A 142,140-nucleotide genomic window follows, 5' to 3' on the forward strand; every position below is an offset into this window, starting at 1 on the left:
TTAGTTGATTTTAGAGCCCTGGTTATCATGGCTTGTGAAATGCAGCGCATGCCAGTTTAATATTGTGAATGTTATTATTGTTGATTTTTGCTAAAAAAACTTCTGTTAAGCATCATTTCAGTTTCCCCTTACCCGCAAATGCTCATCAATCACTTTGGGTCCCATAACTAAAGAAAGAGCGCCCCCGAAATACAGCTTGTGGCCAGAAATATATTACATCCGTAGTGATAAGAACTACCATAGAGAATGAATGGTAACATGTAAGGGACTTAAGTCTTACTGTTGCCTTGCAAGATCCTTAGGTCTCAGTTTGACTCCGGCTCAGGACGTTCTTTGCCAATCTGCTTTCGTTAGAATAAAAATATTTGGATGGAGTGGACTTTCGAGCCCAAGATATCATGGTTTGTGAAATGCACAGTATGTAAGTTTAATATCCGTCAAACACGAAGGAGCTGGCTGAATGCTATAGGACTTTGTAAAGAGTGAAGAAGCGTATAGACACATTGATTTTTGCTAAATACACTTTTTTTAAGCATCAGTTTCATCCTCAATGCAGGGCCTGAAACGTTTGAAGAGTCTTTAAAAGTCAGTTTTATGGCTCAAAGGGTGTGCCTTTTTTTGAAGGTGGGCCTTTTGAGTGTCATTAGGCGCTTTCAAACCTGAGTACTTTTCCCCCCGAACTAGGTCGATAGGGTGGGGAGATTTGGTTTCACACCAAAAAGGATCTGGAACTTGTCCCTAGTTCGAGTGAACCTTTTCACCTCCAGATAGTCCCTGCTAGCGAGGTAGTACTTTCCTGAGGAGGAAATGGTTCGTGGCTGTGTCGGCCACACTAACAATTTCTGATTGGCTGGGCGAATTGCAAACCACGCCCCTTAAAACTCTGAAAAGTTTTGTGAACCCAAAGCAGAAGAAGAAGAAGTGACGTCAGCGGCTTCATTTGCCTAATCCTCCCTCAGGGACTTATTCCGGTGAGAACGCAATCTACTAGGACAGTTCGAGGGGCTAAAGAGTTCGGGGGGAACAAGTACCGGGGACCGGCTAAGTACTTGGTGTGAAAGCGGCTATAGTATCTTTCGAAGAACTGGTGAAAAACTCGCTCCGACGGGGAATCGAACGTTGGCCTCCAGTTTGACGGGCGGCAAAAGCCCTTTCATCAGTTTCCGTAGTGTAGTCGTTATCACGTTCGCCTCACACGCGAAAGGTCCCCGGTTCGAGACCGGGCGGAAACACATTATGTCTTGATTGACTCCATATATCCAAAAGATATCTATCCGCAAAATAGATGAGCGAGGGAGGACTCTTTGAACAATGCCAATATGCCGAGAAAAATGAAATGATTCCTAATTGTCTTCTCCTTTCAGACTACGAAGGTGCTGGCCGAACGCTTTGGACTTTGGAGAAAGCAGAAACATTTAAAAAAAAACATCTAAATTCAAAACATCTGGAGAGGCATGGTCCTGTAACTTGTATTTCTGATGACATTAATTCCACAATGGTGAGTATTTGTAGTGTTTTTCTTCTATGATTCTAGAGTAAAAGTAAGAAATAGACTATACGTGCCTCCCTCTGAACTTCAACTGTAAAGATTTGTATACAGTCCACTGCTACACTTTCTAACTTGTCTAATTAGAGCCTAGGTGTTAATTTTCACATGAAAAGCATGTTGAGTAAAAATGGTTTAGTTGATTTCAGAGCCCTGGTTATCATGGCTTGTGAAATGCAGCGCATGCCAGTTTAATATTGTGAATGTTATTATTGTTGATTTTTGCTAAAAAAACTTCTGTTAAGCATCATTTCAGTTTCCCCTTACCCGCAAATGCTCATCAATCACTTTGGGTCCCATAACTAAAGAAAGAGCGCCCCCGAAATACAGCTTGTGGCCAGAAATATATTACATCCGTAGTGATAAGAACTACCATAGAGAATGAATGGTAACATGTAAGGGACTTAAGTCTTACTGTTGCCTTACAAGATCCTTAGGTCTCAGTTTGACTCCGGCTCGGGACGTTCTTTGCCAATCTGCTTTCATTAGAATAAAAATATTTGGATGGAGTGGACTTTCGAGCCCAAGATATCATGGTTTGTGAAATGCACAGTATGTAAGTTTAATATCCGTCAAACACGAAGGAGCTGGCTGAATGCTATAGGACTTTGTAAAGAGTGAAGAAGCGTATAGACACATTGATTTTTTCTAAATACACTTTTTTTAAGCATCAGTTTCATCCTCAATGCAGGGCCTGAAACGTTTGAAGAGTCTTTAAAAGTCAGTTTTATGGCTCAAAGGGTGTGCCTTTTTTTGAAGGTGGGCCTTTTGAGTGTCATTAGGCGCTTTCAAACCTGAGTACTTTTCCCCCCAAACTAGGTCGATAGGGTGGGGAGATTTGGTTTCACACCAAAAAGGATCTGGAACTTGTCCCTAGTTCGAGTGAACCTTTTCACCTCCAGATAGTCCCTGCTAGCGAGGTAGTACTTTCCTGAGGAGGAAATGGTTCGTGGCTGTGTCGGCCACACTAACAATTTCTGATTGGCTGGGCGAATTGCAAACCACGCCCTGTAAAACTCTGAAAAGTTTTGTGAACCCAAAGCAGAAGAAGAAGAAGTGACGTCAGCCGCTTCATTTGCCTAATCCTCACTCAGGGACTTATTCCGGTGAGAATGCAATCTACGAGGGCAGTTCGAGGGACTAAAGAGTTCAGGGGGAACAAGTACCGGGGACCGGCTAAGTACTTGGTGTGAAAGCGGCTATAGTATCTTTCGAAGAACTGGTGAAAAACTCGCTCCGACGGGGAATCGAACGTTGGCGTCCAGTTTGACTGGCGGCAATAGCCCTTTCATCAGTTTCCGTAGTGTAGTGGTTATCACGTTCGCCTAACACGCGAAAGATCCCCGGTTCGAGACCGGGCGGAAACACATTATGTCTTGATTGACTCCACATATCCAAAAGATAGCTATCAGCAAAATAGATGAGCGAGGGAGGAGTCTTTGAACAATGCCAATATGCCGAGAAAAATGAAATTATTCCTAATTGTCTGCTCCTTTCAGACTACGAAGGTGCTGGCCGAACGCTATGGACTTTGGAGAAAGCAGAAACATAAAAAAAAACATCTAAATTCAACACATCTGGAGAGGCATGGTCCTGTAACTTGTATTTCTGATGACATTAATTCCACAATGGTGAGTATTTGTAGTGTTTTTCTTGTATGATTCTAGAGTAAAAGTAAGAAATAGACTATACATGCCTCCCTCTGAACTTCAACTGTAAAGATTTGTATACAGTCCACTGCTACACTTTCTAACTTGTCTAATTAGAGCCTAGGTGTTAATTTTCACATGAAAAGCATGTTGAGTAAAAATGGTTTAGTTGATTTTAGAGCCCTGGTTATCATGGCTTGTGAAATGCAGCGCATGCCAGTTTAATATTGTGAATGTTATTATTGTTGATTTTTGCTAAAAAAACTTCTGTTAAGCATCATTTCAGTTTCCCCTTACCCGCAAATGCTCATCAATCACTTTGGGTCCCATAACTAAAGAAAGAGCGCCCCCGAAATACAGCTTGTGGCCAGAAATATATTACATCCGTAGTGATAAGAACTACCATAGAGAATGAATGGTAACATGTAAGGGACTTAAGTCTTACTGTTGCCTTGCAAGATCCTTAGGTCTCAGTTTGACTCCGGCTCAGGACGTTCTTTGCCAATCTGCTTTCGTTAGAATAAAAATATTTGGATGGAGTGGACTTTCGAGCCCAAGATATCATGGTTTGTGAAATGCACAGTATGTAAGTTTAATATCCGTCAAACACGAAGGAGCTGGCTGAATGCTATAGGACTTTGTAAAGAGTGAAGAAGCGTATAGACACATTGATTTTTGCTAAATACACTTTTTTTAAGCATCAGTTTCATCCTCAATGCAGGGCCTGAAACGTTTGAAGAGTCTTTAAAAGTCAGTTTTATGGCTCAAAGGGTGTGCCTTTTTTTGAAGGTGGGCCTTTTGAGTGTCATTAGGCGCTTTCAAACCTGAGTACTTTTCCCCCCGAACTAGGTCGATAGGGTGGGGAGATTTGGTTTCACACCAAAAAGGATCTGGAACTTGTCCCTAGTTCGAGTGAACCTTTTCACCTCCAGATAGTCCCTGCTAGCGAGGTAGTACTTTCCTGAGGAGGAAATGGTTCGTGGCTGTGTCGGCCACACTAACAATTTCTGATTGGCTGGGCGAATTGCAAACCACGCCCTGTAAAACTCTGAAAAGTTTTGTGAACCCAAAGCAGAAGAAGAAGAAGTGACGTCAGCGGCTTCATTTGCCTAATCCTCACTCAGGGACTTATTCCGGTGAGAATGCAATCTACTAGAGCAGTTCGAGGGACTAAAGAGTTCAGGGGGAACAAGTACCGGGGACCGGCTAAGTACTTGGTGTGAAAGCGGCTATAGTATCTTTCGAAGAACTGGTGAAAAACTCGCTCCGACGGGGAATCGAACGTTGGCCTCCAGTTTGACGGGCGGCAATAGACCTTTCATCAGTTTCCGTAGTGTAGTGGTTATCACGTTCGCCTAACACGCGAAAGGTCCCCGGTTCGAGACCGGGCGGAAACACATTATGTCTTGATTGACTCCACATATCCAAAAGATAGCTATCAGCAAAATAGATGAGCGAGGGAGGAGTCTTTGAACAATGCCAATATGCCGAGAAAAATGAAATTATTCCTAATTGTCTGCTCCTTTCAGACTACGAAGGTGCTGGCCGAACGCTATGGACTTTGGAGAAAGCAGAAACATAAAAAAAAACATCTAAATTCAACACATCTGGAGAGGCATGGTCCTGTAACTTGTATTTCTGATGACATTAATTCCACAATGGTGAGTATTTGTAGTGTTTTTCTTGTATGATTCTAGAGTAAAAGTAAGAAATAGACTATACATGCCTCCCTCTGAACTTCAACTGTAAAGATTTGTATACAGTCCACTGCTACACTTTCTAACTTGTCTAATTAGAGCCTAGGTGTTAATTTTCACATGAAAAGCATGTTGAGTAAAAATGGTTTAGTTGATTTTAGAGCCCTGGTTATCATGGCTTGTGAAATGCAGCGCATGCCAGTTTAATATTGTGAATGTTATTATTGTTGATTTTTGCTAAAAAAACTTCTGTTAAGCATCATTTCAGTTTCCCCTTACCCGCAAATGCTCATCAATCACTTTGGGTCCCATAACTAAAGAAAGAGCGCCCCCGAAATACAGCTTGTGGCCAGAAATATATTACATCCGTAGTGATAAGAACTACCATAGAGAATGAATGGTAACATGTAAGGGACTTAAGTCTTACTGTTGCCTTGCAAGATCCTTAGGTCTCAGTTTGACTCCGGCTCAGGACGTTCTTTGCCAATCTGCTTTCGTTAGAATAAAAATATTTGGATGGAGTGGACTTTCGAGCCCAAGATATCATGGTTTGTGAAATGCACAGTATGTAAGTTTAATATCCGTCAAACACGAAGGAGCTGGCTGAATGCTATAGGACTTTGTAAAGAGTGAAGAAGCGTATAGACACATTGATTTTTGCTAAATACACTTTTTTAAAGCATCAGTTTCATCCTCAATGCAGGGCCTGAAACGTTTGAAGAGTCTTTAAAAGTCAGTTTTATGGCTCAAAGGGTGTGCCTTTTTTTGAAGGTGGGCCTTTTGAGTGTCATTAGGCGCTTTCAAACCTGAGTACTTTTCCCCCCAAACTAGGTCGATAGGGTGGGGAGATTTGGTTTCACACCAAAAAGGATCTGGAACTTGTCCCTAGTTCGAGTGAACCTTTTCACCTCCAGATAGTCCCTGCTAGCGAGGTAGTACTTTCCTGAGGAGGAAATGGTTCGTGGCTGTGTCGGCCACACTAACAATTTCTGATTGGCTGGGCGAATTGCAAACCACGCCCTGTAAAACTCTGAAAAGTTTTGTGAACCCAAAGCAGAAGAAGAAGAAGTGACGTCAGCGGCTTCATTTGCCTAATCCTCACTCAGGGACTTATTCCGGTGAGAATGCAATCTACTAGGGCAGTTCGAGGGACTAAAGAGTTCAGGGGGAACAAGTACCGGGGACCGGCTAAGTACTTGGTGTGAAAGCGGCTATAGTATCTTTCGAAGAACTGGTGAAAAACTCGCTCCGACGGGGAATCGAACGTTGGCCTCCAGTTTGACGGGCGGCAATAGCCCTTTCATCAGTTTCCGTAGTGTAGTGGTTATCACGTTCGCCTAACACGCGAAAGGTCCCCGGTTCGAGACCGGGCGGAAACACATTATGTCTTGATTGACTCCACATATCCAAAAGATAGCTATCAGCAAAATAGATGAGCGAGGGAGGAGTCTTTGAACAATGCCAATATGCCGAGAAAAATGAAATTATTCCTAATTGTCTGCTCCTTTCAGACTACGAAGGTGCTGGCCGAACGCTATGGACTTTGGAGAAAGCAGAAACATAAAAAAAAACATCTGGAGAGGCATGGTCCTGTAACTTGTATTTCTGATGACATTAATTCCACAATGGTGAGTATTTGTAGTGTTTTTCTTGTATGATTCTAGAGTAAAAGTAAGAAATAGACTATACATGCCTCCCTCTGAACTTCAACTGTAAAGATTTGTATACAGTCCACTGCTACACTTTCTAACTTGTCTAATTAGAGCCTAGGTGTTCATTTTCACATGAAAAGCATGTTGAGTAAAAATGGTTTAGTTGATTTCAGAGCCCTGGTTATCATGGCTTGTGAAATGCAGCGCATGCCAGTTTAATATTGTGAATGTTATTATTGTTGATTTTTGCTAAAAAAACTTCTGTTAAGCATCATTTCAGTTTCACCTTACCCGCAAATGCTCATCAATCACTTTGGGTCCCATAACTAAAGAAAGAGCGCCCCCGAAATACAGCTTGTGGCCAGAAATATATTACATCCGTAGTGATAAGAACTACCATAGAGAATGAATGGTAACATGTAAGGGACTTAAGTCTTACTGTTGCCTTGCAAGATCCTTAGGTCTCAGTTTGACTCCGGCTCAGGACGTTCTTTGCCAATCTGCTTTCGTTAGAATAAAAATATTTGGATGGAGTGGACTTTCGAGCCCAAGATATCATGGTTTGTGAAATGCACAGTATGTAAGTTTAATGTCCGTCAAACACGAAGGAGCTGGCTGAATGCTATAGGACTTTGGAAAGAGTGAAGAAGCGTATAGACACATTGATTTTTGCTAAATACACTTTTTTTAAGCATCAGTTTCATCCTCAATGCAGGGCCTGAAACGTTTGAAGAGTCTTTAAAAGTCAGTTTTATGGCTCAAAGGGTGTGCCTTTTTTTGAAGGTGGGCCTTTTGAGTGTCATTAGGCGCTTTCAAACCTGAGTACTTTTCCCTCCGAACTAGGTCGATAGGGTGGGGAGATTTGGTTTCACACCAAAAAGGATCTGGAACTTGTCCCTAGTTCGCGTGAACCTTTTCACCTCCAGATAGTCTCTGCTAGCGAGGTAGTACTTTCCTGAGGAGGAAATGGTTCGTGGGTGTGTCGGCCACACTAAAAATTTCTGATTGGCTGGGCGAATTGCAAACCACGCCCCTTAAAACTCTGAAAAGTTTTGTGAACCCAAAGCAGAAGAAGAAGAAGTGACGTCAGCGGCTTCATTTGCCTAATCCTCCCTCAGGGACTTATTCCGGTGAGAACGCAATCTACTAGGACAGTTCGAGGGGCTAAAGAGTTCGGGGGAACAAGTACCGGGGACCGGCTAAGTACTTGGTGTGAAAGCGGCTATAGTATGTTTCGAAGAACTGGTGAAAAACTCGCTCCGACGTGGAATCGAACGTTGGCCTCCAGTTTGACGGGCGGCGATAGCCCTTTCATCAGTTTCCGTAGTGTAGTGGTTATCACGTTCGCCTAACACGCGAAAGGTCCCCGGTTCGAGACCGGGCGGAAACACGTTATGTCTTGATTGACTCCACATATCCAAAAGATATCTATCAGCAAAATAGATCAACGAGGGAGGACTGTTTGAACAATGCAAATATGCCGAGAAAAATGAAATTATTCCTAATTGTCTGCTCCTTTCAGACTACGAAGGTGCTGGTCGAACGCTATGGACTTTGGAGAAAGCGGAAACATTTAAAAAAAAATCTAAATTCAACACATCTGGAGAGGCATGGTCCTGTAACTTGTATTTCTGATGACATTAATTCCACAATGGTGAGTATTTGTAGTGTTTTTCTTGTATGATTCTAGAGTAAAAGTAAGAAATAGACTATACATGCCTCCCTCTGAACTTCAACTGTAAAGATTTGTATACAGTCCACTGCTACACTTTCTAACTTGTCTAATTAGAGCCTAGGTGTTAATTTTCACATGAAAAGCATGTTGAGTAAAAATGGTTTAGTTGATTTTAGAGCCCTGGTTATCATGGCTTGTGAAATGCAGCGCATGCCAGTTTAATATTGTGAATGTTATTATTGTTGATTTTTGCTAAAAAGACTTCTGTTAAGCATCATTTCAGTTTCCCCTTACCCACAAATGCTCATAAATCACTTTGGGTCACATAACTAAAGAAAGAGCGCCCCCGAAATACAGCTTGTGGCCAGAAATATATTACATCCGTAGTGATAAGAACTACCATAGAGAATGAATGGTAACATGTAAGGGACTTAAGTCTTACTGTTGCCTTGCAAGATCCTTAGGTCTCAGTTTGACTCCGGCTCGGGACGTTCTTTGCCAACCTGCTTTCGTTTGAATAAAAATATTTGGACGGGACTGGACTTTCGAGCCCAAGATATCATGGTTTGTGAAATGCACAGCATGTAAGTTTAATATCCGTCAAACACGAAGGAGCTGGCTGAATGCTATAGGACTTTGGAAAGAGTGAAGAAGCGTATAGACACATTGATTTTTGCTAAATACACTTTTTTAAAGCATCAGTTTCATCCTCAATGCAGGGCCTGAAAAGTTTGAAGAGTCTTTAAAAGTCAGTTTTATGGCTCAAAGGGTGTGCCTTTTTTTGAAGGTGGGCCTTTTGAGTGTCATTAGGCGCTTTCAAACCTGAGTACTTTTCCCCCCGAACTAGGTCGATAGGGTGGGGAGATTTGGTTTCACACCAAAAAGGATCTGGAACTTGTCCCTAGTTCGCGTGAACCTTTTTACCTCCAGATAGTCCCTGCTAGCGACGTAGTACTTTCCTGAGGAGGAAATGGTTCGTGGGTGTGTCGGCCACACTAACAATTTTTGATTGGCTGGGCGAATTGCAAACCACACCCCGTAAAACTCTGAAAAGTTTTGTGAACCCAAAGCAGAAGAAGAAGACGTGACGTCAGCGGCTTCATTTGCCTAATCCTCCCTCAGGGACTTATTCCGGTGAGAACGCAATCTACTAGGACAGTTCGAGGGGCTAAAGAGTTCGGGGGGAACAAGTACCGGGGACAGGCTAAGTACTTGGTGTGAAAGCGGCTATAGTATGTTTCGAAGAACTGGTGAAAAACTCGCTCCGACGTGGAATCGAACGTTGGCCTCCAGTTTGACGGGCGGCAATAGCCCTTTGATCAGTTTCCGTAGTGTAGTGGTTATCACGTTCGCCTAACACGCGAAAGGTCCCCGGTTCGAGACCGGGCGGAAACTCATTATGTCTTGATTGACTCCACATATCCAAAAGATATCTATCAGCAAAATAGATGAGTGAGGGACGACTCTTTGAACAATGCAAATATGCCGAGAAAAATGAAATTATTCCTAATTGTCTGTTCCTTTCAGACTACGAAGGTGCTGGCCGAACGCTATGGACTTTGGAGAAAGCGGAAACATTTTAAAAAAAAACTTAATTCAACACATCTGGAGAGGCATGGTCCTGTAACTTGTATTTCTGATGACATTAATTCCACAATGGTGAGTATTTGTAGTGTTTTTCTTGTATGATTCTAGAGTAAAAGTAAGAAATAGACTATACATGCCTCCCTCTGAACTTCAACTGTAAAGATTTGTATACAGTCCACTGCTACACTTTCTAACTTGTCTAATTAGAGCCTAGGTGTTAATTTTCACATGAAAAGCATGTTGAGTAAAAATGGTTTAGTTGATTTTAGAGCCCTGGTTATCATGGCTTGTGAAATGCAGCGCATGCCAGTTTAATATTGTGAATGTTATTATTGTTGATTTTTGCTAAAAAAACTTCTGTTAAGCATCATTTCAGTTTCCCCTTACCCACAAATGCTCATCAATCACTTTAGGTCACATAACTAAAGAAAGAGCGCCCCCGAAATACAGCTTGTGGCCAGAAATATATTACATCCGTAGTGATAAGAACTACCATAGAGAATGAATGGTAACATGTAACGGACTCCAGATAGTCCCTGCTAGCGAGGTAGTACTTTCCTGAGGAGGAAATGGTTCGTGGGTGTGTCGGCCACACTAACAATTTCTGATTGGCTGGGCGAATTGCAAACCACGCCCCGTAAAACTCTGAAAAGTTTTGTGAACCCAAAGCAGTAGAAGAAGACGTGACGTCAGCGGCTTCATTTGCCTAATCCTCCCTCAGGGACTTGTTCCGGTGAGAACGCAATCTACTAGGGCAGTTCGAGGGGCTAAAGAGTTCGGGGGGAACAAGTACCGGGGACCGGCTAAGTACTTGGTGTGAAAGCGGCTATAGTATCTTTCGAAGAACTGGTGAAAAACTTGCTCCGACGGGGAATCGAACGTTGGCCTCCAGTTTGACGGGCGGCAATAGCCCTTTCATCAGTTTCCGTAGTGTAGTGGTTATCACGTTCGCCTAACACGCGAAAGGTCCCCGGTTCGAGACCGGGCGGAAACACGTTATGTCTTGATTGCAGCATCACCCAGCTCAGGATCATCCAGTTCTCATTCATGATGGCATAGGAAGACATGGTGCCGGACGACAGCACAACCTTCCTAGCCACTCTGCGAGTGTGATCTGACCTCAGGGCCTGTCCATAGGTCCCCTGAAGCAGCAGAGTAAGGAGCTCCTCCTGCCGCTGATACTCACGGACCAGGCACTCCACCAGTTAAAGAAGAGACAGAAACTCCACACCAGCCATCAGCATCTGAGTATCCACCAAATGGAGCCGGAGTGTCTTCCTGTCTGAGGAACCCAGTGATGGTCCTTTGGCCGTAGACTCCTGCCTCAAAATCCCTGACATTCTGCACACACAGCAGGTATTTCAGGTGAGCTCTCTCATATTTCAGATTGAGCGCCTCCGTCAGCTACTTGGACATGTCCTCTGGTGATCTGCCGCTGCGCCTCATCTCATCCAGGACAGATTTGCAGACAGCCTTTTTGTGCATTTTGAGCATTTGTCCTCACATGCTCATGTTTTTGAGCGGCAGACTTGTCCTGAAGGGAAGGATTTTTTTTTTATTCTCATACCCTCCTGTGAAGGGTCCTGTCTCAGGTGGCCAGATGGACCCTTCCTGAAAGACACTCTCATCTTTCCTGGGAAGAATATGATTTTCTTCATTATCTCCTCCACACAGCAAAACACAATGCAACATATATATTAAGACGTGCAAAACTCATCATACTGTTATATTAGCAGAATTATTCATTTCATTCATTCACGTTAACCAGGATTTGTATAGGTAACACATGTTATATTACATGATCAGACAGGCAGACAAACAAACAAACAGAGGGGCAGGTGAGCAGGAAGATGTATTATGTATTGCCCTGTCAATGTGAGTGACTCACTTTATTTCATGTTTACATTCATTGGGATTTGAAATAGGTAATAACTTTTCTATTAGATGAACTCAACAGACAGACAGAAAAGCAGATGGGTAACATCTTTAGCCATAAAATAATAACAAAAGTATAATAGAAGATAGCAAAAAAAAAGTTTTAAGACTGAATACTGTAGTATTTACCCAATTAAAATGTACTGTAGTAAGTAGAACTGCAGCAATGAAAAGAGTCAAATAATGCAGTATTTTGGATCAGTGTTAACAAGATAAACCTGTAAAACACATTTGACAGCTCTTTTGCCATGTGCCATGAGTAATAAATCAGCTGCTGTGAACGCTGACATTTACTGTAAATACATGACGTTAGTGTAACGTTAGCTAACACAAGTTACAGCACATTAGCGCTAACAACAGACAGAGTTAAAGACAAACTAACAACTATTGCAAAAACAGTGTAACAATATGATAAGTGATAATTCAGTCATAGAAAAATAAGCCCGATGTTTGATAAGTTTGACGTGATGTTAGAAGTCGAATTGTGTCGCTAATGTCGTCTCTCTATCTGTAAGATGCTGCTGCTGTTGCTCCGCCTGTCAATCTCTGTCACTGGAAACTGGGGTTGCGTTGGGATAGTTTAAAAATCAGCTCCTAAATTCTAACCCTATTTCCTATTCCTTGACCTCTGAGTGAAACGTTACGGGGTTAAGGGATAGTGGATAGGAGAATTCAAAAGGACTTACTAGAAGAGACTGCGGTACTTAGAGAATCCGAATGCACTTTCACTATCCGACGTGTTTATGATGCGCCAGCGGACGTCATTGTGTGCGTCTGCTCCTGTGGGAAACTATGGAAACTACAGTTTTCTTAGCGGACAACATGGATGTATAATAAGAACGAGGGACTCATCTAGAGACTGCATCGTGCTCTGATGCTGTTGCTTTATGCTTTATGAACAACAGATAAACATCTTCTTCATGACCAAAGTTGGCATTGAAATAAAAAAGTGAAATTGGTGCTCATCACCCTCTCCCTCCGGTCCACATTAATACAAATGATCCCAATACGTATGATTGTATGAACTATGAAAATATCTTAAAATCAATACAAATGTATTTATTATAAACGTTAGTCTTTAAAACCTATCACTGTGTATATCACTATTCAAACATCTTTTAAAAGTTGACAAACCCCACACAGCTCAGTGAAATGTTGACTTTATTTGATCATTTCAGTAAAAACTAACGTTCATATTTCTCTTTTTGATTATAATACTGATGAACGTTCAAAACAAAGCACTTTGGCAACTTACCACATACGTTTTAAAATGCTTAATAAGCACCGTAACTTTCATGATATAATTTCTCCGTCATAATCGTTGTGTCCGTGAACGGCCGACTGTTGTGTGGGGTCAAATGCTGCGGCTGCAAGGCATTGTGGGGCAGCATTTTCTCCTCTCCTTTCGGTTAGGGAGGTCCAGTGGTTCCTAAGCTAAAGGAGGTTATAAAGGAAGTTTGAAACCTCCTTTCCTATCATTCTAGAGAATTCGTACGGCACTTATCATGGCTGCCACTGAGGGACTTCCGGGTCATTTCACTCCGTTAGGAAGGTTCCTAAGCTAAATGGACTATTCGACTGCAGCCGGGGTCTCCTTACTTCTACCAAAAGGGTGCAACAGCGCACCCAATTTCTCGCTTGTGGCCAGAAATATATTGCAGCTACAGTGTAAGAACTACCATAGAGAATGAATGGTAAAAGTTAAGAGAGATAGTCCCCGGTTCGAGACGGGCGGAAACACATTATGTCTTGTTTGCTTCAACATATATATAAAATAAATTAAATAGATAGAAATGGCGTCATTGATTGAAATGCCAAAATGTCGAGTAAAGTGAAATTATGTTATAATAATTTACAAGAATATAATTTGGTGTTCATGTCAATTATGAGACAGATCGTTATCTGTCCCTTGATTGTCTGTTTAACGGAAATTACTGATGCGTCCTCCTCGAACTCAGCATTAAGGGGGCGTCAACATGTACGTGAGTTGGCGGCGTGTTACTTATGAAGCACCTCGTGGGGAGTTTTTATCAGAGACACTTCATGACCGCATCACTTCTCCATCTTTGAAACCACCGGGTTGACCGGTTTTTGCTTCGGTCCTCGGTATGTATTGTGTAACAGATGTAAATATGCAGTGGGGTTTATTTAATTTAATTTTGTATAATCACACAAATTCTGTGTTTTATATTATTTTATTTTGTGTTCTTCATTCTATTGAATGTTAAATACCTGGCAAGGTCGGAGATCAGTGGGCGAACCTCCTCTGAAGTGTGGTCGCTGTGCTCAGGAGTTTTTTGTTGTGAGGACTTTTCCCCCCTATATATTGTGTCCCTCACGTTTCCTCTTCCCTTTTCGTAAAATGTTCCACGTGTGAGGAGTCACTGTGAGGGAAATTGATGTAAAACTGATCGTTTTATCTGTTCTCAGGTACGTTGCTTTTTCGTAACATGTTCCACGTGAGAGGAGTCACTGTGAGGGAAATTGATGTAAAACTGATCATTTTACCTGTTGTCAGTCATTAAACAGAGATTGTCTCAACTTTACGCTTGCTCGGGTCTCGTCCATTATCAACACAAAGCAGAGACCGCTTAACCACACCGGTTACATATGCTCCTGTCCGCCTGTTGTCCTAACCTAGCCTTAGCTTTGCTTTGAGGGGGAGGCTAACATTAGCATTGTGCCGCCTCGTTTTCTCTATATAAACTAAGCACAAAAAGTAAGGAAATGTGTGTTTGTTAGATTATGTCTTTGTTGAAACAATACTTTTTGGCAATACATCTTATACCGTAGGAAAGCCTGTATGTATATATACCTTTTTTTAAATGGTGCCACTTTTGTGAGGAACATACATTTGTGGGATCGGCCAAACCTTTTTTTTTTTGGCTGTTGACCGCTGTTAATGATTCAAAGTTACTCACTGATGTATTAATAAATAACATAGTTGTTCAGAGTACAAAGTGACCAAAATGTATTAATTGATATTACATATAATTGATTTGGTCGAGGTAAAACATGTGATGTCATTTAACCATATTGCAGTGAAGATCAGAATCATTATCAGGTTTAATGCAGTTTTTTTTCATAAACAAAGATTTTGCAATTCACATTTTATATAGATTACTAAATGTACAATCAGGTTTATTTAGAATTATGCACAATATGGACCAAATTGCAATGTGTTTCTAGTGATTGTAAAACACTAGAATGAATTTTCAGAAATTAGCCCGTGGATCCCACAGCTCCAGTATTGAAAAGTTTGAGGATGTTAAACTTTACTAACTCAAACATGTTCTGTGTTTGCCCACAGGCGGAGAAAAGGTCACAGTGATGCAGTACAGCAGGCAATGTCTACACTCAGCATCTCTGAAGAGCAAAAGAAGTATCTGGATTTTAACTTCAAAGGCTGGGAGTTGAATCCACCTCTAGGTTTTTGGTAACAAAAGAGCACGTCACCCAACTCAGGATCCTCCAGTTCTCGTTCATGATGGCATAGGAAGACATGGTGCCGGACGACAGCACAACCTTCCTAGCCCCTCTGCGAGTGTGATCTGACCTCAGGGCCTGTCCAAAGGTCCCCGGAAGCAGCAGAGTAAGGAGCTCCTCCACCTGGACCAGGTAGTGGAAAGAATTAGATACTCCACACCAGCCATGAGCCTCTGCGTTTCCACCAAATGGAGCCGGAGTATCTGCCTTTCTGAGGTACCCAGTGATGGTTTCCTGGCAGCCGACTCCTGCCTTAACATCCCTGACGTTCTGTACACACAGCAGGAAGAGCTCTCTCATATTTAAGATGGAGCACCTTGGAGATGTCCTATGGTGATGTGCCGCTGCGCCTCATCTCATCCAGGACAGATTTACAGACCACGTTTTTGAGTGTCAGGAAGGCCTGCAGTCTTGCTGAAGCGCTTTGGTAGCTTCTCCAGCCGCTGGGGCTTGATGTCTTGCCAGTACTTCTTACAAGCCTTGCAGGGGAGTTGCGAGGCTAGAATATATTACTGGCTGCTGGTCCCAATGATTACTCTTGGCCTTCCAGCGCTGTTGAGCCGTGTATACCCATAGAAGACTTTCTATTGGCCAGAAGCCTCTGCATACACTTGCTTAATGATAGTTAATAAACAATATTTCAACATGATGATATTACATATATTATGTGCACGCCTGTTTTTTAACAGTGAGGTAGTGTAGGTAGGTAATTTGAATGACCTGTATCTATCAAAGACTCTGGTTTTTGTGTGTCAGAGGCTTGTGTCAAAGGCGGCAGGGACTTGGTCACAACATCAGAGGACTGCCGGGAACTGGAAGACAGAATTGGCACTGCCCCAAATGGATCAGCACAGGATTCCTGAAATAGCACAAATATAGTGAATTAGTTAGTCAGCCAGTCTGTCAGTACTTGACAGTAAGTAGATATAAATATGAACTGGATTACCTGAGAGTCTGTGCCCACTACAACAGTAGGGGCAGGACAATGATGCTCCGTCTCCATGGCTACTGCCGCTGGGTTGTTTGGCTGTGCCCTGTTCTTGTCCCAGTTCAAAACAACAGGACGACAGCCTGGCTCCACGTACTGCAGTCCAAATCTCTCCCCCGTGTCCCTCTTGGAGAGCTGCAGTGCTGGGTATTTGGACCTTCCTGTGACTTTTACAGAGTTGGTGTTAAGCTCTGAAATCAACCGGGGGTCAAACACGGCTGGCAGGTCCACATCTGGCTGTTTCAGATCCACCAGCCTCTGGTAGTTCCAGCGCACAACTCCAGTCATAGCCTGGAATAGCTGGAATAGTTCACAGGACACCCGGTTGCCTGTCACCCATTGGGCTTGGTGTCCGTGGAAACCCTCCTGCTGAGAGGTGCCTCTCACAGGGATCCACACAGGCACGGCAGCTCCCTCACCCTTATTGTAATTCAGCTGCAGGGTGCCACCATACCTGTAGAGGATTCCCTCTCCCACTTCAGTGTCGCTCAGGCAGCCAACTTGACAATAATGTCTTTGTTAAACTTGTTCCTTGATGCGCAAATGTTCTTGAGATTTCCAGAGGTGGCCTTTTCCAGGATAGCATCTGTGGTCCTCCAGCTGTCCCACAAGTGCTCCTGAGCCCCAGGTTGAAGGACCTTAAAGGCAGCGCAGCAGTCCCTAAAGCATTAAAAAGAAATTTAATTAAAGCTGAAAACCTTGTACAATAAATTTGTGCAAAATTAGTGTAATCATATTTACAGTATATAATATTTAACTGTAACTATTCATGTGTATTATATTTATGAAGAGTCAGATTACAGAATAAAATGCACAATTAAAAAACAACAACTCAAAAAAAAGAATCAACTGTTTTCAATTGAAACTTGTTGTTTATACCTGTCCACCCACTGGTAGCGTGCCTTCTCCACTCCAGCCACAGTGTAGCGTTAATACAGACCCTCATACAACGGGTTAAGGGACCTATCACACTCTGACTGCAGCATCACCCAGCTCAGGGTCATCCAGTTCTCATTCATGATGGCATAGGAAGACATGGTGCCGGACGACAGCACAACCTTCCTAGCCACTCTGCGAGTGTGATCTGACCTCAGGGCCTGACCAAAGGTCCCCGGAAGCCACAGAGTAAGGAGCTCCTCCTGCCGCTGATACTCACGGACCAGGCACTCCACCAGTTAGAGAAGAGACAGAAACTCCACACCAGCCATCACCATCCGAGTATCCACCAAATGGAGCCGGAGTGTCTTCCTGTCTGAGGAACCCAGTGATGGTCCTTTGGCCGTAGACTCCTGCCTCAGCATCCCTGACATTCTGCACACACAGCAGGTAGGCCAGGTGAGCTCTCTCATATTTCAGATTGAGCGCCTCCGTCAGCTACTTGGACATGTCCTCTGGTGATCTGCCGCTGCGCCTCATCTCATCCAGATCTCATCCAGGACAGATTTGCAGACAGCCTTTTTGTGCATTTTGAGCATTTGTCCTCACATGCTCATGTTTTTGAGCGGCAGACTTGTCCTGAAGGGAAGGATTTTTTTTAATTCTCATACCCTCCTGTGAAGGGTCCTGTCTCAGGTGGCCAGATGGACCCTTCCTGAAAGACACTCTCATCCTTCCTGGGAAGAATATGGTTTTCTTCATTATCTTCTCCACACAGCAAAACACAATGCAAAATATATATTAAGACGTGCAAAACTCATCATACTGTTATATTAGCAGAATTATTCATTTAATTCATTCACGTTAACCAGGATTTGTATAGGTAACACATGTTATATTACATGATCAGACAGCCAGACAAACAAACAAACAAACAGAGGGGCAGGTGAGCAGGAAGATGTATTATGTATTGCCCTGTCAATGTGAGTGACTCACTTTATTTCATGTTTACATTCATTGGGATTTGAAATGACTAGGTAAAACCTTTTCTATTAGATGAACTCAACAGACAGACAGAAAAGCAGATGGGTAACATCTTTAGCCATAAAATAATAACAAAAGTATAATAGAAGATAGCAAAAAAAAAAGTTTGAAGACTGAATACTGTAGTATTAACCCAATTAAAATGTACTGTAGTAAGTAGAACTGCAGCAATGAAAAGAGTAAAATAATGCAGTATTTTGGATCAGTGTTAACAAGATACACCTGTAAAACACATTTGACAGCTCTTTTGCCATGTGCCATGAGTAATAAATCAGCTGCTGTGAACGCTGACATTTACTGTAAATACATGACGTTAGTGTAAAGTTAGCTAACACAAGTTACAGTACCTTAGAGCTAACAACACACAGAGTTAAAGACAAACTAACAACTAACAACTATTGCAAAAACAGTGTAACAATATGATAAGTGATAATTCAGTCATAGAAAAATAAGCCCCACTTTTGATAAGTTTGACGTGATGTTAGAAGTCGAATTGTGTCGCTAATGTCGTCTCTCTAAGATGCTGCTGCTCTTGCTCCGCCTCTCAATCTTTGTCACTGGAAACGGGGGTTGCGTTGGGATAGTTTAAAAATCAGCCCCTAAATTCGAACCCTATCTCCTATTCCTTGACCTCTGAGTGAAACGTCACGGGGTTAAGGGATAGTGGATAGGAGAATTCAAAAGGACTTAGGAGAAGAGACTGCGGTACTTAGAATCCGAATGCACTTTCACTATCCGACGTGTTTATGATGAGCCAGCGGACGTCATTGTGTGCGTCTGCTGCTGTGGGAAACTATGGAAACTACAGTTTTCTTAGCGGACAACATGGATGTATAATAAGAACGAGGGACTCATCTAGAGACTGCATCGTGCTCTGATGCTGTTGCTTTATGCTTTATGAACAACAGATAAACATCTTCTTCATGACCAAAGTTGGCATTGAAATAAAAAAAAAGTGAAACTTATGCTCATCACCCTCTCCCTCCGGTCCACATTAATACAAATGATCCCAATACGTATGATTGTATGAACTATGAAAATATCTTAAAATCAATACAAATGTATTTATTATAAACGTTAGTCTTTAACACCTATCACTGTGTATATCACCATTCAAACATCTTTTAAAAGTTGACAAACCCCACACAGCTCAGTGAAATGTTGACTTTATTTGATCATTTCAGTAAAAACTAACGTTCATATTTCTCTTTTTGATTATAATACTGATGAACGTTCAAAACAAAGCACTTTGGCAACTTACCACATACGTTTTAAAATGCTTAATAAGCACCGTAACTTTCATGATATAATTTCTCCGTCATGATCGTTTGTGTCCGTGAACGGCCGCCTGTTGTGTGGGGTCAAATGCTGCGGCTGCAAGGCATTGTGGGGCAGCATTTTCTCCTCTCCTTTCGGTTAGGGAGGTCCAGTGGTTCCTAAGCTAAAGGAGGTTATAAAGGAAGTTTGAAACCTCCTTTCCTATCATTCTAGAGAATTCGAACGCCACTTATCATGGCTGCCACTGAGGGACTTCCGGGTCATTTCACTCCGTTAGGAAGGTTCCTAAGCTAAATGGACTATTCGACTGCAGCCGGGGTCTCCTTACTTCTACCAAAAGGGTGCAACAGCGCCCCCAATTTCTCGCTTGTGGCCAGAAATATATTGCAGCCACAGTGTAAGAACTACCATAGAGAATGAATGGTAAAAGTTAAAAGATCTAGTCACCGGTTCGAGACCGGGCGGAAACACATTATGTTTCAACATATATATAAAATAAATTAAATAGATAGAAATGGCGTCATTGATTGAAATGCCAAAATGTCGAGAAAAATGAAATTATGTTATAATAATTGACAAGAATATAATTTGGTGTTCATGTCAATTATGAGACAGATCCAGGGAGATCGTCTGTTTAACGGAAATTACTGATGCGTCCTCGAACTCAGCATTAAGGGGGCGTCAACATGCACGTGAGTTGGCGGCGTGTTGCTTATGAAGCACCTCGTGGGGAGTTTTGATCAGAGACACTTCATGACCGCATCACTTCTCCATCTTTGAAACCACCGGGTTGACCGGTTTGTGCTTCGGTCCTCGGTATGTATTGTGTAAAAGATGTAAATATGCAGTGGGGTTTATTTAATTTAATTTTGTATAATCACACAAATTCTGTGTTTTATATTATTTTATGTTGTGTTCTTCATTCTATTGAATGTTAAATACCTGGCAAGGTCGGAGATCAGTGGGCGGAACCTCCTCTGAAGTGTGGTCGCTGTGCTCAGGAGTTTTTCGTTGTGAGGACTTTTCCCCCCTATATATTGTGTCCCTCATGACACGTTTCCTTTTCCCTTTTCGTAAAATGTTCCACGTGTGAGGAGTCACTGTGAGGGAAATTGATGTAAAACTGATCGTTTTATCTGTTGTCAGGTACGTTGCTTTTTCGTAACATGTTCCACGTGAGAGGAGTCACTGTGAGGGAAATTGATGTAAAACTGATCATTTTACCTGTTGTCAGTCATTAAACAGAGATCGTCTCAACTTTACGCTTGCTCGGGTCTCGTCCATTATCAACACAACGCAGAGACCGCTTAACCACACCGGTTACATATGCTCCTGTCCGCCTGTTGTCCTAACCTAGCCTTAGCTTTGCTTTGAGGGGGAGGCTAACATTAGCATTGTGCCGCCTCGTTTTCTCTATATAAACTAAGCACAAAAAGTAAGGAAATGTGTGTTTGTTAGATTATGTCTTTGTTGAAACAATACTTTTTGGCAATACATCTTATACCGTAGGAAAGCCTGTATGTATATATACCTTTTTTTTAAATGGTGCCACATTTGTGAGGAACATACATTTGTGGGATCGGCCAAACCTTTTTTTTTGTGGCTGTTGACCGCTGTTAATGATTTAAAGTTACTCACTGATGTATTAATAAATAACATAGTTGTTCAGAGTACAAAGTGACCAAAATGTATTAATTGATATTACATATAATTGGTTTGGTCGAGGTAAAACATGTGATGTCATTTAACCATATTGCAGTGAAGATCAGAATCATTATCAGGTTTAATGCAGTTTTTTTTCATCAACAAAGATTTTGCAATTCACATTTTATATAGATTACTAAATGTACAATCAGGTTTATTTAGAATTATGCACAATATGGACCAAATTGCAATGTGTTTCTAGTGATTGTAAAACACTAGAATGAATCTTCAGAAATTAGCCCGTGGATCCCACAGCTCCAGTATTGAAAAGTTTGAGGATGTTAAACTTTACTAACTCAAACATGTTCTGTGTTTGCCCACAGGCGGAGAAAAGGTCACAGTGATGCAGTACAGCAGGCAATGTCTACACTCAGCATCTCTGAAGAGCAAAAGAAGTATCTGGATTTTAACTTCAAAGGCTGGGAGTTGAATCCACCTCTAGGTTTTTGGTAACAAGAGCACGTCACCCAGCTCAGGATCCTCCAGTTCTCGTTCATGATGGCATAGGAAGACATGGTGCCGGACGACAGCACAACCTTCCTAGCCCCTCTGCGAGTGTGATCTGACCTCAGGGCCTGTCCAAAGGTCCCCGGAAGCAGCAGAGTAAGGAGCTCCTCCACCTGGACCAGGTAGTGGAAATAATTAGATACTCCACACCAGCCATGAGCCTCTGCGTTTCCACCAAATGGAGCCGGAGTATCTGCCTTTCTGAGGTACCCAGTGATGGTTTCCTGGCAGCCGACTCCTGCCTTAACATCCCTGACGTTCTGTACACACAGCAGGAAGAGCTCTCTCATATTTAAGATGGAGCACCTTGGAGATGTCCTATGGTGATGTGCCGCTGCGCCTCATCTCATCCAGGACAGATTTACAGACCACGTTTTTGAGTGTCAGGAAGGCCTGCAGTCTTGCTGAAGCGCTTTGGTAGCTTCTCCAGCCACTGGGGCTTGATGTCTTGCCAGTACTTCTTACAAGCCTTGCAGGGGAGTTGCAAGGCTAGAATATATTACTGGCTGCTGGTCCCAATGATTACTCTTGGCCTTCCAGCGCTGGTGAGCCGTGTATACCCATAGAAGACTTTCTATTGGCCAGAAGCCTCTGCATACACTTGCTTAATGATTGTTGTTCATAAACAATATTTCAACATGATGATATTACATATATTATGTGCACGCTTGTTTTTTAACAGTGAGGTAGTGTAGGTAGGTAATTTGAATGACCTGTATCTATCAAAGGCTCTGGTTTTTGTGTGTCAGAGGCTTGTGTCAAAGACGGCAGGGACTTGGTCACAACATCAGAGGACTGCCGGGAACTGGAAGACAGTATTGGCACTGCCCCAACTGGATCAGCACAGGATTCCTGAAATAGCACAAATATAGTGAATTAGTTAGTCAGCCAGTCTGTCAGTACTTGACAGTAAGTAGATCAAATATGAACTGGATTACCTGAGAGTCTGTGCCCACTACAACAGTAGGGGCAGGACAATGATGCTCCGTCTCCATGGCTACTGCCGCTGGGTTGTTTGGCTGTGCCCTGTTCTTGTCCCAGTTCAAAACAACAGGACGACAGCCTGGCTCCACGTACTGCAGTCCAAATCTCTCCCCCGTGTCCCTCTTGGAGAGCTGCAGTGCTGGGTATTTGGACCTTCCTGTGACTTTTACAGAGTTGGTGTTAAGCTCTGAAATCAACCGGGGGTCAAACACGGCTGGCAGGTCCACATCTGGCTGTTTCAGATCCACCAGCCTCTGGTAGTTCCAGCGCACAACTCCAGTCATAGCTTGGGCCTGGAATAGTTCACAGGACACCCGGTTGCCTGTCACCCATTGGGCTTGGTGTCCGTGGAAACCCTCCGGCATAGGTCTTAAAGACCTTGGTGGAGCAGTAAAAGTATTTGACCGTTTTTGACTGGTAAAAAAATTGAACTGAAGAGCCATCCCCTAGATATCGAGATTTAGGCTGACCGCAGGCTAAACAGTCTCTCATCAGCGCCTTTTTCTGAGGCTGTTGCTAATGTTGCTGCTGTTGCTGTTGCTTTGCCAGGACGTCTGTCACAATCTTCTCCACTGAAGCCCTGCTCAGTGAGTCCTCCTGTCTGGGAGCCACAGCTGGAGGGTTGAATATGGCAGGTGGCAGAGTTATGGCAGGCACACTGATAGTTTGGCTACCTGAGGTCAATTTATGCCACAGCTGCTGTGTCTCTAAAACCTTTTCTGGGGATGCGTTGAGGGAAGAGCTGGTGTTTTTTAAATTTTGCCAGATGTTTAACATATCGTGAGATATGTTGGACTGTGGTCAGGTGAAGGAGGCTGTTCCGTTCTGTGCATCCCCTCTGGACCATGGCAGCGTAGTCCGCATCCACTCGCTTCAGGACATCTTTGGCACCACGGTGGTTTACCAGAAGCTCATCGATGGCAGCTTTCATGGGTTCTGTCCACCGACCATGGTCCAAGACCTGAATGAGGCCACCAGTTTTAATTGGTCCAGTGCGGGTGGCTCGAGGAGAGGAGGACTGAGGCAGCGGTGCTATCCCTGTCAAGTCTAAAAAATAAATATATGTTAATTATATATTTTTTATGCCAGTGTGTTGCAAATCAATTAGCTCTTTTAGTCATTTCACTTCACAGCTAATTTAACTTTTGTGGGACAAATAAATGATTATCTTATATTCCTACCTCTTGTTCTTTTATGCTTTTCAATGGCTTTTACATTTTGCATACACTTGCTTAATGATTGTTGTTCATAAACAATATTTCAACATGATGATATTACATATATTATGTGCACGCCTGTTTTTAACAGTGAGGTAGTGTAGGTAGGTAATTTGAATGACCTGTATCTATCAAAGTCTCTGGTTTTTGTGTGTCAGAGGCTTGTGTCAAAGGCGGCAGGGACTTGGTCACAACATCAGAGGACTGCCGGGAACTGGAAGACTGGTCTGGTGAAGCCATTTTGGCGAGCTTGTTTTGCTGCGCATAGAGACAAGTGTCATGTATTTTACATCATTTTACGTCATATGATCGGCTCTCGCGGTCGGCATTTTTAGAGAGCTCCGATCGATCGGAGCATCCCTAATTACTTAATTGCCCTGTAAATGTGGTTGATTACAACAATAGTAAATCCTTTCAGTCACAAAGCACATAGACTACTGTTGGAGCTCTACATCGATTTATGTCATTTGGTCAACTTGCTGTCCCCAGTCAGAACTAAACATGGAGAAGCAGCGTTCAGTTCTTATGCTCCAAATATCTGGAACAAACTCCCAGAAATCTGCAGGTCTGCTGCAACTCTTACTACTTTTAAATCCAGGCTGAAGACTTTACTTTTTGTCGCTGCTTTTAATTGAACTATTCATATCTTAAACTGCACTGTAACTTTTATTCATGTATTTTTTCTTAACTTTTATTTTATTATCTTTGCTTTTTAATGACTGTTTTTAAATGCCATTTTCTTAATGTCTTTCATTTTTGTAAAGCACTTTGAATTGCCTTGTGTTGAAAGGTGCTATATAAATAAACGTGCCTTGCCTTGTGTAATTTAGTAATTCAACATTTATTTTCTAGCTGTTTGTGTTAATGTGGAATTAATAATTGGTGTATTGTAATTACTTTTGGTGTAATTATTTAAGTTAATCAAAGCAATTTTTAAAGGTGGTTTTGGGCACCAGCTGAACCAGGTGGTGGTGTGATTGCTGCACCAGAATGAAATGCCACAGGTGAAACCAATGTTCTTTATATGTTGGATTATTGGAATACGACAAAATAAATGGAAAAAAACACGTCTTGCCTTGACATTGAATGTTTTCCAGCGTAAGATGTGCTCACTGGGGCCTTGCAGCTGTTTTTAAGCACTATATAGCAGATGGATAACATATTTACCCATAAAATAATCACAAATGCATAAAAGAAAATGGCTAAAATGGATGGACAGATATAACAATAATATTTCTCTATTAGTTTTGTACCAGGAGTTTATTTGAAAAGAGATTGAATACTGTTGTATTTACCCATTTAAAATGCACATTAGTAAATTGTACTGCTGCAAAAAAATGACGAGGAAAATGTAGAGCCTCGTCAGGCAGATCTAGTTTCCTCATTACAGAGCTCAATAATTATTGTATGGCAACGCATTACTAATTCGTGGGAACAAAATAACTAATTCGTGGCCACGCATTATTATTACGTGGCCACGTATTAATATTTTTCTCACCAATGTCACCAGGGGGGCTCCGTACGTATGAACTAAACAGTAGTTAAAATGTGATTTTTAAGCGTACACATTTTTGGATTTTGGATCAGTATTGACAAGATAGATTTTAAAACACAATTGACAACTCTAACGTAAGTAAAAAGTAATACATTAGCTGCTGTTAAAGCTGACATTTATATTGTAAAGACGTTACATAGCAGTAAGTTACATTACTTTAGCTAACAATACACAGAGTGTAAGACGTCAAAACTACTAACTAAAAAAAAAAAAAAGTGTACTAATGAGTTAGTCATAGAAAAATAAGCCCCACTTACGTTTTGATACATTTGACGGGATGTTAGACGTAGGTTGCGTGATATTGCCTATGGATCAGAGCCATATAATATATATATTCTATCGCTGGCGCTGCTATGAATATTACTCGAATTTTGTCGTTAATGTAATCTCTTTTTGCTGTTGTTGGTGCTGCTCCTCCGTTTCTGTTGTCCCTGGAAACGGGGTCTACACAGCGCACGCTTTTGGCAAAAAATATATTACATCCGTAGTTAATTTAGCATTTTATTTATGTTTATATGTCAGCCCCACAGTTAAACTTGTAGTATTTCTTTTCTAGGTTATTGTGTTGCTTTTACTTGAGTGATTTTCTCTTTTCTGTCAATGTACTGATTTATACTCCAGCTCGGTAGTCGGCGGTAATGGTAACGTGTGCAAACTGCCAAAACATCTAAACAAGAAGAAGAACTACCTGTATCTATGGCAACGATTACAATCCATTAGCAGTAGTGTGTGGTTGCCTTTTAGCTTGTTAGCTTCTTCGTAGTAGCTGTTACTTACAAATCAACCCTTATTTATCTGCCATTTCTGTCGCTTTTAGTTTCAAATGCTGTACACAGTTACTGTATATATGGCAAGTTATTACAAACACGAAAAAAGTACCTGTTGGCTAACTGTAGCTAACGCCAAGTGCTAGCTTAGCTAACACGAAAAAGCGTTTTCCGAATGTTTACTAGCGATATTGAATACTATCTTGATGGCAGATAGTTGGAACACAGATACAGGAGAAGCTGTGTATAGGTCCCGGGATGCTGTTAAAAACTTGAAAATAAGGTGAGTAGCTCCTGATAACGTTAACATTAGCCAAGCTACAACATTTTGTTCAAGCAATGGAAAACCTCTCAGACTGCTCACACTCTTGTCGAGCGTATTATGTATTTAGATTATCGTGTGGTTCCTTTAACGCTGGTCTCCTTCCTTATTACATGTTATATGTATGATCAAAAGGACATTTAGACATGTTCTGTTGCGATGATAATCTACACCACACATTTCTGCACATTTAAGAGCAGAAGTAAACAACGACTTTATTTTTCTTATTATGATGCCATGAATTTTACTTTGGAGCCCAACCATAGGTGGTGTAGTGCAACTAAAATGTTTCTAGCTGCGGGAGTCGATATTTTACAAACTCTCCAAAGACATCTCATTGTGCATAAGTAGTGCGAATAAAACAAAATATCAAGAAAATACATTGAAATAAAGGTACTCAAACAAAATGCAGAGTGCATGAAATTTAAAAAGGTTGTAAACATGTTAAAAACAAGTAATGTAAGTGTCAGATATATAACTGGTAAGCAGGAAGGTTCATTTCAAAATACAAACCTGTGAGGGTGATAGAAAAACAGGTTAATAATAAGGTGTGATCCAAAACAGAGATGAAAGGAGGCCCTGGATATCTGAGCTGTTGATCTCTGCCTGAGGTGAGTGGTTCAGCTTAAGTACGCATTTTAACTGGACATTATTCATTTATTTCTCCTCTTTAGGGTGCGTATAGAGAGGGTGACCTCCACAGCAGCCCTCTCTCAGCACCTCCAGCAGCATGTGCTGTCCCAGCAAGATGGAGGAGCCATAGAGCTGGAAACCCTCACACCACAAGGCCAGAAAGGTATACTCGTCTCATTCTGGGCAAAAGACTGATTGGTGGTGAAATCGAGGTTCAGGATGGACAATATCTGTGTGTTTATTTGTGACATTTTGTGACAATTCATGAAGTTGTCTTACACTTAAAAGAATAATCCCAGTTACCTCCACAATCAGGCATACCGTTTATTAATTAAACACCAGTATAGGATCTGTAATCTATAAATATTAGGACTAAAAACTTGGATCGGCACATTCTTATTTGGACTGCTGTTGGACATTAAGTGTTATGTTGTTTGTTTGTTGGGTTAGGGTTAGTTACAGTGCACAATAAGTAAAGTATATACCATCATACATTAAAAAGCATACATAAATGTAACAGACATAGTGTATAACCTTTATTTTCACGTGTGTATATTTATTTCATTGTTTTACATCAAAGTTTATTTGAATAACTTGGATTTCTTCCACTCTGTCACTAGGTGATAATGACGAGGAGCTGGTGGTGGGCTGGCAGGAGAAACTCTTCAGTCAGGTAGCACTTTAAGTATCTGCAGCAAACTATAATGAGTGATTACAAAATAACACAACTTAAATATCAAGTGTTTATTGTAAATGTTTTGTTGTTCTCCTACCCATGCCTCTCTGTCTGTGGTCCCAGTATGAGATGGAGCTGTTTCAGAACGAGTCGGCGTGTCAGACCCCTCTGGACCGCCAGTACCTCACAGAGATCCGGGCCCTGAACAAGGCCAAGGGCCGGCGCAATCACAGGATTTTCACATACACTGATCATGATCGCTTCACCAGCTGTCTTCCTATCCAACAACTAGTAAGAACTGTGCATTCTACAGTGTCTATGCCATTGTCCAATAATGCACCTTACAGTGTTATATTTTCATTTACGTATAAGATAAGAATGGAGCAGAATCTTTGGTGCTATCTTACCTTCAAATGAATGTATTGTTATAAAATGTATGATAATGCACAGTAACACTAGATTAAGATTGAAAACACGTAGGTGTATGTCCCCCTTTCTTGACAGCAGACATGCTTAGTGCCATGTTCACACTTTAGAATGCTCTTTCTGTCAATGGCACTGCCTTGTGTGTTAAGTTGTTGCGGTGATTAAACATAAACCAGATTCACCAGAACCAGAAGATTTTGTTTGTGTTCATCTGTAAAACTGTTTGTAATAAGTAGCTGGTTGTTTTTAATCCTGAAAGCAGTACCCGACTGACTTATTGACAACAACCAAATCTGGCCCCACATTCCTGGCTGAGAGGATGGCCAGCGTGAGAAACAGGCGGCAAGAAAGACGAACCTTGTAAGTGAAGCATCGCTTAATTTATTTAAATTCATTAATAACCTGGACTACCTTCCATTGGGAAGTCTGTATTCTTTTTGAAATATCAAAACTGCTTGTCATTAGCGTCTCCTCTTGTAATTAATTTGTAAACCCCCTCACAGGAAGTGCATTAAAAAGACAGAATTTGTGATGTTTCATGTTTTAAACTGTCATGTCTGGCTCATTTTGCAGAGATTCTAGTATCCCTAAGTCAAAGATCGTCATCTGGGAGCCCACAGAGGAGTTTGTAAAGAACAGTCACGTGGTGAATAATGCCATGCAGACCATGCACATCATGGCAGACCTGGCCCCCCCTGGAAGGTGAGACACCATCTCTGTTCAGTCCTTATTGTTCCATGTGGAGATGTTGACTTAAAGCACGGTTGTAACAGACACATCAAAACAGACTCTAGATCAGTATTAACCTGAATCAAATCTTATGAATGTCTATATGTATCAATCTCTTCAATCTGGCTTTTAATGTGTGATTGTTCTTGTATTGCTTGATTTTAATTTGTCTTCAACTATATTTATTTGTTGTTCTTTTCTTTTCACTATCTCTGTAAAGCCACTTTGAGCACCTGTAAAAGCGCTTACAAAATAAATCTGTTATTATTATTGTAATATACACGTTATATCTTGTAGTACAATGTACACATTTAGATTTTAGATTTTTTATGAAAATGTTTTTATTTTATTTTATCTTTTGGACTATTTGTTTAAATATCTTCACTTAAGTTAATTGTGTTCATTTAATTGTTTAATTTAACCTTTTGATTTTTAATTCTCATGTTTATATACATATTTGTAATTGATTTAATTCATTCTAAAATTGTTTAACTGTGGAAAAAAGATCCCCCTGGAATAAATAAAGTATTCTGATTCTGAGCGTACAGGTTAGAAAGCATCAATTGATTTCTCCCTGTCTCAGTTGTTTCTCTCTCTGTATGTATTTGCTTCCTCAGGCTGGGCCAGAAAGAGAATGAATATCTGCTGTTAACCATAAAAACAGACGGCAGTGGAACCGTCATTGTAAAACCTGACTTCAACAAAGGCAAAGAGCCTTACAGGCAAGTTCACAGCGTGAGAGCAGAGTGTTTGTGTCTCCAGTATTGACGGATATCATATCAAAATGTTTAGAATTGTCAGTAGAAGCTGCACTATGTACTCTAATCCTCTTTAAAAGTCTGCCACTCTGGCCCAATTCTTGACCGATATTGGCTGGATTGTAATAGAAAAAGTATGTGGATTTTAAGTGTAAAGAGATGTGTGATTTTGTGACAAGTTGAACCAAAACGTGTCTGGTGTGTGTGTGTGTTGATGTGCAGGATTGTAACAGTAGGGCAGAAGAGAGAAGTTTGGCGTCTTCATGTGGAGAATGTGTGCACAGCGATGCAACCGGAGGAGAAGGAGAGGGAGCAGAACATGTACAAAGACGTGAGTTCATCTCCTTCATGTTTCCCTCCAGGATACAGAATACAGCTTTTAATGTTCATGTTACATTTACTGATTAAGGATTGAACTGAACCAGTTTTATGATTTGGAAACATCCCTTTTCCTTTGGTTCTAGCTGTACGTACGGCATAAGGAATACCTCAATAGCCTGGTTGGACAGGACTTTGAAATGGTAAGTCCTTTTGAAAATAACTATTAGAGATGAATTTGATCAGAAAGTTGGATTTAACGCCCATTTCAGCTTAGCAGAAATCAAGGTTACATATTCAAATTGTTTTTCTTTCTGATCAACAGTCTAACACCCAAAAATATTCAGCTCACAGTCATGAATAAAAATAAAGCAACAAATCATCACATTTCAGAAGCTGGAAATAGCATGTTTGGGACCTTTGATTGGGTTGATTGATCAAATATTAACATTGGACCTAAAACAAAATCCAATCCACTTTATTTCTATAGCACATTTAAAAACAACAGAGTTGAACAAAGTGCTGTACATCAACAACTGTATAAACACATAGCATAAATACATAAAAAACAAACAGGACATGAAACAAGTTTAAAACACGAGACAATGAAACCAGATCAGAAGCCACAGACTGAGAAACTCCTACATGACGTACAAACAATACAAAACACTAGTAAGATAAAAACCGACAAAAATGTTTGGCACTAACTCTATTTCTGTCCCCTAGCCGCCTTTAGGTATTCTGCGCTACATGATGAATGGAGAGATAGGTGAGTAGGAAAACAGTGCTCATCACTACTGTATATATTTCCTGCCTGTCTTTGGCATTTAAAAGCTCTTTCTCCTTTTCTTTCCCCAGTCTCAGCCAAAGGCTTTGAGTATGATAATTTATACATCCACTTCTTCATGGAACTGCCCAACAGTAAGTCACATACACAGTACACGAAACTATACACAGTGTTATACTTTAAAATATTTGAAACTAAAATGCATTTACCGTTTGAACTTGTACTATTCTTGTTTGTTTAAGATTGGTCCAGCCTGCCTTTTCAGTCTCACTCGGGGGTAACGCAGACCTGCCGGGCCAAAACATTAGGGAAGGTGTGTATGTATACTGTAGGACAAAAAGGTGAGCAGCATCACAGTGTTGCTTCTGATGTTTGTTAAACCCTCAGTATTCTCTCTGCCAACAGGAAAATGTGGCTTTCTTCAGTTACCCCTTCAGCTTTGAAGCTTTCTACATGAGTGAAAAAGAGAGTGAGGGTTAGTATCAGCCATGGGGTGTTTCATTACGTTATTATATACCATGATGCATTTAACAAATGATACTAATACTTTTATCCTTATCTCAGAGCCAATTCTTCAGTGGCCAGTGATCTACTTTAAGGTCCTCTCTCTGGACTCCTGGCAGCGCTACAGAACTGAAGGCTACGGCTATCTGCTTTTTCCCGCCATACCTGGTATGCTTTGTACACTGCAGAGTTTAATTATTCATCAAATAGTCTTATTTCCAAACATAAAAAAAACAAAACCAACAATTTCATGAAGTCTGAACCAATAAATGTTTGGCAAAATATTTGCAGTTGTTTAATCTCTTAGAAAAAATGTATAAAAGACACTTTTCTTTTTACATTTTGGAAAAACTGTGAATGTATCTGTTGTGATTTAAAATATAGACTTCAATTAACATTTCAAGTCCCTGGTCTTATTTTAAGATATGTGTGTGTTTATACTTTTGTGTTGCAGGTAAACATACAATAACTTGCCATACGTGGAGACCCCTTCAGACGGGGACAGTCTCCTCTCTGAGGCGCTTCTTTATCGGAGGATCTCCTGAACTCGAAGACCCAAGCTATGTCAGAATACCCGGGACCTTCAAGGTAGGCTCTAAACCATGGGCAAGCTCTCTAGACAACAATGAGGAATAATAAAAACAAGAATTCATTCCCATCTTTGCTTTACTACAATAATAAACAAATCCCAGAGAAGGACCACAAAGTGACTTAAAGGTCCCATCATGTCCTGGCCATTTCTACTGATCATAGTTCCATTGTTGAGGTCTACTAGAATAGATTTACATTGTTCAATGTTCCAAACTCACATTGGTTTCTCATACAGCATCTCTGTATAGTATGTGTATTCACTCTCTGTCCTAAACGGCTTGTTGGAGCTCCTGCCCCCCCCCCCCCCCCCCCTATGAGCCCAGTGTGCTCTGATTGGTCAGCTCGCCCACTCTGTTCTGATGAGTCCTCCACCGTTACAGCGGAACATCAGTGATTATGTGTTACAGTGGCGTTAGCAACCAGAAAATGACACCAGTGATGACAAACAGATGAGAATGCTGCGTGGGGTCTGGGTGCCGTGTTGGCGGGACGTTGTGGGTCTCGCTGCTGCGAGGAGCAGTTAGTGTTCCTGGTTGCTGTGTGGGCTCGGCGAGACAGCGAAAAACCCAGCCCGAAACCAGCCCGAGCACACACACACACCCGCAGCCTGGCTGTGAGTGTGTGTGTGTGCCCGCCGTCTCAGGCTGAGAAATCCCCAGAGCTGCAGCTGAGAAAATAACATACATTCATAACACACAATGGGACGGGTAATAACCGGAAAAGCATGACATGGCCTTTAAAAACACTATGCATCATTTATTTGTCAATGTCTCTAGATAGCCTTTAAAGTGAGTATGTAGAGTTTTATTTTATATATAAAAATCTCTGATAACATTCTGTTTTTGTCACACTGATGAGTTTCTGTATAGATTTCCTTCCAGACACATTTGCAACGCCACATTGTCTGATCATATACTTCGAACCGTGTTTATTTTATGTCCATGTTCATGCTGCGGTTAATTCTGACACTGAATTATTATTATTTTAAATTCCATTTGTGTTTGCAGGGAGAGAGGCTGAGTCGCTTTGGCTTTTGCACAGAAACCACAGGAAGTGTCACCTTTAATCTGCACTGCCTCCAGCAAGCCAGGTAATACACCTCCATTGTAAATGTATTTATAAATCACAGCATTTGTTTATGGAAATACTTTCTGTGAAAAATATTTTAATAAACATCATGATTTATAACACTTTTAAATATTTGTATTTCGAGTACAGTAGTTGCAGACTGTGATTTAATGTCTCCATTATGTCTTTGTTTCAGAGCCTTTGTTGATGCCACAGTGATGAAGAAGAGGAGGCAGAAAGTCTTGGAACAGCTGGGAGGATTTAGTCAGCAGGGAGCCGTTTGCACCATTCTGGGTAAAGACCTTTATACTGAATCATTTATTTAGATTCTGAGATTAAAGGTGGGGAAGGTAATTCACTTCAGAAACACTTTTTTGTTATATTCCATGGAATGCTCTTCACATCCCGATGGCAATGAATACATGAAATGCTTTGACAATAAATATACACAAATATTTCATCTGTGGAAGCCGTGGCGCTGTAAAAAGCACGACCAATCATCTGAGCCGGCCCATCTGTGCACAAACTAATCTCGTGCCCTCATTGGTTATGTGCGCGTTCGTGTGTGTTAGAGGCGGGGCTTTGTAAGGAAGTTTGAAGGAAGAGGCAGATTTTTTTTGGGTTGTGTATTTTCAAACTCAAGCTTACTCGAGCTGGTTTCTCCATTCTTATCTACCCTACCTTTAAGAGGTTGTGTCTTATATATTTGTAGCTGTGTAGCTTATCCGTTCATTACATATTGTCTATTTATATTTGTATGTTTGTTTGTTTGACAGAGGCCTTCCAGAGGGCCAGGAAAAAAATGCAAGATGCCAGAGAAGGTCTTCCCAGAGACCTCGTCAACACCACCTCCCATTCGCATGCCGAATCCTGATATTGATTTAACAAAATAGACTATCATTCCGGTCAAATGGCTTACACCTGCTATGTAGAATAATAGCAACATTACCAGCAAGTATGATTTGCCGTTTTAAATTGTACACACTGTGTTTCGAAAGGGCTTGTTATTTATACTTTGAAAAGACAGCTGACATGTTGTTGGGGGGTAATAACTGAGCTAACTATGGATTTATATGATGAACAAAGAGTAAGCCAATATGCCTACTGAGTATGGTATCCCCAAGCATTGTATTTTCATCATGTGTCTCAGATTCAAGTTGATACCCTTATTTTCGGAGTGATACACAATATGGCTTATTTAAAGTGGTGTAGCAGAAAATAAAACATGTTTTTAGATGTGGATTATATATTTTTACTATGTATTGAACATAGGGTTCTTTTTTTGAAACGTTAGAATTATGTTTACCGTGTAATAAACTTTTGTATGAACTATAACTAACTATCGTTGTGGTTTCTATAATCCCTTGTGATTTTAGCAACTTTTATGCGTATTTGTATATGCATGTCAAGGCCGTATATGATATTATCTACATACGCAAACAGAAATATCGTCAACACACAATCAGAAGTACTTTTAAATAAATCAAATACAAAAGTGAATATGACTAGTTGTGTGTCATCATCCGCTTTTATTGAAGAGACTCAAGGTCAATTTTTAAAAGACATACATACAACACTTAAATATACATTTAAAAAAGGCAGTTATACCAATGTTACCACAGAGGTGACTGGTATCGTAAAGTACTGAGACAAGGATTTGACAGCAGCATAATGACAACATTTTGAGGAACATTTAATCGACAGATACATTTGTACATCAGAGTTCTCAAGAGAGCATGGAACGTGTTGACTCGTGCATTACAAAACATTTCACTCGCACTGCACCACCTTGGTTTTCTAAGTAGTATACGCAAAAAATCATTATAAGCCTATTAATTCTATTGACTGATTTCAATAATTCAAAATCAACTCAAGCGGGAAGTTGTCCAGATTCCGGTGACAGTGAACGCACCATCACACTCCCGATTCTCCATCTTCCTCCAACCGGCCAAGGGACCAACCTGCGTCTTGCACCCACCGTAACATTCCCCGCTTACAAACACTCAACAAGGTATTTCGATTATTTTAAAACGTCATAATGTATATACTCTAATCTTTATTTCTGTGGGATTTGGTGGCGATCATATAGCTGGGCAGCTCATCACAAACGCTAACGTTAATGTAGCTCAATGGGAGCTGGGCCGCTGATCACCCCTGTTTTTATGTCAGATTAAATGCTTTATTAATTACCTTACAAGTCTCGTTTGATGATGCTGTTTACACCATTGATTGTGTTTGTAAGCTAGTGTGTCTTTATTCGTTAGCTAGCATCGGTAGTCGGGAGGTAGCGTCAGTGCTAATCATTAAACTGGTGCATTTGACGTTAGCATGCAGCAAGCTAACGTTAGCAAGTGAAACTGCTGTGGTTCCTGTTAATGTTGCTATCTTGACTTTTCAGAGAGGTCAAACGTTATAACAGCAAATACATTATCGCAAATGCTACGAATTATTTCGGTTGAGCTTTAATTGCACAAGGTGATCGACGGTACTAACACATACTAGCTACAGTTTGTTATTTTTTATAGACATGGAATGTGTAATGTATTTACGTTAACGTTAGCTTAATAACGTTAAAGTTAGCTACCGTTAGGAATGTAATTGCACTATTGTGTAACTCCAGCTAGCTAGCACCTGTGATAAAGCTACAACATTAACCCAAATTGTCATGAATATGTATACGTAGCAGTATACTACGTATTCTGAAATGATATGGCCAAGAAGTATTAGCACAGTCAAGGCTCTGTTTCATGTATAAGTCCTTTATTCAATAGCGTACTAGAAGTAAAAGTACCCAAGTATTATCAACTAGATAATTACAAGTATTACATTACCCATTTTAGAATAATATAAGTCATTTGACTGTTGTTATTGTGGCTTTATTGTGTATGTATCCCTATGTTGCCGCTGGCATCCTTATCTATTAGTTCATTAGGATTTTCAATGATCAGAATCGACTAAGTAACTATTAATTAATGAAAGTGGAGTAGAAGTAGCATAACATTGGATTGCTCAAGTAAAGGATAGTTAACAGAATGAACTCTGTGCAGGTCAATCAGGTTCTTCCACATCAGGCTGGGAAAACCATTTATTTATGGAGTTTGGTTTGTGAACTGGGGACTGTCATGTTGAAACAGGAAACGTTAAAGGCACACTGTTTTCTAAAATATCATTGTAGAGTTTGTTTAACAAAGTCTCTTTTCTTTTTACCCGTAACTATAAAAAACATCCCCAGACCGTTTTTTCATGTCTATCAAATGTTATAATTGGCTCTGTGCACCCAGGCAGGTGGGGATTCGGGGCATCTCCACAACACAAATGGGTTTGTCAGACTGTCATATAGTGGATCCTGATTCAATCGCTGCAGATATGACGTCTCCACAGTCAAGTGGTAGTGTGCTTAACAACAGTCATGTGTGATCTGCAGCCTGCGTGCCTCTGCTCTGCCAATAAACTGAGCTGGTATTGCTTCATGGGGCAGTTTGTAACGTGTGGATGAATGTTGCAAACAGGGATCTGGAAGGATTCGCTATGCACTTGGCAGAAAGAGCTGTTGTCACTGCACAACATTTCTACTTGACATTAACACCACATATTAAATATAATCTAGCTGCAACCTGGCAGAGGAAAAATCTAATTTATGAGAGAGATTTCCTGTGACACTGCCATGGCGAAGTCACTGAGCTCTGCAGTGCGACCCTTTCTACTGCAGATGTTTGTCAGTGGAGATAATATGGCTCTGTTTTACGTAATGTACCTGGATGAGGCAGCAGAAACCACAAATTGTGAGCACATACTTTTAACCCTGTTGTGTATTTCTCTGAAGTGTCAATGGGAAGTTAAACCATCATGGTGTGTTTCAATAGGAGCATGATACCTGAAGAACTTTAGAGTAAAAATAATAATAATAATAATAAAAGGCACTTAAGTTGTCCACTTTTAGACAAAGTATTTACAGTCCAATTTGCATCTATTCTCACTAACTTTAGGTGATACAAATGTCAATTAAAAAGCAATCTCAACCAAATCAGATAACATTGGAGGCAGCACAGATAAGCTAAATGACAGAATTGTGTGGAGCTCCCGTGTGGTTTGATCATCACTACTTCACAAAGTCACACACCTGATAAGGGAGGAAGTGAAAAGGTAATCATTATTTCGCCGATCTTGTGAAAAGGGAAATTGGAGATGGTTAACGGGAATCTCTTAGGCAGATTTTGCTGATGGCATAATGCACTGAATCTCTCGTTACAGATTTGAAAGGCCCACAATCATGACGGACTCCAAATATTTCACAACAAACAAAAAAGGTAAGAAATCTGGCTAAATGGTCCGAAGTCAGATTATTGCACAGTGTCTGACAATATATTCACACCATAGTGCGGCTGCTGCTTACATTCAGTGTGCTTTATCTTACAGGGGAGATCTTTGAACTGAAGGCAGAGCTGAACAATGAGAAGAAGGAGAAGAGAAAAGAGGCAGTAAAGAAGGTCATCGCTGCCATGACTGTTGGGAAGGATGTCAGGTATCTGTTTACATTGAAAGTCTTTGCAGAAGCGTCTTTGATGTCTATTATAATCTGTGATATCTCCTGCACATCTGAACGACACAAGCCACCTTGGCTCAAGCGTGTTCATCACATACTTGTGGCATTATTTCATCTTAAAGATAAGGAGAAAGTGGAAGCATTGTGGTAACCAACAATCCATACATCTAGAGATCAGTCTCTGGAACTACATTTCCACAAGTCTGAGGTAGTGATAGTAGGTAGTGATCCAATAACTTTATTTATTTAATCGTTTATTTGGCAGGGACGATGCACAGTGATGAACACTTAAAACATTTAAATGTGTCAAGTGTAAAAGTGCCAGATTTAGCTTTGAGCTCATTTCCATCTGCAGTCCCTCACATATAACATTTAAGAAGTTTATATTTTACAAACATAGCAAGAACAAAATACATGATATGCAAAAAGTGCAAAAGAGCAAGAGCAGCTTACACATGTATTTATGACATGGTGATACAATGTAGCAGCTGCGACATATAAAGTGCAAGAGGAGATACCCCTGTGTTAAAGTGCATTTAGCGGTGATTACACGTCTGTTTGTTTCTCAACCATTCTTTCAGTTGACCTTTGAAGCTATTGAGAGTGGGACAATCCGTGTCTCAGTTGGGGGGCTATTCCACAAAGAGCTGCCTTTAATGGAGAGGACATTTTGTCCAAAAGTGGTCCATCTACGGTGGACTTCACAGTCTCCTCTGGTTTCTGACCTAGTGCAGCGTCCAGTGTGTTTTTTGTGGATGAATTCCCCTAAGGGAGGGGGGGGGGGAAGGCATGTAAACATTTATAAATAAAACACATACATTTAAAAGACTTGTCAAAGATCAAGAAATGGAGTTTTTCGAGGATGGTACAGTGGTGATATGAATGTGGCTTTCTGTCAAACACCTTGATAGCTCTCTTGTACAGCTGTTCCATGGGTTTCAGGTTTCTGACACAAGCAAACGACCAGTTTTAGGGTTTACGGACAAAGCAAGGGGCAAGGAAATTAATAAATAGGGTGGAAATGAAAGGAAGAACTTTGTGCCTGTGCACTTAAATATTCTTAATAGAGAAAAGTTAATTGAGAACAGACGGTGGTGGAGGTAAGGAATGTGGAGAATGTGGAGACTTACAGTATCTACCACTCTGCCCAGTTTCACACCTTTGCACATCTGGGGGGAAAAAAGCAACCAATCTGAAAATGGTTTGGTAAAGTTTCACAAATCAAGAAGGGTTGAGCTTTCACACTGAACAAACACTTCTGAGAGAGTAAATATTGACCCTTAGGAGGACCTGTTTATCACCTTGCTCACAATGTAAACACAAGATGAACTAAACAGAGGCATCTTTCCCTGCTGTCAGTTCTCTGTTCCCAGATGTGGTGAACTGCATGCAGACCGACAACCTGGAGCTGAAGAAGCTGGTGTACCTCTACCTGATGAACTACGCCAAGAGCCAGCCGGACATGGCCATCATGGCCGTCAACAGCTTCGTCAAGGCAGGGCCAACTTACCTTGTGTTGTTCGTGTGTATGTGTATAATAGGGCCAGTGTATCTGAAACTATGAATTCACCTACACTCAGCTGAAATAAATCCCTGTCAACAATCTCTGACAATTCTGGAATGAGTTGGATTTTCAAATGTAGCTGCTGTAGTCTCCCACAGTTTTAGTTAACAGGGTTCCCACAAACCAGTGTCATCAGAACTTCACAGATAAATCAATTCATCCATGAAAACTGATAACATTACCTTTTTGTTTCAGTTATTAGATCAGAAAATACATTGAATCTGTTTCTTCCCCTTTGAGCCCAGTAACTAAGCTGCAGTGGAAACTGTGTTGGTAGTTATTATCAAACATAAATCACCTAGAATCTTGTTTAAAACAAAAAGATTCTTTTTTTTTTTACAATATTTGTATTGAAGTTTTCAAATATAACGAACATTACACATACATAAAACGGTCAGTCTAGGTGGCAGATGCAATGTACAATCAAATGAATAGGCATGTAAATAAACACAGGTCAGTATACAGATGACACAGGGATAACAAAGTACAGAAATCTGAAAGAATATGATGACTTTAAGATCTAAGAATAGTTATGAGAAAAGTACGGTACTAAATGTTTGTTTCTCAGTGAAATCAAATCTTATTAAAACCCCACCTGCCTCTCTGGTCTCGCCCTCAGGACTGTGAGGACCCCAACCCTCTGATCCGCGCTCTGGCCGTCCGCACCATGGGCTGCATCCGTGTGGACAAGATCACCGAGTATCTGTGTGAGCCGCTCAGGAAGTGCCTGAAGGACGAGGACCCGTACGTGAGGAAGACGGCGGCCGTCTGCGTGGCCAAGCTGCATGACATCAACGCCCAGATGGTGGAGGACCAGGGCTTCCTGGACTCCCTGAGGGACCTCATCGCTGACTCAAATCCCATGGTAGGTGACATGTTTTTATACCTGAGCCTTAATTGATTAGGACTAGACTTTATTTGAAGACCATCATGGAACTTGAGCTTGATTCAAATGGCAGCGTGTCATCTATGTTATATATGTTAACCTTATTCCTCTAGATTGAGTAGTAGATGCTCTACTACGCAGTCTAGAGGCATAAGGTTGAACTCGGGTGTTTCTGGGATGAGATGGCGTTTGAATCAAGTTTGCATGCGTTTGAATTGCAGTGGTTTGCCTTCATCCTCTGTTGCTTGAGGCAGGGTTTTGCCTAGGAAATTAGTTTGAAGAGGCGGTTAAAATCTAGGTTTACATTAAAATATACTCTATATACGTATATCACAAGCTGGATACATGTTTTACACAATACAGTCTGCATCATGGCACCGAAGCAATTGCACCATTTTAAAAGTGTGATGCAAATTTACAATGATCAAAAATAATTGTGTTCGAGGAAATGTTTTGTCTGTTTTAGTTCTCTAGAGATTCTTTATACATATAGATTCTTCCATTTATTAAGCACTTTTCTACTTTCTAAGAACTCAGACACTTTCAAAAACATTTCATTCAACAATTGGACACTCATACATGCAGGACTGAAAAAAGCACAAGATGTAATTCATTTAGATACAAAACAAATAAATGATAGAACAGTCATTTAACTTCAGTAAGAGCTGACGGAGTTATGACTCGGAGGAAAGGAGTTCAACAGGAAATAACAAGCTTGAAGAGTTGTGCTTCAGGTGCTGTTTACACGAGAACGCAAACGGGTTGTATGTATCCGCTACTTTTGTCTTTCGTATAGCCCGTTCGTTCACACGAGGCCGTAACGGAAGCGCGGAAACGGACCCCTCAAATGATAACGGGTCCCAAGGTGGATAGATCTGCAACCGGAACGCTCTGGGGGCCAAACAGCTCCGTGTGTACGCCCTATATACGATCATTTCCTGATAACGATGAAGCCATAGCCCCGCCTCTGCTGCTCACTGCTGCAGCATGGTCAGTAGCTACTGTCGGTAGCTACTGACCATGCTACAGATGTTAGTGCACAATCTACAGCTCCTCTACTACAACCATCAGCAACAAGTGGACATGGAGAATTACATGAACTACATGTTGCTAAATCTACTGCGGGGCATAAAAAGAAGGGCAACCATGGCAACCATGCTCGGGGTCTTCTTGGTGTATTTTGTGGCGGCAGTACAGCGCCACTTACAGGCCCGGCATATGTACTACAGCGTCTCCAGCGCTTCCGAGCGGTCTCGTGTGAAGGGAAGACTTTTTTGATATTGTATTCGGAGCGTTTTCGTGTGGGGTCTTAAAGTGCAGTTTTTGATGACATTAAAATCACATCTCCTTCTCGCAGGTGGTGGCCAATGCAGTGGCTGCCCTGTCTGAGATCAGCGAGTCTCACCCCAACAGCAACCTGCTGGACCTGAACCCTCAGAACATCAACAAGCTGCTGACCGCGCTCAACGAGTGCACCGAGTGGGGACAGATCTTCATCCTCGACTGCCTGTCCAACTACAACCCCAAGGACGAGCGCGAGGCCCAAAGGTAACGGCACCTCAAACCAGAGCATGGGATGTGGGCTTGTGCTGGTTGACCGCCCTGTTGTGTCAAATGATCATATCTTTGTTTTGTTTGTTGATTGTTATGCACCTGCCTCAGGACTGCAGATGGAAATGAGCTATTAGCTATAATCTGGCATAATTCATATCTTCTCTTTTGTATGCATGGTCCTTGTTGAAATAAATACATAATATATAATTATTTAAAACATATAGTGTTATACTCTGATTGCCTTTTACACTGTTAGATTGTATCTTATATGTGGTTAACAGTCATATGTTCAGGATTTATATTTCAGGAGGGCAAAGGGAAGTGTAAGAGGGGGATTTGCAAATGGTTAAGGATTAGGGGTTTTATTGTTTAATGATGGGATGTAGGACCCGTGGGCGGTTTCCTTTCATGAATATATGCTGTAAGCTGTGTTCGGGGTGCAGAACTTATTTTTTCCTCTGAGGATGAAGTGGCTCTGTTCCTACATAACTTTGTCCATGAATCATTTATCAGTTTCTCTCAAGAGTTTCCTCCACACGTCCTGTCAACGTTTTTTGTTCCTCACTGAGTCTCACCTTTCCCTCCTTCCCCTTTTGAAGCATCTGTGAGCGAGTCACCCCCCGGCTGTCTCATGCCAACTCAGCCGTGGTGCTGTCGGCTGTGAAGGTGCTGATGAAGTTCTTGGAGCTGCTGCCCAAAGACTCGGATTACTACAACACGCTGCTGAAGAAGCTGTCCCCCCCGCTGGTCACCCTGCTGTCCGGAGAGCCGGAGGTCCAGTACGTGGCTCTGAGGAACATCAACCTCATCGTCCAGAAAAGGTGCGTGGTCACAAATTATAGAAGCTGTATTTTTGTCACTCAATTAACTTTATCTTACCTTTTATGATATTATGGATTAGCCTGTAGCTAAAGTACAGACAGCAGAACAACACTCATATTGTTTTTTTAGTTGGGATACTCCGAGCAGAAGTCTATAAGGCGCTTTCATACCGGAGAACTTTTCCCAGTATAGTTCCGATATAGTTCCGAAAATGTGCGTTCACACCAAAAAAATCCGGAACTAGAACTTAGTTCATGAAAACCTTTTCAGTCCCTGCTAGAGAGCAGGTACTTTCATGGGAGAAAAAGGTTCCTATTTCTGATTGGCTGGACGGATTGCAAACCACACCCCCTAAAACTCCCAAAAAGTTTTGTGAAGCCGCCATTTTATTATCCTCACATTAGCATTATTAGCATTAGCATTAGCCCATTGCACAAACGCAGAGAGACTAATGGCAACACAAGAGAAAACATGGGAGCGGTGGAGATGAGGAGGTGTCGGGAGTCCCAGCAGCTTCTACTGAAGCCAGTCCCGACTCCGGGGAATTCGGGTGGCAGTATACGCCGTGAAGTTGTTTGCGGCCTGCCAGTAAACCCAAAGCAGAAGAAGAAGAAGTGACGTCAGCGGCTTCATTTGCCTAATCCTTCCCCAGGGACTTATTCCGGTGTGAACGCGATCTGTACTTAGTTCATCAGAACTAAAGAGTTCTGGGACCTAAGTACGGCAAAGTACTTGGTGTGAAAGCTCCTTATGGCAGTGACAACATGGGAACCAAATTTGGGCAAAATTGTTTTTTTCCTTAATTTTGTTTATTGTGAAGGTTTCTCTTTGATTTTCAAATGCGCATTAAGAATGTCCTTAAAAGTCCTATGTCTGAATTAAACTAGAAAATGACTTCTTTAATACTTTTTTATGAATGCTTTTTAGGTAACATTAAGCTGTCTGTGGCTCTTCTGCTGTGACAATGTACATTTCCCCTCTGTGGGACTAATAAAGGTATTCTGATTCTGACTTGAGGGTGACCCAAATAAAAGATGTCCAGCCAACAACATAATGATATGTTTTTCAGAACATCAGGCCTTTCTCTCCGACTTGTATCTTTAGGATCAGGTCTCCCCACAGCCTAATATGTCATGTGTTGCTCTGTGTGCAGGCCTGAGATCCTGAAGCAGGAGATCAAGGTTTTCTTTGTGAAGTACAACGACCCCATCTATGTGAAGCTGGAGAAACTGGACATCATGATCCGCCTGGCCTCCCAGGCCAACATTGCCCAGGTACCTTAAATAATACTAAACGGGTACTTTGTTAAAAAAGATAATTTGCCACACCGTTTTGATTGAACAGTTATCATTTACAGCATTGCCTTTTGTGTAAATACCCATACGTATACTACATTGAAGTGAACTAGTATAATAATTGATGTCCTGTCCATTCTTAAGGTAAAGCTTGAATGTGCAATTTTTTAAAAGACATTCAACTGGAACAAAATCCATTAAACTAAATCAAAACTGAAAACTGTTGTCCTACTTTCAGGTGCTGGCCGAGCTGAAGGAATATGCCACAGAGGTCGATGTCGACTTTGTGCGCAAGGCGGTCCGAGCCATCGGACGCTGTGCCATCAAAGTGGAGGTGAGAAACGCTTTCATCGATTCTGTTCTCTACGCCGAAGTCTTCTCGTGTTCATTTCAGCAAAATGATCTTTATTCATGTCAGACTTGTGACCTGGGCATTTTGAACTATAGCAACATCAAAGCCTCTCAGCAGAGACTAAACATTATAACTCAGTCTCTCCTTGATGGTGAAAGTGTTTCCTGTCTAGTCCTGATGTTTTGATTGATAAAAAGTCAAGTCATATTGAGAAATCTTAGGTGTGCCAAGTCTCCTCTTTCCTGATTGACCGTTATAAATTGACATGACCTGGTCAGCTGATGTTTCCTCTTGTTTAAGCCTCTGTTCTGTTTCACTCCAGCAATCAGCAGAGCGCTGTGTCAGCACTCTGCTGGACCTGATCCAGACCAAAGTCAACTACGTGGTCCAGGAGGCCATCGTGGTCATCAGGGACATCTTCCGCAAGTACCCCAACAAGTAGGTTTCCCTTGTTTCCTGGAGAACCAGTAGGGCGGTACCCAATATCCTAAAAGCTTCATTCATCATGTTGGTTTTCAAATTTTAAAGAATATTCAAATGATTATCTCTTTTTTTCCCACGCGCCTGTATTAACAGCAGGCTTTCATAAAAGCGATTCATAAAATATATTAATGTAACCCAAGAACAATAAATCTCTTTAAGTTCTAACACTATTTTTATATATCTGCATTTTCCTTCAGTGCTCCATCTGGATTCATCATTAGTTACAATAATGACTAACTATATTCATAAAAAATTGTGATTCATCCGTCTTTTTACGGCACTTTTCAAAAAGATGCTGACCCCCCCCCTATTGTATATTTTCCTCCTGACGCCTGACACACTGCTGTTGTTCAGGTATGAGAGCATCATTGCCACGCTGTGTGAGAACCTGGACTCTCTGGATGAGCCGGACGCTCGCGCTGCGATGATCTGGATCGTAGGCGAGTACGCCGAGAGGATCGACAACGCTGACGAGCTGCTGGAGAGCTTCCTGGAGGGCTTCCACGACGAGAGCACCCAGGTGGGTCCACACATCTTACTAGCCATCAGTTCTGCTCTCCTGAAGGCTCCTTTTGTTAGTAGGGTTGTTTTACACGGATAATAAAACATATATCTGAGAGTAATCTAGCCCGGTTGACTTTGGAAAGGACTGTATCTGCTCTATATTACATTCACTGTGCCGGTTAATACCTCGTTATACAGGAGGACTGCACAAAGCAACAGAAGATGTGGTGAATCAAAGATCAACAACTTTTTTCATATCAAATAATGATATCAAATACATACATATTACTAAAACATGAGAAGTGGAAGGACAGCGTGTCCGGGGGGTCTTAACAAGTATTAAAAGTTGATAAATCAATTTAGAGGAAATGAAGTCTATTAAAAAGTATTAAACTGCATGTTGTAGCTTGTTTTCAATAATATATCAATGGTCCAAAGAGGTTGTATTCTACAGTCTGCCTGAATGTAATCATTGCGTAGGTGTGTAGTGTGATTCTGTGTAGTTTATTTATGGGGAAATGCAAGTCTGCGTCCAAATGGTTGGAAGATAAGGAGGAAGGGCAATCAATACTGTGTATAGTCCATGTGAGGTAAATTGTGTCGCCAAGGTAACCGGTTAAAACTCCAAGTGGAGATGAGGTCTTAAAATGTCTGGAAAGGGTCTTAAAAAAGGTCTTGAAAGGTTTTACATGTGACTTCAGGATTCCATATACCCTGAAGGAAAAATGTGCAATAAGAGTCCTTGTAGCCACTGGGACACAGCGTCTTAAATAATGCACTTTTCAAAAGCCAGAATTAAAACCAAACCACATGTTTTTAACTTGTGGAGCACACAATGGAGCATTTATTTTTCCTGAATACATAGTAGATGTTTCCGTTATGTCTGTCAGCTGAGTGCTGCTGGTCAACACATTTGGATGTTTCACTTTTACACACTTTATAGTAACCCTTGGACGTCCCACACCTTATCCTGGTTGACTCATTTTATATTATACTGAAAATATAATGACAGTGTGTGCTTTGATTTCCAGGTCCAGCTCACTCTGCTGACTGCCATCGTGAAGCTGTTCCTGAAGAAGCCGTCAGAGACTCAGGAGCTGGTGCAGCAGGTGCTCAGCCTGGCCACTCAGGTGAGACACGGCACCTTGGCTCCAGTTGGAGGATTTATTTCTTCACTGCTGCATTATTTTGCATGTTTTTCATAAAATAATTCAAAATGTTAAATTACACTGATTGAATACGTATAAAAGTAGAAACAACAAAAAATACTTATGGGCAAAAATACAGTGAAATTGAAAAGATCTTTTAGCCGTTTTTTTTTTCCTATCTTTTTAATAATTTTGTGGAGAAATTTGCAAAGCAATTGATCATTTATTGGTGTTTATTACATGGCTTGGTTGAATACTCTGTTCTGATTGGTCAATTCAGAACAATTGACACGTTGTTAATCCAGAACAGACAGACCGCTGTCAAGCACTTATTGACCGTTGTTAAGGACGCTCACATCTGCCTCAAGAAGTCCGTTCGATTTAACTGAATACATTTTGGCCAAAAAGCAACTGACAAGACAAGAGCGCCAAGAAAGCAGCGGAGAAGTAACGTGGCAGAAACCCTCCTTTTTACGCAGCGGTCCAGACATAGACGGCAAACGGCGACACATATTCAGTGTGCAGTTCCTTTGGCATTAGGGCAGGGATATCTAGATACTTCCCAAGGTTTGACTTAATGAGTTGTGCTACTTTTAAAGCAAGCAACGATGTTTTCAAATCTGTAATCAAAAAGCTCCGCCTTCCTGCCGTTGCTACGTATTTCAAACGGTAACAACGGACTATTTTTCTTAGCGGATGCATGTCAATTTAAATCAATACATACAACTATTTTTATTTACTTTTTTATTCGTAAATAACCCCATCTGAGAATCCTAGCTTTCTGTAGCATATCATTGTAACATTATTTCAGGATTATTGTTTGTTTATTTGACGTGCCTCCCTCTTAGCTTCCACCACAGTAACAGCTAGTGTAATGATGGTCCCTAAGATCTCCCTCCTTCACTGAATACATGTGAACGTCTCCTCTGCAGGACTCTGATAACCCCGACCTGCGTGACCGAGGCTACATCTACTGGCGCCTGCTGTCCACCGACCCTGTGACCGCGAAGGAGGTGGTGCTGTCGGAGAAGCCTCTGATCTCCGAGGAGACGGACCTGATCGAGCCGACCCTCCTCGACGAGCTCATCTGCCACATCGGATCCCTGGCCTCCGTCTACCACAAGCCCCCCAGCGCCTTCGTGGAGGGAAGCCACGGCGTCCACAGGAAACACCTCCCTGTGCAGAACAGCAGGTCAGGCAAAGGCAACTTTATTCTCAATCTTTCAGTTTGTTTTTACAGACAGAGATCCAAATACCGTTTCCTACAATCCAGAATACAAAAATACAAATATTCTTAGAAAAATATCACTCGTCACCGGCTTGAGCTTGAATCTCAGGATCCATGTATCTGTGATCCTCTCCAGAATGGAAGTAGTCATCACATACAGAGCATCAACTAGTTCCTGAACAGTGAACTTCACATGCTGATATCCAAGAGAGGGAGTTACACAGTCACAAGATGGAGGAATAGAAAGCAATACACCCTGTCATGTACACAATTCTCAACATTCTGACTTTTTCTCAAAATCCTTACTTTTCCCTCAAAATATCAAACATCCTGAATTTTTTTCAAAATCCTGACTTTTCCTCAAAAAACCCCCAAAAGATTGGTGTTTTTCTCAAAATCTCAAAATTCTGACTTTTTCTAAAAAATCTGACTTTTTCTAAAAAATCTGACTTTTTCTAAAAAATCTAAAGAATATGAGTTTTTCTCCCAAAAAAAAAAGAAATCAGACTTTTTCTCAAAATCTCAAAATTCTGACTTTTTCCAAAAAATCAGACTTTTCTAAAAAATCTGACTTTCTAAAATAATCAGATTTTTTCTAAAATATCAGACTTTTTACAAAAAATCAAAAGAATATTACTTTTTCTCAAAGATTTAAAAAATATGACTTTTTCTAAAAAAAAATTGACTTTTTCTCAAAATCCCCAAAAATTAAGACTTTTTCTCAAAATTAAGACTTTTTCTCAACATCTCAAAAATTAGGACTTTTTCTGAATACTTAAAAATGTTAAATCTCCCTGGTCCCCGGCTTGAGCTTGAATCTCAGGATCCATGTATCTGTGATCCTCTCCAGAATGGAAGTAGTCATCACATACAGAGCATCAACTAGTTCCTGAACAGTGTCCTTCACATGCTGGTATCCAAGAGAGGGAGTTACTCAGTCACAAGATGGAGGAATAGAAAGCAGTATTCAATGTTTACTTCAGATTAGCTCCACATCAGAAATGATCATGCTTGTCATATGTCTCTCTCCATAGAGGCTGAATCATCATGTTAATCACATAGCTATCATATGCCTCAAACAGTCCTGATGCTCTTCTAGGTAATCACACATCCTGTCATGTTCACAGCTTGCTGAACCTTTTGTTTTGTGCCTTAGCGGTGCTGCTGTATTCTCCTCCGGCAGCACTGAGACAGGCGAGAGCCCGGTCAGCGGGGGTCCGGCTGCGGCCATGGAGCAGCCGAGTGTGATCCCCAGCCAGGGGGACCTGCTGGGGGACCTGCTCAACCTGGACCTGGGCCCTCCGGTCAACGTGCCCCAGGTCTCCTCCATGCAGATGGGCGCCGTGGATCTCCTGGGAGGAGGCCTCGACAGTTTGGTAAACACACACACACACACACACACACACACACACACACACACACACACACACACACACACGCTAAAGGTATCTCTACAGATGCAATAAAATACATCTTTTCTTCCCCATAATAAGAGATTGTTAATCTTATACCAGTTTATTTCTTATTATCGTCAGATTAATTGCTGCTGAAATGTTTTTTTGTTTTTCTTAAGGTTATAATGTTTCTGTAAGCATGCTTGTAATTTAAATTGCCTAATGATCTTTGTATTCAATCTAAAAAATATACAGCTAAAATATTTTTGAAACATATTAATACATTGATTTGTTTTTCCAAGAGTTAGGCTTGGTGTGTTTCTCCTCTGCTAATGGTTGCTCTCTACCTCTTCAAGCCGCTGGAGAGACTGGACTCCTTGATAGTCCTGTTGCTCATTTTAAAGTGTAATGTCTAACATAACATCGTGCAGAGTTGCAGGAAGTGAGGGCTCTTCTTGATTGGTTGCGGTTGCTAAGAAAGTCTCTGTCTCTGTTTGTGTTTGGTTTGTCTTTGGGGGCCTCTCTTCTCCTGTAGCTGGGGGGAGACCTGGGCGGAGGTGTTGGAGGAAGTCCAGCAGTAAGTCCTTCTGTTCAGCAGTCTGTCTGTCTGCTTGCTGCTGCATGCTCGCCGAGTTTAACCCACCACACTCTCAGCTTCACTTCAACGTGTTTACCCTGGCCTCTCTGTCTCACACTCATGTAGTGAATACAACCGTTACCGTTCTCGTGTGGCTCCAGCCTTAGTGTTTAGTGTGTTGGTGCACAGAAATTGATTAAAGGACAAAAATCCAGAAAGAAATGGAACACGAGAAATATAAATAATATGTTAAATACATCTGAATTAATAATAAATAACTTTGTAGTTTTAAAAAGTGGTAGTTTCGTTCTTAAATGTGCGAAATTGTCCAAGAAATACGTGCTGACTGTTATGGAAAGTCAGCTGTTTTCAACACATCATGTAGCCTTGTAATGAATGGCCTTAAACACTCAACCAGAAGTAGGATTCTTTCAATTCACCTCAAATCTGAGCATGTTCACACTTTCTTTGTAATGAGGGCTTTGGCTAATCGCTTGCTTTAATTTAAATGGTTTTGTTATTCTTTCTGCATGATTTAAAAAGTGTCTGCTTGCTTTCTTTGTAGCAATTCTAAAGTTGCCAGTAATGCAAACTAAAACTGTGTGTGTGTGTGTGTGTGTGTGTGTGTGTGTGTGTGTGTGTGTGTGTGTGTGTGTGTGTGTGTGTGTGTGTGTGTGTGTGTGTGTGTGTGTGTGTGTGTGTGTGTGTGTGTGTGTGTGTGTGTGTGTGTGTGTGTGTGTGTGTGTGTGTGTGTGTGTGTGTGTGTGTGTGTGTGTGTGTGTGTGTGTGTGTGTGTGTGTGTGTGTGTGTGTGTGTGTGTGTGTGTGTGTGTGTTTTAGGTGGGACAGAACTTCATCCCCTCATCTGTCCCCAGTACCTTTGCTCCGTCACCTACTCCCGCTCCTCAAGCCGTCAGCAGCGGCCTCAACGACTTGTTTGAGCTTTCCACCGGCATGGCCAACACCACCGGAGGGTTCATCTCCCCAAAAGTAGTGAGTTTATTCTTCAGAACCCGCTTGAGTAATGGAAAACACACAGTTCGTTTAGTCGACTCAATTACAGATGCATGCCTAACAAAAGTACAAAAACTGCAAAGTAATGTCTTTATATTAAATACAGTGCCGTTCAATAGTCTGTTATCAGTTGTTATATTGATTCTACTTTCCTTTTTATAATGACTAATGTGACAGATATGGAAACACACAGTTTATTTCTTGTTTGTTAGATACGTCATTGTGTACACAGAGGGGAAGATGTTCCTATTATAATCTGCACACACTTCCAATTTATGAATCAATGACTGCTAATTTCTTCCTTTCTTATTGAACCAGTGTCTTTGTCTCTTTCTGCACTTTACGTCTCCTCTGGTTGATCCAGTGACAGTGTTTTGTTCCCCAAATACAAAACAAATATTTAATACAAAGCACATATGTGACCCGCTCTACGAAATCAGTCGGAAGTCGTAACGGCTCATTTCCAAATAAACGTGGATTTGTGTAAAAAACATTTTTTCGGGGTTCGGGTGTTTTGTTTGATTTTAAATAAACAAAGTCTTGGCTTTCAGAATATGAAACTTTTATTTCCAAAATCACACGATAAATACATGTTTGAAGCTTGTAAAGGGAAGATGACAGCTCTCCCTCGCCACTCTGCTGTTCCGCAGCGCCGCCCCCCCTCCCTCCGCTGACATTATGAATGTGAGGCGCATAGTAATCACAGATAACACGGCAGGGTCCGTTACAGTTTGTTTTTATCTGATTTCAAATAAACAAAGTCTTGGCTTTCAGAATATTAAACTTGTTTCGGCAAATTCAGATGATAAATACAGGTTTGAAGCTTGTGACGGCATAATTACAAGCGGAGAACGGAGTAACTTAACGTCAAAGCAGGCATAACAACAGCCGGTGTTTCTCGAGAGGGTTTTCCCTGGGAAACAAACACAATACACACACACACACACACACACACACACACACACACAGACACACACACACAGACACACACACACACACACACACACACACACTCGCGAGCTTCCCCCAGACCACTAATCCAAACGAAAATATTTTCCCTCCGTACTACTTTGATCATTTATTAGCCGCTAATAACCAATCAGATCGATGGATTCCAGAGAAGAAGAAACTTTGAAGGCCTTTTTCTCAAAATGATGACTCGGTGACGGTCATTATATAATGTGACATATTTCGCTTAATATTTGGAATCTCGTCTTTCCAACAGTGTACACAACTCAAAATGTGTCTTCAGGTCAATGCGGCTGATTTCGATGGAGCAGGTCACATATGTACAAAAAGGCCTTTCTCCTAGCATGTAAAAACATTGATAAATGACTGCACCTAATCAAACCTTTCCTGCAGGACTTTCCATTGTAAACACTACGTGTGGAACTGATTACACTCATCGTCTTTTCACCCAGATTTGGCTGCCGGCAGTGAAAGCAAAGGGTCTGGAGATCTCGGGAACTTTCTCTCGCCGCCAGGGTCACATGTACATGGACATGACCTTCACCAACAAAGCCCTGCAGCACATGACCGACTTCGCTGTCCAGTTCAACAAGAACAGGTCAGAGCGCTGAAACACAATATAACACAGTATATCTGCCATCTGAAATAGAAAGGCTTTATCTAGAGCAGGGGGGTCAAACTCAAATACGCAGTGGGCCAACATTTTAAAATGGGTACTAGTGGAGGGCCGGACTGGTTCAATGTTTATTGCAGAACTTATTGAAATGAACTTATTGCACATATTAAACCTGGAACTAACAAAGCTTAAATGATTGCCTATAAAAACAACATTAAACATTAAATAATCAGTTCATTCATTTCTTATGGCTCTATCTGCAGCTTTTCCAGAGTCATTTCTTATGAGTACATTTTTCCACAGACCAACAACAGCTTCAACAAAACTATTTCCCTCAAAGAGAAACCAAACATGCCCTGTTGTCGTGAGAGAGAAAGTGCAGAAGGAAACATCCATTAAACTCAGTGTGCTGCTCTGTGATGCTAGTTCAGATACTTGCCATCTCATCTTGGGTGCAAGGTCATCAATGTTTGGGGTCAGGCTCTGAGCTGAGGAGACCCTCAGGGTGGAGTGAAGGTGTGCGTGCAATATACCGGCGGGCTAGATCTAATAGTAATTAGAAATTATCCTGAGTGCCGAAATTAAATCCACCAAGGGCCTGATTTGGCCCCCGGGCCTTGAGTTTGACACATGTGATCTATGTGTACTTGAAGTTCAAGTTTCAAGGCTTTTATTGTCATGTGAACATTGGCTACAGTGTAGATAAGACAATGAAAATCTTAGGTCACAGCCTCCTCCAGCAGTGCAACACAATGCAACTGATTAAAATAGAATAGAATAGTGCAAGGAGAGTCTATAAACAAGTAATTGGAATATGATATATTAGATAAATAATGTGTAAGTTGCAAACAGATGAATGTTCTTTCCAAAGTTCAGGTGTTTAAGAGTCTATCTTATAACTGAATACCTAATGCCACTAATATTTGGTTTGGTTTCCCTTCATGTAGTTTCGGGATGATTCCTACCAGTCCGCTGCCAGTTCACACTCCTCTGATGCCCAGCCAGACCATCGAAGTCTCTTTGCCCATCAACACCATTGGCCCGGTCATGAAGATGGACCCACTCAATAATCTGCAGGTACTGAAGAACTCACTCGCCGCACATTTTTTACAGCAGACGTGCAACACGTTTAACACGTACCGACTAGGGATTTATACTTTTTCTGAACATTAGACATTTGTTCCATCATGGAAGCAGAAGCTCACTTTCCTTGTTCTTAATGTATAGCTTCAGCTACAGTAAAGCAACACTTAACCCTTGTGTTGTTTTCAAAAGCTGGTACCGTTCATGGTGCTCGCGGGTACATTTTGACCCATGATTTATCTCAGTCCAAAACAAGCAAAAAAATTACTATCATCCAATATTGTTTTAAGTACATCATAACTAACTTATAATGCATTCATAACCGCACAATCCTGTTGTCATTTAATGTTACGGCCCCAAAACACATAACACCACAGATGGCACACGTGCATGTGTTCAGGTTCAAGTGTTACGCAGCATTCACACGGCGGCGTGCGTTGAAGCTCGCCGGTGAGCTTATCTGAACCTCGACCAACAACCAATCACATGAATCTCCCCCCCCCCGGACACACAAGCACGCGGTTTGATTGGCTAGAGCTTGTACTGGCATATGATTTGATTGGCTGACGCTTCCGTCGAAGCTTCAAAAGTTGAACATTGCCCAACTTTTGAACCTCGAGTCACCCAAAACATTCTGCCGGGTCTCCCCAGACCCCAACACCAAATTATACACTTTTTTTTTTTTATAGAGACCTTCAGACTTGGCAAAAATGGTAAAAATCAGTTCTGTAGAGTTCATATAGCTGCCGTGGAGGAGATCATGAAGCCTTGATCCGATACAAAAAAGTAGAGTGTAGTTATTATATCATTTTAACTTGTCACGGGAGACCCGAACACAACATAAGGGTTAAAGGAGAGAAATGTGCATTAACCTATGGATTCCCAAACTACTGCTTATGTGTATTATGTTTTTGTATTAATGATTATTATTTGTTGAATTGAACACAGGTGGCTGTGAAGAACAGCATCGATGTCTTCTACTTCAGCGTACTCATCCCTCTCAACATATTCTTCGTTGAGGATGGAAAAATGGGTAAGAGCGTCAACCATTGTCAACTATATCTGGAATTCCCTATTCAACTCTGTCTATCCATAAGCCCCCCCCCCCCCTCAATCAACATCCTCTTGACTGCCTTGTCTTTGTTTTCTTTTATTTATTTATTTTTGTTGTTTTCTGTTTGTTTTGCTTGTCCTTGTTTGTCTACCCTCCCTCATACTGTGTAAAGCGCCTTTGAGTTCCAGAAAAGCGCTATATAAATATAATTTATTATTATTATGAACTCTTTTAAACCTCATCTCACCAACAATATATTTTGCAAACAATTAGGCCCGGTTACAATTATTCTGAAAATGTTTGTTATTACATTTTATTTATCCAAAGCGACCTGCAAACATTCAGTACTGTGGAAAATCCCCACAGGAGTAATTTGGGGTGAAGTGTCTCAGGGACGACATGCTGACTGCAGTGGGACTCGAACTTGCTATCCCCTTATTTGAAGTCCAGCACACTATCCACTGAGCCACAGCCTCCCTGTTATATATCTTTACCTTTGAACTAGAAAGGGTTTATCACACAGACTGTCACAGACCTGTGTTGATGCGTGTGTCGTCCCTCTTCAGAGCGACAGGTGTTCCTGGCGACCTGGAAAGACATCCCCAACGAGAACGAGCTACAGTACCAGATAAAGGAGTGCCATCTTAATGCAGGTAGGCCACGTTGGAGAATTAAACTCCTGTGCTGCAAAGAAACGTTTTGAATGTAAACGGATCAGAAGGTATCTGTGGTGGACAAGCAAAGCTGCTCATTGTGTATCTTTTATATGCATTTCTCTCTGCTTTTATATTTTCTAGGCACGTTCTTTTGTTGTATTTACAGAGTCATTGCTTTTTGTTAAGGATGAGAAAAATGTTTTATTCCCATAGGTCATTTGATGACTTTACTACTCACTTGCACAACAATGATTGGTTCAATGAAATGAAGGAAACTAAAGCCATAGTGACCCGCACATGGAGCACCTTTGCAACTCCTTTCAGATGGATGGATACTCCTGGCAAAGTAGGAGTGTTCACTAACATGGATTTAAACAAATTTGTCCACAATATTTGAGAGAAATAAACTTTTTGTAGGCTTAGAAAAATACTTTTTTTTTTTGTAAGTGTTTTTATATTTTGGTCAGTGTAAGTAAAGGGTTACAGCAGGAATGAAGTGTGGTACACGTTCATCCTGCCCAATCACATCAACCCACTGTGCCCTTTCAACCCCTTTGAGGTCCTCAGGACTAGCCTATATGACGCATTTCCACTACAATTCGGTTTGAGCGTGCCGTGCCCGGCCTGTTTTTTGGTTGCGTTTCCACTTGGTTTAGTTCCGGCTAGCGGGTACTTTTTCACAGTTTTCTGGCTCTCCAAAATCGAAGTTCTTTCCGGGCCAACAACCGGGCTGAGTCGGGCTGAGTATGCTAAACTAGAGAGAGAATCGCTGGCAACTACAACACAATGAACATATTTTACCGTGATTTTAATTGTAATACACATTTCAAAATGATGCCGAAGTAACACTCACGAAGTAACAACCATGAATTAATGCTTTGACAAGTCTGCAGACAGACGGCAGGAGAAACACCTTTTAAAATGTGTGTTTTCTGAATGGAGATCGGCTAAGCTAACGCAGTATATGCTCCGACCGTCCACACTCACAACAACGGCCTACAGACATAAACAAACCAGCGACTATATTCTCCATGACACAGAACGTCTGTGGTTTGGACTTGTTTCACTTTTGTCTAGTTTCTGAACAGATATGAGGAGCTGTGAGCTCTGAGGGCTAACAGCTAACGACTGATGTTGGTTTTGTGGTTCTCATTGAAGATGACGTCATGGCTCCGCCTATACTGCGTTACTATAGTTACCGCCCCAGTTCCTAAACTGTAATGGAAACGCAGCATAAAGTGAGCCTGGCCTACCAAGGCCTAACTATACCGTGCTAAGCCGAGCGAGGCCCTGCAGTGGAAATGTCACCTTAAAGACTTTAAACGTCCTCAGAAATCATGTTTGGACGGAAATAATGAAATACCTCAAAATTACAACTCCTGGAAAAACCTCACTCTCCTCTCTTTGTTTTCTCTCTTAATCCACATGCCTCTCTTCGGACATTTCCTCCTGAAGATCACTTCCAAATGGCCCACTATGTACCGTCCGGTTGTTCCTAGCAGGCCCAGTGTTGTAGACTACCTGGTCAGGTTAACTTAGATGTTATTGTTTCCTCTCATAGTTCATTAAAATCCTCGTAGAGCAAATTTACCGTCAATTAAAAAACTAAACGTTTATTAGAATTAGAACGTGTGTACATTAGAGTTAGCTCCTTTAGTGACTAGTGATTACAGCCTCCTGCGTGTGTGCCGGTTTCTTTTCGGTCGGTAATTTAGCTGTGTTAATAACTTGATATTACTTGTGATCCTGCAGACTCAGTTTCAGGGAAGCTGCAGAATAATAACATCTTCACCATCGCCAAGAGAAACGTAGAAGGCCAGGACATGCTGTACCAGTCTCTGAAGCTCACCAACGGCATCTGGATCCTGGCCGAGCTCCGCATTCAGCCCGGAAACCCCAACTACACGGTACTGTTACTGGCAATTAGCTTTTCTTTGACTGTCTGCTGTCTTTCATGGGTGTTGAACGTCCAATTGTAACTCCTATAAGCCGTCTATTCCCCGTCATAATTGTTCCTACACTGAGCAAAAGTTTATCATTCATAAAAGTGACTAGTTTAATAAGATTTAGTAATAACTATACTGTTCCTTTCAATAGACACATTTTGTATTACATTTTTCCCCCTAGCATTTCTTAGTGGTATTATTGTTGCCACTGAGGGCCTAAGGGCAATAAATAAACATTATATGTATATTCAATTAAGTTAAAATACTCTAAAATAATCGTTTTAAACACAGATATTTTTAGGCTCTTAAAACAGCTGAGTGATTATCAAAGTCACCTTTATTGTCAATCTTTCAGTTTGTGTGTACAGAGGGATCGAAATACCGTTTACCACAATCCAGGATATGAAAACAAATGTATATAAAAATATGTATAACATATATCCTATCCACATTTGTTCATGTGCACACATTAAGACCTAAATAAAAACACAACAATCAATATACAGTGGGGCAAAAAAGTATTTAGTCAGCCACCAATTGTGCAAGTTCTCCCACTTAAAAAGATGAGAGAGGCCTGTCATTGTTAATCTAGGTATACCTCAACTATGAGAGACAAAATGAGAAGAAAAAATCCAGAAAATCACATTGTCTGATTTTTAAAGAATTTATTTGCAAATGATGGTGGAAAATAAGTATTTGGTCAATAACAAAAGTTCATCTCAATACTTTTATATATCCTTTGTCAGCAATGACAGAGGTGAAATGTTTTCTGTTAGTCTCACAAGGTTTTCACACACTGTTGCTGGTGTTTTGGCCCATTCCTCCATGCAGATCTCCTCTAGAGCAGTGATGTTTTGGGGCTGTCGCTGGGCAACACGGACTTTCAACTCCCTCCAAAGATTTTCTATGGGGTTGAGATCTGGAGACTGGCTAGGCCACTCCAGGACCTTGAAATGCTTCTTACGAAGCCACTCCTTCGTTGCCCGGGCGGTGTGTTTGGGATCATTGTCATGCTGAAAGACCCAGCCACGTTTCATCTTCAATGCCCTTGCTGATGGAAGGAGGTTGTCACTCAAAATCTCACGATACATGGCCCCATTCATTCTTTCCGTGACACGGATCAGTCTTCCTGGTCCCTTTGCAGAAAAACAGCTCCAAAGCATGAGTGTGTTAGGTCTAACTCTTAGTGTGTGTTCTCCGCTCACCGGTCCATCACAGCAGGCGGAGCTGCAGGATTTCTGCTTCTCACACGTTGCATACCGCTATTTTACTGTCATTTTGGGACACCGTAAAATACTGCCAGACCGGTGAAGCAAGCTTGTTTTGCCGCACAGAGAAAGTGTCATCATTTTACGTCATGGGATCGGCGGTCGGCATTTTTAGAGAGCACCGATCGATATCGGCCGATACTAACTCTCTGCTGATCGGCGGCCGATCGATCGAAGCATCCCTAATTTTGAGAATGTAATATTGTACAGATTATAGATTGTGTATACAAAGTAAAATATGTCTCCTATTTGAACTGTGTGTCCTTCTGTGTTTCCTCAGCTGTCTCTGAAGTGTCGGGCCCCGGAGGTTTCTCAGTACGTGTACCTGACGTACGACTCTGTGCTGAAGAGCTAATTTTGCTCCAACTCTTGACAACTCTGCTTCGTATCTACATCAATCTGCAGTGTTTTATCAGTTTCTGCCATATGCAGCTAACTGCCAAAGCAAAGGACTCTAAACCGTGAGAGAACGTCATTTGGATTATTAGTTGTATTCTTCCTCTGAGAAATCAACTCGGCACATTTCAATGAGAAACCATATGGTGGTTTATGTTGTCCTGAAGTCAAACACCGTTTACGTCTCTTTGCTTTGGCAGTTTGAAAAGCATTATTGAATCTTCTTCTTCAGCTCCCCATTTCTATGTTTACCTCCCAGTGAAAACACGTCGACCATTCCATCCTTAATTGAGTTTCTTAATGTTGTGAAGATGTGACTGATGGCTAACTGCCATGAGTGGAAATACTAATCTCCCCACATTCTATGAAGCCAATTATCTTTTATTTTGCACGCTGTATGGCTCACATTCCTTTTGATTCTTTTATATTGCTTCGGTTGCACCTACAGAATGATAAGTGTTGTTCCTTTTGCCATTAATGTGTGTGAAGAGTGGAAACCATCAATGTGATCTTTCAATAACTTCTGCAGACATGCTTCATTAACACGTCACATTACGCAGCATATGTACCTCTGTTCTCCTCTTGTGCTACTCTGAGAACCGGGGTTACACAAGTAACCTCAAGTTTTCCTTTCATGGCTTTCACACATTTTCTTGTATTTCATGGGGTTACATATATATATACATATATATATCGGCAGTTTGAAACATTGTACAGTAATTGAAACACTTCAAAATGCATTCCAAAAAGTTGGAAAAGGAAAATGCAGACCGGAGATAAGTAAGAGAGCTCCAGTAACTCGAATGAAACCAAATCCAGGCATTTATTCGCTTCTTCCAATCTTAAGAATTATCACCTCTCAATTTGTTTTTCCTGCCGTTTGTGGTTAATCTGGCAGAGCGAAAGAGATGGAAACCGCAGGGGGTAAAACACAGAAGCAGGTCGTTCCGAGGTCTTTATTGCAATCGCTTTTCCATGAGCCTTCAGTCTGTATTAACACTCCTTTCTCACCTCAGCTGCACATGTTGTTTTTTTAAAGCTTTTTCTTATTTTTTTTATGTTTTAATAGTTCAGTTCAAGTCATATAATGCAGATGACTGATGCAACAGATGCATTAAAATGCAAATAAATGTGAAATCAACTTAAATTCTGCCAAAATAGAACATTTTTATGAAATTAAAAAGTATTGTAAAAGAAACAAAACCCATAGTGAGGAACACTAACCCCCTTCTGACTGAAAGTAACTCACTGTACATTTGTTAAAACTTGTTTTCAAATATCCAGGTTGCTGTTAAGTTTGAACTTGAAAATCTTCCCCCATTTGAACCACTCCACAAACCACAGCAGCTACGGATTAACACACCAGTGCCACTCTGTTTTAAAAAGTATTTGACATAACTCGTCTTGTTATAGCCCCGTTAACTGCAACCACATAGTTGCACACGGCTTAATGCACCTATATTGTCATTCCTATTTATTGTGCATCTACCTCTGTGTGTTTTCCTTTTTAACCGGCTTTATTGTTGCAGTAGCTTCAATTCTGTAATGTGCTTTAAATGTCATCTTTCGATTCCAGTGGGGTTTTTTTGTGTGTTCTTCATGCCATTGTTGTCGAGCTATTTTAAACCTGTGGCAACACAGCCGCACTAATCTCACAGGACCAAGCATTCACGCAAATTAAATGCCACGTCTATGTTTTAATACCCAAGTGTCCATATAATCTTCTAATGTTGGCTTTTTGTGTGCTTTAGAGGGTGCCAACTGTACGCCCTGAGGCCCAGAGTTGTGCTAGTACAATGTAGTCCAGTGATGGTGTAGTTAATGTAGCTAATCAATTACAAATGTTTTGGTATTACCCTGAAAAGGAAATTAAGCCTTCCCTCTATCCATTGATCAGAACATTCTCAGTGTAATGAATTTGTCTGTGAACCTATTTTCCTACATGGTAACACGTTTATGTGCCTGCATGAGCCCACTGTCCTTTTGATCCTTTTTCATTTAGGATGTGGCTTCGCTCCCAACTCCCAACTTCATGTCTCGGTTGTAGATCTCATGTTTTTAAGCAGCATTGTCTTCAGCACTCCCACTTTAAGAATTATATCAAAAACGTTTGCCAGCAATAGAGACTGTATGGTGACGGCTATAATGGCGTCTTATATAAATGGAAAATGTCTAGAATTATTGCTGTAACCCTGTTGTAAATGGTGTTTTTGTCACACTACCACATCTTATGTCATTAAAATGTCAAAACAAATAACGTGTTTGGAAGTTCATATTTATATAAACCAAGTCAGACTCAAGAGATGGGTAAAACTCTTTTTAGAAAGTCAAGTGAACTGTTCCTATTTATTATCACACATCATCAGGGAGCTGTATCACAAAGCTGGATTAGTTGTTCAGCAAAAGAAAATGACTAAGTACAGACCATTTACTGAATGTTCTTGAGTCTCAGGCCAAATAAAATGATAAAAGTTTTCAGATCTCATATTTGGCTTATTACAAAGTATGTTTTCCGATACAAGGAATTTACTTTGGTGTATAACCAATATATAAGTGCATACCTAAACGCAGAAAAATTAAACTATAAAAATAGGGGAAATATTGAAATATAATTGAGAAACATTATGAACAACATCAATATACAAACGAGGACAAATAAAAAGAATATGACAAATGAATGAGATTTTTCGTGATTTAAAAATGCAGAGGCTTTGCAGTTCTGAAAATTGTAGTATTGTACAGAAATGTGGAAAATAATGAGAGGAATGTTCACAGTAAGGAGAAAGACTGCAGATGTACAACCACAATGAGTCATGGGAAGAGATAACATTACATTTCACTTGTTAGACGCTTTTTTTTCCAAAGCGACTTACATACATTCAGTACTGTGGGCAATCCCCACAGGAGCAATTTGGGGTGAAGTGTCTTGCCCAGGTACACAACGACATGCTGACTGCAGTGGGACTCGAACTTGCTATCCCCTGATTCAAAGATCAGCGCACTAACCCACTGCGCACAGACTCCAGATAAGAGTCTATAAGAGTTGGATAAATGTATTTATTATGTTCACACTGCATATTATGAGTGCTTGCTTGGATGTGACAGTTTACAAGATAACTCCTTTCCATGCTTATTCTACCAGTTTGAGTGCAGTTTCAACATTCATTTAACGGTGGCGCTGTGGTAGCACCCTGCTGTAAAAGCTGACGCGAAGAAGAAGGCAGCGGCCCTCGACCAATCAGATCACCTGGCGGGTCCTGGGGTTGTTGTGCTCACCTGTCACACTTTTGTAAAACATTATAACGGCACTATAAAGATAAACCATGGCGTCGTTTGTGACCGAAGTGCTCGCCAGCTCCGGCAAACTGGAGAAAGAGGACCTGTCCTCTAAAATAAGCAAACTGTCGCGCAAGGTGGAAGATACGAAGGTAATCAACCAGCTAGCATAGCATTAGCTACGTAGAGCTACGTAAAGTTTGAACTATCGTTAGCAGTTAGCGCTAACACTGAAAAGCAAAAACTTATTTGATCCTTTCACCGACGTTTGGTAGATGTTCACAACTCACCCGGAATACAATTAACACATAAATAAACATAAATCATATCACGAGTTGATAAAGAGTGTTTTTTAAAAGCTAGTTTAGCTAACTGCATTTTCATTAGCAAGACCGTTAGCTAGCCATATGTGTTGCACTGTCAGTGGTGACATCTGATTACGTGGCTGTAGAGAAACCATTGCACTGTGTTTTAATAAATCTAAATATAAGACATGTATACTTGCAGTTGTAGTGTTTTACTGTATGTGGGTGTCTTGGATGAAGTCAGTGTTTTAGCCAAGTACTACACTTAACGTACAAATTTTAGGTACCTAAACGTTACTTGTTTTTTCTTTAGATTTGCTTGACTGCAACTATCTGACATCTTGAGTTACACATACAGATATGAGAATACAAAACGTGTGAAAAGCTAATCATATTATTTTAATGGTAATCATGCAAAAATATGTAATGTTTCACGTTTTACACATTTGAAAATATGCTGCTTTTTATTATTTTAATATGTATTACAGTAACTTAAACATGTGTTTTGTTTGGCAGCAAAGCATGCATTGATTGAGCTCAAAGGCCGTATACAGAGCCCTGGGTGTTCAGGCCTTTGTAAAGGTTGTGTGTACAGTCCAGAGTAATGAAGACTGTAAATGTACACAAACTGTACACACCTGGGCTTAAAGCAAAAGTATATCTTGTGTCAATGTGTCTGCTTTCTTCATGTTTATTTCGTAGGAAGAAGTATGTGAAATGATAAATAAGAAGTATAATGACTTCCTGCCGAGTCTTCAAGGATCTGAGGAGCTAATGCTAGAGGTCGATGAGGTCTCCAAAGAAATGGATGTCCTTAAAAACTGCATTGAGACGGAGGTATGTGTGAAACTGTTTTTAAATAATATATATATACTTAAGCCCGATCCGCCAGAAGAGCAGAATGATGGGTTTCAGTTCTACTCTAGGTGGATTTACAGCAACGTTGTTGTTTTTTAACCGTTTCTGTTTGTTGACACAGGTGCAGCAGAATGTCCACGTGGCTGTGGCTGAGTATGCAAAGCTAAAGCAGCAGCTGGAGAAAAACACTGTCATCATAACAATGCTTGGACACCTGAAAGAGGTACAACATCCATGGGAGTTTGTAATACCAACACAACATTTGAAATGAGTTTACTGAAATATAATGTAATATGCAGTCGCAAAGATATTATATAGTCCAATTATAACTAATGTTTCTTTGTGTCTCAGTTTCACAGTGCAATGGAGGAATGCAACAAAGCTTTACAGGATAAGAAGTATGTTGTTGCAGCCAACCAGCTACAAAGGGTAAGAGCTTCTTAAAAAAACCTTCCTGAACTAGGACTGGGCAACTCGGAAATCATTACAACACATGAAGCTGTTTTTTGATACTTGTTCAATCGTTTTGAAACCTTTTACTATATGTCCCTTGGTGCATCAGCAAGAATACACAGCGTTGAAAGGTTCCTGGTATCATTTATACTGACAATGAGGGCACAAACTATATAACAGACTTGCATATTAATTGACACACATACGGCTCATATAGCCAGCAAAACAACCTTCATCCCACACATCTCCATCAAACTCCCTTCCCTCATTTGTACACAGGTTTTTTAAACATTCAACTTACTGATTGATACTTATTTGATGGTTTTTCTTCCAGGCAAAAGCCACAGTGGATTCCCTGAAGGGCTGGAAGACTTCCCATCTGCCTCTGCTCAGCGCTCTCAGCTCCGAGTTGACGGTGCAGAGAGAAAACTTAATCTACCACCTGGGAGATGAATGGAAGCGCCTCGTCATCTGGAGACTACCGTCCTCAAAGGGTAGGACTTCAATATGTGTGTCCCATGTGTTAAATATACAACTATATGGAGTATACTGTGTTCTGTACTTTGTTGAGGTGGAACTTAGTATCTTCCTCAAACAAAAACATGTTCACTTCTAACAGTATTCAGTGTTATTTCAAAGTTGAGAGTGTCCCTTTCTTCTGTAGTGTTCACATAAACATGTTTCTGATTGTGCAGATATTTGTGAATGCTACAAATGTACACTCAATCTCACCTTTCCCCCAATGCCAATATTCCTGTCATTGTCTCAAAATATGATTCCGCCTCCCACGATGTGAAGTGCCGTGGATATGAATCGCTCACAACTAGGGATGCATATCGTTGACTTTTTTACGATACTGATACCGATACCACTGAACGATACCGATACTCAACCGATACATATCGTGATACTTTGAAAATGTATCATCCCACAATTACTCCCACAAAGCGCTTTACGATATAGTTAACATGTCAAATGAATATTAAATTCAATTGTGGGACTTCTTGGACCTTTTAGTAGGCTACTGAACAAACAATGAAAAATACATTACAAATATGAAGAAAACCGATTATGGAATATCTTTTATAACACCCGCCATCAGGTGTGCCGCGTGAATAGCACATCTTGTCAATGCAAACAGACCGTTATAGCACCGTTATAATTAATGTTAAACCTGAGATTCGACTGGAGGACAAATAAATAATAAATAATGGTCATGAGATCTCGGCATTGCACAAACAAACAAATCTCATCTTTAAAATCAACATTTGCCTTCACTGGTGAGAGAAAACAAATCCCATCACAGTTCATTTGTGGAACTTACCTTTCTAGTATTGAACAAACAATGAAAAATACATAAAATATGAAGAAAAACGATTATGCAATCTAATTTATAACACCCGCCATCACGGGCCACGGACTCACTTTTAAAATAACATTTAAAAAAAAAAAAAAATTTTTTAAAGTAACGAAACCGGATCTGATTTCGGTACGGTATACCGTAGACACCAGTCACCGGTATTTCGGTAATACCGGATACCGGTATGTATCCCTACTCACAACATGAAAGCATAATACAGAGAGAGATCAATAAAACACAAATATAGTTGAGATTAATTATTATTTTGTTGGACAACAAACACAATAATGAGAAACACTACCTTGCTTTCAAGCAGTCAATCGCATGGTGGTCCCCAGACAAAAGGACCCCACACGTATCTTACCAGTCATGCCCCCCCCCCCCCCCATTCGTCCTTTTGTTATAGCTAACATATTACAGATATATATAAGGTCACTTTCTCATGACCCCTCTGGCGCATTTAATCAACTTGTCAATGAGCTGTTAGCTTATTCTTGTTTTGCGTATTTAAAAATATATTATAGCAAGTGTATCTGAGTGTGATGCTTTGTAAGTGACTGTTGGATGTGTCCCAGCAGAGCCTGCAGATCTGAAGTCCTTCTTGAAAGTGGAGCTGAACCTGAGCCACTCGTGCAGTAAAGATGAAGAGCCCGGACCTCCTGCTGTGCTGTGCTCCGTCCTGCAGGCTCTGGCCATCCAGGGAGACCTGCAGCACAAGATCAAACTGTTCAGTAAGAACCAGCTCGAGTACACGGTTACATATCAAACACTGTTGCTTAGATAATGTTTGCACTGTGCACTTTTTGATTCATATTTCCGGTAAAGGATATTTTTTCTTGTAAGCAAGAGAGAGTCACTTCTAATAAGTTATATGTGATCATTAAGTAGCATGTTTCTTAGGAAAACGCTGTGTCCTGAAGCATGATGTATCCATGTCAGAGTGTGCTCAGTGATGGTGTCTGTCGTTGTCCTGCAGGTCAGGTGCTGTTGAAGAACATGCTCAAGCCGCTGGTGATGTTCCCCTCCCTGTCGGTGCGGGTGACGGAGCAGCAGGAGAAGGGAACCGTCCTGGCTCTGCAGAGTCTGGAGGAGAGTCAGGAGGAGAGGTCCACTCCTTCACAAGTCTACAGCAAACTGCTGCTGGTGCTCACCACGCTGCACTCACACCTGCTCGGTACAGAACTTGTCTTTCATCCTTTCTTTATAACTAATGCTGTTGATGTATTGGGATTTTAAAAAGGTATCCATTATCATCTGGCCGGAGACAACAGCTGGAAATTAGCAATGTTAGCTAAAGCTGCCCCGTTTACTGTTTTGTGTGACAGTTGATCAATGGGGACTGTCCACGGCACTATAAACAAATACACTAAACCAGGGGTTCCCAAAGTGGGGTTGATTACAAAATAAAAATGGAAGATTAAAAAAAATATATATATAAAGATTATATAAAAAAATTAGATTATTAATAATAACGGTTTGCATATTCATTTTTTTCTTTGACAATCCACTAGCGCAGTGTTTCTCAAAATAAGGAGCCCCTCCCCACGCCCCTCTGAGAGACATTTGGTTACAAAGAACTCAATGGAGCTCTAGGAGGAGATTCAGGTGATAAGGGGGGGGGGGGGGGTTACCTTGGTTGCTGATTGGCTAATGGTTACACAAGCCAAAACATCGTTATGACATCATAAAGTGGCCAAAATCTGATCAGCTCATTTTCAGACAGGTTTTTATAGAAATGGATAAAAAAGAGAGAGAATCTTTGTTCCTGAAACTTTCAGAGTCTCTTTCCACAGAGGGGACACATGTTGATGTAGAAGAGACATGAAGAAGAGGGGACACATGTTGATGTAGAAGAGACATGAAGAAGAGGGGACACATGTTGATGTAGAAGAGACACGAAGAAGAGGGCACACATGTTGGTGTAGAAGAGACATGAAGAAGAGGGGACACGTGTTGATGTAGAAGAGACATGAAGAAGAGGGGACACATGTTGATGTAGAAGAGACATGAAGAAGAGGGGACACGTGTTGATGTAGAAGAGACATGAAGAAGAGGGGACACATGTTGATGTAGAAGAGACATGGAGAAGAGGGGACACATGTTGATGTAGAAGAGACATGGAGAAGAGGGGACACATGTTGATGTAGAAGAGACATGGAGAAGAGGGGACACATGTTGATGTAGAAGAGACATGAAGAAGAGGGGACACATGTTGATGTAGAAGAGACATGAAGAAGAGGGGACACATGTTGATGTAGAAGAGACATGAAGAAGAGGGGACACATGTTGATGTAGAAGAGACATGAAGAAGAGGGGACACATGTTGATGTAGAAGAGACATGAAGAAGAGGGGACACATGTTGATGTAGAAGAGACATGGAGAAGAGGGGACACATGTTGATGTAGAAGAGACATGGAGAAGAGGGGACACATGTTGATGTAGAAGAGACATGGAGAAGAGGGGACACATGTTGATGTAGAAGAGACATGAAGAAGAGGGTTTTGCATAATAGACGACCTTTAAAACGGTCACTGAGTTTTTCTTATTATTTTTCAGATGTGTCTATTGGCGATAAGAAGCTCTCGGCCGTCATGGGGGAGCTGATCTGGGAAGAAATCTCCCGTTGCATCATCCACGAGTGTCTGCTTTACTCCATCCCCAACAACAGCAGCCAGCTGGAGGAATACAGCACGGTGTGGACACAACAACACTTTGTCATGTGATGTGAAATGATAATGACACAGAATGATATGTTTATTGAATATCATTCATTTACTCACTCAAGGTGATCAAGGAAACGGAGGAGTTTGAGAAGTCTCTGAAGAAGATGGAGTATCTGCAGGGCGACTCCACAGACCTGCTCAAATACTCCCAGGACGTGAACTGTCACTTCGCCAGAAAGAAATGCAAGGATGTCATCGTGGCGGCTCGCAAACTCATGACCTCCGAGATGCACAACACCGTCAAAGTATGTGGAGCGAGGGTTGGCGGTGTGGATTAATGGGTGATTCGGTTGCCAGCATTTAATAAATAAGGGGATTATTAAGCATGCATCTTATTTACCGTAATTTTCGGACTATAAGGCGCACCTGAATATAAGCCGCAGCAGCTAAATTGAATGATGTGTACATATATAAGCCGCACTGGACTATAAGCCGCAGGTGTTTTAATGTTTAATTACCATATGTAAGGGTTCGTGCACAGAGGGGATTGTCGGGAAAGAGATGGCTGTTTGAGGAAGCTCCCATTTATTAACATTTCAACAAACAAGTTGCATATTTGCATAACGTATTCAAGTGTTAGCATTTAGTGCAATAGTAGCTACAGAACATGTGCTGTGTAAACTGTACTGTATCACATAGCGTTTCAGACACACAAACTTTTCAACTTTCAAACTTAAACGGTGCGCTCCCAGCGCACGTACCGGCAGTGATCTTCAGCAGTGGTTTTCAACCAGTGGTACGGGGACAAACTGTCTCGCTCTCGTAATGTCTGTCTGTCTTGCTCTCGTTCTGTCTCTCGTACCACTCTCGGTTCCACTTTTACTTTTGCGCGCTACCTGTCTCACTCTTTTCCGGCCTCCAGCTTTTCCTGCTGGAGCCCGCCGCTTAAAGGTGGGGGGCGCGGACCGGCCATAGAGCCCATAGAGTTAAAGGTGGTGGACTGTAACCTGTAAAATCCATAGATTTAGGAGGTCCCCTAGTGGCCGTTAGCTGTAGAAATCCATAGATTAGCCGCACCGTTATATAAGCCGCAGCGTCGAGAAATGGGAAAAAAGGCGCGGCTTATAGTCCGAAAATTACGGTACTTAAAGTAAAAAAGGTTTTCCAGAGATTGTGTCGGTCAAAGGAGAAGATAGTCCCTGACATTTGAACATTTTATTTTCATAAAAATAGACCATGCAAAACATCACTAGGTTAGTTTCTTTGTGCTTTTTAACAAGCTGCAACGATGAGTCAATTAACTGAGCAATATTCTGCAGTTATTGGATTATTTGTAAGTATTTTGTCATTTGAAAGAAATGACTGAATATCTTTGGGTAATATAGTGCCGCAGTGACGCGTCCTAAAATCCGGTTCCTTCGACTAAAAAGCAAATGGGATTTCTCCATAGGATTTAGGAAAATAGCTGGAAATAAGGTCTGTGGTTGAAACACCTTTAAGAGACGGATCACATTTTGTTCAGTCGGATAATATCCACATGTCTACCTTACTTTTATAATGTTCTAATCATGAATCTAATCGCCAGAAGCAAAATGCTAATTTTATGCTATAAAGGAACTACAGCAGGGTCGCTGCTTCAACGTCACGCCAACTTAAGATCCATATTCGATCACACAGATTCTAAACGGTACGAGTTGAAGCGTTTGTTTGAACAGTCTGCAGGAGGCAGGGACTTGCTTTCAAGCAGAACAGAAACAAACTTAGAGGAGTGTTTACGTGTTCGGCGTAATGACGTACAATGGCCTCCACAACTTCTGCAGTCCTATTCAGCCACTTGGTAACAACCATCGTTTTTCAGACAAGTGCACTCTTCAGAAATCACCAGTGGGGTCACTGCTGATGGATTTAATGTGTAGAACAAAACGTGAGCCGTCTCTTCGATGTGTCTCAACCACAGACCTTAGTTCCAGATATTTTCCTAAACCCTAAGGAGAGATTGCTTTATGTCGAGGGAACAGGAAGTGGTGAAATGCTAACTCACTTCCAGGTTTTAGGACGCGTCACTGCACCACTCTATTGGGGAACTAAACAAGACATTTAGGCATCATGATGGACTTTTGGAAACGGGGATTGCTGACAGTTGTTGACATTTAAAAGGAAGATTAAGTTCATTTAGAATCAGAGATTTTTAGATATTGAAGTATTTGTTGGTTGCACCTCTACTTTTGAGATGTTTTAACAATATGTTGGGACGAAAGATCTATTCGGTTGTGGCCTTTACTAAAGGGAGAGCTGTCTTTTGTGTTATTAAAAAAATGGATATACAGGAGTTGGACAAAGTAGCGCTTACTCTTACTGCATGTAATAGTATTGTATGATTCTAGATAATGAATATCTCCAGAGAACTGTACAGTAAATCTAGAAAATACCAAGGAATAACTCATGACTGACTGTATTGTATCCCATTGCACGACACTGCAGACCGGCTTAACATGAAATATGCCCCGAGACTTCCAGATCTTTCCCCTTGTCTTACTTTACAGCATCCTTTTTATTTTTTATATCTGTCTCAGATCACACCTGATTACAAGCTGCGTCTTCCCAAGCTTCCTGCTCCCGCTTCAGAGCAGAAGGTGAAGCAGGAGAGCAGAAAGGACGAGGTGACGATGGAGAACTCGAAGCAGCTCTCTGCGTGGAGCCTGTGTCTGCCAGCCTGTCGCATCAGCGAGTCGGTGCAGCAGCTGATGGAGCTCGCTCTCAACACGCTGTGCGAGTCCGTGGGAAGCTCCACCCAATGGTGCGTTCAGAGTCCGTCTCCTGTGTTCAAATTCAATTCAAGGTAGTGATGGGAATTACGGCTCTTTGAAGGGAGACGGATCTTATGGCTCCGTTCCTTTCCGAGAGCCGTTCAAAAGAGCCGGGGCGGGGTTAATAGGTTTATCTGCGAAATAATCACCAGGATAATGATTGGCTGTATTGCCAGAAATCTACTTTTACTCACAGAAAAAGGTATAACTTGCTACATCTCCCAGCCAGCCAAACAACTACTCAAGCAGCACGCCATCATCTACGGAACATTTGCATTCAGGAAAGCAAGTTCGAGGCGAGTGGATTTATGGCAGGCAGAGAACCATCGATAAAAAGAACGGCTCTCACCGAGTACGACTCGGTTCCCTTCGTTCGTACCAAAGCACCGTAACAAATAATTGGATCGTTCGCGAACGTAACATCACGAATTCAAAGGTTTTATTGTTATATGCTCAAAGCTACCGTGTGGAAATGGCAATGAAATGCTTCTGACCTGAGCTCCTCCAACAAGGCAACATATATCATAAAATACAAAATAGTGCAAAAAGTCTGCATGTCAATAGAATACGGGATAAGTACAAGAACAGAATATGAAATTAAATAATTAAATACGTTTTATTGCGGTGATAACTATTTATATAAATTAGTAGCAAGATGACAACAGGAATGTTTATCGGGGCACTTAACAGAGCTCAGGTGTTTAGCAGTCTTATGGCCTGTAAGAGTCAATGTCTCTGAAAGGGAAAAAGAATACTCCCTGCCAGTAATGTTTTTTTGTTTTATGTCTATTGAACAAGAGCCATGTATAAAAATACATTAATCTCAAAGAGAGTAAATATGCTAAATGCCAGACATTCGCTTAAAGCTCATTTCTATCAGCTGTCCTTTGGCCGGTACACAGATAACAATCAACACACACTCAAACAGAAAGCAATCAGTGAATAACGATTGTGAAAAGGCTCTTATTTATCTATATATCATATTCCAATTACTTGTATATAGACTCTCCTTGCAGGGTTCTTACGCTCATTCAAAACCTGGAAAAGTCATGGAAATTCAAAATGCTAATTTTTTTTTTCTTTGCTAAGTTTTGGAAAACAATATTTTTCCCAAATTTTTGGAAAAGTCATGGAAATGTAACCAAAGTTGCATCAAATATATTTTATATGTTATCAAATGACCGAAATTTTAATACTATAATGATAATAAATACTGTATCGTAATGAAACGTAAAATGGCATTTAACTGACGAGGTGTTTTACTGGTGAGAGATTTGAGTTGCTTTAGCGTGTAGAAGCTAGTAAGCCTATTGGATTTGTTTTAGAGGCCCAACATGTTTCATATGCAGACCTTATTTTCCTGTTCCATGTTAAAATAAACCATTTTCAGTTTGTACGCTGAGAAAGAGTTATTTTTTTGGTCATGGAAAATGAGGTAAAGGTCATTGAGAAGTCATAGAGAAGTCATTGGTGAAAAAGTGTACGAACCCTTTCCTTGCAATATTCTATTCTATTTTATTTGTAATACTTTCCCTATTTTAACTATTGTATCTGTTTTATTGTGTTGCATTGTCGGAGGATCCTGTGACCTTAGATGTTCATTGATATATCTACACTGTAGCTATGCACACATGACGACTTGAAACCTCTGTTCCCTTCAGTGCATTACAGCTCTTCTTCACCGTGAGAAACGTCTTCCAGCTGTTCGTCGATGTCGTACCGACGTATCACAAGTAAGGATGTCTCCATCATACGATCCTAAAGCAGATCGAACCAACACATTTCTCCTCTAGGTGTCAAATGTTCCCTCTTTTCTCCCTGCCTCCCCCCCCAGGGAGAACCTGCTGAAGTTCCCCCACCTGGCGGCCATCCAGCACAACAACTGCATGTACCTGGCTCACCACCTGCTGACGCTGGGGCATCACTTCAGAGCTCACCTTCCTCCGCTGATCAGCGAGGGCGTCGCAACTTTTGTTGATATGGTGCCCGGATTCAGGAAACTGGGTAAACAAATATTTCCGGACACGATCGTCCACACATATATGGTGCATTGCCACTGCAGGGCCTCGCACAGCTTAGTACGGTATAGTTAGGTCTTGGTAGGACAGGCTCACTTTATGCTGCGTTTCCATTACAGTTTAGGAACTGGGGCAGTAACCATAGTAACGCAGTGTAGGCGGAGCCGTGACGTGATCTACAATGTGAAACACAAAACCAACATCAGCCGTTAGCTGTTAGCACTCAGAGCTCACAGCTCCTCATATCTGTTCAGAAACTAGACAAAAGTGAAACAAGTCCAAACCACAGCCTGTCTGTGTCATGGAGAATACAGTCACTGGTTTATTTATGTCTGTAGGCCGTTGTTGTGAGTGTGGACGGTCGGAGCATATACAACGTTAGCTTAGCCAAGCTCCATTCAGAAAACACACATTTTAAAAGGCTTTCTCCTGCCGTCTGTCTGCAGACTTGTCAAAGCATTAATTCATGGTTTTTACTAACCGGTATCAGTATGTTGTTACTTCGGCATCATTTAGAAACGTGTATTACTTAAATATGTTCATCTTGTTGTAGTTGTAGCCCCCTAGCCAGCGATTCTCTCACTAGTTTAGCATACTCAGCCCGACTCAGCCTGGTTGTTGGCACGGAAAGAACCTGGATTTTGGAGAGCCAGAAAAACTGTGAAAAAGTACCCGCTAGCCGGAACTACCCCTCGTGGAAACGCAACCAAAATCGGGCCGGGTTTGGCACGGCACGTTTAAACCGTGCTACGCGCTGTAGTGGAAATGCGCCAATAGACTCTAATGGCACTACTTCTATTCTATTTTATTGTATTTACTTGCACTAGTTTATCTGTTTTGTTGTGTTGCACTGTCGGAGCAGCCTGGGACCTGAGAGTTTCATCGACATAACTACACTGTATGTTCACATGACAATAAAAGCCTTGACATAAGCAATCAAAAGTGGAACATAAAAGTTTCCTTGAGGAGAAAAAAACTAACAATTAATTAAACTTTTACTGTAAATTGCAACAACATTTTTTAAATGTATGTATTAATTGTTTGTTGATTTATTATATATCTATATTATTCACCCTTTTGTTCATTCATAATTTTTTTTTGCACTTTAAAATAACAGTTTTGCCATCTCTTTTTGATTTTATTTATTTGTATTTATTATTAATATTTGTTTAACTTAAAAATATATATAATATTCTTTACTGCTATCAGTATATCTCCATGTAAAGTTAAAGTGGACCTATCAGGCTATATTTGATTAATATATTGTAGGGCCATACCTATATAAGGCATATTTATACTTTTTATTTTTCAAAATACCAAACAGATCATGCATTTCAGCCATTCCTCATTTCGCTCAATTTAACACTGTCTTTGCATCATGGGCTGATTCTGTGAGAACAGCACCATCTACAGGCCTGGCATATGTACTACAGCGTCTCCAGCGCTTTCCAACGGCAATGTCCGTGGCTGTCTCCTCATGATTGGTGGAGTTGGCCCAATAGCCGTAGCGCCACTTCTGTGACGTCATAGAAGTGTTCAAATCTGGATCAGTCTGTATCAGATCCGTTGCAGCCCCTTTTTAAGAGATTTGGGTATGGAGGAAAATAGAGAGGGTTGTGTTTTCTGACACTTGGTGAGTTCCCTGGAACACCGGAGACACATGTTCATGTAGAAAAATAAATTTTGCATGATAGGTCACCTTTAAATAACTATTTTTGAAACGTTTCTTATTATATTTTCTGTAGTTCCACCATGGAGGCAAAATGTCCACTTCTGCGTGCCGTGTGCAAAATGCCTTTAAATCTAATATACGGTCATTCTCCTCCAGGTGCGCAGTGCTTCTTGGCGCAGATGCACGTCCAGAGAGCTGAGCTGTTGGAGAGACTTTCCACCGCTCACAACTTCTGCAACCTGGACGATGAAGACAACTACATCGCCGCCAACAAGGCAGTGAGACAGGTGAGAGGGAAAAACATGATTCAAATACTGAGTGTGCATAATGACGAATCAGATCGTTCACTATTTGTAATGCATGCAATTTTTATGCTTCAATCAAAATAAAACGTTTTGGGGGCCACGTGAATGTCTGGGAGCAATGAACTTTATATGCTCCACTAATACGGCCAGGATCCGTTGAATTTTCTGAATATTGGGTTGCATATTAGAATTTTCCAAAGGGGGGTTCGCTTAGCATGAAACACTTGAAATGATTAAAGGATAAGTTAAAAAAGAAAGTAGAAAGAAAGCAGATACAACCCGTTTAGTTCTCGTGTAAACAGCGCCTCAGCGTCTCCCTCCTGCAGTGATCACGTGTTTTCTTGCCTGCAGGTCATCCATCAGTTGAAGCAGCTGGGCACCGTGTGGCAGGACGTCCTACCAGTGGGCATCTACTGTAAAGCCATGGGGAACCTCCTCAACACGGCCATCACAGAGGTCATCGCCAAAATCATGATGCTGGAGGTTTGTAGCTTCTTTTTTTTTTTAACTGCACTCTGTCGAACCTGTACAAACTAATAATAAAGACCAGGTGTTTTTGGTTTTGACGCAGTCCCAGATTGATTAAAAGGGCAACTATTATGCAAAATTCACTTCTTCAAGTCTCTTCTCCATCAACATGTGTCCCCTCTTCTTCATGTCTCTTCTCCATCAACATGTGTCCCCTCTTCTTCATGTCTCTTCTACATCAACATGTGTGCCCTCTTCTTCATGTCTCTTCTACATCAACATGTGTCCCCTCTTCCTCATGTCTCTTCTCCATCAACATGTGTCCCCTCTTCCTCATGTCTCTTCTACATCAACATGTGTCCCCTCTTCCTCATGTCTCTTCTCCATCAACATGTGTCCCCTCTTCCTCATGTCTCTTCTACATCAACATGTGTCCCCTCTTCCTCATGTCTCTTCTACATCAACATGTGTCCCCTCTTCTTCATGTCTCTTCTACATCAACATGTGTCCCCTCTTCCTCATGTCTCTTCTCCATCAACATGTGTCCCCTCTTCCTCATGTCTCTTCTACATCAACATGTGTCCCCTCTTCTTCATGTCTCTTCTACATCAACATGTGTCCCCTCTTCTTCATGTCTCTTCTACATCAACATGTGTCCCCTCTTCTTCATGTCTCTTCTACATCAACATGTGTCCCCTCTTCTTCATGTCTCTTCTACATCAACATGTGTCTCCTCTTCTCCATGTCTCTTCTACATCAACATGTGTCCCCTCTTCCTCATGTCTCTTCTACATCAACATGTGTCCCCTCTTCTTCATGTCTCTTCTACATCAACATGTGTCCCCTCTTCTTCATGTCTCCTCTACATCAACATGTGTCCCCTCTTCTTCATGTCTCTTCTACATCAACATGTGTCACCTCTTCCTCATGTCTCTTCTACATCAACATGTGTCCCCTCTTCTTCATGTCTCTTCTGCATCAACATGTGTCCCCTCTTCTTCATGTCTCCTCTACATCAACATGTGTCCCCTCTTCTTCATGTCTCTTCTACATCAACATGTGTCACCTCTTCCTCATGTCTCTTCTACATCAACATGTGTCCCCTCTTCTTCATGTCTCTTCTGCATCAACATGTGTCCCCTCTTCTTCATGTCTCTTCTACATCAACATGTGTCCCCTCTTCTTCATGTCTCTTCTGCATCAACATGTGTCCCCTCTTCTTCATGTCTCTTCTACATCAACATGTGTCCCCTCTTCTTCATGTCTCTTCTACATCAACATGTGTCCCCTCTTCTTCATGTCTCCTCTACATCAACATGTGTCCCCTCTTCTTCATGTCTCTTCTACATCAACATGTGTCACCTCTTCCTCATGTCTCTTCTACATCAACATGTGTCCCCTCTTCTTCATGTCTCTTCTGCATCAACAAGTGTCCCCTCTTCTTCATGTCTCCTCTACATCAACATGTGTCCCCTCTTCTTCATGTCTCTTCTACATCAACATGTGTCACCTCTTCCTCATGTCTCTTCTACATCAACATGTGTCCCCTCTTCTTCATGTCTCTTCTGCATCAACATGTGTCCCCTCTTCTTCATGTCTCTTCTACATCAACATGTGTCCCCTCTTCTTCATGTCTCTTCTACATCAACATGTGTCCCCTCTTCTTCATGTCTCTTCTTCATGTCTCTTCTACATCAACATGTGTCCCCTCTTCTTCATGTCTCTTCTGCATCAACATGTGTCCCCTCTTCTTCATGTCTCTTCTACATCAACATGTGTCCCCTCTTCTTCATGTCTCTTCTGCATCAACATGTGTCCCCTCTTCTTCATGTCTCTTCTACATCAACATGTGTCCCCTCTTCTTCATGTCTCTTCTACATCAACATGTGTCCCCTCTTTTTCATGTCTCCTCTACATCAACATGTGTCCCCTCTTCTTCATGTCTCTTCTACATCAACATGTGTCACCTCTTCCTCATGTCTCTTCTACATCAACATGTGTCCCCTCTTCTTCATGTCTCTTCTGCATCAACAAGTGTCCCCTCTTCTTCATGTCTCCTCTACATCAACATGTGTCCCCTCTTCTTCATGTCTCTTCTACATCAACATGTGTCACCTCTTCCTCATGTCTCTTCTACATCAACATGTGTCCCCTCTTCTTCATGTCTCTTCTGCATCAACATGTGTCCCCTCTTCTTCATGTCTCTTCTACATCAACATGTGTCCCCTCTTCTTCATGTCTCTTCTGCATCAACATGTGTCTCCTCTTCTTCATGTCTCTTCTACATCAACATGTGTCCCCTCTTCTTCATGTCTCTTCTGCATCAACATGTGTCCCCTCTTCTTCATGTCTCTTCTACATCAACATGTGTCCCCTCTTCTTCATGTCTCTTCTGCATCAACATGTGTCTCCTCTTCTTCATGTCTCTTCTACATCAACATGTGTCCCCTCTTCTTCATGTCTCTTCTACATCAACATGTGTCCCCTCTGTGGAAAGAGACTCTGAAAGTTTCAGGAACAAAGATTCTCTCTCTTTTTGATCCATTTCTATAAAAACCTGTCTGAAAATGAGCTGATCAGATTTTGGCCACTTTATGATGTCATAACGATGTTTTGTCTTGTGTAACCATTAGCCAATCAGCAACCAAGGTAACCCCCCCCCCCCCCCCCCCCCCCCTTATCACCTGAATCTCCTCCAGAGCTCCATTGAGTTCTTTGTAACCAAATGTTTCTCAGAGGGGCGTGGGGAGGGGCTCCTTATTTTCATCTAAAGTAACAGACAGAAAATCAGCTCTTTGGAAACAGGGATGAAACAGAGGGGATTATGGGTAATGCTGCAATGATCTGTTTGGTGTTTCAGCCAATCAGAGACAGGCTCTGGATATATCTGAGAGCTGTAATATATTGATGAAAAAGAGGATGATAGGGGACCTTTAAAGCAACAGTTCAACATTTATATTTTTTCCACCTTTCCACCAAACGGCTTGAGCTCTGCTTCTCTTCAATTAGTTGATGAATGTTTCCCTCCCTTGACGCAGTAGAAAGAAATGTATTCCTACAATAAACTCTGAACAACAAAGTCTACGGACGATCTTCAGTAAGCAGGTCATGATTTCTGGAAAGTTGCACGTCTGTTGAGTTTTATTTCTCACTAACAGGACATTTCCTCTGAGGACGGGGAGCACCTCCACACTTTGTGCCAACCCCTCATCGAGGAAGGGCCGCTCGTCTTCATCCCTCTAGCGGAGGAGAACAAGAACAGGAAGTATCAGGAGGAAGTGCCGCTCTACGTCAGGAAGTGGAGCACCTTCAAGGAGCTGGTCATCGTGCTCCGGGCGAACCTGCAGGAGATAGTCGACAGGTGAGCAAACATCTCGACATAGTTTATAAATAAAGGTTAAGCCTGCAGTGTGTGCCTCATCTACGAGTATGTTCTGGCTTGAACTAGGGCTGAGCGATTAATCGATTTTAAATCAATTATCAAATCGCAAAGCCTGTTCTTCTTGTGTGTCAGTCATCCACACTAATCAGAAGTGCTGTGCTCCACATGTACCAGTCATTGTTCACTAATCAGAAGTGGCCCATGATAGAAGGTGATAGACAGATTGATCCAATCACCTGCCAAGTGCTTTTGAAATTCCAATGGAGCTTTCCTAGATGGTCTGGTGAAAACAAACCCAACAGAAGTTTCATGTAAGTTTAGTTCTTTCACTCGTAGCTCGGGCTGCGGGGGTGCTAGAGACGGGAGCACGTTGATGCGACCTTCCTAGCCGGAGATATGGCCGCTAGAGATGGGAATTATGGCTCTTTGAAGGGAGCCGGATCTTATGGCTCCGTTCCTTTCAAAGAGTCGTTCAAAAGAGACGTTCAAAAGAGCCGTTTTTTTAAAGGGGGCGGGTTTACTAGGTTTGTCTGTGAAATAATCACCAGGATAATGATTGACTGTATTGCCAGACCTAATGTCAATAATCGGCATTGTAAATGTGACACAAGGTGGCGCCATGTCAGCATGTCATCATGTCAGTGAATGCACTTCGAATTTACCCTCTGTATGTGTTCAGTAAATAAAGTTGCTTTGCCTTGAATGAAATCCACGCAACTCTTAATATTAGATACTGTGTTTTTAAGTGGCGATGGAGGTTATTAGTTGACCCTGCTTTAAAGGATAAGTTGCCTTTACAAATGGTGCACTTCATCACTGCCTGGGTTTTGGTTAAAGAGTATCCAAATGCTGCTGCGTTTTCGAGTTTGGCTCATTTTCCATCCAAAAAACACGTCGTCTACCTGTCCTGTACCACCTGTTATGACTTCTCTCTCTCGCGTATTCCGTTAAGACCCACCCCACCTCACTCCTCGTGCTGGAACCTACCAATCAGAGTAGGGGCGGGTCTTCACAGAATACGTTTGGGGAACAAAATCAAGCTTTTTAAAAGGCGAGTGGATTTTGAGTGTGGACCAACGATTGAACGATAAAAAGAACGGCTCTCACCAAGTACGACTCGGTTCCCCTAGCTCGTACCAAAGAGCCGTTCAAAAGAATCGGCTCGTTCGCGACCGACACATCACTAATGGCCGCATTTTACAATAAACTTCCGTTGGGTCAATTAAAAACAAATATCGCAAATCGAATCGCAATATCTGTCAGAAAAATCGCAATTAGATTATTTCCCCAAATCGTGCAGCCCTAGCTGGAACATAAAGAAGCTGTTGGGAGCCGTTTGCCTTTTAAAGAGTGATTGTTTATTTTAATTATATGGCTATCATTTGTATTTGTTTATACGGTTAAGGTTAGTTCATCTATATAGCACATTTTAGAAACAAAGGCAATTCAACGTGCTTTACATAAAACATTAAAACAGTTAGTAAATTAAATAAAACTAAACTAAAAAAGAGAATATATAAATATTTTAATAATTTAATTCACAAGTCGACTGATGAGGTTGTTTTGGACAAAGGTTTCTTTATTAAACGTGCAAATTTTTTTTAATGCTTTGTTCATTTTGAGGGAATTAAAAGTCACCTCTGATCACAGTTATCGTAAAGATAACATTTCAAATGGTGGTTTTTCCTGATTCTTTGTAGAGAAACTATTTTTTTTGTTGCACATCTGTCGATAATATGAACTCATTAATTAGTCGACATAATCATGAGCTGTTTTTTCGTGCACCTCTATAGTTTTTAAAGGACTTTTAAAAGTGGATTAAAGACTTACATTTTTAACAAAGTCTTCTGTTAGAGCTCGCATTTTATGGTTTTTATTTTATTTTAATAATTTGAATGTTTTATGTATTTTGATTGTCTTTTGTTGTTATTTAAATGTATTTTGTATTTCTATTAAATACACTATCTTGTCTTTTCATTTTGCTGTAACTTCATCTTTTACAATGTTATTTGTTTTGAGTCTGTAAAACCCACTGAGACAAACGTGTGTTGTGATATTGGGCGATGCAAATAAAGATAGATTTGATTCATCCTTCTTATGTCCATGGATGTGTGCGACTGGCTGACTCCTCTGCCTCCTCTCCTCAGGTGGGCTGACCGTAAAGGTCCGCTGGCGATGGAGTTCTCCAGCTCGGAGGTGAAGAACCTGATCCGGGCCTTGTTCCAGAACACGGAGAGGAGAGCTGTGGCTCTGACCAAAATCAAATAGAAACCTGGCGAGAAAAGAAAGATACTACAGCACTTTTTCCCGCTGATACGACCCATGCCTTTATTCTGTTTTGTTAAATGTATGCATTTCCATGTGTGTAAGCGCGTAGCAGAGAGATCGCTGCCCCTGAGGCGCTGTCGGTTTAATCTGGTTGTAATGAATCTGGAGGATATATTCCTTCTCAACATTCAGACTGCAATTAGTCCTGCAGAGATTACACAGAGGCTTCTTCCCATCCTGTCATATAGCTTTAAGGGGTCATACCACAAAGCCAACTGAGGCTGTGTAACAGCGGCCTGCCATCTGTCGACATGATGTCCTACCCAGGGTTAACTTAGTTTGAACCTATAAACGCCTCAAAATGACCGTTTATGTCTGACCTTGCATCTCTCAACGAGGATTTAATTGTCCAAGCCTCTGAACTGAACTCTAACATTATGTATTTATTACTTGTCCAAAATAAACCAAAACATTCAACTTTTCAGAAATTGTTTGTTCTGTGTGTTTTTGATGATTGTTAGGGTGTCCGTGGGCGGGGTCTTAAAAAGTATTACAAGTTGATAAATCAATTTTGCGAAAATGAAGGCTATTAAAAAGTATTAAACGGCATTTTCCAACGGACATTAAACATTAATGAACACTTAAAAGGTAGGGTAGGTAAGAATGGAGAAACCAGCTCGAGTGCGATAGAATTTGAAAATACACAACCGAAAAAAATCTGCCCCTTCATTCAGACTTCCTTAGAGAGCCCCTCCTCCAACACACACGAACGAGCAAATGACCAATGAGGGCACGAGATGGAAGGCTGACAGGCAGGTAGGCCATCCAGTTACTTTAGCCGGGCCGGCTCAGATGATTGGTCGTGCTTTTTACAGCGCCACGGCTTCCACAGGTGATATTTTTTTAATGTATTTATTGTCAAAGCATTTAATGTATTCATTGCTATCGGGATGTTAAGAGCATTCCATGGAATATAACAAAAAGTGTTTCTGAAGTGAATGACCTACCCCACCTTTAAAACATGAAATGTGCCAAGTGTAAATATGTCAGATTTAGCTTTGAGCTACTTTCCATCCGCAGTCCCTCACTTAAAACAATAAGAACATGAACATTACAAACATAGCAGTACAAATACATAAAAAGCAAGAAAAGAGTAAGAGTAGAATACCCAAGTATTTAGGACATGGTGAGAACAAACAGCAGCAACACACTAATATGGTTTGAAGAAATTGAAATAAAATAAAATGGGAGAGACAATAATGCAATATAAGCACAATTCAATTAAATAAACCAGAAGAATAAAAGGTTTTAAATCATACAAAATCTCATACTGCCTGTGCTACAGCACCTCTTTTCACCCTCTGTCTGAAACCAGAGCCCAGTCTGCTCTGGTTGGTTAGCTGGCCGGCTCTGTTGTGATTAGTCCACCAGCTTTGAGATGTCCCGCCCCTTAGGCTACCACGTACAATGTGCTGGTGCGTTAGCGGAAGTGTTACATGATGATGTCACTATGTTACTGAAGTAAACAAAGGAGTACAATGGAGGCGTTTCAGGCAGGGGGGGGGGGGGGAAGACAAAACTCCCCAGTAGGAACTTTGGGATTTTAGCTTCTGCAGACCATTTACATGCACAAAAACCTACATAACGCAGGAAAGGGAAAACACAAAAAGCATAATAGGGCATCTTTTAATTAAATCGCTTTTTAGTACTACACATTACATTAGTAATATCAATGATTGTCACATTATCTGTGAAGCAGAAGCAGCCACAACATGCAGTTATGTGTGCTGTAAATGATGCCGAGGGGAGGAGCCACACAGCTGTCCTGGCACCGCCTCTTTTACTCCAGCTCTCCTCCTCCATCTGATCAAACCTGATGACTCCAACAAGGAGGATACGTTCTGCCATCATCTGTGTTCATGTGACGGGATGCTCTACGCGGTATGTCATTCTTTCTCTTTTTGTTATGACAATATATCATTGTTTTTGTAGAAGTTTCCTATTCATGTCGTGCTTCATGGTAAAATACATAAATACGGGAGGTGGGAGAAGTACTCAGATCTTGTTCTTGAGTCAAAGTAGAAGTACCAGAGTGTAGGAATACTCTGTTACAGTAAAAGTCCTTCAATCAAAATGTTACTCAAGTGAAAGTAGAAAAGTATCATCATCAAAATATAGTGAAAGTAGCGACAGTAAAAGTAGTCATTGTGCAGATTGGTCCATTTCAGAATAATATATATGATATGTTTTGTAATGATTGATCATTAAAGTGTTCTCAAAGCTGGTAAAGGTGCAGCTAGTTTGAATGACTTTGTATACTGCAGGGTAGCTTGTGGATTTACTCCAGGTGGAACTAAAGTCTGATTTAACACTTGATTATATTACACATCATTCATCCACATCTGTAAAGTAACTAAAGGGATTAAATACATATAGTGGAGTAGAAGTACAACGTAGCATAACATTGAAATACTAAAATAAAGTACAAGTATTTTAAAATTGAATTTAAGTACAGTACTTGAGTAAAGGTACGTCACATCCTACCTTAATACATTTGACTATGCTACTTCATGTGTTTTTTCCTTGTCACACGAATAGACATGGATGCATACTCCATAATGTAAGGAGATACAACATGAAACAAATCGCAGCACCTGTAAATAAACTAGAAGATCAAAACAAAACGGAAACACTGAGATCAAGAATACTATTGTTTATCTTCTCTGCTTGTTACGGAGGATACATTACCTCGCACTAAAAGGCTGTGCTTCTGATTGGCTACCGTGACATCTGCACCTCACAAAGACTTCACACTTTTTGTCGGTGTGTGTGTGTGTGTGTGTGTGTGTGTGTGTGTGTGTGTGTGTGTGTGTGTGTGTGTGTGTGTGTGTGTGTGTGTGTGTGTGTGTGTGTGTGTGTGTGTGTGTGGGTGTGGGTGTGGGTGTGGGTGTGGGTGTGTGGGTGTGTGTGGAATGTACCAGAGTTTACTTGGCCACATCTGGACAATACTTTCTTTAAGCCGTCTGCTGAACACAGGCGGTAATCTCTTTAAATCCACTCTGTTCCTTAGTGTTTCTCCGATTAATATTGAGGATTAGTGATAATCCTTACATGTCAAACTAACTGAAGCAGTGACTGTTTAGCACACTTAAGACTGATGAAAGCTCATGTCATGATAAAGAGGAGAAAACGCAACAAAACAAGTCCTTTAGAAAAGCTTATTACTGCATTTTACTTGCACGATTTTTTCACTCGCGCTATTTTATTTCATTTAAATCTTAAGGTGCCTATATTGCATGTAGCATTTTTGGGAAACATCAACAATGAACTTTACATTCACTGCCATTAAGGCTCATACACACGAAATGTGATTGACTTAAAGGTCCCACGTCATGCTTTTCCGGTTATCAGTCTATGGTTATCAGCCGTCCCCTTGTGTGTTATGAAGGTTTCTCTGCATGTAAACGGTCTGCAGAGTCAAAACCCTCAAAGTACACCCTGTAGCGAGTAAAACTCTAACACAGAAAAGACCTCCCCAAAACGCCTCGTTGGAGATTTCTCATTTTCCATTGTTTACTTCTCGGTTATAGTGACGTAACTATTTGGACCAATCCGCGGACTTCCTCACACACACACACTCGGCGGGACGTTGCGAGGCTCGCTGCTGCGAGGAGCTGGACACTGTCTGTGTGTGGTTGGCGACACACCGCGGAACTCAGCCTGGGCACACACACAAACTCCCAGCCAGGCTGCGGGTGTGTGTGTGTGTTCGGGATGGTTTCGCTGTGTCTTGCTGTCTCGCAGACGGCCGCTGGGCTCACAGGGAGGGGGGGGGGGGGGGGGGGGGGCAGGAAAGAGCTCCAACAAGCCGTGTAGGACAGAGAGTGAATACACATAATATACAGAGATGCTGTATGAGAAACCAATGTGAGTTTGGAACATTGAACAATGTAAATCTATTCTAGTAGACCTCAACAATGGAATTATGATCAGTAGAAATGACATGACATGGGACCTTTAACGCAGGAGCTGCTGAAGACAAGACAATAAAGCCTTTAATCTTTGCAACAGGGGCACAACCTGAGGGTAAATCAACACCTTGAGGACATCAGCGATGCTCTCCACGGTGATGTGCAGCAGAGAGACGTTACCCAGCTTTGAGTTCAACAGTCGCAGAAGAAGCCCTGTTAGGATCGAGCCACGCAGGAACACCATCCCCGAAACGCAGACCCTCACTGCTAAACATCTGCTGGCATACCTTCCCCGACCTCAGTCAGAAACCATCCGCTACACCCCTTACTCACACAAGGTAAAGCTTTCTTTGTTGTGAATGTTGTGAAAAATGTGTTTTTGTTACTTCACTTTGAGCTTCTTACATTACACGTCACTTGTTAGTCGCTTTCACACAAACATACTAAGTACTGTGGGCATTCCTACAGGAGCAATTTGGGTCGAAGTGTCTTTTCCAAGGACACAACGACCTGCTGACTGCAGTGGGGATTGAACCAGTGCTCCCCTGATGGTGATTATCAAAAAATACATGACCAAAATAGTACTTAATGGAGCATTTTGCTGGTAGTAAGTGAACAAATCAATCCGGTTCCATCCCCACTGTTAATAATTCACAAACCTCAAATTGTGTGCGCTCTTGCTGGCCTCCCGTTTCTGGCACAGTGTAGCCACATCACCAGTATCCAGAGCCACGTTTTTAAGGAGTGTTTATAACTGGAGAGCCTTTGTTAGGACTCAACCTCTCAATCTAATTACTGTTTTTTTACTTTTGCATTTTGTGAATATTGTACTTTTCCCCCCCTTTTAGGATACAGCTAAATCCTCTATTGCCGCCATGATAACCACAAAAAGAGCTTCTCTCATCCACAACTTGAACTATGTAAAGTGCTCATCACTCCCCCCATCTCGTGAGGCTTCTCCCTCCCTGAGTCCCTGCAGCCAGTCCTCCCATGCACTCGCTTATTCTGAGCAAGCTCTCCCACAAACAAAAATGATCCAAGCAGTTCCTCTGGAGTCGGTGGAGGAAGAAGGAGAGAGGCCCGAGCCTCACCGTTGGCATCGCAGCCGACACCTCAAGCGCTTCAGCTCCAGGTGGCAATCCAGAAGCTCCGCTGGCAGCAGAGACTTTCCCGTGTCTGCCATCGAGAAGCTGAATGTCGCGAGGAGTCACAAGAAGCGCTGTAAGCTTCTCGGGGACGACCACTCTTCACATGTCACCGTCAGCAATCAGCGGCAGCGTTATGTCACCAAGGATGGAAAGTGCCAGGTCACCCAAGGACGTATTATAGAAAAGAGCCGGTTTATCTCTGATATCTTCACCACATTGGTGGACCTCAAGTTCTGCTGGTTCCTCCTCGTCTTCACCATGTGCTACATTCTCACATGGGTGGCCTTTGGGGCGATCTACCACTTTGGTGCCTGGTTGCGTGACGATATTGCACATGTTAATGACCCCGAATGGAATCCGTGCTTCCAAAATGTAGACACTTTCCTTTCAGCCTTGCTGCTGTCGATAGAAAGCCAAAGGACTATTGGATACGGCTCCAGGATGGTGACGTCCCACTGCCCCGAGGGCGCGGTGCTCCTGATGGTGCAGTCCATCCTCGGCTCCATCATCGACGCCCTGATGGTGGGCTGCATGTTTGTTAAAATCTCCCGGCCCCAGCAGAGAGCGCAGACTCTGATCTTCAGCAAGCACTGCGTCATATGTGAGCGGGACGAGGAGTTGTGCTTGCTCTTCCGCATCGGGGACCTGAGGGCGAGCCACATGGTGGACGCCAAGATCCGCGCAAAGCTCGTCAAGTCCAGGCAGACCAAGGAGGGAGAGTTCATCCCACTGGAGCAGTCGGAAATCAATCTGGGCTACGACACCGGGGGGGACCGGCTGCTGCTGGTGGAGCCGCAGACCATCACACACTTCATCAATGAAAACAGCCCCTTCTGGGAGGTGGGAGCGGAGCGGCTGAAGAGGGAGAGCTTTGAGATCATCGTAATCCTGGAGGGCATCGTGGAAGCATCCGGTGTGTTTTTAAACAGTGTGCTGTCTTACAAGTGTCCATAGAATCACAGCTACATTTGAAAAGTGCATTTTCAGTTGTCCCAAAAGATAGATACATTATTGATCCCAATTTGGGCGATTATTTTATTGCAGAAGAAGTGTGTTCAGACATAAAATAGAAAAAATACTTAACAGAGAATTAAACTAAAAATTCAAAGTAAATATAAAATGAAAAATATTATATAAAATATAAACAGTATAGAAAGAAGAGCTAAATTGTCCATAGATGTGGTAATACCATGCTACTCTGATCACTTACACTAAAAGTAATTACAAAAAAAGACCTTTTACCATTACTTAATTTGATGCATGGTTGCAAGATAAAAATGTAAATGTAAAACATAATTCTTATGAGCTGTGTCTACATAATTATTCTGATAATATCGTCACTTTAATATCGTGTGCAACTTCGACTGATATTTCTGCCTCAATTGATTTGAAATGAAATACATGTTGTACTAACTTAAAATATGGTAGTTATGTTTGACACATTCACATTGAGTGAAGTATCCTCAATATTGCTTTTGACCCCGTTGATAATGCTCGCTTTATGAGAGTAAAATGTGTGTTTTTGGAAAGTTTAGTTTTTCTAATCAACCCTGAGAAACAAGACCAAAGAGTCTTCCTGAAAAAGCTTAGTTTAAATTGGTTGAAATGTCTGCAAATAATAGCAAAAAACATATATACATTAGTGGACATATTCTTGTTTGAGCATAACCTTAAACAGCACATGTGTCCCGATGCAAATGATGAATTTGAATGTCATGTGTTTTGCCCAACAAAGTAACATTTACCTCATCCACTAATGCTTGTTTGTGTTGCAGGTATGACGTGCCAGGCGAGGACGTCCTACACCGAGGACGAGGTCCTCTGGGGACACAGATTTGAGTCGTGCATTTCTTTGGAGAAAGGGGGTTTCCGTGTGGACTACAGCGCATTCAATAAAACCTTTGAGGTCCAAATGTCCCAACTCAGCTCAAAAGACATCAGCACTAAAAAGGAAAAAGAAATCGTATTTTAGAAATGTTGGCTAACAGTTGATTTTGTTTTATTAATTTACCCAGGCCAGCCATAATTACTGTTTTTCTGTTGTATATTTATTAGATAAAATCTCTGTTTTTATTTTAATATATCATTTAATATGTTAACAATTGTTTTTCGTGTTGTGTTGAAATAAAAAATAAATATCTTGTCGTTGGCTGTGGTCATTTACAGTATGGGTAAATAAAATCTTAGCACCAAATATTTACAAGCTTGTTTTTTATTCCCATTAACACCAGAAAGTTTGAATCCACAGGCTTCACAAAGTATCAAAAAACACCCTTATAACTAAGAGTGGTTCCTGTCAGTGTTTTGTTACAACATATTTGATTATATAATTATCATTACTGATGCATTAACATTTCATTAAGGCAGCATTGCATTGTCTGACCTGGTTGTACTGGAGCTAATTTCATATTTCGGGGTTCCTACACTTTTCCACCAATGATTTTCAATGACATTTCAATGACTTCTCCATGACCTTTACCTCATTTTCCATGACCAAAAAAATGACTCGGAATGGTTTATTTTAACATTGAACAGGAAAATAAGGTCTGCATATGAAACATGTTGTGCCTATCTAAACGGTTAAATGCCATTTTACTTTTCATTACTACACGATACAGTATTCATTATCATTATAGTATTACTATTTCGGCGATTAGCTAAAATATAAATTATATTTGATGCAACTTTAGTCAAATTTCTATTACTTTTCCAAAGCTTTGGGAAAAATATTGTTTTCCATAACTTCTCCAGGGCCTGGAATTAGCATTTTGAATTTCCATGACTTTTCCAGGTTTTTAATGACCGTAAGAACCCTGATATTTATTCATTGATTTTATCTAAAGATTTGCTTGATCGTGAATTATTTTTCCATTTCATTAAAGTGGCGCGGAAGTAGAATAGCATTAAATGGCAATTATGAAGTGAAAAAGTGTGTAAACACCAAAAGTACAGGAGTAACTATACAGTTTAATTGTACTACTGAATATTCTTTGTGTCAAATGTAAGTTTTTGAATAGTTTCTCTCCATTTTTGAATTGTCACAAAGAAGATTAAGTCAAATCCACAAAGTGCTATTATCATAGAGTATAATGCGTTAGGCCAGCGGTTCCCAACCTTTTTCAACTCAGGGCCCACTTAAAAATCAAAAAAATGCTGCGGCCCACATTCAACCATAAACAATACGGAGGCTAAATAAAGTTCTGATTGGTCAATTCAGAACATGTGACACGTTGTAAATCCACTATAACAGACCGCTGTCAAGGACTGTAATGACCGTTGCTAAGGAGGATCAAGAAAGAGAAAGGAAAAGAGGTTAAAAAGAAAAAAAAATCGTATTAATGAAATTTTTCCACACAAATCGTGTTTTGTAAATGATTTGGCGGCAAATATTGAATTAAGATCTACACCCTTAAATATTTTATTTGGGCTTTTAGATGAAGACACAGTTAATAAATACAACTATTCTTCTGACTAAAATACATATTTTTAAAAGTCAATCAAGGAGTAATCTTAATTTAAGGTGTTTGAAGAGTAGATTAAAAATACAATTTATTTTGGAAAAAATGATTGCCACAAAAAATCAAAGGGTGGCTCAAGACGCCATTGCTTGTGAAAGTGATCCTACTGACTGTACTTTAAGCTGACTACATATATAACTACTCTGACCAAAATCAACTACCTTTAGCCAACAACTGTTAATCCATTGCTTTCATTATGACTTTTTCCAGAAATATTTATTGCTGATTTCTTCCATTATTATTCAACAAGAGGACTTACCTTAAAGAATAATACAGCATTCAAACACATAAAGCAAACCTCTCTGACTGCAATCAAGCTTTGGTGGCAGAACATTTCAAACTGTAGGTTCCCTCGACTCTATGTGGCCTGGTGCAAAAAGCAGCATCTATTAAAGATTTAACTCTGACACTGAGTTTCCTTAAGGACTATAACCAGGACTCTGAAGCCCTTACATTTCCATTTTAAATATAAAATCATAAATGAAAGCACACGCAGTTTCTGCTTAATTAAACACTTTATTTTCCAGTTGAGAATGTGACATAACCTCTAATGATATACATTCGACGAATAATGTAAAATCATTTTTTTTACATCAATGAACAAATTTATGAAAATCAAGGGTTACCTGGTGTTCAAATACACAGAGATTTCACTTTGAAGATATAATCAAAAATCTCATCGTAGCCCCTCCCTCCACCAAAAAAGAAACAGCTGTCAATGAAAAATGTATTGACAGGCCTTGACTCTAAATCATCCACATCTATTGCTGTTGTTCTACACTCACAGAGACCTTCACAATCTGCAGTGGGAATCCATATCCTGTAAAAATGAATGGAAACATCCTCTCAGTGAAAGTGTGTGTGAAGGTGTGTAAGTGTGTGTTAGTGTCAGGATCCGAGAACGACAACGTTCCTCCGTCCCAGTCCAGATTCACTCTGACCCTCTGGAGCTCCTTCTCAAATGGGAGATCAATTTGTCCATCTATGGATTCCACACATAATTCACCTTTATATAAACACATTCTCCATAACACAAACTCAAATTCTTCCTTTCTGTTGACAGACTCTGCCATCACAGCCAGATCCCAGTGTGTACATATTTCACCTGGACGTCCCAGCTGAAGTAAAGCCCTCAGAGCCCAGTAGACAGCAGTAACTACTCAGCCTCTCTGGATTATCAGGAAGTGTCTCTTCCTCCTCTCCTTCTTTCACAGAGGTCAGATCTTCAGACAGGACGAGGTTCGGATCAGCAGTGTTTGGGTCCAGGATGAGAGGAGAGTAGGACACCATGTCCTTCATCTTGCTCCAGATGTTGAAGCTGAGGTTGCCCAGGTGTTTGGCCTGGTCCATCAGAGCTCCTGAGGGCAGCTGTGGATCCTCCAGCAGGGGGCGCTGCAGCCTCTCCACTGCACCCTTGTACTTGAGCAGGAAGGAGACGTCTTCAGCTCTCAGCTCCTCCTCTGTGGCTATGACTGTGTTTGCAAGAGCTGCTATCTCTCTGCTCACAGCCTCCATCTTCTCCTTTATCATCTTCCTCTTCTGTTTCTTTTCCTTCCTCAGTGCAGCCATCCTGGCCTCCTCTTCCTCTTCTAGAAACTGGTGAAGCTTCTTAAACTGCTCCTCAATCTGCATCTCTGTGTGTTGGGCTTGGAACAATATGTGTTCTGCTGTTTGATCAAACTGCACGTTAACACGTTCAAAGAGCTCCAGTTTCTCCTGAAAGGGCTGCAGAGACTTCTGGAGCTCCTCTCTGAGATCCTGAGCAGCTTCATCGATGGGTCTGAATCTGTGGTTGGTGTGTATTTTTGAATCTCTGCAGAGGAGACACACTGGCTGCTGATGGTCCAGAAAGAAGAGTCTGAGTGTCTCAGAGTGCAGACTGCAGAGTGTCTCTGAAGATCTCTGATCTCTCTCCAGTAAGAAGGTCTCACACAGGTTCTTTAACACCAGGTTAGAAGGAAGTTCTGACCGTGAATCAATTATATTGTTTTTCTTTCCTTCAGTTATACCTCACACCTTCACAGAGATGAACACATTATAATTCAGTGTTATTTATATTTACAATAAAGAAGATTTAACGGCCCATGTATTGGATTTCGTAAAAGTATCCCCTTTATTTTCAAATCGCGAACACTTCCACGGATATGACGTCACTGCTTCGGTACATCGATGTTCTGGTAGGAACCTTTCTTTCTTACAAACGTACAATCAAAATCAAGAAGGCTCAGTACACACAAAAACAACTAACAATAAACGAGGATTCTTTAAACACAAACAGATTCTGGGAAAATTGGAAAAATCTAAATAAAAGTAAACACGATGACCCAGTTATACAGAATGGATACATCTGGACCGATCACTTCAAACATCTGTATGGTAACATTCCTCTCAATTCTGACTCAGAACAAACACAAATAACTGAAAAGTTCAACAAATTAGAATTGGTCATCAAGGACTCCCAGAACCCTTTGGACTTTCTAATTACTGAACAGGAACTGGACAAAAAGTTGATTAACCTAAAACCAAAAAAAGCAAGTGGGCTTGACGGCATATTGGACGAGATGCTAAAACACTCAAGTAAAAAGATCAGATTGGCTATACTCAAACTATTCAATTTGATCCTGATTGTAGGTTACTTTCCTGACAGCTGAATCGTGATCTCATAACACCCATTTTTAAAAACGGCAATAAATCTGACCCTAATAGCTACAGAGGCATTTGTGTGAACAGTAACCTGGGGAAGGTCTTTTGTAGTATTATAAATTCCCGGCTTATAGACTTCCTTACGAAACACAATGTCCTGAGCAAAAGCCTAATTGGATTCTTACCAAATCACCGCACATCAGACCACATTTACACCCTACACACCCTAATTGACAAATATGTTAATCAAAATAAAAGCAAAATATTTGCCTGTTTCATCGATTTCCAAAAATCATTTGACTCGATTTGGCACGTTGGTCTATTCAACAAACTACTTCAAAGCGGTATAGGGGGAAAAACATTTGACCTAATTAAATCTATGTACACAAACAACATGTGCAGCATCAAGATCGGACACAAAAGAACCACCTTCATTTCTCAAGAACGGGGAGCAAGACAAGGATGCTGTTTATCACCGGCCCTGTTCGACATCTTTAACGAACTGGCCACTATCTTAGAACAGTCCACAGCACCTGGGCTCACACTTCACAAAACAGAGATCAAATTCCTGCTGTATGCAGATGATTTAATCCTGTTAAACCCGACAAAAGAAGGACTTCAACAGAGTTTAAATATACTCGAAGGTTACTGTCAGACCTGGGCCATGGTAATTAACATAAAAAAGACAAAAACAATGATATTTCAAAAATAGATCCAGATGTGAGGCAAACAACACTGACTTTACAATTGGGACATAGACAATGTGACTTAAGACTTCTTCTACTTAAGTCATGGACTGACCCATTATTTTAATAAGGGGGTAAAATGTATAGCGTGACGGGTTTGAAACAAACTGGGAAACGAGTGTCGACCAGTCTATGGTGTCCACCATAGGTGTCGACGAGTGCAATTTCCTAGATAATTCATGTATTTTTCAGATTTTTTTTCTCAGTTAAATTACACACGTATTATGATTATATTAGCATTAAAATACCTATGGCAATTGTTATTTGTTTAATATTCAATGAATATGTGGCGATGCTCAGTGAGGACATACAAACATGTGTGTTGTCAACTACAAACACAACTAATTATAATAAAACCAAAACAAAATATATATATTTAGTTTTACATTGTAATGCAAAACACCCTGTTCCTTTAATTCAGTGCTTTAAAATACATTTTGTAGTTTCCTTTCAGTTAAAATCTTTGAAGTGAGGGGACACAAAGGGCACCCGATTCAGAGAATCACCCTTCAACTGTTTATCTTATTCTCTTAGCTAACTACTCTGACTGTATATCCCTTACTTTAAGCTAACGTTTTGTTGTTTATTATAGCCTATATGGCTATTATATGCAACCTGGTTGACCTGGCAGGACTGATGTTAAAGCATCTGAAACTGAAGTTCAATGATTTAGACTTTTGATAAATAACCCTTTTTGTCCTTGTGGATTTTTTCACGTATTGCTTGTACTCGTTGGCTTTGAGTTGTTGATTTGTAATGTTGTCCTGTAGGATAGTATCTCTAAATTCAATAAAGAGTACTAAATATTAAAAAAATACATCAGGGGTGATATCGACTCCAGGCCGGTAAATGGCGCTGATGCCCAAACCGCCGAAGGCCCCAAAACCCGAAGAAGAAAAGCCGCGTCCGAAGAGAGCATGACGGGATATGAAAGTCCTCCGGCGGCGCGCTGCCGCCATGTCACCGAGAGAGAAACATATAGCTATTATCTCTGTTTTAGGCATAGTTAGTCTTGCTCTTTATTATATTCCCAATTTTCTTTGGGTGACTTTATTTCTTTCAGTGTGTTGTATTGTGTGTTACTATCAAAGCGGAGAACCGCTTCCCGCCAGGTTAGGCCTCAATCCTCGGGCTCGCCTGAGAGTTCCAGCCGTGCTCCGGCGCTGGTTTTGGGGCTGGGTATCAACCGGCGTGTCGGTGGCCGCTCGGGGGAAAACGAAGAGCGGCAGAAACAAAACTGAGCACCGGTCCTTTGAGGGACACTTCAGAGAAAGGCCCATTGAAACTGGGATTTATAGGAGGGATACTTTGCACACCGAGTCGTTTCTTTTCAGTCCTCGGGATTTCCTCATGGGGAGTTACATCGGAAAACCCGAAAGTCCAACTCCCGACTCCGGGAGGCCAAGAGCCGGGAGAAACCCCCGAGAGCAGCTCCGTGAGAGACTGGCCAGACCCAACCATGCTGTCTACACGCCGAACAGGAGACTCTCATTTGCCGGGTACGTTGATGGCCAAACAACGCTGCATCATACGCAGCTCTCAGCCAGGAGACGGTTCAATTTCTTGGCGGGGTTTTAACGTTAATTATTAACTCTTAAGCCGTTGGATAAAAGACCATTGACACAATAAAAACAGGCAACAAAGAATAAGGTAGCCGCTTTTTGAGAGATATTTGATTCAGACAAACACATATTATCAAAGCAGACACAGTTATAAAATGTCAAGGACTCCTATAGTCAATCCAATATTACTCTTTTTAGTCACTTGAATGTTTTTTGTGTTACCCAGTGAAGCATTACCTTGTTCTCTTTAATCAGAAATTGCATATGCCATTATAAGTGTGCCTGTATATGGTATAATGATCCCTAAGCCTACTGTTGCTGGAGAAAAACACATTGAGTCACGCAAACTGATCATTTAAACACAACCCCATCATTAAACTAAGCTGCAAGGTACTCTGTGTTTCGGTCCAAAGCCTTCCCTCCTCAAACCTTAGAGAACAAATCTAATTGAACTTATTTTTTGTTAGAAGTTATCCAGCAACAGATTTTTAGCTTTAAACTTTTTTCGGTGTAGTGATGAAATGTTTACTGAATGCACAAACAGGGCTTTCATCCAATATTTTCATAGACTATTCATGACCTGACATAGGAAGCAATAATGGAGAGGAAAGGCACATGTTAAAGTCATAATGTGAGGAGATGGTACATTTAAATGTGGATTCCAGCACAGGCAAACGTTGTATCTTTCATAGCAGACAGCAGAGCACAATAATATATTTGAAGATACTACCAGTGGCTGGATTATAAAAAAACAATTTGGACTTTTCCCCATAGGCTTCACCAGAGATGGCAAAAGTACACACATCCTTTACTCAAATACAAGTACAGATACTCGTGTTTAAAATACTCTGGTAGAAGTACTGACTAAACTTCTTTACTCAAGTAAAGAAGTATGGGCTTTGAAATGTAAAAAGTACCCTTAACTGCCAGCTGTTTTCAAGAGTACCTGACCTCCCTTTACATTAATATAACAATAATGTCATTGTTAGCTAATGAATGTTTCCATGCTGAACAACGGCAACATGACAACGTTTTCATTGGTCCCTCTTCTTTAGAGAAGAGCAGGAAATGATGGATACACGGATCGTGTTCAAATCAATAGGCACGCAATGACTCTAAGTAATAATGATCACGCCACCAAACACACATTCAGACTAAAGGAACCAGCCTGTTTGGAAAATGTGAGAAGTAGAAAGTACAGGTATTTGGGTTCAACATGTAAGAAGTAGAAAATACAGGTATTTGCGTTCAAAATGTAAGAAGTAGAAAATACAGGTATTTGTGTTCAAAATGTAAGAAGTCAAAGTAAAAAGTCGTAGTGGAGTAAAGTACTGATACCAGAAACATTTTCTTAAGTACAGTAACAAAGTATTTGTACTCCACTACTTCCCACCTCTGGGCTTCACAACTGAATCACAGTAATAGACAGAGAGCTAAAGTCACAGTTGATGCTCTGTGAGATGTAGATATGTGTTGTAATTTAAACATTTGCTTCCCTTCAGGGAGCCGCCGGGCACAGCGGGCAGATTCACCATCACCCCCCAGCGTCATTACCCCCTGCAGCAGCCCGGGGTCTCACAAGTGGGAGTCCTACCTCCTGTGAAGTGGGACAGCTTCAGGAAGAAAAACATCCTCAGCCCTCGTAACTGTTCTGCTGTCCTCAGCCCCGTCACCATCAAGATCGCCAGGCCGGACCACCTCAGCTCCCCCAGGTCTCTACGTTCACACCAATAATCAGTCTATCATACCAGTAACCAGGGTTACTTTGTACTTCATATTACCGTGTATCATCTTCAAAGTGTGCTTTCAGAACATGTTACACATTTACATCTCTTGTAACTCGTGTAACTGCGTCATGATTTCTGGAAAGGGACATTGCTCAGAAGTTTTTTTTATCTAGTTTAACTATAATAGAGAAAGGGCAGACATCTCTAACGCTGATATCTAACACAGCAAGAGGACTACTATGTATTTTAGATTTTAAGATGAAATGTCTCATTTTAAGATAAAACAGTTTGATTGCCCGACTCAATTAAAGTATGAAGCAACTGGTGATTATTTGTGCCACAACAGTGATGGTGTGTTATCGCACTCCATCATATGGATAGGTATCTCTAAGTCCAGTGGTTTGTAAACTGACTGATAACACTGACCATAGTTTCAATTCTAACTTTCTGTTTGTTTTTAGTTTTGACCATCTGAGTTGTGCGAGGCTCCCCAGGGCGCCTGTGGACCCCTGCTCCAGAGAAAGTGTCCTCAAGGTTTTGAAGGAAAGCCGCAAGAGAGTAGTTGAGGATGAGGACGGAAGCTCCACAGCCGAGCAGAAAAGCAAAAGAAGGTACGCAGAATTCATTGGCACTAATTACCTCCTAACGGCCCGTCCACACAGCAGCTTAAAAAAATCTTCCAACGCTTCTCTGCCCATTGACTTTGAATGGGGTGACGTCACTTTGCCTCGCTTTTCGCCGAACTGCATTGTGGGGAAGCAAAGCAAAGATTTCCAGGATTTTCAGGATTCAAAAGTTGAGCAATGTTCAACTTTTTAAGCTGAGCTGGAAGTGTCAGCCAATCAAATCCTGTTTATGCAAATCTGGCAGTACAAACGCTAGCCAATCAAACCGCGTGCAAGCTGGGAGAGCCAGACCGCAGTTCATTTCCTCATATTCCAAACGAGAAATTACGGTAGCAAATCACCCGGTTCTTTACGACCAGAACTATTTACCGGGATACAAACCGGAGGAACCGGGCATGGAGGGAGGTGGCAGAGACAGTGGGTAAAACTGGTAGGTTTTTGCCTGTTTGGGGAGTTTATATATATATATAAATATATTGCTCGCATAAAATCCCCGGGGTTTTTTGCTTTGTATGTCGGGGGCGGGAGATTCATGTGATTGGTTGTTAGTCGTGTTGCTCGCAAAAAAAACCCAAGCTCTCAGACACGCCCACCTCCAAGATTTTCAAGATTTTTTCAAAGCTGCTTTCTGGACGGGGCGTTACAATATAAGAAATGTTAGTCTGGTGAGCAAGGCTACCAAAAAGTAGCCTGCCAACGGCTGTCTGTATTTCTCATGACCCTCACCTCAGAAGTCGTAGTCGTCTAGAGAATCTCCCGCATTGCATGCATGGATGAGTCAATGAATATCCAGCAAACTGTTTTACATAAAAAGCGATTTCTGTGTGAAAATTTGTCGATTTGTCGATGTCTCAAGATTTAGAAGAACACGTGCTTCTCAGGACCTGGTTTATACAGATAGTCAGTTGAAGTGTGTTTGTTTGTAATCCATTTGATTTCCCCAAAGGCGTAATGACAGCAATGGAAGCGCACAATCTGCGTTTGAGCCTCTCCTGCCCAACGGGACACCATCACTGCTGGTCCCGAAGTAAGTTTGACTTTCTGAAGTGACACTTTACTGTAAAATCTTGTCATCTCTGAGGTCTATTGACTGCGTATTTGATGCTGTGAACTTAGGGCTGCTCGATTATGGCAAAAATCAAAATCTCGATTATTTGGGTCAATAATTGACATCACGATTATTAAAAACGATTATCCATTTACTTTGAAAACATCAATTTATTGAAAGAAAAAAAAAATGTGGACAGTATGTTTTTAACAATTGATTACCCTGAACTTTAAGTATAATTCAACTGAGAAACCAATACAACATTTAAAAAATAAATAAAAAAATTATCGTTTTATTTCGATTATGTTGTTTTTCGTTGCAAGCCGAAATCGTAATTGAGCAGCCCTACTGTGAAGTATATTGTGACTTTCTAAACAAAGGCTTTCCGTTCGTTCCTTCCTTCCTTCCTTCCTTCCTTCCTTCCTTCCTTCCTTCAGGCCAGGAACCCTGAAAAGAGGGATGACCTCCCTTGCAGAGGATGCCCTCATGAAGAGATCTCGCACCTCCTCCATCAGCTCCGGCAGCGGGGTCCACACCCCCAGAGGAACCCCCGGCAGCAGGAGGAACCCTATCCAGAGCTCCTACAGCTCTTCAAAGGGCCTCAGCCAGGTAGCGCCTATCAGCTAAATGAAAGTGCACATATCCCTGCAATGACCTAAAGCTTATTTGTTAAGATGTATTCATGTTTTCCTTCGTAGTGGAAGAAGCGGTCAGCACCCAGCTCCCCTCTCTCCAGCCCCGGGTCATCTCGCTCTCAGACCCCAGAGGCAGCCTCCAAAAGAGCCAAGTACGTCTCAGTCTGCTTCCTAGTCGTCCTCATTTAATCCTAACATTTCAGTTTGTAACCTGTGGTTTTATTGCAGGGAGGACGACGGACACTCTCCCAGCTCAGCATCCTCAGTGAGGCCAGAGAAGACGGCCTCTGAGAACGTTCCTGTTACATGTAAGTCTCATTTATCTGGAGTGGCTGTACGGTAAAGTAAACTTAGAAGTGCAGCTCTGTGGCCAACAGCACGATACATAAATGGGCAGTTGGATGCAAACAATGGTTTGTTTGCTTAGAGTTCAATATGACAACAATAGGTACGTATGCACTGTCCTGATAAAAAATACAGATACATCAACTCTGGGTTTACAGGCAGGTTTCCTACGGTCATTAAAAACCTGGTAAAGTCATGGAAATTCAAAATGCAAATTCCAGGCCGTGGAAAAGTTATGGAAAACAATATTTTTCCCAAAGTTTTGGAGATGTAACCAAAGTTGCATCAAATATAATTTATATTTTATTTAATTGCCAAAATAGTAACACTATAACAATAATAAATACTGTATAGTAATGAAACGTAAAATGGCATTTAACTGACGAGGTGTTTTGCTGGTGAGAGCTTTGAGTTGCTTTAGCGTGTAGAAGCTAGTAAGCCTATTTGATTTGTTTTAGAGGCACGACATGTTTCATATGCAGACCTTGTTTTCCTGTTCTATGTTAAAATAAACCATTTTCAGTGGTACCGCTGAGAAAGAGTAATGTTTTTGGTCTTGGAAAGTTAGGTAAGGGTCATGGAGAAGACGTGGGAAATCATTGGTGAAAAAGTGTACGAACAGGTTGTCTCCTTTTTAACACATTGAGACCATGTACAGTTTCTTCTTTTTATTTAAACAAATGAACAGTCACTGGCTTGATTTAAAACCTGAGATTCATGGTCAGCCCCTCGACCTCCAGGACACCAGTGTGCCTCTGGAACTATGGCTATGTAAGATGACATGAGGACAGGGGTTTGCTGTGACTCTAAAACTGTGTGGATTAATCTAGCTGACACGAGGGTGACGAGTGAGAAGTAGCGAGAGACTGAGAAATTAACTACTTCACATCTGGGCGAAAAACCAACCCCGAACAGAAAGCTCCGTTTACGCCGGTTGCTAAACAACATCGTTATGGGGAAATGCAAGTCTGCGTCCAAATGGTTGGAAGATAAGGAGGAAGGACAATCAATACTGTATATAGTCAATGTGAGGTAAAGTGTGTCGCCAAGGTAACCGGTCAGAACTCCAAGTGGAGATGAGGTCTTAAAATGTATGGAAAGGGTCTCAAAAGGAATGACATTTGACTTCAGGATTCCTGCTTATGCCCTGAGAAGGAAAAGAAGCAACCACCACTGTAAAAAAAAAAAAAAAAAGTATTATACAATAAAAAAAAGACATAAATGTAAAAACAAAAAACATTTTATTGTCCATTTTATTATGATGTTGCAGCTAAATGTGCTCCAGCTCTCAAGCTGCCAGTCACCCCCTCAGCAGAGTCTACAGGGAGTGGTGGGAAGAGGAAGCGTAAGATCCAGCTGGTGTCGAGCCACCGGGACGATCAGATCTCTCTGGTAAGGAGTGCGTCCTTCTGAATATCGCTGTGTGTTACAGGGACATGGGTTTCTCTCTAAACTCTCTGTGTTATTTACAGCCTCCGCCTCCAGAGCTGGGCTACACCATCACTGTGAAGGACCTGGATGAGGAGAAGAAGGCTGCACTCAGCAAAATCCAGAAGGTCCTGGAGACCCCCGGTGAGTGGAAGCAGCGACACTTTCAAACTCTTATGCAACATTTTTTTTGTGTTTGTGTGCTCATGTAATAAAAAATACTGTTTTGATTATCAATTCATTATTTAAGTCATATTTTTGATGGAGAAAACTCAGTTTCAGCCTCTTTAGTCCGGCAGTGGCTCAGTCAGTAGGGGCTTGGACTGTGAGCCGTAGGGTCGCCGGTTCAAGTCCCCGACCACACCTAAATATGGAGTGTGGACTGCTACTTGGAGAGGTCCCAGTTCACCTCCTGCCCTGCCGTGGTGTCCTTGGCACCGGACATCCGCTTATGCTGCATTTGTATCTTCCATTCACACATACAGACTCTTACTATCGAGTAATGCCAGGCTGCCATTCATCGTTAATAATATCCTTCTGCCCCCCAACGACTCCATACTCAAAAATGCCTAATATTGCACCAGTTTTCAGACTCTCTCTTCGGGGACAGTGTCTGCCTTTCTCTTTGAATCCTGTTGAACTAAACACCTTTGGGTTTTTTTGCTGAAAAAACCAAGACTTCCAATCCCTCATCGTGGAAAAACAGAATTAAAATGTCCATGGACTTCTAAATAATCATTAGTTGCCCTCATTAGAGCCCTACTCCAAATAGTTATTTCTGCTTGTTTTGGAGACCATGCTGTGTCAGGACCGTCAGACTTGACCAGACGTTTGAGCCCCCCCCACCCACCTGACCTATGATCTTTTGAATTCTCCTTCTTCAGCTCCAGAGCCAGAGAAGTCTGTCGCCCCCGCAGTCTCCACTTCCCTCCATCCTGCCTCCTCCTCCAGCAGCGTCACCACCCTGAGCAGCCTCCTGGCTTCTCCTCTGCCCACAGCCTCCTCCACACTCTCAAGCACCCCCGTCATCAACCTGGACCCCAGCCCTAGCGTCAGTGTGAGCTCCGCCCCGGCAGCATCTAACCCGCTGCTGGAGGCTCTGAAGATGAAGATCAGCATTCCTGCGAGCTCCACCTCTGCTGCCAACACAACTACAGGTACCCCTTTTTTTTTTTTTTTCACAGGATAAGTGAGGGTACAATTACATTACATTCAAGATTTCATGACACCAAGAAATTCATTGGGAACAGCATTTGATTTAAATTATAATAACATTTAATACTTCATCCCCACACATTTTTCCAAACAAACAAACGCACATAATAAGTAATTTCCACTTTGCCACATATCCCTAGACGTAAGTACGATACGATAACACTGGTCAGATCAAGCCTGAAATGACGGCACGATCACTGAGAGAAAAGCTGCTCAAAGACCCTTCAGCGTGCATCTGATCTGGGATCAGCTCTGTATTTGCTGTGAGGGTTGACTGGAGCACAAAGAATGCTTCAGTCTGACTTTATTGAATCGCGGGACCCTGTGTCTCCCATTAGATGGTAGCAGTTCAGAACATGGTTTGGGTCCCAGATGATGTTGTTGGACAGCCTCACTAGGTTATCATGGTATGCTGAGTCATAAAGGCTCTGACAGGTGGACCAACAATCGTGGAGCTGTTTTTTTCCCAGGTGATCATCTACATCACACGTGTCAAACTCAAGGCCCGGGGGCCAAATCAGGCCCTTGGTGGAGTTAATTTCGGCCCGCAGGATCATTTCTAATTCCTATTAGATCTGGCCCGCCGGTATATTACACGCACACCTTCACTCCATCCTGAGGGTCTCCTCAGCTCAGAGCCTGAGCCCAAACATTGATGACCTTGCACCCAAGATGAGATGCCAAGTATCTGAGCTAGCATCACAGAGCAGCACACTGAGTTTAATGGATGTTTCCTTCTGCACTTTCTCTCTCACGACAACAGGGCATGTTCGGTTTCTCTTTGAGGGAAATAGTTTTGTTGAAGCTGTTGTTGGCCTGTGGGAAAATGTAATCATAAGAAATGACTCTGGAAAAGCTGCAGATAGAGCCATAAGAAATGAATGAAACTGATTATTTAATGTTTAATGTTGTTTTTATAGGCAATCATTTAAGCTTTGTTAGTTCCAGGTTTAATATGTGCAATAAGTTAATTTCAATAAGTTTTGCAATAAACATTGAACCAGTCCGGCCCTCCACTAGTACCCATTTTTTTTTTTTTTGGCCCACTGTGTATTTTAGTTTGACCCCCCTGAACTACATCTTGTTTGATTCTGACATGTTCTTGTTGTTTTGTCTCCGTAGTGTCTGCATCCTCCACGCCGGTGCAGCCCACTGGTTTCACCCTGAATGTTTCCACTGCAGGAGTCCCCCCTCCTGCCTCCACCTCTCAATCCTCCTCTACAGGTGTGGAGCAGCCCTCAGCCTTCACCCAGGTGCTGAGTCAGGTCTCCAAGCCCTCCATCAGTGTTGCTGCTGTAGCAGGACCAACCCTGTTTGGACTGAGCAGTCTGATCAGCATCGCTGCTGCTTCTTCCGCCTCCAACCCGGTCTCTGCTGCTGCTCCTTCCCCCGCCAGCAGCTTAGCTTCCCTCAGTAGCACCAACCCTCTGCTGGCTTCAGGGTTCAAACCCATTTTTTCCGTCACCACCACCCCCACCCCCGCAGCTGCATCAACCCCGGAGAGCAAACCTCCTGTCCAAAGTTTCAAGCCCATCTTTGGAGCTGCTACTTCAAGTGCTGGATTCGGACTGCCTCCACCCTACACCACCTCTAACTCAGCCCCCACCGCTTCTCCCAGTATCACATCATCAATGTTTGGTGGATCCACTAGCAACACCACAGTTACCCCGTCTGTTTTCCCTGGTTTAACCATCACCAACACCCCCTCCTCCACCGGCTCCATCGCCGCCACGCAGCCCGCAGCCCCAGCAGCTGCGAAATCCCTCTTTGGAAACTGGTCAGCACCAACAACAACCTCCACCAGCTCAGCCTCAGCGCAGGCGCCTAACACCGGGAGCTCGTTTCAGTTTGGAGCCGTGACCACTACTGCTGCTGCTGCTGCTCCTGTCCCGACCGCTGCTGCCACCACCACCTCCAGCGTTGGCAACTTCGCCTTTGGTGCCACCCAGGCAGACCCTCAGGCAGCCAACCAGAAGGCCTTCTCCTTCGGTCAGGCAGCTCCCATCCAGAACACAACCACATCTGCATTTGGAGGCTTTTCAATGGCCAGCACGGCCTCCACCACTGCTGCCACCACCACCCAGGCCACCTTCGGCTTTGGGAAGCCGTCTTTTCAAGCACCGGCAGCACAGAACACATTTGGCCCCTCGGCGGCACCGGCAGCAAAGAACACATTTGGTTCTTCAGCGGTACAAACGGCTCCGACCACGTTTGGTTCTTCAGCGGTACAAACGGCTCCGACCACGTTTGGTTCTTCAGCGGTACAAACGGCTCCGACCACGTTTGGTTCTTCAGCGGCACCTGCAGCACAGACCCCCTTTGGCTCCTCAGCGGCAGCACAGGCCACATTTGGTTCTTCAGCGGCGGCTCCAAACTCTTTCAACTTCGGTGGAGGAGCATCATCCACCCCAGCCCCTAACACCGCCCCGCCCTCTTTCCCCTTTGGGTCGACTGCCGCCACGACAGCTGCCAGTTTTGGGACGCCTGCTAAACCAGCGTTTGGAAGCAGCTCCACTGGGTTTGCTTTCGGCGGCACCGCTGCCCCCTCGGCGGCCCCCTCGGCTGCTCCGAGCTTCGGTTCAGCCGCACAGACTCAGAGCTCCTCCTCCAACTTCTCTTTTGGAAATGCGGCTCCTCAGCAGGCGGCCCCCGGTCCGGCTCAGCCTGCATCCGGTGGATTTAACTTCGGAGCTGCGATGCCATGCCCCCAGTTTGGAACACCAGCCCCCAGTAACCCTGCACCACAGATGGGAGGCTTCAATTTCGGGGCTGCTGCTGCTGACAAACCAGCTTTTGGTAAGAAATAAAACACATTTTATAAAACCTTGAACTGCTCTATGACACACTAAATGTATGTAATTGTTTATAGTAAGATAAAGTACAAGCTTTGTGAGAGAATGCAGCTTTAATATTTGAGATCGAAACTACAATATTTTTCAAACATGTCAGTCTTTTGAATGAGAATAATACAATATCTCATTTAAAACCTAAAACGTTCCTGCGCCATAGAGAGAAAGAAATGGGAATGTTAGAAACCATTATTAAGTCCAATGCTGAAAGGGAAAACTGCTATTTTGATTAGGGATCGACCGGTATGGCTTTTTCAAGGCCGATACCAATTATTAGTAATCAAGGAGACCGATAACCGATATTTGGAACCGATATACATTTTCAGTAAATCAGAAAATCTTGGTATCAAAGTGTAGAATAACAACTTCTATGAAATGCCCTTTTTATGTTTAATGAACTTTTCAACATCTTAAAACTGGTTTCCTCTCTGTGACCCCGAGTAAAGTAAATGAAGTAAAAATTAAATAAAAACTACTAAAACTTGTTCTGAACTTCTGATATTTGAGTCTCACTCATTTAGTAGTCCCAATTCAGCAGCACCAGATTGTGGTGCAGAAAGCAGAGTTGCTGCGAGGCCGTCCCAGCGCCTCCGCTGCGAGACGCTACCCGCCCCCCTGTCCCTTTTGTAACTGATAGAATTGGATCATAAGATCGTGGTGTTTTTGCAATTTCACTCAGCATAGGGGATTGGGATGTTTATTGAACTTTGGTTTTCAACTGATTTACCTTCGAAACACCGATCACCGCTGCTGTTTGCCTCTGTCTGTGTCTGTGTTCTTCTCACCTGCCTGTAATCTGAGAAGGTCCCCGGAAAATCTTCAGTGTTGATTGACACTTCAGTAATAGCCTATCAGATAGCGCTGTGGGCGGGACATTGCTCGTGAACAGGACATTGCTCGTGAACAGGACATTGCTCGTGAACAGTGGTGACTACAGCCAGAGAAACGGCCGCATCAGAGCCAAAGTCGTATCGGCAATTTGATTTAAAAAAAAAAAAGGCCGATAACAATAATCTGTAAAATGCGGAATATCGGCCTCGATAATCGGCTAGGCCAACAATCGGTCGACCCCTAATTTTGATGTTGCTCAAAGAACTGTTTAATAAAGTTGTGCTTCTCTCTGCAGGAACGTCTAACCCCTCCTTCGGTCAGAGTGCTGCCACCACTGCCGGTCCGATCCCCTTTGGAAGTCCTGCAACTCCAGTCCAAGGCTTCAACTCTGTTCCTTTCGGTATGTCATTTTTGTTTCTGGTGGTAAGGCACTTCCTGCAGAGATTCGCAATTCTGCTTCCCTTCACATCTCCAAGTCATCATTTAAAACTCACCTGTTCACCATGGCCTTTGACCCCTAACCCATCACAGTCCCCCTGTTTCCACTCCTACTGCTATTTAGGAACCACTTTACAATAAGACTACCCTTATAAAGGGTTTACGAATAGTTTGTAATTCATTTGTTAGTTAGGTTGTGAACACTTTACAAATCATTAATAAGCTTTTACAAGACATGAGATAAACAGGTGACCGGTTGCTTGCCAAATAGTGAGCCCACATTTATCTGTACCGCTAAGCCTTATTAGAAATGGTAGTAACTCATTAATAAATGGTGATTTGTTTCCACTTTACAATAAGGCTCCCTTTTGGCAGTTATAAATGTTAGTAACTTGTAAATAAATGGTCATAAATACTAGAGATGCCAAGAAACATCAAGATGGATGGAGGGGACTCAAGTCAGTGAACAACAGATACCAAGGATGCTGGCTGATGAAGAAGACGAAGTAAGCCGAGTAGCCAATATAAGACTTAGTAGTACAGATACATTATATTGGCTACCTAGCTTACTTGGTCTTCTTCATCAGCCAGCATCCTTGGTATCTGTTGTTCACTGAGTTGATTCTCGCTGAGTAGCCAATATAGGGCTTAGTCATCTTGCCAAATAGTGAGCCTGTGTTGATGTGTGAAAACTATGTTGGAGCTAGTTTATAAATGGTTCTTAATGATTAATAAAGTGTTTACAACCTAATTAATAACCTAATTATAAACCCTTTATGAATCCTTTATAAGGGTAGTCTTATTGTAAAGTGGTACCAACATTTTTACTTCATTATTTGCCTCTCTTGTTTGTTTGTTTGTTCGTCATGTAAGGGTCCCTTGAAAGGCGCTATATAAATGTAGTCTATTATTATTAGTAGAAGGTAGGGCTGCTCGATTATGGCAAAAATCTTAATCACGATTATTTTGGTCAATGATCGATATCACGATTCAATTGACTTTGAAAACATCCATTTATTGAACTTTAAAACCAATACAAATAATAATTTGAACACTATCTTTTTAACTGTTGATTACCCTGAACGTATAATTCAACTGAAAAATAAATAAAGTAAATGTTACATTTATATTCACATTTAAATAAATAATATCAAAATAATAAATACCAATGAACAAGATCAACAAATATTTTGGAGCGCACTTCCACAAGCTACTAAACATATATAAATATGATAAATACAAATAAATGAGATCAAATATGTTGCACTGCCACAACCTAGCAAAGCTAAATAATAGTTTTTTTCGATTATGTTGTTTCCGTAATTGCGATTAAAATACGATGCACGGCCCTAGTAGAAGGACAAACCTACATTTGATCCTTAGAAATGACATGTGCTTCTTGTCGTTATCCTCAGGGTCCCCCAGCCCCCAGCAGGCTCCCTCCTTCTCCATCGGAGCCGGATCAAAGCCAATTGGAGCTCGTCAGAGGCTTCAGGCGCGGAGGCAGCACAACAGGAAGAAGTAACGTGCTCCGTGTGTCCAGCACCGCCTAAAGAGGACTTCAGCTGCTGCTATCGTTGACCTGGCTTACGTTGCTCTGATCAAACCCCTCAAACCTGGCTGCCACCACGTCCTCTGCTCCCCCTCCTCAAGTGGTTGTGCTTGCCCGAAACATTCTGTTTGTAGAGGAGTTAGAATTAGAAAGCGGCCTGGATGACTACATGTGAGGAGACAGGATCCATAACAACGTACTATACTTGAAGAGAGGGAGAAGACACGTTTGATTTTGAACAAAAGCATATCCAAAGTCCTTTTTTTTCCCTTTTACAGTGTGTGGACACTCCCATTGGTTGGTCTTAAGGAGAAGTTGAGACGCCTCGACTCAAACATTTATTTTTTATACGTGAAGAGCTCACTGGTTTGTATGTTACAGAGTATTTGAGTTCGTTATCTGAATGAATGAGTGTGATTGGGATGAAAGGCACAGTTGATTCAGATAAGGTACAAAAACACTGCAGTGTAAATGTAAAGTTATGAGAAGTTTGCATTTTTAAATTATTTTTTTAATTGGCTCTCTGACCCTGTAAATGAATGATGTGTTTCTGCACTTAAAGGGCGACTTAGTTAATGTCTTAAAGTAGTTACTGCAGACTTTTGTGTTCTTGTCTCATACTTTTTGTCATTTCAAGCATTCCTAGAGCCTTTTTTTGACAGTGATTGCCAACACTGATGTAATTAGCAGGTCAGTATAGGACTAAGATGACTACTCTTATCTTATGCTAACTCATCAACTTCATGCCTGTGAAAAGAATCTGTGAACTCCGTCTCTCTTTATGCTGAGATGTTTGTTTGTGCCAGACTACCTCTCTTTGCTCCAGGCGCTGAATCTGTGTCACTGACAGGATTGAGAAGATCAATAATATTTTAACACCTTTTTTAATTAATACAGTCAGTGTTTAAATTACATGCTGCAAAACAAACATTAGCCCCTCTGGTATTTCATTGTTTTAGTAGATAAATAATATCAGCTTTACTTAGATACAATTTGTCATATTGAAAAGTATTAGTTATCTGCTTAGTAATTGCATAAACTCTCATGATGATGTCGAAGATTTTTGTCAAACACACAGGACGATAAACACATTTCTGTCTGCGGTCGAGGTTTTTTTTTATTAAAATGATTTCTGTTTTGTGTGATGCATTTTGTGGTTAATTTTGAATGAATAAAAACTGAATTTTGGACTTGAATGTCACAAAAAGAACACATTTCAACCCTTTGGGGTCCCATTCTTCTTTTCTCTTCATGTGACTATTGACTTTTATATATCAGGGTGTCCGCGGGGTCTTAAAAAGTATTAAAAGTTGATAAATACATTTAGCGAAAATGTATTCTATTAAAAAGTATTAAACGGCATTTTGTAGCTTGTTTCCAATAAGTATATAAATTGTCCAAAGAGGTTGTATTCTACAGTGTGCCTGAATGTAATCATTGCGTAGGTGTGTAGTGTGATTCTGTGTAGTTTATTTATGGCATCCCGTTGGATTTGACGTCATCTGAACAGGATATCACACCCTCACTGCTTGATAGCGCGCGAAGGCCCGTTTACGCCGGTTGTTAAACAACATTGTTATGGGGAAATGCAAGTCTGCGTCCAAATGGTTGGAAGATAAGGAGGAAGGACAACCAATACTGTATATAGTAAATGTGAGGTAAAGTATGTTGCCAATGTAACCGGTTAAAACTCGAAGTGGAGATGAGGTCTTAAAATGTATTGAAAGGATCTTAAAAAAGGTCTTAAAAGGTATTACATTTGACTTCAGGATTCCTGCATATACCCTATATGTTCTCTTGACTTTATCTGAGTCCCTAATCCATACTACGTTCCAATAGGAGCCCTTTTTTATGTAAGAATACAAGAGGTCTATATCCTTTTACGCATTGCCTTATGCCAACCCTCCTGTCCAGTAATTGGCGGTATTGGCGCTTTTCGTTGTTTGCCGACATTTAAATCAACGAAGAAGAAGACGACAACGTACTTTCACGCATGCGCAGTAGCCTCAGGTAGCGAGGTAGTAGCCAAGTAGACGTTAGCAGTGTATTAAAGTACGTGGCACCAAACTTTTGACATGATGGAAGTAGCAGCATTAGTCGCTTTGACCTTATTATTGGGTGCACTGGTTATACTCGTCGCAATAGCGGTAGGTAAAAGGAAAGAAGAAATAAGGGAGGAAATAGAGCAAGCGGCGGAGTTGACCGGTAAGAGACACACTAAGCTAACGTAACTCTAGCCGAGTAATGAGTCATTAACTGTCACTATCACTGGGGTCTTTGACACACACATGTCCATTCATTCATCTATGTGTGAGTGTAAGAACTGCACCTCCACCGTTACGTAGACACATTACGAAGCGAGTAATAGAAACTACAGCAACTTTGAGTGACTGTCACCTGTCTTCATTGACTATAAATTATGCAAACATGAGATCAAAATTCAACCATGATGCTCTTTGACCTCTCAGTGCTTCAGAGCTTCGTTTTAGGTTGTAGGAAGGCCTCTTTTAAGGGTTTGTTCTGTACTTGCAGATGATTGAATGTGCCCAAAGACAAATCTAAGAATAAGTGCAATAAGGAAACGAGAAATCAGCAGTCTTTAGTCAAAGATGCAGGAAGCCTAGCATCAATATGTGTGCAGGTTTAAATAGGAAGAGGCCCTTTTGCACAATAATGCCTAAAACAGGCTTCAATTCACGGGCAGCGTGTTGCTTTTGCATCGCTCTGGATCTGGACAGTTTAACCTACTGAGAAGACTGTATAAGGCTTTATGAGAAATGGACAAACTAGATATTTAAAGCCCAGTTGCATGTTGTGATTAAGGGTCATTTAGGCTTTTCTGGACTGGAAAAACAAAACCATTTTCGTCAGTATGTTTTCTACTTTCTATTGTTGTTTGATTTTTATTTTGAGATGTTCAATGTTATAATTGATTAGTTCTACTCTTAATTTCTTATGTGCAATGCCTTGTTTTAAATGCTGCTGCAACTCAAACATTTCTTAAATTGGGATCACTAAAGTACATCTTATCTTATCTTTCGTGCAAAACTGTTTAGACAACACTAAAATAGAAGTTTGAATCATTTGTCTTTCCTTCACTTGGGTCAAAAAGGTTTTGGGTTTCTGAATTATACTGTTTTTATATGTTTTAAATTGACATCATTGAAGGAAGGAAGAAAAACCTCTTTACAACAGATGCTTCCATAGCATAGTTTTGTTGTTGCAAGATGTTAGGAACTGCAAAATCCATGTCACCCCTTTGTCCACCAGAGACCTTTTTAATAGTACAGATTTTGGTTTGCAGTCTTATAAATTGAAATGTTTTTGAGTCGCCGTCTGTTTTGTTTCTCAGCTGAAGGCAGTGCTGCAAAGGTTCCTGCGTCCAAGAAACCAAAGCCGGAGAAGCTGCGCGTCCGAAAGGATAAAGCCTCGCAGCACACGTTCAGCCACCAGCTGCTGGCCGCCTCACTGAAGGTAAACCTGAGCACACGGTGACATTACAACTGCCTCTGAGTAATGAGAGGGTCTTTGTTCTACAACATGTTCGTAGTTATCAACAGTTTAGAAGTCAAAAAGCCCCTATTTCTCTTTAGTTTGCCCTCATTGATGTAGCGTGGTGGCATGGCATTTATTATTATTGATCCGAATAATTGTTAGTTGCAGGCCTAAACAAAAACAACATAAAAGCATAATGACCTTCATGGAAATACAATGTATATGTTGAATTCAGAAGTGTTAGTTTTAACTAGATGAAACTGAAAAATGGTGTACATGTGTAGATATTTGTCATTTCAAACCCCTATGTACGTTTTCGTTTTGTTTTATTTTACCAATTTTGTTCGGTATTTAATTTGTCATTTTCGTGTCTCTAAAAAATATATGATTAGCAAAACTGTATTTTTAATATAACATGACCCCAAATAAATAAAGAATGAAAAAGAAACTGAAAAACTGGCCACTGTATTAATGATGTCACTTCAGGCTTTTTCTCCCAAAGCCACTTCTTAAAGCTTTTGTGATTTTGTGTCCGTGTTCTTCAGAGCCACAGTGCGAACGTGACGTGTCTGGACTTCAGCAGTAACGGGAAGTATCTGGCGTCCTGCGCTGACGACCGCACCGTCCGGATCTGGAGCACCAAAGACTTCCTGGAGCGGGAACACAAATGTCTGCGCGCCAACGTGGATCTGGATCACGCCACGCTGGTCCGCTTCAGCCCCGACTCCAGGTCCCCACCTCTCTCTGCTATTGTACTAGTGCAGACCCTCATATATAGATGTATACCCCTAAACAACTCTAAATAATAAAAAAACTATAAGTAAGTAACATTTATAAAACGCGTGCTTAACAAAGCATTAAAACAAGTGCTAAAACCACAATAGAGAGCCGAAGTCCTGCCCTTCTACTTCCGACCCATGGGACCTTATTTCGGAAAAAGTATTTACTTGAAGTCAATGGGGAGAGAGAAACAATTTTCCGATCCCGTTTGAATTGTGCCACGAATTACACATATGATGTTTGTCAATTTTTAAAAAGATACATTTGCAAGTCAAGAAAAAAAAAGTTTGTCGTAAAACTGCGAAGTTACACTTAGTTTTGTGTGAAACCGCTCAATGAACCACATCTCTGGTCTCGCGCACTACACGCCAGCAACAACAGAATGAGGTGAAAAGTATTAAAGGAGGTGGAAATCATTCCACTTCTGGGCATGTTGACAGCTGCTATTACACATAAGGGTAGTTAGTCGGTTCCGTAAGAGCCAGCATGCTGGAATGGCTGTACAAGGTTACTTACTCTTGTATTTGTAGTCTTTCTAGTTGTGTATTTTTCATGGTCTTATATTTCAACAGTTTTATGACAAACTGTGACTTTCTTGACTTGGAATTTTTTTTTTTTAATTGACAAACATCCTGTGTAATTCATGGCACAATTCAAACGGGATAAAACAATTATTTCTCTCTCCCCGTTGACTACAATACATATTTTTTCCGAAATAAGGTCCCATGGTGGCCCACCGGAAAGGGAGGGTCTTAGGCTCTCTATACATTGTGGAAAACACAATCAATTCATAGAATAAAATACCCAAACGCCTGCCCAATCAGGAATGTCTTTAAGCCTTAGCTCAGCCCAAACAAAAACCCATTAACATTTCGATTTTTTTCGTCAGTGTTTAAGGTTTAAAAAATAGTACTGGTTCCTCTTGAGGTGATTTTTGGACGCAGGCTCATACTAATGCACACCTTTCTCCTACAGGGCATTCATCACCTGGCTGGCTAATGGAGACACCATTAGAATATTCAAAATGACCAAAAAGGAGGACGGCACTATGAACTTCAAAGCTGCCCCGGAGGACTTCCCACTGAAACACAAGGCTCCCATCCTAAACATCGGCATTGCAGAGACAGGTACATCGAAAACGTCTTAAAGTCATGTTTGGATTTGTAGATACTGTTTGTATTATTATTGTATGTTTAAACTGAACTTGAGTTTTTTTTATTTGCACTATGACCTGAAAACAAGCGAGCTAAACAACCAAAAAGAGACACAGAGGACTTCAGAGACACAAATCTATTGTAAAATGACGACAAACTGAAGCAAAATGACTAAAAAGTGACGCAAGCCTCATAGTAGTGTTGATAATTTGTACCCAGACTGGTTTACTGTGATTCTGAATGAATGCAAGTTAACGTCTAAAGACAAAAATCCCAAAGTGACCACAGCACTTGAATCCTCTAGTTTGTCATCAGATAAAATTACTAAGCAATGCCAGGATGAACTGATTCAGTGTTTCATCTCTGCAGGAAAGTTCATCATGAGCGCCTACACGGACACCACCATCCACATCTGGGACCTGAAGGGGGAGATCCTGGCCTCCCTGAACACCAACCAGATGACCAACTCCTACGCTGCCGTCTCCCCCTGCGGCCGGTCAGTCTCTCCTCCCTCGCTGGAAACATTTCACTTAGAACAGGGATGGGCAAATGGCGGCCCTCCTCTTTTTGCGGCCCTCAGATTAATTTATAAACAACGGTATCAGTACTTGTAGTACTGATACCGTCCACTAGACTCCTAGTTACGTTGCGAGCTGCGTACATGATTTCAAATACCGCGAAATAATCTGTGACGCATTTGTGTGTATTGTTTGTTTCCCGGGGAAACCCTCACAAGAAACACAGGCTGTTGTTATGCCTGCTGTGACGTTAAGTTGCCTCTTGTAATTATGCCTTTACAAGTTAAGTCTCAATACGCTCACATGTTCCGTGCTTTCCAATAGTTTAAAAATAGTTTTATTCCACTGTTTAACAACCTGTTCAATACAAACATGCCACTTGTAAAAATGAAATAACATTTCTGTGAACTGATATTTGTTTAGTGAGCTTATTAGAGGATGTTCCCATTTTTGGGGGATGTTTCCATCTGATTGTAAAATGTCAATGAAGTTGTCAGACTTAGTATATTTGTTAATAATTACAGACAACAAATGGAATTTTTGTGTGTGTGTGTTCCAAGTGAATCTGTGGCCCCCTGGTGGCCAGTACATCAATGATGTGGCCCCCACCACCATCAAAGTTGCCCATCTCTGACTTCGAACATAGAATAGGGATCCCTCAGATACACAGTGCGCAGAAAACATATTAACCCCCAGGTTTTTATGTTGTCTTCAAACATAAATTCAAATTTGATTAAACGTGTCTTTTTTTAACCTCAAATCTGCAGTAAAAGAATTTCAAAAAAACAAAAAGGGATCTTAACAAAGTCAAGAATTTCTTTGGTTTTATTTTTGTGTACAGCAGTTTAAAATACTTTCAACCAGAAAAGGGGGTGGGGGGGGGGGGTTGCTAGTGACTTATCCGACCGGCCCACTTCAGTACCGGCCCATCGGGATTCATCCTGAACATCCCGATGGCCAGTCCGCCACTGCTACTTCCACAATGAAAGTCATCACCTATTAATATAATGTAATATGTGTTCTGGTTGTCTCCCAGGTTCGTAGCCTCATGTGGTTTCACTACTGACGTCAAGGTGTGGGAGGTTTGCTTCGGGAAGGGAGGAGAGTTTAAAGAAGTCGCACGAGCTTTCGACCTGAAGGGCCACTCTGCAGGAGTTCATGCTTTCGCCTTTTCCAATGACTCTCACAAGTAAGGAGGCTTTGCTGATAATTGTTTTCTGAACCCATTTCTTGTTGGATGAAAAGATTGATACCACTCTCGTATGAATGCTAAACATGACAAGAAAGTCGAGATGATGTCATGAGACCACATATCATGTTAGATTTTATATCATTTAGCAATAGGTCAAAAGTTGGGTCTTTCCCTGGTTTTAAAGGCAGTCAAATCAAGTTTTCTGAAACAACCACATTGTTCTGTACTTAGTCATTTCTACACATTACTGAGATATTTTATAAAAGCACAAATGGAGAAAACGATGTCAGGATATTTAGTCACAAATATTGTATATATTTTTCTTTCTCCACATTGGCTGAGCGTAGCATTACGTTTAGAAACATAGCCTGGCTCTGTCTAAACAACAACAATACACCTCCTAGCAACATTAAACATTTTTCATTCATGATTTCACACCTTGTTTTTTTCTACCCTCAGCATCTTCTCAGTTTAAATATGCAACATGTTTCTTTCCACCTTTTTAGAATGGTGACAGTCTCCAAAGACGGCACGTGGAAGCTGTGGAATACAAATGTTGAATACAAGAAGCAGCAGGACCCCTACCTCCTGAAGACGGTCCCCTGTTCGTCCTCTGAAGGCACTCTGGCGGCCCTGTCTCCGGACGGCCGGGTGGTCGCCATCAGTGACGGCTGCAACGTGGCCATGTTCAACGCCACCACCGGCCAGCTGGAGGAGGAGCTGCACGGCGTCCACAGCGAGGAGATCAACGACCTCAGGTTCGATGTAACCGGACGATTCTTGGCATGCAGCGGCGACAAAGCCATCAGAGTGTTTCACAACGCCCCCGGCTACCGGGCGGCCATCAGAGACATGCAGGACATGCTGAAGAAGGCCCAGAACGAGGCCATGAAGCAGAGACTGCAGCAGCAGATCTCGGAGGCTCAGAGAGCGCTGGACACTGTGCTCGCTGCTCCCAACGAGTGAACATGAGGAAACACTGTGATGAAGTCGTAAAGTCTGACTCTTGATGCTAATTTTTTTTTTTGCAACTTCAAATCTCCCTCCGCCAATAAATGCTTTGGCCCGGGAATTAAAGAATGTGCATGTAGTTTTAATAAAGAACATCTTTTTATGGAAAAGGGAAATGCTCTGATCTTTTTGTCCAGTTTCAATCTAATATCTTTAAGTGTTGCTCTCTCTCTCTCTGCTGCAACAATTTAAAGTCTTCCTCCTTTAAAAATATGTTTTGCTTGTTGTTCTTTCACTCAAAGGTATGATTTTGTTTTTGCAGAATGATGTTTGTGCATGTTACATCACAAATAGTGTGGGAGCCCTCTATGGTCCAGTGGGAAACTTACACATTTGGAAAGAGATGAGATTACTTTTATTTAGATTTTTTTTTATTAGGAAAGCATTTAAATGTACAAACATTTCAGACATGTCTTCAAAAGACTCGGCATAATGAATTTTTAAATAAAATCATATAAATAATAATGATGAGTAAAAATATGTAATACGATATTAAAATCCATAGATTAGAGATGTATTTAAAATACGTTTGACATTTGTATAACTTATTTCAGTTTCTAAAAGTGTAACAGTCTTAATTGATATTTTTAATCGTTATTGTAGCATTAATACTTTATTTATTTTCAACATATTTTACACTTTTGCCATTTTGTGACACTTCTGTTCTTTTTTCCAATAAAGTTTTGCAAAAGTAAAAAAAAGAAAACGTTCGACCCGGAAGTAGAATCCGCCGAGTTCCACACGTGTTTCCTCTCAGCAGCAGCATGTACTGATAGACCACAGAGGGAAATGTCTGTAGAGATGGTGGAGCTCTCCGTGAAAACAGCGGAGCCGGTGCGCCCGGCCGGAGTCCTGCAGCAGAACCGGGTCTTCCTCGATTTCTTCTGGGACATCGCCAAGCCCGAGCAGGAGGTCCGGCTGAAGGCCGTGGAAGACCTGATCCAGTACCTGAAGAAAAGCGACCAGGTGAGGGGAGATCTGACACACACAAACACACAGCGTGGAGACACTGCGAAGTAACGGAACTCGTTAGTGGTAACACTTTTAACGTCAGTAGTTGTGGAAGGAATACATCATTAATGTACTACTATAAAAGTAGTGGTGATGTAACAATAATGTCAAGCATATTCTGTTATGAGTAAAGACTGCATGTGCTGTATAGGGTGACAAATCCAAGTACTGCATTTAAATCAAACTGCAGTGAAAGCGTCAGGAATATATCAAAAATAAACTTAAAGTACCAACAATAAAATTATGTATATGTAATTTAAAACGTAATCAATCAAGGTGAAATGTGTGATATATCCCAATATCACACATTTTATCATTGTCTCAGTGGACTTTACAGTTTGTATAGAATACAAATACGACACCCTCACATTGGATAAAGAAAGACTTCCAAAGAAACCCTCCACAGTTAATGGGGAAACATTGAGGACATTTCGGTGAAAGCAACAGAGGAGGGTCCCTCTCCCAGGACGGACAGACGTGCAATAAGTGTCGTGTGTAAATTAAAAAAAGATAATACATTAACAACATAGGAAGTCCAAATGCTTGAGAATGCATCTGTCTATAAATAATAATAATAAGATGAATCCAGGTGGATGTCAACAATCCTGTGGGTGCCATCAAAGAAGTAGTAACGTGAACATAAGGCAGGAACACAACTAGTGATCGTGTTAATTGTACAATATGTTGGTTGATACTCTAACTAAGTACTGCTTGCATCATCTGTGTGTTTGTGTTTCAGGCAGATGAATTGGACTACACATTTAAAAGGCTGGTGGACGGACTGGCTCACACTCGAGAGGCAGCGAGGCCCGGCTTCAGCCTGGCTCTGGGACAGGTGAGACAACCTCAGAAACATTTCTAAAACACACACAAGTTTGTAAATAGAATTGTATTTCAGGCTCTCTTGTACTTGTGAATACCAGAAATGTGACTATGACTAAAAACTCAGATCATGGCCCTCATGAGTCTTATGTGGTGAAGGAATCAGAATGCATGAAACAACTGCAAAAGGTAAAGTATTTTATTGTGCAAGCTTTGCGTACCACATAACAACAGAAGTTGCATAGTGCACATTCAAATACTTTTCTTATGAATGAATAAGGGACTCCTTTCTCTGCCGCACAGCTCGAGCGCCCTTCGCCATATTTTAAACGTTATTACGGTATATGAAAAATGTATATTATACGGAATAAAGCTCAAGGTGTTCGGCATGAGACGATTTAAAGCCCAGCACTACATGTGACAAAATATCTTTACCAACTCGGAACACCGTTTTAAGATGCGTCAATTGATTAACCACACACACACTGGAGTAGACAGTTAAGTCATTTAGTTTGAATGAAGTCAAACTAGTTTTCCAGTTGAGTTTCTGAATATGTGTGCTAGTCATGGCGTTAATGAATTGTGAATCTTTGGAAACTGAGCTCCAGTAGCAGCGGGTATAAGGAACGTGGTTGGCTTTATTATAACATGAGTTTCTGTTCCCTCAGGTCCTGAGTGCCTTTGAAGATGTTCCTCTACAGACTGTTCTCGACAGAATCAAAGAAAAGCACAATTTGCAGACCGTGAAAAAAGTGAGTGTTTTTAATATTTTCTTTCTCTGTTTGCTCCAACCGTTTCATAACGTCCTTTTTCTAAATGTTGACTTTTTTATCTTGTATGTTTATTTTAGAAACTTTTTAGAAATGCTATGTTTGGGAACTTGTTTGGCGTCCTCGCCATTCATCAGTCCAGCCGCCTCCCTAAAGTAAGTAGTCTCACCACAAGTCGTTTAAGTTTTTTCGAATAAGTTGAGATATAAATAGAAACAAACATGTTTTTTGGAACAAAATAAGCAATGAATGGTTGTGGTCCGTCCCGTGTGTGTGTGTGTGTGTGTGTGTGTGTGTGTGTGTGTGTGTGTGTGTGTGTGTGTGTGTGTGTGTGTGTGTGTGTGTGTGTGTGTGTGTGTGTGTGTGTGTGTGTGTGTGTGTGTGTAGGAGCCCCAGGTGGTGTTGGGGTGTGTGAAGCTGCTGCAGAGTCTCAGTCAGCGCAAACAGCACCTGAAGGAACTGCCGACTAAAACCATGATGGACATCCTCAACGAGGTAAACGCTCACAGCTCTACACTATCATAGGGGGGTCTTATCTAATAGAGACACGTGCTTAATTTAAAACACATCTTATTTTACTTGAATTCATCTTGTCAGTGTGCCATCTCTTCAGGGGAATGGACTTCAAAAAAGAAGTACAAAATAAGATAATCTTTTATTTGAGTAGAAGTCATTATGAACAACACATTTACGTTTTTTCTGCGTTTGTTAAACAACACGAAAGTTTAAACTCCTTTTTTGTATTGTTTGTTTTGCATGTATAAAACATATCTGTATTTGAAAGTTTCTTTGAATACTTGTATAAAAGCTGTATAGAAGTTAAACACGAGTCCTCCCTGCTGATTGGCTGCCTCAGATCCCAGAGGATGTGTTTGAGGAGGTGCTGCTGAGCGCGCTGCAGACGGAGCTGGAGGCGGCGTTCAGCACCCCGGAGCAGCTGCAGCTGCTGCTGGTGGCTCTGAGGCGTTTCCCCCAGACCCTCAAACCCAAGAAACTGAAGAAGCTGCTGGGCTGCTCCACCATCATCAACGCTGACAACATCCCCAAGTGAGAGGAGTGGGGGCTTCTTCCCCTTTCGCATATTTCATTAATTAAGATTTCCCTAATTCAAAGTGTCTCTTCTTCACCTGCTGTTTATGATCGTGTAACCGGGCGAAACATAAATGAAACATGGAGCCATGGGAGGGGGGGATATTCACAGAAACGTTTAGTCAAAAATGTAAAATGACCTTTTGTGACTTTATAATGTCAGATAATATCAAGTTGTTTCTCATTAATGTGAGTTTTTATTCTCATATCTGCAATTTAATGTTGGAAAAAACCCACATCCACAGAATGTATTTTTTTTCAAAACCTTTTTTAAAGAGAATGGTCCTAATACTCGTATCTAGATAGATATATATATATATATATATATATATATATATATATACATACCGGCTGCAGTGAGGTGGATCTAATGCCTCGCGGTGATGCCCTGCAGGTTGCTGGACGTGTTAAAGATGGCGGCGCGCTCGGTGAAGAAGGAGTGCGTCCTCCCCTCCGTGGTGCTGGACCTCCTGAAGCTCTCTCTGAAGGAGGACAGCTTCCAGCTCTTCTGGGACAACGCCATCATCAACGGCATGTTGAAGGAGGCGGCAGGCCCCGCGCAGTGAGTACACAGAGGGGGGGGGGGGACTTGGAGAGACACGGGGAGAGACACGGGGAGAGACACGGGGAGAGACACGAAGAGAGACACGAAGAGAGCAGGAACTTTGATGGAAAACACTGATGGTTTATTTGGAGCTTCGGCCGGAGAATTCACAAGACATGTTCTGAGCCACGAGGTGTCACAGCGGATGCCAAACACATTCTGAAGACCTCTACCCCAGACCCCCGGCTGGTTCTGAGATAAAACACTATAATAACACCTCTATCAGGGGAGGGAGGGGACGGGGGGACGAGAGACAATGAGCCTCCTTCACCAATATCTTACATATTTGTATTTGATGTGGTGCTGAGGAAGGTCAGATTCATGACGTTGTCTTGAACTGCAGAACTGTTCGTACCTGTGTTCTCAGGATGAACCCTATCCTACGTCTTTCTGTAGAAGTAGCCTTTCATTCTTACCTGGACCTGCAGCCTGTTCCCTTTTTGAATATCTTTGTGTACTTTTGTATTGTATTGTATCTTCATCCTGTTTGACTCTCTGACCTGTGGCTGTTTCCTCTCAGCTACCTGAGCTTCCGGCTGCTGGGCAGTGCGCTGCCTCTCCTGTCCGCAGAGCAGCTGCAGGAGGTGTTATCTGGAGAGGTGATGGTGCAGTACGGAGAGCACGTGGTGGCGGCTCAGGTCAGTCGTCTAGCTGCACAATATAGCACTTTGACTTTAACGTCTTCATGAGCGATAAACACGATTGGCTCATTGCACATAGGGATTTGAGTTAGTTGAAGGAAAAGTAGAATACTGCAGTTTATTAGGTTAAAACTGATTTGCTTTATGTTATTTGTGCCTTTTAACTTCAATTTGAATGAATCTTGAAAATATTTTTCTTACATTTGAATGAAAATCAACCAGAAATATGTTGTATTTAAGCAGTATACTGAAAGCAGTAGAAAGGAAGAACATGGTAAACTTACATATCTGTTAATCAAGTAATATCGTGATCCTATACATTTTTTTTAAAAGCATTCCCTTTTCTTTATATGTGAAAAATAGCTTTGTAGATTATAGCTTGAAATGTATCAGGAGTACTTAGGCGCTTTCACACCCCAGTACTTTTCCCAGTATAGTTCCGATAGTTCTTGAAATGTTGCGTTCACAACAAAAAAATCCGGAACTAAAATTAGTTCATGAAAACCTTTTCACCCCCTTTCCGTCCCTGCTAGAGAGCAGGGGCTTTCATGGGAGAATAAGGTTCCTATGTCTGATTGGCTGGGCGGATTGCAAACCACGCCCCGTAAAACTCCCAAAACGTTTTGTGAAGCCGCCATTTTATTTTCCTCGCATTATTAGCATTAGCATTAGCCCAGCGAACAAACAGAGAGAGACTAATTTATGGCAACACAAAAGAAAACATGGGAGCGGTGGAGATGAGGAGGTGTCGGCGTTCTGGCGATTTACTCGGAAGGCTTCAGTAGAAGCTGCTGGGAGTCCCAGCAGCTTCTACTGAAGCCAGTCCCCAACAACTGGGGACTTGCGGCCGGGGACTTCGGGTGGCGGTATACGCCGTGAAGTCGTTTGCGGCCTGCCAGTAAACCCAAAGCAGACGAAGAAGAAGTGACGTCAGCGGCTTCATTTGCCTAATCCACCCCCAGGAACTTATTCCGGTGTGAACGCGATCTGCTCTTAGTTCATGAGAACTAAAGAGTTCTCATGAACTAAGTACGACAAAGTACTTGGTGTGAAAGCGCCTCTTGAAAGAGTACACAACTTGAATTAATTATTAAATATATCAATTTAAGTATAAATCCATTAATTCTGTTGAATAGAGGAACCCATAGCATTAAAGTGCTTAATGGGAAACGCCAACTTTTAAACAATAAAATATAAACAGCTCATAAAATACAAACCTCTATTATTGTTCTCTTGCAGAAGCCGGACCGCTTCAAGCTGGCTCCGGAGATGGATGTGTTCGTGTCGGACTTCCTGCAGGAGTGTCAGGACGCAGACAAACAGCTGATCGTGATGGTGCGCTTCTCCGCGTTGACCAACAAGGGCTACCCGGTGGTGCCTTCGGTGTGGAGGGTGGTGCAGCACCTACAGCCGGCCGCCGTGGAGCAGTACGTCGCCTGGCTGAAGAAAACCTTCCTGCAGCCGCAGATCGACAAACTGCTGGACTTCAGCACGCGCAAGCAGAAGGACAACCCGGCAGCCAAGGAGCAGTGAGTTTCAAGATTCAACGCTTTTATTGTCATGTGTACACATAGCTACAAAAGCTTAGGTCACAGGCTCCTCCAACAGTGCACTCAGAATCAGTTATTAACGGCATATGTATATTGCACATATTGCACATAGTTGGTTGGTATTTAACAGCAAGAACAACACAATAAAACAGATGAAATAGTTAAAATAGTGCAAGTAATACAAATAGAATAGTGCAAGGAGAGTCTATATAAAGTAGTTGGAATATGATATATTAGATAAATCACTTCTAAGTTTCAAACAGATGAATGTTATGGATGTTCTTTCAAAAGTTCAGGTGTTGAACAGTCTTATGACCCGTGGGATGAGACTGTCCGTCATTTTAAACGACCTGGCCTTTCAGCAGCATGCCTACCTGTCTACATGGAAATTGGTTGAATGTAATCGTTAATTATTTCGTCCTCAGGAAGGATGACTCCGTCTTCCGCCTGAGGAAGTGGATTATCTCTCGGCTCTGTGCGATCATCGATAACCACCTGGTGAAGAAGTCTGAGGATCTGATCATGGATGTGGCCAGGTGAGCTGACTGAAGGTTTATTCTACACGAAGAGAAGAGACAGCTGTCAGCCGGTGTCTAATTCTTTTTGATCTTCCAGGTTTGTCTTCTTCCACGCGTTCTTTGGCACCAAGAAGGCCTCGGCCGACATCCCGGAGACGAAGGGGAAGCTGTCCGTCCCGCTGGACGATAAAATCAGAGCCGTGCTCGTCAACTCTTTCTTTGGGTGAGGATTAGTACACTGTATTTATTAGGAATAAAAAAATATATATATTTTAGCATTCTTCATCATCAGCTTTTATTGAAGAGACTCTTGGTCCATTTTTAAAAGACAGACAACACTCAAATATAAATAAAACTGACTGGTATCGTACAGCACTGAGACACGGATTTGAAAGCAGCATAATAACAGTTATGAGAATCATTTAATCGACAGATGCATTTGTACATCAGATTTCTCAAGAGAGCATGGAACGGGTTGACTCGTGCTTTACAAAACATTTCACTTGCACTGCACCACCTTTTCAAAGCAGTATATGCAAATCATCCTCATAAGCAACCTGGAGCGTCTGGAGGCTCGCCTTCTTAAACTTGAGCCACAAGGGGGCAGTATAGAGTATAGGGCAGTATACAGACGAGTACAATAAGCTCTCAAGAGGTTCCCCTCTAAAAAATTATCTGAACACCAAGAGAATGTTCTAGCCCAGGGGTTCCCAAACTTTGCCATGCCAAGGACCCCCATATAGCATTATCGTCTGGCGGGGACCCCCCTGTTGCAATTCTTTTTTTAAATGAGTACATTATGATGGAGAATATGACAAATTAATCATACAGCTTGATACATTTTCTTAATATATATTTGTATTAATAATTAATAATCAGTTATTCTTCTAAAAAATGTTTATTTATCTTTAGTTTGTCGTTCATTACATTCATTGTGTCTTCTGTTATAAACATTCTTAACACAATATTAAACAGTAATATCAACAGTAAATATATTTTTAAAGCATTTCTAAAGTGATTTCTGTCTTTATAATATTATATAATTTTGAACAGTAATATGAACAATTAACATATATTTGCATTTTTGAAAGCTACTTATGCCTTAATAATATAATATATAATATTCAACAGTAATATTAACAGTAAACATATTTATATTCATATATAAACATCAATATTTGCTACATCCGTGCTCTGATTCAGTCGAGAGCGAAATATTCACTAGCTCTCACTTGCTCCAAAAGCTGAGCAGATATTCAGTGTCACTCTCAGTAGCGGCAGCTCGATTCTGAGTGACTTGAAGGGCGGTCGTGTGATTTAAAAAAATAATTATATATGAATAAGTAAAACATATTAAAAGATTGGCATCAAAGGACACAGATTGATAGATATGCAGTTATTAATAACATCTAAAAAAAAAAAAAATGTAACTTTAAAAAAAAAAAAAAATTCCCCTTTCCCTCAAACTTTGCGTGACCCCCCTGGCGGCCCCCACTTTGAAAAAAACAGTTCTAGCCAACATGTTAGCTTGTGTATATAAGACACGCCGCTGTCTATACATGTCATCATCATCAGGCATTTCCTCTGTGACGATGTGTCCCAGATACTTTGTATTAATAACAGTATTAATATAATTACACTACTGCATATATTGTAATATATTTATGTGTTATAAAATGTAGTACAACGTGTACAGTTTAACACAATCTCTATGAAACCTGATGTAATTATATGATTCTGTTTTCTTCAAGTTTGTATTTTGTTGGTCGAACGCACTTATTGTAAGTCGCTTTGGATAAAAGCGTCAGCTAAATGTAATGTAATGCGTGTTTAGTGTCACTGCCTCCTCTCTGACTTCCTGTCTGCCCCCCCCAGCCTCCTCCTCTCCATGCACCACCTCCCTCTGGCGGAGGACTCTCCTGAAGGTGTAGCAGTGAGTCAGAAGCGTGCGCTCGGCGTCACGGCCGACGGCACCATGTGGATCTACCACCTGGTGCAGTACGCCCAGAGCCTGCTGAGTCAGCCCAAACACGCCCAGAGCAGCCAGCCCTTCAGCCCCGAGCAGAGCCAGGCCTGGGACAGGTGGGCTTTTGTATATTCACGTATAACACGTATCAGTCTGGGTTTTTAATTTATTTAAGTTATTTTATTTTATTTATTTTTATTTTATTTTATTTATTTTATTTATTTTATTTATTTTATTTATTTTATTTATTTTATTTATTTTATTTTATTTATTTTATTTATTTTATTTATTTTTATTTATTTTTATTTATTTTATTTATTTTATTTATTTTATTTATTTTATTTATTTTATTTATTTTATTTTAGCATTCAAAAATAAAATAAATATATTTATTGATGTACAGCACTTTAGTTAACTGTTGTTTTTAAATGTGCTATATAAATAAAGTTGGATTGGACGCAGGAGCAGGACACTATCTGTTTAATGGGTGATGCTAAATGAGTTGTTTCACACCCTGGCTCTACGTGTGTGTTTTCTTGCAGCATGCTGGAGTCTGTGGCCAACCTGAAGAAGAAAGCAAAGAAAGGTCCGTCAGCAGAGAGCAGCGCCTTCCAGCAGCTCTTCCTGTTGGTCGGCATGCACCTGTTCAAGGTACTGCACGCCACCAGAGGCTTTGTTGTATTGGAATAGTGTTGTTATTGCAGCCATTATAAAGTGCTAATCTCTCCTGAAGGCCCCTGAAGAGCTGCTGGTCATCATGAAGGACCTGCAGAGCTGCATGGACAAAGCTCAGGAGAAGAAGGCCAAGAAGAAGAAGAAGAAAGAAGGTGATGCCTCACACTGATGCACTTAGTGTTTTAACAGTCAAGTGTGTGTGTGTGTGTGTGTGTGTGTGTGTGTGTGTGTGTGTGTGTGTGTGTGTGTGTGTGTGTGTGTGTGTGTGTGTGTGTGTGTGTGTGTGTGTGTGTGTGTGTGTGTGTGTGTGTGTGTGTGTGTGTGTGTGTGTGTGTGTGTGTGTGTGTGTGTGTGTGTGTGTGTGTGTGTGTGTGTGTGTGTGTGTGTGTGTGTGTGTGTGTGTGTGTGTGTGTGTGTGTGTGTGTCCACCTGCCTATGCAGCTTCCCCTCAGCTCTATAGAGCGCGATAACATATTTCCCAAAAAAAGAGCTAAAAGAAAAGGTCATATCCGACCTAAATATCACTCCGTGTTTGCTGAATGTGTGAAAAGACAACTGTGTGCCCACGTGTTAGTAATTTCAACTTCTGAAGGATATCAAATACAAGAGGATCTTTGTACCCTGTGCCCTGAAGGGTCCAGAGAAAATGTTACCAACATTGCTTTAGTTTAACGTGTATACGTGTGTGTGTCCAGCCGTGGAGGAGGAGGAGGAGCCTGAGTGGGTGGAGGTGATGGTGGACATCCTGCTGTCTCTGCTGTCCCAGCCGAGCAGACACATCCGACAGGTCTGCAGGACGGTGTTCTCCTCCATCTGCCCCAACGTCACTGCTGCCGCCCTCACCGCCATCTTAGACGTGAGACACACACACACACACACACACACACACACACACACACACACACACACACACACACACACACACACACACACACACACACACACACACACTTTTAACTGTGAGAGGTAAAGGATTATCTTATATTAAATAATATTATAGCGCTAAGACTTTGGTCAAATCACTTTTTCCTGGAACTTTATTTGAGTTATTAATTTGTATTTATAGTTTAAGAAATGAAACTCAGTTAATACATTCTCTTTTTCTTGAATCGTTTTCCTCTGTATGTTTTATTTATATAGTTTCTGATTGTTTGTCTTGAAAACCTGTTTAATTGTTATGATGGTCGCTGTGTGAAGGTCCTGGACCCAGAGAGGGATGACGAGGACGACGCTGCTGTGGTCGTCACCGATGACAACAAAACCCAGAAGAAGAACACAAACGAGGAAGATGACGAGGAAGACGAAGACATGGAGGTCAGTTCTTCTTTTGCTTATTGAACAACTTGTGCTGCGGCCTAGCTTTGCCACTACTAAATCTAAAAGCCACTTATCCTGCTAAAATCTAATTAGGAGAAAATTAAGATTTTAAATCCTATAACGTGTCGTTGTGTCTCCGCTAGAAGTCTGATGGATCGGATGATGACTCCGATGAGGATGAAGATGATGAAGCAATGGAGGAGGATGACGCAGAGGACGATGAAGACGAAGAGGACGATGAAGAGGAAGTGGGGCCAGTGGACCAAAACTTCCGTATTAAGATGATGAAGATCCTGCAGAATCAGAACGCTATGGTGGGTTTTCAGGCATCTCCTTAGTGTACACACATTAGCTTCATGTAGCTTAGCCCCAGTGTAAACCTGGAACGAGCGGTCAAGCATCTCAAGAAGCTTCATTTTAGTTTTGTTTGTAGGTCTTTACGGTTCATTTGTTGTTTTTAGCACTGTATGAGGTGGCCATCATATTTAAATATTGTCTTTAAATACTCTCTCCCTTTTGTCTATACCAGTTTTACCTTTTAATTACAAGTTCCATTATATATTTAATGTGGATTCAGAGCAACCCCACCCTCTACTGCACCTAACAGTTTTAAATGGTGACACTGCTAGGTAAAGTTAGTATTATGTCAGATCTCAGCTCACGTTGAATCTTGTATTTTATTTTCAGACCACAGCAGGGACAGAGGGGGACGGCAGCAGTGATGAAGAAATGGACGATGACGCCATGTTGCAGCTGGATAAAGGTCTGGCAGAGCTTTTCTCAGAGCAGAAGAAAAAGGCCCAGGCCAAGAAGGATGAAAAGACAAAAATGCAAAAAGAGAAAGCGCTTGTCCGAGACTTTAAGATCAAGGTACAGTAACCCAAGAGTTGTTAACACTTTGGAAAATAAACCAATGAATTGAGTATTTTGATCTGGGTATAAAAGATACACATGTAAAAAATAGGTTTCACCTGAGAGATAGTTTCCACTTTGGAAAATACACTTTTTTCTAGCAGACAGAAACTGCTAGCTCAGCTCCATTAAAAGTCAAACGTATCCCTGAATCTCCCCTCTTGTGTGTGTTGTTGCAGGTCCTGGATCTGCTGGAGGTGTTCGTGGCGCGGCAGGCCGGCAGTCCTCTGGTTCTGGGTCTGGTGGAGCCGCTGCTAACCATCATCGACAGAGGGATGAGTTCTGACAGCGACCAGCAGGAGCAGGACTTCCTCCGCCGGGCCGCAGATATCTTCAGGTAAAACAGAGAGGGGTTCATAGCAACTGTGTTGGTTACGGAGTCAATTTAGGTTTTTCATTTTTTTTTCTTAACATGATTTGTGTTGAGCATGATTCTATATGTGGTTTGAAAAACACATTAGGCGCTTTCACACCAAGTACTTTTCCGTACTTAGTTCATGAGAACTCTTTAGTTCTGATGAACTAAGTACAGATCGCGTTCACACCGGAATTAGTTCCTGAGGGAGGATTAGGCAAATGAAGCCGCTGACGTCACTTCGTCTTCTTTGGGTTTACTGGCAGGCCGCAAACAACTTCACAGCGTATACTGCCACCCGAAGTCCCCGGAGTTGGGGACTGGCTTCAGTAGAAGCTGCTGGGACTCCCAGCAGCTTCTACTGAAGCCTTCAGAGTAAATCGCCAGAACGCCGTCACCTCCTCATCTCCACCGCTCCCATGTTTTATGTTGTGTTGCCATAAGTTAGTCTCTCTGCGTTTCTGCGCTGGGCTAATGCTAATGCTAATAATGCTAATGTGAGGATAATAAAATGGCGGCTTCACAAAACTTTTTGGGAGTTTGGTGGTTTTGCAATCCGCCCAGCCAATCAGACATAGGAACCTTTTTCTCCCACGAAAGTTCCTGCTCTCTAGCAGGGACTGAAAAGGGTCTGGAAAGGTTCTCATGATGTAAGTTCTAGTTCCAGATTTTTTTTGTGTGAACGGACATTTTCGGAACTATACTGGGAAAGTTCTTTTTATATTTTGTATTTAGTGATATAGGAGTTACAAGACAAGTACATACAAAATGACCAAACATACACGGAGACAAAAAAAAATTGTGTGCGTTTAAGGGATTAGACAAAAAGACTCATAAATGACTAAATTAAAATGATATGAGTAACAATATAATAGTCATGTATCCTAGACATGTAAATGGTAGCAGGACCTTAAAGACCTTAAAGGAGTAGAGAGGAGAAACATGAGTTCTTTATATTGTAAGATGTCTCATCCACTGATTCTCACCGAGTGAATGCATGTCTTTCAGGAACCAGCTGTGCAGGTCGAAGGTTTACTGCAAGACCGTCGGAGACAGAGAGGGGGAGCTGCACGACCTGCTGGAGAAACTGATGACGAAGAGCCAGAAGCTCTCTGACTCCTCCGTCTGCCTCTACTACTTCAGGTACTCAAGGTTTCAATGACTGGGCTGAGGGGAATAGATGTTAGTCAGCTGATACCATGTTAGCAAAAGAACATGATGTCCGAACATTCTAGTAATAAAATATGTGGATCAGGGAAGTATAGAAATACATGATTGTGAGATGCATTTTAAATCAATATAAGGATTTGTAAATGTTTGGTAACACTTTATTTTAAGGTACACATATTCACCATCAACTAGTTGTTAATTAACATGCATATTAGCCGTATCTTGGCTCTTTAGTATTCATTATAAAACACATATTAATGCCTTATTCTACATGACCATATTCTCCCAGTACTAGGCCATTAGTTGAGAGTTTGTCCTCAATAACCCTCTAATTAGTGCTTATCTATTGTAAGGAAGTTGTTATACATGAGTTTGGGTCTTATTATGCTCCATATGGGCCTAATTAGGCATTCTCTCATAACACCTAACAAATATGGACTATTCTTATGTAACAAGACATGAAACTACAAATGTTAATTGTGTCACCATGTGGTATTTCTAACTCAGAATATGTTCCCTATTTTAAAGTGAGGTCTTGTTCATAACCAATACGCTTGTAGTTTGACTCTAATATCAGTGTTTCCCATACATTGATTTATTTGTGGTGGGCCGCATCAAATAAATATCGTCGGCCACAAATGGATCTCATAAAAAAAAATATATTATTATTAATTATTATTATTTTTAATTTTTGGTAGTCTAATGGATAGTGAGGTGGGCTGATGATCAGAAGGTTGCGAGTTCAAATCCTGCCTGGAACACCACTACTAGTGTGCCCTTGAGCAAGGCACTTAGCCCTCGGTTACTCCAGGGAGAATGTCCCTGTGATTGGTCATTGTAAGTCTCTTTGGAATAAGGCGTCTGCTAAATGCCTGAATCGTAAATGATATTTTTGGGAGAATAAACCCCACAGATCCTCAACTCCGGTGTGTTTCACTCATTAACAACGCAACACAGAGCAACAAGATCGTTGTCTACAGTAGCCATGAACTCGCATGTATTATCTTATTTGAGGGGGGGGTGGATGCATGGACCACCCGAATAGGTTAAGGGGCCTTTGGCTTTTCTTGCCGGGGGGGGGTGCCCCCACAAATAGAATCAAATTCTGTGGGAAACACTGAATATACACAAAAGAACATGTGGTAACACTTTATATTAAGGTACACTTATTCCCCATCAACTAGTTGTTCATTAACACATTAGAGTCAAACTACTAGTTTATTGGTTATGAACGAAACAAGTTAGAAATACCACATCTTGACACAATTAACACTTGTAGTTTCATATCTTGTTACATAAGAAACGCATGTACGACAACGTCCTTACTTGCAATAAATAAGCACTAATTAGAGGGTTATTGAGGAAAAACTCAACTAATGGCTTATTACTTTAGAATTAGGCATTAAGTGTTTAGTAATGACTAATAAAGAGCCAATATACGGCTAATATGCATGTTGAACTAGTTGATGGTGAATATGTGTACCTTAATCTAAAGTGTTACCAAATGTTCTTTTTTGTATTCTTTTTGTTCCGCTTTAGTATTTGAAAACACTCCACACATGTTTTGATTTCTTAATATTAACTCATCATCCGTGTTATTCTGAGTTGACGGCTGCATCACACCGTCCTCTTGAGCTGGATGGTGTTGCGTTCTTTTTAGCTGTTCAAACTTTTGAGTTGTTACGGGACGTAGACCTTAGAGGTGAAGAACTAAATACCAGGTCCCAGTGTCAGTCTCCTGTAGTTTGCTGATGTCTATCTGTCCCTGCAGCGCGTCTCTGTACGTGGTGAAGGTGCTGCGAGGAGCTCCAGCTGCTGAAGCCAAAGAGGACGCCACGGCTGACGGAGCTCCAGGAAGTGACGTACGTTTACACACAGATTCATTTGGTTTAGTTCAGTAAGGCTCGGTTTCACTCGTAAACGCCTTCCTGCGGTCGGATCTGCTGGGTTTGGATCACTCGCCAATAGTTGCAACTGTGAAAATTACTTTCTTTCATATTATGGAAAAATCAGTGTTCTTCCCTGAATTGTATTGAGTCAGGAAGTCACCGGTAACACGACCCTCTATTATCCAGAGAGTCTTCCTCACTCATTTAAGTAATTATTTTAGTTTCAGTATCTTAAATGTGATCATGGACTGGTTTCTGTAATAGTGAATTGGAATTCGTACAAAATGAGACCTTTGAAGATGTTGGTTTTTGGGAAATAGTGATTTTCTCCCAACTCAATAGTAGGAATGTCCCGATCACCTTTTTTTGCTCCCGATCCGATTCCGATCATTTGATTTTGACAATTTGCCGATACCGATTTTTCCCGATCCGATCTTTATGCAATGCATTAAGAGAAAAAAAAGCATTCAAGTTTTCCCTTAAGGTTATTTTTTAATTTAAATTGGATATTCTATCCAACATGGATATAGCTTCTTTCTTTCACAGCAGCATTGGATCAGTTCAGTTGTGCAGCATTGGATCAAAACAAAATAAAGCTTTCAGTACTCGTTAGCTTACTGCTACAATTAGACACTGCACCCTGCCCACTCTGTTGCCAGATTTGAGAGAAATAAGCAACCAGGTCTATGAAAACAAGCCCCAAAGAAGCAACACATACATGATGTTGTGTCATTTGAAACCAAAACTAAGGCCTCAGGATGACTTTAAGACGTGAACATGGTCATTTTTGTTTTGTAACATTGAATACAAAAAAAAAAAAGTATTAAAAAAATAATAATAATAAATTCCCGATCCCCGATTTTTTCCTCCCGATTCCGATCTTTTGAAAATCACGTGATCGGCTCCGATCGCCGATCACGTGATCGGATCGGGACATCTCTACTCAATAGTGATTGTTGTGGAGAAAGTGTTTTTTTACTAATACTAAATATTAAACAACAGAACCAAGCCCACATTGTGCACAGCGCCCATAAACTGCACATTCATCTCACTCCTGATGTTTTTCTGCTCCTTCATGGTGTGTGTGTGTGTGTGTGTGTGTGTGTGTGTGTGTTTGTGTGTTTGTGTGTAGTTGAAGTTCATGGGCAGCCTGGATGTGGACCGCGTCTCCAAGATCTTCATAGAAGCTCTGAACTCCTTCATGGGCCGCAGGAAGAGTCCGCTCAGCGCTCAGATGTTCACAGATCTGTTCACCAGGTTCCCCGTGAGTACAGCGGCACATCAGTTTATTTCTTCTTTCCAAGCTGTATTGTTTGCTTCAAGTTGTGAATCTATACAGAATCTATTACAGATCACTTCTAATTGGAACAGAACACATTTTTAAAGTTACCTTATGGGATATTTCCAGGGTTTGTGTGTGAAGATGTTGGATGCAGCCGTGCAGCACATCAACTCGGGGGTCAGAGTGCACCAGCAGGTAAGAGAGATGTTCTTTTAAAGTTCACCTGTTATGAAAAATCCTCTTCTTCATGTCTCTTCTACATCAACATGTGTCCCCTCTTCTTCATGTCTCTTCTACATCAACATGTGTCCCCTCTTCTTCATGTCTCTTCTACATCAACATGTGTCCCCTCTTCTTCATGTCTCTTCTACATCAACATGTGTCCCCTCTTCTTCATGTCTCTTCTACATCAACATGTGTCCCCTCTTCTTCGTGTCTCTTCTACATCAACATGTGTCCCCTCTTCTTCATGTCTCTTCTACATCACCATGTGTCCCCTCTTCTTCATGTCTCCTCTACATCAACATGTGTCCCCTCTTCTTCATGTCTCTTCTACATCAACATGTGTCCCCTCTTCTTCATGTCTCTTCTACATCAACATGTGTCCCCTCTTCTTCATGTCTCTTCTACATCAACATGTGTCCCCTCTTCTTCATGTCTCTTCTACATCAACATGTGTCCCCTCTTCTTCATGTCTCTTCTACATCAACATGTGTCCCCTCTTCTTCATGTCTCTTCTACATCAACATGTGTCCCCTCTTCTTCATGTCTCTTCTACATCAACATGTGTCCCCTCTTCTTCATGTCTCTTCTACATCAACATGTGTCCCCTCTTCTTCATGTCTCTTCTACATCAACATGTGTCCCCTCTTCTTCATGTCTCCTCTACATCAACATGTGTCCCCTCTTCTTCATGTCTCTTCTACATCACCATGTGTCCCCTCTTCTTCATGTCTCTTCTACATCAACATGTGTCCCCTCTGTGGAAAGAGACTCTGAAAGTTTCAGGAACAAAGATTCTCTCTCTTTTTGATCCATTTCTATAAAAACCTGTCTGAAAATGAGCTGATCAGATTTTGGCCACTTTATGACATCATAACGATGTTTTGTCTTGTGTAGCCAATCAGCAACCAAGGTAACCTGATGGACATTATTGTGTGTGTGTGTGTTCAGGGCCAGGCGTGTGTGTTGGTGCTGCGGGCGATGCAGAGCCGGGAGGTCCAGCAGCTGCTGAGCGGCGCTGCGTGGACCGAGCTCTGTGGGCAGGTCGCAGGTCAGCTGACAGCGGTAGGTCAACACAACTTTTTTTTTTTTTTTAACTTAATTTTCCTTTTTCTTAAACAACACATACAGCGTCAAGACACAAAAATACAGGTGTGCAGGTTGTCCTTTTTTGTTGGTGTATCCCTCCCCCCACCCCACAGAATAAGACTAGATTAATAGTCCAAAAACATTTAAAATGATAGACAAACAAATGGTTGAAATCACAGCACAACAAATAACTTAAAAACAACACATAAAACTGTCGAGATAAATGTCAGCCATGGTTGACTAAAGTAAATAGAGTACACGGCAACCATTTTTAACGTACATGGAAACTATGTCCTATAGGTCAACACAACTTAACATAATAATAATAATCCCAGGCATGAGCTGCATGTATGAACACTGGGCTGACTTTAAGCTAAAGTTTGCTAAAGGACGTGGTATATTGTTTTTATATTGCCGCTATGGGACGTTGTCTGGCGCTATATAGTCAATCAAAATGTTCCTGGGGCTGTAACTACACGTCATTTATTCTCTAGAAGACGAAACGTTTCCACAACAACATCCTTTAATTATATGTCTCGAAGGTTTAAGAAATTGCATCTTGCTCTGATGAATGATGATTAGAGCCACACTCACTGCCCCCTGTGTGTCCTCAAGATGGCTGATGGGAAAACACGCATTATAACATTTGTCACAAAAAACACTCGACCCCTGCGTTGTGCCGTCTGTGTAGTCCGAGCAAAACAACATCAGTCCGAATAGTTTTTTACCTTAAACCCTCCCTTATGAACTCAGAGACACTTACTTATATTATTATCTGGACAGCATTGACTGTATGAAGATATGTAATGCCAGCAGTGTAACCCGAGTGTCTTCTGCTCTCAGAGTCTGGAGAAGGTCGGGGAGACTGAGAGCAAAGTGGTGAAGGAGAAGGTGGTGAAGACCCTGGAGCTCTGTCAGTTCCTGGTGAAGAACGTCAAACAGCAGGTAGGTGTTGGCTGCAGGTGTGAGGGGGGGGTTCAATGTGTTGAAGTGTGTCTACTGGAGACCAGAGGTGGGAAGTAGTGGAGTACAAATACTTCGTTACTGTGCTTAAGTACATGGTTCTGGTATCAGTACTTTACTCCACTGCTTATTTTTCTGACAACTTTTTACTTTGACTTCTTACATGTTGAACTCAAATACCTGTACTTTCTACTTCTTACATGTTGAACACAAATACCTGTACTTTCTACTTCTCACATGTTGAACACAAATACCTGAACTTTCTACTTCTTACATTTTGAACACAAATACCTGTACTTTCTACTTCTCACATGTTGAACCCAAATACCTGTACTTTCTACTTCTTACATGTTGAACACAAATACCTGTACTTTCTACTTCTCACATGTTGAACCCAAATACCTGTACTTTCTACTTCTCTCATTTTCCAAACAGGCTGGTTCCTTTAGTCTGAATGTGTGTTTGGTGGCGTGATCATTATTATTTAGAGTCATTGCGTGCCTATTGATTTGAACACGATCCGTGTATCCATCATTTCCTGGTCTTCTCTAAAGAAGAGGGACCAATGGAAACGTTGTCATGTTGCCGTTGTTCAGCATGGAAACATTCATTAGCTAACAATTACATTATTGTTCTATTAGTATAAAGGGAGGTCAGGTACTCTTTAAAACAGCTGCTAGTTATGGGTACTTTTTACTGAAGTACATTTCAAAGCCTCTTTACTTTGACTTGAGTAAAGAAGTTTAGTCAGTACTTCTACTTTCACCAGAGTATTTTTAAACACGAGTATCTGTACTTCTACTTGAGTAAAGGATGTGTGTACTTCTCTGCTGAAGACTAAAGGCTCTGCTCTCATGTGTAGAAGCTGTCTGTGGACCTGGAGCCTCTGCAGACCGTCCTGCAGTCTCTGACCAGCGCCATCGCGTTCAAGAAGACGGGAAAGCTGGAGGACACGTACTGGGCCGTGGTGAAGCACTTTGGAGTCATGTGAGTTATTGTGTCAGCGTCTCAAGAGAGAGGTCATTCTCATGCAGCTACTCGCATGCATACTAGAAACCAGTATAGAGCAGAACAAACCATGTTAGCGAGGGTATAACCATATATAATGTTGACTTTGTCTCTGTGACATCAGTTCTGTAGAGCCAGCGTGAAGTGGGCGACTGGAAGCGTGAATATCATTTCAATGGAGAAAAAACACCCCTGTACAATTGGCTATTAAAGAGGCCCTATTCTGCTTCTTGGGCTTTACCCTCTCCTGTAGTGTGTTATACAGGTTTGAGTTATTTTTATAGAATGAAGTTCAGGTTTTGGCACTTCCATCTCTGCGCCTCGGAGGTTTGCCCCTTGGGTAAAAAAAAGATTTCTCTAAAAGTCTACAAATACATACTGCAAGTCACTGGCCTGGTTTACCTCCTACCTCCCCTCATGATTTAGTACTACCGTAACTCACTTACCGTACCCTTCAAATCCACAGTTTGGCTCAGATCAAAATGTTGTTTTTGTGTGAATTAGGAAAAACACTAAGCAACACTGATGTAGATTAACTATATAAATTCACTTCACATTAAGTTAATTAGGAGCATAATTGACTCTATTAGTTCACTTAGTAATTGACCTGCAATCTAAGGTTCATTAGCTGCCATCTGCCGCCTGAGATCTCAACAGGAAACGCTCCCGGTGGCAAGAATGGTGTTTGCTCTCTGTTTCAGAACAACGAATCACAACTGCAAAGATGCTCAACTGAACTTCAAATGCTTAAGACATGACTGAACGCTCTGCACACTGTGACCAATGCAGAAAATAAGCCTCTCAGTTTGCTCTCTGAGGAAGAGCTCGACCCGTGACGTCTGTGCATAAAATCCTATTTCTCACATAATTCAGCGTGCAAGCTCATTTAAACAAGTCAATTCAAAGTGCCTTACAACAAACACAAAAAGCGTTAGGAAATGGCAACTAAAAACATTTAGAAATTGTGTTTAAATGCATGCAAGAGAATATAAATAAACACATGCTAAATATAGAAACAGACTGGTTTAATGAATAAGTTAAAGGGCAGAATCAGAATTCCTTTATCGGGGAAATGTAAAGCGTTAGAGCAGCAACAGTACAGATAAAAGGACAAGCGTTTACTTGTATATTGAATAAAAACACATACATTTAAAAAATATATAAACAAATAATACACCATGGTAAAAAAGTAGCATAAGTAGCAGTATTTAAAAACGTATGGGATTCTAAAAACGTGTTGATGGAGCCTGTAACGTTAACAAAATGAACAACAATGTTAAAGTAATAAAAAGTTAATTGTATATAAGTGTATATTGCAAAGGAGCACTGGTATTGCATATAGGTTTTATATACAGGCAGTGTTATTGCACATCTGTGACAGTCTTTGTTGGGGTGGTGCTCTGCCAGGGAAAGATACATGCAGTGTATAAATATTATTTAGAAACAGAAAAGCCTTCACTTTGATTTGAACGTCGTTACCATGAAGTGCGTGTTGTTGCATTTGCGAGACGGCTCTGTACTGAGGCCACAGTTTGTCCTTGGATATGAATTTTACAAGAGTCAAATGTCAGTTTGGGTTTTAATCAGACTTTGAATCTAATTATGTTGAATACACAGACGCTAGAGCCTCTATGTGTAATGGCTTTTCCGCTCTGCTGTCAAAGCCGTTCTCCTCCTGTACGGACAGGCAGGATTGCTGTAGAAATAAGAAACCCTGTTACAGACTCACGGCCAGGAAATCGCACTTTACTGTGAGGAATCTAGCTCGGGGAATCAGGTTTCTCTTAACTCCTTAACCCGATAACAAAAACCAGGTTTCCTGTTTAAATTGCGTTTAAGAAATCTGATTACTGCAGGAGCAAACTGATTACCTAAGTGTTCCCACTGTCTCTATGTAACGGCAGCAGCACTGTACAGATTATGATCTGAACTAAAAACATGATGTATCCTCATCGTGCATCAGCTATTGGATTCTCCAGCATTACATATCATGTATTTTAAATCACTATCATTTACTCAAAAGGCCCCATTATGGTTTGGGGGGTTTTCCCTTTCCTCTAGTGTTATATAGGTTTTAGTGCATGTAAATGGTCTGCAAAGGTTCTCTCCCACGCACTCCCCTGGGACGTAAACACCTTAATTTGACTCTTTTGTTTACTTCTGTGACATCACTATGTAACTTCTAAGGGGTGGGACATCTCTTAGCGGTTGACCAATCACAACAGAGCCGGCCAGCTAACCAATCAGAGCTGGGCTCTGGTTTCAGACAGAGGGTGAAAAGAGGTGCTGCAGCACAGACAGTATGAGAACAATAAAGAGCTTTCTGAACATTAAAGCATGGAGACATGTCCCAGTAGAGACACTACATACTGATAAACACCTGCACATCATCAGGAGAGGACTCTTTAAAGTAGAGACACTACATACTGATATACACCTAAACATCAGCAGGAGAGGACTCTTTAAAGTAGAGACACTACATACTGATATACACCTGAACATCATCAGGAGAGGACTCTTTAAAGTAGAGACACTACATACTGATATACACCTGAACATCAGCAGGAGAGGACTCTTTAAAGTAGAGACACTACATACTGATATACACCTGCACATCATCAGGAGAGGACTCTTTAAAGTAGAGACACTACATACTGATATACACCTAAACATCAGCAGGAGAGGACTCTTTAAAGTAGAGACACTACATACTGATATCCACCTGAACATCAGCAGGAGAGGACTCTTTAAAGTAGAGACACTACATACTGATATACACCTGAACATTAACAGGAGAGGACTCTTTAAAGTAGAGACACTACATACTGATATACACCTGAACATCAGCAGGAGAGAACTCTTTAAAGTAGAGACACTACATACTGATATACACCTGAACATCAGCAGGAGAGGACTCTTTAAAGTAGAGACTCTACATACTGATATACACCTGAACATCAGCAGGAGAGGACTCTTTAAAGTAGAGACTCTACATACTGATATACACCTGAACATCAGCAGGAGAGGACTCTTTAAAGTAGAGACACTACATACTGATATACATCTGAACATCAGCAGGAGAGGACTCTTTAAAGTAGAGACACTACATACTGATATGGTTGAAGTAGATGGTTAAGCATGTGTTGGTGCCCAGATAAGTGGTTCAATTATACTGACTCTTGCTGAATCAAGATACATTTAATCAACCTACATATTTATTACTATTTTTGATTGAATTAATAACTTATTTTATTTAATAATTATTTTATTTTCCATACAAACATGCACTTCACTGTTTTCTTTAACACATAGCACCTGTATTGCAGTTGTTGTTCTTTCAGTGTGTTGTTTTGCATCTCAGTGTATTCTTTTGGTAAAGCACTTTGAAATTGCCTTCCTTGCCTTGTCTCAATCCATCATGATGACCTTGCGTATGTTCCTCTTCACATTTACAGAAAACCCAAAGTTGAAAAGATAAAGCCCGAGAAGAAAGCCGACCCAAAGGAACTTCTGAAGAAGAAGAAAGGTTTCCTGCCCGAGTCAAAGAAGCGTAGGAAGCGAGACATTCCCATCTTAGAGCCGGCGGCCGCGGCAGCCGCAGCGGAGCAGGCGACCCTCAGAGGGGGGAAACCTGCAGCAGGCACAGGTCACTGGAAAAAGAAACATGACAAGAAACCTAAACAGAAACGACCGGCCGACGGAGCAGCAGCCGCCGCCGCAGCAGCTTCTCCAAGCCCAGCCAAGAAGAGCAAGACGACAACATCTGAGAGCAGCTCAGCCACAAAGAAGAAACCCAAACAGAAGAAATAGGGAGGAGAAGTGAAGTGGACAATGTTTTTTATAGGCTGTGCTTTTTTGTTTCTATTTCTGTCTTTCCTTGGCTGCGATTTTGTTTCAGACATGTTCGTTTCAATATGAGATGTTGTAATACATATTGAGACTTTGGATGTGTGGGACATGGATTTAGATGGATTATTTTTCTAACGTTTGACTAGAAGTAATACTGTCTGCAACAATAAATGTATTTCTCTTCCTGGAGATTCATGATAACTCTGCTCCCACTGCAGTTTCTTTTGTGCTTTATTAATAAGAAACATTTGTAATATGTAAAAAGCAACTAAACATTACCAAATATAAATATGTTCTGAGTCTAACATACATCTTTGTTTGATTTTTTCCAAGCTATTTTATATTTTGCAGTGAGTACAGTATTCTCAAATTGACATGGTTGATAACAACTTGATACTGTCCCAGACATGATTCAAATTAGCCCCTAAAAGTGGTCGAGGTTTATTTATTTAGTCAAAAAATACCAAAACCAACCTCCAGTTTGCTTAAAAAGGTGACCTACTATTAGGACAAAGGTCAAATGTACAGCTTAGCTTTTTAATATCAGTATCTTAAAGGTGGGGTAGGTAATTCACTTCAGAAACATTTGTTGTTATATTCCATGGAATGCTCTTAACATCCCGATAGCAATGAATACATTAAATGCTTTGACAATAAATACATTAAAAAATGTCATCTGTGGAAGTGGCGCTGTAAAAAGCACGAGCAATCATCTGAGCCGGCCCGGCTAAAGTAACTGGATGGCCTACCTGCCTGTCAGCCTTCCATCTGTGCACAAACTTATCTCGTGCCCTCATTGGTCATGTGCGCGTTGGTGTGTGTTGGAGGAGGGGCTCTGTAAGGAAGTCTGAAGGAAGGGCCAGATTTTTTTCCGTTGTGTATTTTCAAATTCTAGCGCACTCGAGCTGGTTTCTCCATTCTTACCTACCTTTAAACCAAGGGGTAAAATAAATCGTTACCAGATCTATAATATGTCACCCTATACAACACAGTCCATACAGTTTTAGTTATCAATGATCATGATCGTGCTTTCTTTAAGTTTCATTAAGTTGCATTTTCTTTTTCTAGCGTATTGAAATCAAAGCTTATGTTTCACCTTGGCGGCATTTAGTACTGGGCGCATAACATTTTCCCTTTCTTCTTAAAACAGCAATAACCCATTTCCCCGTGCAGCAGCAGACAAGTCACCTTTAAAATGTAAAACATACATTTTTTTTTACATTTGATCCACATCCAGCAGATAGGCTACGTGACAACAACCACTGATAAAGAGTCTTGTCTGTGTCCACCTGATGAATGCAAGTACAAATGTGTATTCTTTAAGCTCTGTTTTGGGTCTCCGGCCACCCCCTGAGGGAAGTATAGTCTCTTTAGCTGCTAAATGTTCCGCTATGTTCAGCAGCTAGTCTCTAACTGTGCGTTTCTGCTGTTAGCCGATGAGCAGGTAATGTTTAGTGACAAATGAAAGTGATTTTGAGGTCGAACGGATACACAATCATATACATTTCACTGAGGCTCCAGAAGGTGGGAGCTTCAGCCAATAATATAATGTAGCTCATTAAAAGCGACCCCTCCACGTTGTCATTCGTCAAATCGTTACCATAACCATACCATTAGCACATAGAACAACTAGACGTAATTTATACCTCTGTGTTTTATGATGGTCAGTTACATGTTTAGTCTGTGGCACACTTTTCCTTCAGAGAAGTTTTTCCTTTGTAATTCATGGCTTGTAATTTGTCACTGACCAAAAATCCAGTTTCTAGCACTGCCAAGGTTAATCTCTATTACGACTGAACAACTATTACTGAATTATTTGTCACGTTATGGCAATGTAACTTAATGATGTAACAATCTTATTAGTAAACGAAAACGAAAACACCACTGGCTTCTGCACAGGGTTTGATGTTGCAAGCCTTTATGTCATAAACTCAGGTGAGCAATCCCACAGAACCCTAATTCAGCTGTCAGAAAATGATGCAGTGTCCTACAAATGCATTACTATACAGGACATGGAGCTGTGGCGCCATAAATCTACAGAGAGCCAGGCAGGTAGCAGCCTCATCCATCAGCTTATCTCATCTCAAAGCCCCTCTCCACTTCGGTGGTGGGAGCCATCTTACTTTGTGTTGTTTGCTGCTGTACTCACAGTTCATAGCACTGAGCTATATGTCCCGGTGATTTGAAATGCATGGTGGTGTGTGTGTGTGTGTGTGTCCTAATATCAGTTAGAATCATTAGACGTAAACCACTGATGCAATCTTAAAGGTAAGTATGTTTAGTCATTGAAATGTCTAAAAGCAACAGGAACTATTTTATATATTTAGTTCAGTTGTGGACTTGCAATAAAAATAAAAATTACCTTTGACTTGAAAGTAATAACGAGTCATGGGAGGCGTGTGGCGCAGTGGGCTAATGCGTAGGTGTTCGGTAAAGGGGGTCACAGGTTCAAACCTCACTGCAGTCAGCATGTCGTTGTGTCCCTGAGACATTTCACCCCAAATTGCTCCTGTGGGGATTGACCACAGTATTGGGTATGTAAGTCGCTTTGGATAAAAGTGTCTAACAAGTAGCATGTAATAACCATGTTGAGCATGAATCTCTGTTATGGTGTTGCCAGAAACCTCCTGGCAGTTTTGAAGTCATGACGTGACTTTATTCACTTTCAAGCAACATTTTATGGATATGTATTTGAGATCTTCTTAGTTTTCTTCATGTACTATGAGAGAAACAAGTAAAAGCAACTGGAGCAGCAACATTATAGGAGAACACTTTGTTTTTGTGGAACTGCTTTATATATTGTATTACAGGTTTTATTCAGCATGTCTGTTTGTGTTTAGGAAGGAAGAAACGCTCCTGAACGTTGAATTGAAGAAGATTGAAGATTCAACTTACTGTCATTACGTAGTACAGGTACTATAACGAAAAGGTTTCTCTGCATTTGACCCATCCTAGTGTTAGGAGCTGTGGGCTGCCATTATGTGTTGCGCCCAGGGAGCAGTGTAGGGAGCGGTGCCTTGCTCAGGGACTCCTCGGTAGCACTTGGTCTTGGATGAATGAATCCCTACTGGGAAAAGCTGACAGAAATGACGGCAATGGTGATGAAGACAATAACTCCCATGATGCCACGGTACTTTTTCTTGTTGTTTGATAGACCTCAGGCATTTAAATCTGCTTTGACAAATATTTAGTTATTTGTATTTCATATAATATCTTCTATTTGAAAGGGGTGCCTAGAGGCAAACCCAAATCTGCAGTTTCACTCACGTCTAAATATCATTTTAGCTTTCAAACAGCCAATGAATTTCTGGTGAAGAAAGTGGAGCTTTTTAGCAGCTAAAAGCCAGATATTCATCACAGCAGCTGTGAAGACCAGAAACAGAGCCAGAAGAGAGAAACTATTGGATCAATTCACAGGCTAGCAGGAAGCATGACCGAAAAGGATGCTTCAGATATGCTAGATTTGTAATTTAAGCATCAGCTTGCCAGGAAGTGCACCAGGGCAACTTTTTATAGTGATAATATGTCAGTGTTTCCATTGCCCCATTTGAATAAATCAGTTCAAATGAACATTTAGGTTAAGGATCAGATTCTAATTGAATTTGAGATGAGTGTATGGAAAGTAATTAGGCCATTCCTTGAAGTCTCTCATTCCACCTGTCTCTGTCCAGTGCAGCTCTTTATGTGTGACGATAAGTATAATCAGACCTTCTTTATCTATCTCTGACGATGACCTCCATCATCTCATCCATTCCCAACCACTGAGCTCTGGTCTTCATCATTTCAAACTGTGTCAGTAATGGTTCCAGTCAAAGGTCTCTAAAAAGTACACGAGTATGAAGGGCAGAAATGCTGTGTAT

At 41.3% G+C, this 142,140-nt stretch overlaps 8 protein-coding genes across 12 annotated transcripts; 7 read left to right on the top strand and 1 right to left on the bottom strand.

Moving 5' to 3' along the window:
- Nucleotides 1-14,769: 14,769 nt before the first annotated feature.
- On the bottom strand, nt 14,770-17,252 carry LOC307018424 (uncharacterized protein; the record flags this gene model as incomplete). Its single annotated transcript, XM_079648658.1, has 4 exons — nt 14,770-16,086; nt 16,174-16,715; nt 16,825-16,875; nt 17,156-17,252. The coding sequence occupies 4 exons, from the start codon at nt 17,250-17,252 to the stop codon at nt 15,910-15,912; spliced, it is 867 nt and encodes a 288-aa protein (XP_079504784.1). The 3' UTR covers nt 14,770-15,909.
- Nucleotides 17,253-25,832: 8,580 nt separating this feature from the next.
- mks1 (MKS transition zone complex subunit 1) lies at nt 25,833-34,294 on the top strand. Of its 2 annotated transcripts, none has more exons than XM_079651534.1 (18): nt 25,833-26,430; nt 27,144-27,265; nt 27,723-27,775; nt 27,902-28,069; nt 28,464-28,564; nt 28,778-28,906; nt 29,551-29,655; nt 29,914-30,022; nt 30,156-30,212; nt 30,736-30,778; nt 30,868-30,930; nt 31,039-31,109; nt 31,202-31,271; nt 31,361-31,468; nt 31,755-31,888; nt 32,899-32,981; nt 33,156-33,253; nt 33,736-34,294. In XM_079651534.1, the coding sequence occupies exons 1-18, from the start codon at nt 26,354-26,356 to the stop codon at nt 33,831-33,833; spliced, it is 1,689 nt and encodes a 562-aa protein (XP_079507660.1). In that variant the 5' UTR covers nt 25,833-26,353; the 3' UTR covers nt 33,834-34,294. The 2 variants fall into 2 exon arrangements, with proteins under 2 accessions (XP_079507660.1, XP_079507661.1); XM_079651535.1 differs by having other exon boundaries at nt 28,467-28,564.
- Nucleotides 34,295-34,825: 531 nt separating this feature from the next.
- LOC307018063 (AP-1 complex subunit beta-1) lies at nt 34,826-60,567 on the top strand. Of its 2 annotated transcripts, none has more exons than XM_079648122.1 (22): nt 34,826-34,970; nt 37,211-37,266; nt 37,376-37,481; nt 38,862-38,997; nt 39,686-39,931; nt 41,310-41,500; nt 42,106-42,327; nt 43,482-43,602; nt 43,862-43,957; nt 44,298-44,413; nt 44,813-44,978; nt 45,994-46,092; nt 47,043-47,302; nt 48,495-48,714; nt 49,268-49,309; nt 50,149-50,298; nt 51,744-51,889; nt 52,855-52,984; nt 53,939-54,023; nt 54,611-54,697; nt 56,453-56,607; nt 58,195-60,567. In XM_079648122.1, exons 2-22 carry the CDS (start codon nt 37,230-37,232, stop codon nt 58,267-58,269), a joined length of 2,886 nt encoding a protein of 961 aa, XP_079504248.1. In that variant the 5' UTR covers nt 34,826-34,970; nt 37,211-37,229; the 3' UTR covers nt 58,270-60,567. The 2 variants fall into 2 exon arrangements, with proteins under 2 accessions (XP_079504248.1, XP_079504249.1); XM_079648123.1 differs by having other exon boundaries at nt 34,830-34,970; nt 50,149-50,301.
- A 960-nt stretch (nt 60,568-61,527) lies between these two features.
- Nucleotides 61,528-80,634, top strand: zw10 (zw10 kinetochore protein). Its single transcript, XM_079648128.1, has 16 exons — nt 61,528-61,738; nt 62,594-62,728; nt 62,871-62,972; nt 63,101-63,178; nt 63,537-63,696; nt 65,141-65,293; nt 65,539-65,736; nt 67,120-67,256; nt 67,349-67,531; nt 69,800-70,023; nt 71,695-71,766; nt 71,868-72,037; nt 73,880-74,010; nt 74,380-74,511; nt 77,655-77,857; nt 80,026-80,634. The coding sequence occupies exons 1-16, from the start codon at nt 61,634-61,636 to the stop codon at nt 80,144-80,146; spliced, it is 2,304 nt and encodes a 767-aa protein (XP_079504254.1). The 5' UTR covers nt 61,528-61,633; the 3' UTR covers nt 80,147-80,634.
- Nucleotides 80,635-81,962: 1,328 nt separating this feature from the next.
- Nucleotides 81,963-87,240, top strand: LOC307020687 (G protein-activated inward rectifier potassium channel 3-like). 2 transcript variants are annotated; one of them, XM_079652211.1, is made up of 4 exons: nt 81,963-82,087; nt 84,218-84,455; nt 84,966-86,178; nt 87,041-87,240. In XM_079652211.1, exons 2-4 carry the CDS (start codon nt 84,261-84,263, stop codon nt 87,235-87,237), a joined length of 1,605 nt encoding a protein of 534 aa, XP_079508337.1. In that variant the 5' UTR covers nt 81,963-82,087; nt 84,218-84,260; the 3' UTR covers nt 87,238-87,240. The 2 variants fall into 2 exon arrangements, with proteins under 2 accessions (XP_079508337.1, XP_079508338.1); XM_079652212.1 differs by lacking the exon at nt 81,963-82,087 and adding an exon at nt 84,002-84,073.
- A 5,789-nt stretch (nt 87,241-93,029) lies between these two features.
- pom121 (POM121 transmembrane nucleoporin) lies at nt 93,030-107,638 on the top strand. The gene is made up of 13 exons (XM_079649702.1): nt 93,030-93,671; nt 95,237-95,446; nt 95,923-96,072; nt 97,034-97,114; nt 97,573-97,744; nt 97,834-97,922; nt 97,999-98,078; nt 99,386-99,507; nt 99,588-99,687; nt 100,428-100,700; nt 101,881-103,554; nt 104,734-104,838; nt 106,292-107,638. Exons 1-13 carry the CDS (start codon nt 93,100-93,102, stop codon nt 106,399-106,401), a joined length of 3,738 nt encoding a protein of 1,245 aa, XP_079505828.1. The 5' UTR covers nt 93,030-93,099; the 3' UTR covers nt 106,402-107,638.
- A 766-nt stretch (nt 107,639-108,404) lies between these two features.
- On the top strand, nt 108,405-114,688 carry tbl2 (transducin beta like 2). Of its 2 annotated transcripts, XM_079650651.1 has the most exons (7): nt 108,405-108,633; nt 109,781-109,902; nt 110,469-110,653; nt 111,679-111,830; nt 112,227-112,353; nt 113,412-113,564; nt 114,074-114,688. In XM_079650651.1, exons 1-7 carry the CDS (start codon nt 108,504-108,506, stop codon nt 114,531-114,533), a joined length of 1,329 nt encoding a protein of 442 aa, XP_079506777.1. In that variant the 5' UTR covers nt 108,405-108,503; the 3' UTR covers nt 114,534-114,688. The 2 variants fall into 2 exon arrangements, with proteins under 2 accessions (XP_079506777.1, XP_079506778.1); XM_079650652.1 differs by lacking the exons at nt 108,405-108,633; nt 109,781-109,902 and having other exon boundaries at nt 110,605-110,743.
- A 609-nt stretch (nt 114,689-115,297) lies between these two features.
- Nucleotides 115,298-138,585, top strand: mybbp1a (MYB binding protein (P160) 1a). Its single transcript, XM_079648126.1, has 27 exons — nt 115,298-115,544; nt 116,329-116,424; nt 117,080-117,163; nt 117,262-117,336; nt 117,569-117,676; nt 118,038-118,228; nt 118,665-118,832; nt 119,395-119,512; nt 120,755-121,044; nt 121,491-121,601; nt 121,681-121,806; nt 123,459-123,665; nt 124,092-124,200; nt 124,283-124,376; nt 124,920-125,080; nt 125,422-125,538; nt 125,685-125,855; nt 126,229-126,411; nt 126,633-126,790; nt 127,817-127,951; nt 129,750-129,840; nt 131,000-131,131; nt 131,276-131,344; nt 132,323-132,436; nt 133,304-133,405; nt 134,286-134,410; nt 137,887-138,585. Exons 1-27 carry the CDS (start codon nt 115,368-115,370, stop codon nt 138,239-138,241), a joined length of 3,867 nt encoding a protein of 1,288 aa, XP_079504252.1. The 5' UTR covers nt 115,298-115,367; the 3' UTR covers nt 138,242-138,585.
- Nucleotides 138,586-142,140: the final 3,555 nt, after the last annotated feature.

Source organism: Notothenia rossii (assembly GCF_949606895.1).
Source record: "Notothenia rossii genome assembly, chromosome: 9".
NCBI lineage: Eukaryota > Metazoa > Chordata > Actinopteri > Perciformes > Nototheniidae > Notothenia > Notothenia rossii.

What these genes read in the sequence shown, in the direction of transcription:
- mybbp1a (XM_079648126.1), top strand. Translation starts at nt 115,368, where the DNA reads ATGTCTGTAGAGATGGTGGAGCTCTCCGTGAAAACAGCGGAGCCGGTG. An exon ending in TGCAGAATCAGAACGCTATG is followed by an intron (nt 125,856 to 126,228) that starts GTGGGTTTTCAG and finishes TTTTATTTTCAG; the next exon opens with ACCACAGCAGGGACAGAGGG. An exon ending in TCGCAGGTCAGCTGACAGCG is followed by an intron (nt 132,437 to 133,303) that starts GTAGGTCAACAC and finishes TTCTGCTCTCAG; the next exon opens with AGTCTGGAGAAGGTCGGGGA.
- LOC307018063 (XM_079648123.1), top strand. Translation starts at nt 37,230, where the DNA reads ATGACGGACTCCAAATATTTCACAACAAACAAAAAAG. An exon ending in GGTTCATCTCCCCAAAAGTA is followed by an intron (nt 50,302 to 51,743) that starts GTGAGTTTATTC and finishes CTTTTCACCCAG; the next exon opens with ATTTGGCTGCCGGCAGTGAA. An exon ending in CGTTGAGGATGGAAAAATGG is followed by an intron (nt 54,024 to 54,610) that starts GTAAGAGCGTCA and finishes GTCCCTCTTCAG; the next exon opens with AGCGACAGGTGTTCCTGGCG.
- mks1 (XM_079651534.1), top strand. Translation starts at nt 26,354, where the DNA reads ATGGCAGATAGTTGGAACACAGATACAGGAGAAGCTGTGTATAGGTCC. An exon ending in GAGTGAAAAAGAGAGTGAGG is followed by an intron (nt 31,272 to 31,360) that starts GTTAGTATCAGC and finishes TCCTTATCTCAG; the next exon opens with AGCCAATTCTTCAGTGGCCA. An exon ending in GAATACCCGGGACCTTCAAG is followed by an intron (nt 31,889 to 32,898) that starts GTAGGCTCTAAA and finishes TTGTGTTTGCAG; the next exon opens with GGAGAGAGGCTGAGTCGCTT.
- zw10 (XM_079648128.1), top strand. Translation starts at nt 61,634, where the DNA reads ATGGCGTCGTTTGTGACCGAAGTGCTCGCCAGCTCCGGCAAACTGGAG. An exon ending in CCAACAAGGCAGTGAGACAG is followed by an intron (nt 74,011 to 74,379) that starts GTGAGAGGGAAA and finishes TCTTGCCTGCAG; the next exon opens with GTCATCCATCAGTTGAAGCA. An exon ending in CTGCAGGAGATAGTCGACAG is followed by an intron (nt 77,858 to 80,025) that starts GTGAGCAAACAT and finishes TCCTCTCCTCAG; the next exon opens with GTGGGCTGACCGTAAAGGTC.
- pom121 (XM_079649702.1), top strand. Translation starts at nt 93,100, where the DNA reads ATGAAAGTCCTCCGGCGGCGCGCTGCCGCCATGTCACCGAGAGAGAAA. An exon ending in TGCTGCCAACACAACTACAG is followed by an intron (nt 100,701 to 101,880) that starts GTACCCCTTTTT and finishes TTGTCTCCGTAG; the next exon opens with TGTCTGCATCCTCCACGCCG. An exon ending in CTTCAACTCTGTTCCTTTCG is followed by an intron (nt 104,839 to 106,291) that starts GTATGTCATTTT and finishes CGTTATCCTCAG; the next exon opens with GGTCCCCCAGCCCCCAGCAG.
- tbl2 (XM_079650651.1), top strand. Translation starts at nt 108,504, where the DNA reads ATGATGGAAGTAGCAGCATTAGTCGCTTTGACCTTATTATTGGGTGCA. An exon ending in CATCGGCATTGCAGAGACAG is followed by an intron (nt 111,831 to 112,226) that starts GTACATCGAAAA and finishes TCATCTCTGCAG; the next exon opens with GAAAGTTCATCATGAGCGCC. An exon ending in TTTTCCAATGACTCTCACAA is followed by an intron (nt 113,565 to 114,073) that starts GTAAGGAGGCTT and finishes CCACCTTTTTAG; the next exon opens with AATGGTGACAGTCTCCAAAG.
- LOC307020687 (XM_079652211.1), top strand. Translation starts at nt 84,261, where the DNA reads ATGCTCTCCACGGTGATGTGCAGCAGAGAGACGTTACCCAGCTTTGAG. An exon ending in ACACCCCTTACTCACACAAG is followed by an intron (nt 84,456 to 84,965) that starts GTAAAGCTTTCT and finishes CCCCCCTTTTAG; the next exon opens with GATACAGCTAAATCCTCTAT. An exon ending in GGGCATCGTGGAAGCATCCG is followed by an intron (nt 86,179 to 87,040) that starts GTGTGTTTTTAA and finishes TTTGTGTTGCAG; the next exon opens with GTATGACGTGCCAGGCGAGG.